The 144179-nt window shown below is 46.5% G+C and overlaps 4 protein-coding genes across 8 annotated transcripts; 1 reads left to right on the forward strand and 3 right to left on the reverse strand.

Moving 5' to 3' along the window:
- Positions 1-1899: 1899 nt before the first annotated feature.
- Positions 1900-36846, reverse strand: LOC142585103 (uncharacterized). Of its 2 annotated transcripts, XM_075695618.1 has the most exons (12): positions 36475-36846; positions 27756-27830; positions 26825-26914; positions 25647-25730; positions 25290-25366; positions 22893-23026; positions 21695-21791; positions 17268-17378; positions 11110-11220; positions 8640-8774; positions 6177-6371; positions 1900-3806 (listed from the first exon to the last, which is right to left on the reverse strand). In XM_075695618.1, exons 1-12 carry the CDS (start codon positions 36707-36709, stop codon positions 3453-3455), a joined length of 1698 nt encoding a protein of 565 aa, XP_075551733.1. In that variant the 5' UTR covers positions 36710-36846; the 3' UTR covers positions 1900-3452. The 2 variants fall into 2 exon arrangements, with proteins under 2 accessions (XP_075551733.1, XP_075551734.1); XM_075695619.1 differs by lacking the exon at positions 6177-6371.
- Positions 32264-64692, forward strand: LOC142585104 (uncharacterized). 4 transcript variants are annotated; one of them, XM_075695622.1, is made up of 7 exons: positions 32264-32353; positions 42751-42912; positions 47400-47517; positions 49549-49676; positions 51841-51948; positions 54790-54897; positions 64461-64692. In XM_075695622.1, the coding sequence occupies exons 3-7, from the start codon at positions 47444-47446 to the stop codon at positions 64589-64591; spliced, it is 549 nt and encodes a 182-aa protein (XP_075551737.1). In that variant the 5' UTR covers positions 32264-32353; positions 42751-42912; positions 47400-47443; the 3' UTR covers positions 64592-64692. The 4 variants fall into 4 exon arrangements, with proteins under 4 accessions (XP_075551737.1, XP_075551735.1, XP_075551738.1 ...); XM_075695620.1 differs by having other exon boundaries at positions 42751-42887; XM_075695621.1 differs by having other exon boundaries at positions 32267-32353; positions 42797-42887.
- A 16135-nt stretch (positions 64693-80827) lies between these two features.
- On the reverse strand, positions 80828-86763 carry LOC142584340 (uncharacterized). Its single transcript, XM_075694494.1, has 2 exons — positions 86556-86763; positions 80828-83163 (listed from the first exon to the last, which is right to left on the reverse strand). The coding sequence occupies exons 1-2, from the start codon at positions 86746-86748 to the stop codon at positions 81503-81505; spliced, it is 1854 nt and encodes a 617-aa protein (XP_075550609.1). The 5' UTR covers positions 86749-86763; the 3' UTR covers positions 80828-81502.
- Positions 86764-132567: 45804 nt separating this feature from the next.
- LOC142586267 (uncharacterized) lies at positions 132568-135862 on the reverse strand. The gene is made up of 2 exons (XM_075697515.1): positions 133432-135862; positions 132568-132584 (listed from the first exon to the last, which is right to left on the reverse strand). The coding sequence occupies exons 1-2, from the start codon at positions 135482-135484 to the stop codon at positions 132568-132570; spliced, it is 2070 nt and encodes a 689-aa protein (XP_075553630.1). The 5' UTR covers positions 135485-135862.
- Positions 135863-144179: the final 8317 nt, after the last annotated feature.

A 144179-nucleotide genomic window follows, 5' to 3' on the forward strand; every position in this document is an offset into this window, starting at 1 on the left:
GATATCGGTTACGAGTGGCAAATTCACGCCATCTGCGCCGCCGCGTTGCTACGGCTGCGAAACGAGATGAAGATGTGGCTTCGCGCGCCGCTTTGCGGGAACGGATGGGTAACGCACACTGTGGCACCAAAAAAGTCTTTACGAAGATTTAATATCGATGTTGTTCCCGTCACGGTTTTATTGATAAATACACGTCAGATTACCAGGACACGATGTACTTTGGGTACTGTTGCAAGAACAATTTCCCCCTCCTATAAAGCCCGTTTACTGATATGTCAATTATATGGCGTATTTCTGCAGTCGCCGTCGGCGTGAGGTTCCCTATAACCAAGGGCAATAAAATCGTCGCCGCGCGCCGTATGCTGTATGTGCGAGTGAAAACGTGCGAGGGTGAGCCCGCGATCGCGGCTCAATCTCACGCACGCAAGCAAGGAAAGCGGGGAGAAAGTGTGCCGTCTTCCGTCGCGAACGAGGCTCCCGAAGGAGGGAAAGGAAAGGGAGCGTTCTCGTCCGTGCGGCCCGGGCCGCGGTATTTTGAAAGCCATCTGCGACGGGGACAGAGTTCCGCCCGTGCTCCGTGTTTTCGCGGCGTAGTTCGCGTTGATGCGAGACACAGCACGAAGGTCAATTCGCTCGCTGCTGCTGCCGCGCTTCCTCACTCCAGCATTGCGACAAGTTTCTGTGGTTATCGAGTGGGATGTGTTCATGTTGACTTGTGCGCGCCTGCCCCCATGCATAATTTAGTTAGTATTTCTATGTTTACTCATGGCTGATTAAACTACTATCCGTACTACGTATAGCTGTCCATTAATTTGCTATCGCAATGGATGCGATTACTTTCGAGTGAAACTGCGACTCTTTTTTTCTTAGAAGTTACCACACGGAAACCTTGACAGAACATGGATTCGGAAGAAGAATATTTTCGTTTTGTCAATTCACTGTAGCCTTTCTAACGTACGTGAAGGTATTGAACACTAGTTTTATTGATTATAAAGACGTGTGCACGTCATAAAAAGTGCACGCTTTGCAGTGGACATGTCTAAAATAGGAAAACACCTTCAAATGACCGCCACTAGAAAGTAATGGGCCTCACATGAGCTCTAGGAGAGATACTGTGAACGTCTCTACTGCAAAATGAACGAAAAAAACGAACCCTTTTAGCCATACTATTTTTCTCCAGAGTAAGTGAAAAAAAAATTAATAAGAAACGGCTCAGCTTGCACACAAGAATCATGTAAAATAAGGTTAGAACAGTCGACGTTGAAAGAATAAGGGTCTAATCTGTAAAACATTCGCAAATACATGGATTTCCAATCAGTCGGTGTTACACTGCAGAAATCGAAAGCCAGGGGGAGAGATTTGCGTTTTACAACAATCGTTTTTACGTATTCAAGCATCCACGTGCACATTTCAGTTTTCACCTAGCCGGAGCGGGGCGACAGAAATAGGCAGGTTTGGATCAAACGTACACGATGCTACGACTTCCGTCATGACGTAACCATACTTTATCCAATAAGGCCCCACAGGCTGTAGTAAAGCTATCGGCAATCTCATACATTAGTTGCGCTGGTGAAACGGCTTCCTGCATATTTATACCAGATCTCTATATATGGGATAAAGGATGTATAATATACAAGAATGACATGACAAAAAAAATTATGGGGTTTTGTGTACCAAAACTACTTTCCGATTATAAGGCACGCCGTAGTGGGAGACTCCGGGAATTTAGAGAATCTGGGTTTCTTTAACATGCACCTAAATCAAAGTACACGAGTGTTTTCGCATTTCGCCCCCATTGAAATGCGGCCGCCATGGCCGGGACACAATCCCGCGACCTCGTGCTTAGCAGCCTAAGCAACCACTAAGTAACCACAGCAGGTAATGACATGACACTAGCAATCCTGTTGAATAAAAAGCTTTATTCATTCATTCGTTACAAATGAAAATTGTAGGTAAAAATATGACATCCCAATATAAAACTCATTTGATATCAATTAGTCAGACGAGACTACGCACCAGAAAGAACCACATAGGGCTCTTCTGAGTTGAAGAGAACATCTCTTTCCGACACAGCATTAATACACGATTCCACATATAATTATTCATGGAAAAATTTCTTTAGTTGTAACGGTATTACGCAACGAATTCGGTGCAGAAGATCGTAAGGCTGCTCGAAATACAGAGTTCACTAGCCTGATACATGCAAGGATGCTTTCTTAAACATGAGCGCACAGAATTTGAGGATTCAACCACAGGGACACTTACAACCCCTGCATCGCTGCGCATTTGCATAAAATGGTAAGATAACGTATTCCTAATGGTTACACACTGGAAAGGCCGATTCTCCGTTTGCTGCTTCAAATTTAAACCACGTGCCGTCATGGATTGCAGTTATGCATATGAACTCATCTAAATTGAAACGAATGTACTTAACGTACAATTCCCACCGCGCGACTTTACAAGAAATTTGGTTGTAATCCTAGTAAGTGCGACACCCAGAAAGAGTTGACAAATATATTGCACTCTGAGCGATACTGATGTCTTCTAGTAAACAGTAAGCGCAAAACTAAAGGCTACATTTGTAGAGCATGTTTTCCAGAGAATAAACAAAAGTTTGTCCGTACGAAGCCAAGGTTGCCATCACAAACGAATAGCGACAGTACAGCATTTGGGATCCTGCTGCAGTTGCTTGTGTTGTTAAACAATGCGGGGACAATGAGTTAAAATAATCGGCAACCATTTTTTTGTAGGTCTGTCAATTTAAAAGGAAGAGAGAGTCAACAATGCAGATTAAAATGTGCTTTTCAGGTTAAAGCCTTTGAATTTTCACTGCAACGGTGTTCGCCCCAAAAGAAATGGTCGAAGAGAAAAGTCGTTAATCGTTCATCGTCTCCTATTTAACATCGCGAAAACAGTTATTCGGCAACTAAGGACCTTTTGAGACCTTCAATATATGTTCGCAAGAATATTAGATTGCCCATATTGTCTCGAGGAGAGCAAATACAAAGTTCCATTGGACTACTTGCCCCTCCACAGGGGTAATCTCCCGCTTGTCACGAAAAAAAAAAATGGCGATGCGTGCGGTCTGCAAAAACAAATCGTGACCTGCTGAGAGCTCACGTTTTCCAATGCTTATTTTTGTTAAATTTGCAGATATGTATTCGGAAGGCTCTAATCATGCGCGTTTTTTTTTAGTAAGCACCTCAGCGCTGGACTTAAATACACTTATCACCTATCTCAAACAAGTAGACGGGACAGAGAGAGAGAGAGAAATGAACTAACTTGCAACGGGGTTCTACACGTGGAGCGCCTTATCGCGCTTTCACAAAAATATTCGGCTAGGGTGTCCTTGGTCAGCTGCCAATCCAAGACGATGATAAGTAAATGCATGCACGAATGCTTTAACTACAGATCTGCGACATAGCACCTCAATTCGAGCAAGGGTCTGAGTGTCACTGTGGCTCTCTCTTGCCTCTCAGTTGTTCTAGAAACTCTAAAAAGGATTGCATATTTTCGGTCACGGGTATATCGGGCGGGCTGTCGCTTGGAAGCAGAAGCCTCTGCAGCACGTACAGGACTCGTTGGTAGGCTCTCGGGTACGCAAGGTCCATCATATAGTAGAGCGCCAGGCAGTATACCAGCACTCGCTCTACACGGACGTCGGTGAGCGAGATAACCCCTGTCGGGCTGCTGATATTAATCTCAAACTCGGAGGGCCACGCGATGATATTTGGCGAGCCGTCTCCGCCGGTCGCCCCGCCTTCTTTCTCTTGCATTGATTCTTCTCTTGGTTTCTCTTGATTCCTCTGCAAATAAATTGCGCAGCACAGCAGTTATCGGGCTCGTGGACTCGCGAGGCGGAGCTAATGAATAAAACGTGTTCAATGTTGTCGACTTTGTAGACGCAGTAAGTGCACTGCATACAGATGGAGAAGCTGACGATAATACCTCTTGTAGTATGAAGGAGTAATTTCCGCAAGGCAAGAAATATTGCCAGAAGTTCGGCATGAAAAACTGATGTGTAATCTGGTAGGCGTAGTGAAGAAGACCAATAGAGGGATGGTGAGTAGATACCCACGCCTGTTTTCTCTTCACACGAACAAGCATCAGTCGCTATTTGGTTTTGTGCCTGTAGATATAGCACAACCCACTACGGGGGATTGGCCATGAATCGGGCGGCAGTGGGTCGAAAAAGAATAAATACCTACTGAAAATGAGATAGTAAATGAATTCTAATCGCTAATAATAATTTTCATGCTACAGCGTCTTAAAATTAGAAGTTAATATTTTTGGTTTCTGGTTGTGGAAAATAAAACAGTAAAGTTTGCATGGAAGTCTACTTGTTTTCATTACAAAATTATATGTGGCATCACATACGTTCCTATTACACTTAGATTACTGTGGCAATTTCTGTTCTTTCTTCTTTTCTACTTTGACTGAGAGGTTACTTATCAAAATGTTTCATTAGTGCAATTCTTTTTATCTCACATTCCTCAATACGCATTTTATAACTGTTTCATTTAGTATGTCTGCCAGATGACCGACTTGTACTTTTGGCGCTTCTTGCATTTTTCCCCTTTTAGTGTAGTGGTTTCTCTTACGTTTCCTTTCACCGGTTAATCCTTGGCTTACCACGCTTTGTGGGTGCGTGCCATAAAGAATAATCATCGATCAGTTTATCATCATCAAGCGCTTTTATTTTGAACTCTAGGCCTCAAGGCAGGCTTAATTTTATCGGGCATGAACTTCACACAACTGCAGAATTAGTAAATGCCAAAAAAATGAAGTGGAAAGGTGAAACATGCAATTACAAACCACTATCACCGCTTGCCATCAGGTTGAGACCTTACTACTTGTTTCGCAAGATTCGCTCTCCATGCGATGTGAGAATGGGCCTTACTCGGGCAGAATCATGAAAACACCGTTCAAAGTTTAGAAAACTCATTTGATTACGAGCCCATTATCTGCAACTACAGTAACAATTCATGTTTTCTGCAGTGCAACGTTCTTACGGGCACGATGTCTATACTCCGCTGATATATGCTTCATAGAGGTTTTAACTGTTCATCAGTACCAACCAAGCCCATTTTCTTGTTTTAGTAAGCGTGTGGTATTTCAGTTTAGCTAGAGGATGCGTTATAATAGTTTTTTAACGCACATCGCCTGTCATAATTTCGACAGCAGTGAGATGGGCACCTGGGAAGCATTTCTGCCGTCGTCGTCACTGTGATGTTCCGTATAAAGTACAAGGGTGATAACACTGTAGCCGCGCGCCGTATGCTGTATGTGCGAATGAAAACGTGCGAGGGTGAGACGATAGTGGCGGCTCAACATCGCGCACACAAGGGAGGATGGCGTGGCGGAAGCGCGCCGTCTTCTGCTGCGCGCAAGGTACGGGGGTAGGAGAGGGAGGGGAAGCGTTTTACTCTGGCTGCTGCTGCCTATGGCGCGGCCTCCCACGTACCCTATATAGAAACTGATCTGCGATGAGTACAGTCTAGGTGCGCCGAGGGCGCATAGCTTCGTATGCGCTATGTTTTCGCCGCTTAGTTCGCATGGAAGTGTGAGGCAGCACAAAGGCAGGTTCGCTCGCTGCAGCTGCCGCGCTTCCGCACCCCGGCGTTTTGACAGAGACTTTCCGCAGTCACCGAGTGAGATGTGATCATGTTTGCTCGCGCGCGCGTGGCACATTGCTTGTTTAGTTAGTAAGGGAACGTTTGCAAGTTTATAGGGCCGATAAAACTGCTATCCTTAATTCGTACATGTGCCTATGAATTTGCTATCGCAATGGATTATTCGCCATTCGGACGAAACTGCGGCTCTTTATGTTCGCACTGAGATTATAAAGTGCAGATTTGCACGTAGCCTTGCAACAATTCATCGTAACACCGCTAAGCTTACCTTGCAAGCGTCGTCTAGGTTTCAAACAGTAACACTATAATGGAATAATAAACTACATCACATCGTACAGCGAGATGGAAGGTAGTAATTGATGTTCTGTTTTATGAAAATACAAAGTGTCTGCGTATGTGAAACGCATTCTAGTTGTTTTGAGGTCCCCGTGCCTTACAAAGGCAAACTAATTAGATATCCATGGTTTGGCGGAATCGAACAGCAGCTAGCTGTTTTCACGAAGTTCAGAGTTGCTAAGAACAACGGAAAGCTTGTTGACAAACCTCAGTGATTAGTTGAGGGTAATCACCCTCTTCCAAGAACCGACAGAACTCCAGAACTGTGAGCTGTCGCTGCGGGAACGTTGAGCTGATCTTTGGGAATAGGTAATTCTCCGAGAACGCTCTCACTGCATCAGCTATCTTCTCCTCCAAGACGCTGATTTCGGAGCCAAATCGAAGTTCAGCTTCCTTGCAGAGCTACAGAAGAAATGATCAGCGAAATGAAGTTAATGGTGTGGTGAACGTTACACGATGAACAGAGCAGACTGCCGCAAAAAAGACAGTGAATGTCGAACAATGATTAGCGTTTCTTTTTTGTTTATACGACATGAATTTCTATACTGATTTCGAGCGCTCTGCCAAATACGAGGTACTAAACGACAGGAACTACTCATTCGCTACGCATTGGCTAATAGATGGAACTGTGGTCACGATTTGCCTGACCGTGTTTGATGAAACTAGGGCCCAGAAGTGCACCGTTAACCAGCCAGTTTTTCAGAGTTGATAACATTGCTTTGGTCGAGTTGTCAATAGCACCATTCGTGGCGTATGCTTCTGCGGCTATAAACAACTGCTGCCGAACAGTGTAAGTGCAGGCATGCCTTACGCGCGAAAGAAAATAACCCCGATATTGTTAAAACATATGCTGCAAGGTCGTGCGAGACACGTGAACGTCAGCGATGCATGCCGAGTGCATGCGCGGAGTAACCACATGCGCCGATAACGGCAGCAGGCCGTGCCATCTAGCCATCATTCATTCCACTCCACCCACCCACCCACTAGTGGCCTGGGTGGGCCTCTAATTTAAGCGTGCTATTTTGTGCCGAGCCAGATGGAGCGCGTAAAAACCAGGGCATGTCGGGTGCGGAACACCGGATGGTGGTTTCCTCCGTACTAGCAGCGACTCAAAAGCAAGTGGCTCACCACGTGCACGCCAACAGGCTCCTGACGCTCACAAAGGAGCTCCTGGAAGGCTACAGCTTCAAAGTGCGTCAACTCGGACATAGCGTTCCTCAAATGTTTACTTGAGCTGTTCGAGAATAGCGTACCGCTGGGCGCGGCGGTATGGTAACATGTTCGCGATGATCTAGCAGCTAGGCAAGCCAACGTTCTTTGTTTTAGGTACCACTATTCACAAACCACCACTACCATCATCAGTCTATTTTATGTCCATGCAGGACAAAGGCCTCTCCCTGCGATCTCCAATTACCCCTGTCCTGCACCAACCGATTCCAAGTAGCACCCTCGAATTTCAGGATTTCATCGCCCCATCTAGTCTTCTGCCGTCCTCGAATGCGCTTCCCTTCTCTTGGTACCCATTCTGTAACCCTATAATGGTGCATCGGTAAAATGCACCGATTATACACCTTCCTTTCCAACGGTAATGGTAAGCTTTCAGTCAGGAGCTGACAATGTATGCCGTATGCGACCCAACCAATTTTTATTCTTCTATGAATTTCCTTCTCATGATCAGGGTTCCCTGTTATTAATTGACCTAGGTAAACGTACTCCTTCACACACTAGAGGCTGACTAGCGATCTTGAACTCTTTTTCCTTTGCCCAGTTATTTATCATTATCTTTGTCTTCTGCATATTGATCTTCAGCCCCACTCTTACACTCTGCCTGTTAAGGTCCTTAATCATTTGTTGGAACTCGTCCGCAGTGTTGCTGAATAGAACAATGTCATCGGCAAACCGAAGGTTGCCGAGATATTCGCCGTCGATCCTTACTCCTAAGCCTTCCCAGTTTAATAGCTTGAATATTTCTTCTAAGCACATTGAATATCATTGGAGAAATTGTGTTTCCTTGTCTGACTCCTTTCTTTATAGGTACCTTCCTACTTTTCTTGTGTAGAATTAAGGTGACTGTGGAATCTCTATAGTTATTTTCCAAGGTATTTACGTAAGCGGTCTGTACTCCTCGATTACGTATTGCCTTTACGACTGTTAGTATTTACTGAATCAAATGCCTTTTCGTAATCTATAAAAGTCATATAGAGAGGCTGAGTGTACTCTGCCGATTTCTCGATTGCCAGGTTAATGACACGGATGTGATCCATTGTAGAGTACCCCTTCCTACCTCTTCCCTTGGTTGGCTAAAGTGCAGTGTTGCCCTTATTCTATTTCAAATTATCTTTGTGAATATTCTATACAATACTGGGAGTAAGCCAATGGGCCTATAATTTTTTAATTCAAATTTCGAACGAAACTGGCTTATTGCGTCTTGTTAGTTATTGACCAGTTTGGTGGTACACTTCTGAAATAAACGCCGACAGTAACTTTCGAAGCATGTTGCTGGCTATGATGGAGACGAAGATTCAATTATACGTCAAAACGTAATTGGCAAAGGACTACAATAAAACAATTCATTCACTGAATCGCAAATGAAAAGGAATCATCGTCGTAAACAGGCTCTTATCAACACAATCTTGTTTCACCAGCTGCGCACTAATAGTATACACTTACGAGAGCTTCGTGGAAGAAAAACTTTGGCAGGGAGCCACAATAATATTTGAGCCGTTCTTCATAGGTGTTTTCGAGATGCTCTTTCATTCTTTCGATGTCCGACCGCGAGCTTTCGTCTATTGTAGACCACAGTTTCTGGAACGTATAAAAATAAACAATATTACTTTTTTTTTTATGAACTATACTGCAAGTTGGGCAAATCAGTAGAAGAGGGAGAAATGAGATGAGAAAGACAGGGAAGCTAAAAAGAAAAGAAGCTTCTGGTTGGCTACCCTACACATGGGGGAAGGGTCAGATAGTAAAGAAAGGCGGAAAGAGTAGAGAGAAAACACGCAAGAAAAAAAGATTGAGCGGTTGGGGACACCCTCGGAATATCGAAGTTTCCTAGTAGGCTACTCGAACGTAAACACTTCGATAGCGCCTTGACTTGATTTTGGTGTAGCATTGGGCACGGGGACACTCCGGCGCAGGCTGCCGCCAGTGCCTGCATGACGTAAATGCGGTTCACGTGATGGGGTGTCTGCATCACCGTATGCTTCTTTTTTTTTTTTTTTTGTCGTACTGTCACGAAATTTCGGTTGCTTTTGAGTAGTTGTAGGTACGCACATCTGTTCTTTATTTTAAGGCATTACGTACACGCTGTTCGAGAACACAGCGTTTCTTTGAGCTGATGTGGGCAGATATTGCTCTACGTACTATCGCAGAAATAGAAAGCAGAATAAATTTACGACTGATCGATTGATCTCCATGGCAAATATTAAAGCGCACATATACCGAAATAAAAAGTTACATTAGCAAGAGAAGCTGCCGAATACATTACGCGAGGCAAGTACGACTAATGCAGCTAGCCATGTATGCACGTGGCACAGCGACATATCTCGTAAATTGACAGCATTTAATTGGTTTAAACACGTGAACTTTTTAACCCCATTCAGGCTGCCGAAGTAATGTGGCCACTTTAGTTTCGCATAGACTAAGTCTCGTCGCTGCATTCTAAATGAATAACCCGACCAAAAGAATGAACAAATTTCAGTCTTGGCAGGATGTATTCCGTGATGAGCGTAATCCAAAGGATTTAGGAGGGTTCGGAACGAAATCTTGAGAGCGAAACTTGAGAGCGACTGCGAAAGATGAAAGAGCGAACGCGGAGCGGCAGATGAAAGACGCGAGCCGCGAACGGCGGGGACCAATGAGAGCGGCCCCTCCAGTGACGTGCGCGCGCGATATTGGTTTCATGAAACGTGAAATAAATCGTATTCATATGCGGTTTACACGACCGCTCGACGCGTACTGGTATCTGGTCTCAGCCGGACCGCTCGCTTCGTACTATCGTCTACTCGCGTCAGCTCTCGCTTGTTTGGTTTGTTTGCTTTGGTACCATTCGCGCTTGTTTCGATTGTCATGGTTGGAGATTGTTTTTTTAATCTGATTGTACGCGCGACGCAAATTGTGTAATACTTTCTGGAAGCCAAGCGGCACCTGCGATGGCACTGGAACATTCCGCGAGGAGTGTACAAAAGCCGACGCGCTTGATCCGCATATGCTGTTTTCGACGATTTCCGACTGTGCTACATGTCTCAAATTTTTTGCCTCAATATATTGCGAAATCAAAACACGCATACAGCGTCGCTCAAATTCGCATTAAGGATTATCTTATTCGTGCGTGAATTTTTCGCCTGATCTAATATGGCAGTGAGTAATATTCAGCGATAATGGGTAATGTTTACTAACCATCGAAATTTAAAAAAAAAAACATCGTAAATTGTGGGACAAGATCATCGTGGCGAATCGATGTCACGTGATCCCACTTTTGACGCAAAAGCGATGGCAGCGCGACGGCGCTGCTAGCAGCATTCCAGGATTGCCTGCTCCGCAAGCAGCCAATCGTGGAGACAGGCGCCAAAGCATACTTCGGCCAAAGCGGTCGCGAGTCCCTGCGTGTGCTAAAATGTTCATTAGTTCCTTTGCGGCTGCAGTCGTCACAACCCAGCGGTGTTCATCTAAAAAGGAGCGTCGGAAAATCTAGTTCAAGTCTAGACTGTTTTATTTTTACCCAAGAGCAATAAGAAAGGAAAGAATCAAGCAAGGACATAGCACAAAAAATATTTTGTTGAAGTTCGTAACTGCGAGTTGAATATTGGTAAGGCTTGTTTTATCTCTACCACGTGATGTTCACTTGACGGCCCTACAAGATGCCTGTACGTGTCTTGAACAATCTTAGGTAAGATGCGCAATCGCGTTCTTCCCAATTTAAATGCATGCGCTAGCGGCGAAATAAGTGTCTTGTGTCGGGCGCAGCGCTCTCACTTTTTCTTTGCTTGATGCCATCGTCTCTTTCACAACGCTGAAGACAAATACTTGCGCCTTGAACGCAAAGGAAACTGCTTGACGGGAATCAACAACTGGAAATATTCACAAACGCCCATTCATATGTGCATCGCCTGGAACGGAGGCCATTTACTTAACCAACCTGAAGCATGCGATACTCTGGGCTTTCGTCAGCGGAGCGAAGATTAACAGCGATCTTCTTTTTTTGAGAGTTCTTCCGGGTTTTCTTCACCGAGCGATTTCTTTCGACATTCTGCAACAAAAAGAAGAATTACTTGCACTTATTCACATTAAATGCTGGGGGTTCCGGTACTCCGGGTCGCTTGAGGCCGTCACTCAAAAATTTAGGCGCCCACTGGGCCAGCGGTACAATGTCATCGTTCGATCCACCTGCTGAATGACTCGCAATATTCAGTTTGATTTGCTCCAACTCTAAGAATTTCTTAGGCAAGCGATAATTTGGGACATTGTAGGGATATTTTAAAACACTTACGGTCTTAGCTGTAAGCGGAAGTTTTTGTTCGCCACTTGGAGTGCACTAAACTCGGCGCGTGCAGACGCCTAGCCCAGCGATTCTTTTTTCTTTCAAATCTAGAACTTTTATTTAAACTAGAACATTCATCTAAACTCGGTCACTCCAGGACCGTTCTCATATGAAACAACTCATCAGGTGCCCGTTTTTCTTGACGCACTCTCATCATTTTTGGCAAAAAAGTATATCAAGTCACGATCCTGAAGTAGCGGTTGATCCTTCCGGAAAGGGCTAACATATCGGCGAGGGTGATTGACCGTACATATATAACCGGATACGAATCATGATTGCAGATGAGGTGTCTCCCCTCCCCTTAAAAGAAATAGAAGCGTGACTCATTCTACAAATAATCCTTTAGCTCTTAGAAACAGCCCATTCAGAAATATCACTACAGCAAAAATCTCGAAGTGTGTCGAGGAATAAGCCAGCTCAGCGCACAAGCGGGTAGTTTGGGAGAGAGATTACGATTTCACTGGCCTTGCGCACAGAGTACCGCCTCGCCATCAATCGCCCCTCCCCCACCAGTTTCTTTAGGCGTATACGCGTGAGCCGTTGGGATGTGCAAGCAAAACCTCACCGTACTGATTGATCCCTTCACGGACCCATCACTGGCACCCGGCACAAAAAAAAAAAGAAAGATAAGAGCGCCCACGGCAGCAGGTCCAGTGCTTTTAGTGGCAAGGAAGGGTCAGAGAAATCGAAAGCAGCAATCATGCACACAAAGCCTAAGACAGAAGAGGGGGACCACAAGACGAGGCGATTCGATAACTATGATTACAACGAAGGCACCAAATAATACAACATCCGTTGTTTTATTTGGCGCCTTCGTTATAATCCTACATAACCAACTCGCCCACCAGCACGTGCTCAGTAATTCGATAACGCACCGTATACATCTACCTTCTTGCTCGGACACTTGCGGCGACGTTCTTTACTCGTAGCGCGTGCTTTAGCCCGCAAGGAGGATGGTGTTTATCGACATCCTCTTTGTAACGGGTGGGCACAAATAATTCCTTAGCCTGCCTAATTTAATTAGGTTATACTACATCCATCGATATCTAGCCTTTCGCCTATCTTTCTCGATCTTGCGGATTTAAAACCTCTCACTGTACTGCAGCATCACCTACAATTGCAATTAATCCGGTTCTATCAAGCTCTTCCCTGCATTTCTTCCACTAATACTCTATTTGCCTCTTATTTCGATTGCTGACCAATTTTTCCTTTCGTATTCTTTGAAACCCAATTATACTGGAAGGCGGACATGTCCTATGGGTCTCGCTGGGTCAATATTTGGGCATTCCATTACGGTACGCCGAGTCGTTTCCGAACTTCTATTTATCATTTTTTTTTCAGCGTAGACATGCCTCACACTGTGGCGCATATTTCCTCCACTATGTTCTTTCTTATCCTCAGGCAGCCAATCCGAGCCTAAAATATTAAGACGCGCCCCTTTGCGTTATCACAGTTATCCTGATTTCTTGCCGTTTTTGTAAATCTACGTAGTCTATTTCCTTCCTTTGCATCCAATTTACCACCTCTGTTTCTCTCTTTACTGATCGTCTATTTACACTTTCAGTTACCCTGCATGAATTTGGTTGCCAGCTTTCATGCCTTATTACTTCATTGCGTGTCCACGCTTTTTAAGTACAGATACTTGTGTATTTTAGCCGGCCTTTTGTTTTCAGTTACATTCCATGGTTTTTCTTCAAAACTAATTTTGTTTTGTGCTTCTCACTCCAAAAGAAGCCCAAACCATGTCACCTTGGACATTTGCGACTTTACCGTGAGATCCCAAAGGCAGTCGGCCCACCGCCTTCGGGTTTATCTCCAACCTTGACAAGATTTTCGCAGTGTCTGCGTGTAGAAAAAGATCCCGAAGATAGTTCAATGCCGGGCCGGCTCGCGGCGCAGGTGCAGTTCGCCATTAAGGGGACCACATACACAGTTTCCCTGGTCATTCTTCACAGAGTGGAAGGGCACTGAGTTTTTTTTATTTATTGCAGATAATTCAATTATCGAACGTTAGCATTGGAATCGCTACACTTTTCCATATTACTGGAAGGCCTAGATTCATCTATTCATTGTAATTTATAGTCACAAATTTGTAAATCATTGTCATTTTCCGCTAGAAGCACTGTATCATCCGCATACATCAGCCCAGGCGTCTTCTCTTGCATCCTCGGTCCATTACAGGTGTAAGGTAGATCAAAACCTAATTTGCTGCTTTCCAGTCGTCTACCTATGCCCTTAACATAATGAACAATGGAGGCAGGACACCCTTGCGTCAGTCATCCGTGAGCTTCCACAAATTTATTGCCTTTCCGGCCTTCCCACACGACTTATATTCGGTTGTTTATATATCTCTCTAAACAGCTGCACAAACTCGTCGTCTGTGACCTCGTGCTCGAGAACATTCCATAGGAATTCCCTATCTACATTGTGTAAGCTCGCGTAATACCTATAGATGCTATCCCCAAAGGTCTATTTTGAGCTATTGAAGTCTATGCATTGCGTTAGTACAAATATACACTCTCAGCGTCTGCTTGGTCTGAACCCAATAAGTAGTTCCCGCAGTACATCGTTTTTCTCCACCCCCACTTCGAGAGCTTTGATTTTGTGGCTGGTATTGTCACTATGTATCGCTGATGTTACTGTACCTGGCCTGCACGAGATCGACTTAACCTTATCACCTTTGCCTTTGTAGACAAAGTTCGTGCTGCTTTCACGTCACTCAACAGGAATTTTCTTCATTTCAATCAATTGCTCCATGGCATTAGTAAACAGTGCTTTGCTTTTGTAGCCAGCTGCTTGATTAGCTATAGTGGGATTTTATCAGGTCTGCAGCCGTGTTATTAAAGCCATTTCTTTTATCTTTTTTTCCCAGTAAGAACTTTTGACGGTGAATTTTGATCTCAAGCTTCTGCGTTGCTGGATCTAATCGAGTGTAAACTATATACGCTCTTTTTTTTTTTTGCAAGTCATCCCTAATAACATCTGATGCACTGGAGCGCGTCGTCGCATTCGAAGACCTTACCGTCTAGATCCCTGACAGCCGTTTCCGAATATTAAGTTGGAACTACAAGTGCTCTTACATGGTTGCAGAACAGCCTTGGAGCACTTTTGTCTTTCTTGCGAATGTCATGCACCGAAAATTCACTTGATCTTTTTTTGTCGCACGAGGTCGCTCTTTACCGTTTCCTTTTCCCAGCACCTGTTCCATATAGGCAGTACCTATGCTACATGTAATTCCAACTTGATGGCTTTCCGATGATCCCTAGATGCCTGCTGACGTTCCTCTATATAGCCTGTTTTATTTCCTTGTTCCACCACTTACGCACTTCTCTTCCCACTCTAACAATTCCTGCTTCATGTCGTCTACGAGTTCCTTGTAATCCCAGACTTCTGTGGGAATTGCCACCATCTGTGCAATGTATTGTGCTATTGCTGCTACTAGCTTACGTTTAGTTTTCAGTGTTCTGCTGATATTTCTTGCTCTTTTGCATAGGTGCCTTCCCCAGAAGTCAAGGTCACGCATTTATGGTATGTGTTCCTGTTCACGTGTCGTGGTTCGGTCTAGACGTTCGTAAGCCGGTTCCGGGACGAAGGCGCAGTCGATACATGACTGGGTATTTCCGCATTGCCACGTTACCTGTCCATGGTATTTCTTCTCCCTGTCAACGACTACAAGGTTCTGTTTCACGCATAGATACAGCACTATAGAACCACTGCGATAGGTAAATATGAATAGATCTTCGATGTGTGCAGTGCGCCCTCATATCACTTAATATCACCTGGCCCGATTTTGCGAATTCAAAATTATCATTTCCGATAGTCATCCAACTCTATTTCGATCGCTGCTATCACTACCTGCCCATAGGCAAGCTACTCCCAGGCACGTCATTTGGAGCTCTGCACTTCGCGCCTGTTCCTACGGTGAGCGTCGGCGTAACGACGAACGAACGAGCACAGCGAAAGACAAGAGCGAACGCGGCAAGCAGCGTGGGGTGAAAAATACGGAGAGAGCAAAGATGCGCGAGGAGGAAAGCGGAGCAGGTTATGGCGAAAGCGCGAGAAGAAAAGCGTACTGCGGCGACGATGGCTATGACAAGGCGGCGCCAGAGCAGCACGCGTCGTCTGAGAGGTATGTCGGCGGCGGCTTCCGAGAATCGGGCCCACGCGTCAGTCACACGTTGCCTTTCGCGATCTCCCGATTAGCGAGGCAGTCGCGGCACACTTTGCTCGGTTTGCAACGTGCCACACTCGACCGATCTGATTGTCCACGCCACCCAATATATTGCGAGAAGAAAACACGTGTAGAGCTGCGCTCAAATTTCGCCTTAGGGAGTATCGTATAATCACCGGCGAATTTTTTCTCTTCCCATGCGGTGATAATTCATAAGTGCTCCTTGCATTTCTCTTTTGCCCGTTGAGCAAAACGAGAACAAGGTTCCTGCAGCATATTTTTTCTCGTGTATTATCTCGCTGTTTCTTCTATTGCGAGTAGCACTCATTCGCACCGACATAGGTTGTCAATTCACTCGGTCATTTTGGTGTTGAAGTTTCTTGATTAACTTGTGTAACGTAAACTAGGTATATAAGTTTGCGCCCAACTGTAAAATAACGCATATTTAAGACAGACACTGATGCCTTGAATTCTGCGTTCTACGAGCCAAAACCCCGATTTGATTATGGAGTACACTGTAGCGGTGAACTCCGTATTAAGTTTGACCGCCAAGGGATCTTTAACGTACCCCCAATGCACGGGACGGTGGCGTTTTTTTTTTTTGCATTTAGCCCCCAATGAAATGCGGCAGCCGCATTTGGTCCCCTCGTGCTTGGCAGCGCAACACCACAACCGCTACGCCACCGGGCCGGGCCAGATACTGATGCCAAAACGTCTGGCACTGACTGCTCCAGTGCGCCTGGTTTTATAACACGCTTCACGCGCGCAAATAGTTGCACGTTCTTGACGCAGACATCTTACTACAAATTTAGAAAGAGGGAACGCTGGTGGCTAATATCTTGGGGGAGGTGCCACAAACATGGCTTAAATAAATACGATAATCACGAGAGGTACACGGGTTTGCCAAAACTTAGTCATTTTGGCTTCAAACGACTTCGCAAGTTAATCACTTTGAACGAAACAAAAATGCGTTTGAAGAGCAAGAACTCGCAATGATAATGCATGCGCGCATAGACCCATTGGCTTATGTCTTGAAAACTTTTTGAAAGATAAAAAGTTGAAAAATGTGCCCATAAGGCAGTCTAAGGCCCAAGGCAGAAAGATTTATACTATACAAATCGCAACTAAACAATCGCAGCGCCAAACTTCCCGGTAATAATATTCTAAGAAACATTAAGGATAATTGCTGCTAACGTTTCCGATCATTCCGGTAATTCCAGGGGCTCTCCGCATAAATATTAGGGAATCAATATGTATTCCATACAAATTCCGACCGTTTCGCATAATCGTACGGAAAACATGGAGGTATTGGAGTGCTTACGCTAACCTTTCAGTACAGCGTTACAGCAATCAGTCAATTGCGCGCAAAAAGGACAGAACGTGGCTGAAGTGGAATTCAACAAGTGGTGCGTCGTTGGCCTTTCGTTGATTTGCGTCATCGTTCTCTTGCACATTGTTTATATCGAGCCCTTTTTTTCACCTACGACTGAAAGAACTGCTTCGCGGCAATGTCAAATAGAAACGCAGTCAAACGCCCATTCTTTACCCCTCACCACGAAATGAAAGGCGATACGTTTAAACCAACCTGAAACTTGTCGTCTTTGCTTGTGTTCCCGGAGCTACGTCTCGCAGGCGTAGTGTTCTTTTTTTCCGAGTCCTTCTGTGTTCTTTCTACAGGAGGAATTTCTCCAATATCCTGCAAGACGAATAAAAATCAGCGACGATTAGAGATTTTAAATGCTGGATGATCCAGGATCATGTATCTACCTTCTGACGAGCATTCAAAACGGCAAGTGCCCTGTTGCAAACTAAGACGGTGCGCCGAGCACGAGCGGCAGCCACTGTTTGCGCAGTTGCTCGCAAGGCGACGAACGAGTCGGACGTCCGGGTCGGGGCCGAATTCCCGTCGTTGTTTAGCTACATTTAAAGCGGTGTCGTTTCAAGTGGCGGCCCCTGCCGCGTCGCTCTCCCGCGTTGCCCTGCCAAAGCTGCACATCCCGAGCTTTTCTAGGGAGCGGCGCGACTGGCGGGTCTTTTGAGACCAGTATCCAGGCACGCATCCTGGGCAATGACTCGCTATCGAGAGAGAGAGAGAGAGAGAGAAAGAAACGTTTATTGTACGAAACAGTGTCCCGAGCGAGGACGGGGATCACCCTAAGGTGGGAAGGCTCCTTAGTCCAGGAACCCTCTGGCTTCGACTGCCCTCTTGGCCCTGGCGACGAGTTGTCGTTGGTCTTCCAGGTCCCCGAGGGTTAGCTTGGCCTCCCACGTTTCGAATAGGTCGTTTGATTCTATTGCTCGTTTTGCGTGCGTCTCTAGTTGCATTTCGCTGCCTTCCTGCCACGGGCATTCCAGGAACAAGTGTGCCAGAGCGTCGGGTACGTTGCAGAGTGCGAAGAGGTATCCGTAGAGCGTCGGGTAGAGGCGATGCATTATCATTCCGTGCGTGTACGTATTACTTTGCAGGCGTCTGAGGATCAGGCTTTCTTCTCTGTCGAGTTTAGGGTGCGGTGGAGGGTACACTCGACGCTCGAGCCTGTAATGTTGCAATATGGCCGAATAGTTGGTGGGTACGGCCTCCGTCTCTTCTGTCGCGGGTCCGAGAGCGTGTGGGGAGAGGGGAGCCCGGCTGACGTGCTCGCGGGCAGCGGCGTGGGCCGCTTCGTTCCCCTGTAGTCCCTCGTGTCCGGGTACCCACGTTACGGAGGTGTACGGGAGCCGAGTGCCTCGTCGTTTTAGTATCTTGAGTGCATCGGCCGAGATGCGGCCCCTCAAGAAGTTTCTGCAGGCGGCCTGAGAGTCAGTGAATATAACCACTGAGTCTGTGCATGTAGTGGTGGCGAGGGCGATGGCCGCTTCTTCAGCCGTTTCCGGGTTGCATGCCTTGATGGTTGCCGATGCTAGCTCGGAGCCTTGGTAGTCTACCACGCTGAGAGCGTACGCGTTTCGATGCGGATACTTGGCTGCGTCGGTGTAGCGGGCATTCGGGTCATGCTTGAAACTTCGTTGAATGGCGTTGGCTCTAGCCTGTCTTCTACTCTTGTGATATATGGGATGCATGTTGTGCGGGACACGTGCGATGCAAATGCACTCTCGAACGTCCGGTGGTATTCGCTCTTTCTTGTCCGTGTCTGCGACATACGTCTCGCTGTAGTTCAGGTGTCGCAGTACTGATCTCCCTGTGGGCGTGAGCTTGAGGCGTTCTAGCTGGCTGTTCTTGTGCGCTTTGGCGAGCTCTTGCCACGTGTTGTGGACGCCCATCTTAAGGAGATGTGATGTAGAGGCCATGGCGGGTAGTCCCAGGGCGACTTTGATTGCCTTCCTTATCATGATGTTGAGCTTTTCTATTTCACCGTTCTTTAAAGCCAGGTACGGCGTGCCGTATGTGATGTGACTGGTGAGCAGTGCTTGTATTATGCTTAGAGTGTCTTGCTCCTTGAGCCCGCTTTTTTGGTTTGAGATCCTCTTGACAAGGTGCGTGAGTTGCGAAAGGGTGCGTTCTAGTCTCGGTAGGCTTGCAGCTCCCGATCCGTCTTTGTGGATGTGGAGTCCAAGTATTCGTATGGTGTCGACTTTCGGGATTGTTGTCCCGTTGAGTGTGATGGTAGGGTCGGGCTCTTCGTAGTTGGGTGGTCGGCCTCTCGTTCTTGCTTTCAGGACGAGGTGCTCAGACTTCTCTGGGGCGCAGCGGAGACCGCAGTCGCGGAGATAGCTTTCGATGGTGTCGACGGCTTCTTGTAAGCTACTTTCTTGCCTTCCAACGTTCGTAGCTCTGGTCCAGAGCGTGACGTCATCAGCATACATCGCGTGACGCAGATCTGGTATGGTCTCGAGGAGTGGGGGTAGCTTGATCATAGCTACGTTAAAGAGTAGCGGTGAAATGACCGACCCCTGCGGGGTGCCTCTGTTTGGAAGTAGGAAGCTTTCACTGCGGATGTTGCAGATTCCGACTGTTGCCGTGCGGTCCATCAGAAAGTTTCTGACGTATGCGTAGGTCCTAGCGCCGCAGCCGGTGTCTTAGAGATTGGTGAGGATGGCGTCGTGGCTAACGTTATCAAAGGCTCCCTTGACGTCTACTGCCACTATGGAGTATTTGCTTCGATTGTTTAAGTGATCTAGAAGGCCTTCCTTTAGTTGTAAGAGAACGTCCTGCGTTGAGAGGTGCTGCCTGAAGCCGAACATGGTGTCTGGTAGGTGACCGTTGTCTTCCAGGTACTGGGTAATGCGATCGTGAGCCATATGTTCGAAAAGCTTTCCCGCGCACGAGGTGAGGGAAATTGGGCGTAGGTTCTCCAAGCTGAGAGGTTTGTTGGGCTTGGGGATCATGGTAATGTCCGAGTGTTTCCACACAGCAGGCAGTTCTCCTTTCTCCCAGCACTCATTGTAGTAACGGAGGAGAGCCTCGGTGGCCTGCGGCGGTAGGTTGCGTAGGTGTTTGTTAATGATCCGGTCTTTACCAGGGCTAGTATTTCTAGTCAGCTTGGATAGGGCTACGTGGATTTCGGCCTGCGTGAAGGGTCGGTCGAGTTCTGTATTCGGTTTTCCAGAGTATTCTTTGCTGCGAGTTGACGCGGTAGAGGGTGCGTCTCCGCATAGTTTCTTTTGTAGTTCTCGCAGGAGGTGTCGAAGATAGACGAATCTAAATGTCCACTGACGTACCTGTCCTGGTCAGCAAAGGCGGCGATTCAGGGCGTCCGCCTCGCTGAGGCAAACTACGAACGCGACTGGCCGCTGTAGGCACTTTGCGCGTACTCGCGGGCTTCTTTCACGCTCGAAAATGAAAACGCTTATGTAGCATGTATCCACCAACAGAAAGCTGTAGCGGGGGTCTCGCGTTGCTATACAATTTTCTCATTGACGCGTTTCATCCAATTGTAATATTTGAGAAGTTGCTTAACTATTTACCACTCATTATGTAATCAGGCGAAATGCAGCAAATAATATGCATATTACCCGAGCGACGGCAAACAACATTACCTTGGTTCTATCGAGCAACGTAGCATTCGCGTATTTTTAAATCTTAGTAGATAGTAGTTTGGACACCTTGCATATGCTTGCGCAATCTGTCAGTAAGACAGCGCCCCGTTACCCGATGTAATATTTGCCACAAGGTATGGACCCTGCACACCAATAACAATAACACACAAGCCGGTGATTTTCTTGCTTCTCGCTCGAAGAACTTTTCCTTCGCCCCCGAGTCGCATAGAGGGGCTGTTATCGGACAATAATAAGCCCGCACGTGAAATAACAGAAGCTGATAGCGTATTAAATAAGCTCGGAATATATAGCTTGATCATGTAAAGGATTTATGTTTCTTTGTCTGCCGGTACGAGTAATAAGAGCTATGTCTGTTTTTCGCTTGGAATAAAAGCTTTCACAGGTGTCACGAACTAAACGGTTGAAAGTTCGACGCCCAGATGACTTCTGTTTCTTTTTGTTTGTCTCGTTTCCTTTACGCGTTCCGAGTTGCGCTAACTGAACACAGATAAGCATCACAGGAACACCTACTTGCCCGAACCGCCACTTTCGTAGGCAACGCTGTTTACCAGACGCGTTGCAGCAATAAATCATCTGCATGCTAAACAGCGGGCATGACGAGGCTCGTATCGTAACGATACAACGCCAAAAAAGTACAGGTAACACACCGCATGAAGTTATTTCAACTTGAGTCGGACGATTTCAGTAATGCTGTTGTAACAACATCACGAATCACTATTTGCAACGGGCGCCCGAAAATGAATGTCGCGGCTATCGGCATGCTCCGAATACTTTTAAAACCATGTGTAATACTCTTCCTCCTATATCAAGCAATCTTTCTCTCGTGAATATCGTAATACATCGCCAGATCTAAATCGTAAATGTAAACCTTTTGAGAGAATAGACGAGAGTTCCTGCTTTCAATAAAGACCGGAGTGCTGCACTTGTGTCGGTATCAGAAACCGTTTGCCAAAGTACACTACACGACTTGCGTTGCCAACTTTTGCACACGACAGGTTGTTTCTTTTGTTTTACCTGAATCCACTCAAACAGAGGACAATTGTCGGCGAGAACTGTGCGTAGTGAGTCGCGCATCCATGTGCGCTTGCTCTCTTCGTCGGTTTCCCTCATACTGGAAGAGATAACAAAAGATGACTGCATTAATAAAGGTCATTTTAAATTAAACCAATACGAAGGCATATCGCAAAACTCTTGCATAACATGTAATGTACATGGTGCCCCGTTAGCATGCGCAAAGCTTGAAGTAAAACAAAAGAATGCCTTTTACGCGAAAGAACTCGATTTTATGTTTTCAGTAAGATTAAGAAGCCGATAGTTTCTTTTGTGTTTTCTTTTGATGGGTAGCGACAATATTTTCAATCTATACACATTTAAGGTAACTATGACTGCGTGAAGGAGTACGTTTACTTAGGTCAACTAATCACAGGGAACCCTGACCATGAGAAGGAAATTCACAGAATAAAAATGGGTTGGATCGCATACGGCAGAAATCGTAAGCTCATGAGGGGGAGCTTACGTTATCATTGAAAATGAAAGTATACAATCGGTGCATTTTACCGGTGCTGACACATGGGGCAGAGACTTGCAGACTGAGAAAGAAGCTTCAGAACGAGTTAAGGATCGCGCAAAGAGCGATGGAACGAACAATTCTACGCTTAACTTCAGAAAGAGTGCGGTTTAGATCAGAGAGCGAACGGGTATAGACGATATTCTAATAGACATCAAGAGAAAAAAATGGCGCTGGGCAGGTTATGTAATTCGCAGATTAGATAACCGTTGGACCATTAGGGTGACAATGGGTACCAAGAGAAGGGAAGCGCTGTAGAGGGCGGCAGAAAACGAGGTGGTGCGACGAAATTAGTAAATTTGCGGGTGCTAGTCGGAATCTGTTGGCGCAGGCCAAGGGTAATTGGAGATCGCAGGGAGAGGCCTTCACCCTGCAGTGGACATAAATAGGCTGATGATGTTGATGACTGTGCTATGTTTCAGAACAGGCATAAAGATATCACTACCGTTTAACAGCGGCGCGCTATCTTATGGACGACATTCTGTCGGTGCATAAACAAAAACGGAACTTTTTTCCCTTTCTTTGTTTTTAAAGAATCGTGGGAACTTCTGGCTTGCGGCTCCCAGCAATGATGCTCACATGCGTGCGCTTCCGTGTCCGCAAAAAAATACAGAAATCGAAACGAACGGCAGAAAATGAACTTACATGAACCTTTCCATTTCGATGCGCATTTGACGACACCTCTTTTGTAGGGTCCTGCTGGTTACATATCCGCTATTTATGTCGGAAACACATTTTGACAAGTCCCTTATCTCCTTAGCCGCGGATTCGTAGATTTGCTGAGAAGAAAAAAAGAAAGAACCATCTTAGTACAAGACAGGACGTACAAGAGAATCAAAAGCCTATCCTGGGCAAATATATATAGCTTAAATCAATTAAGGCAAACGTTTTCACTAAATACGTGACACTATGCTTACATAAAAAGCCCGTTTTAGCATAGGGAATTAGTGGCGAGAATGTAAGATTACAGGAAGTAGGGTCTCTAGGCTGCATCGTGGCATCAAAAGAAAAAAAAAACGGAGAGAAAAGTGCATTCGAGGGGGGCGGATTATTCTGGATACCATCTATTCACGTGTGAAGGAAATGAAGCTGTCCCCTGCTAAAGAAAAGTTTATCCACGTTTGTCAAACCGCTTCATATTTTCTGCAAGTGCTACCACGCCACACACCGAGGGCGACATTATAGATGCACAAGGCGCGGACTCAGCAGCACGGGCAAATGTTAGCACCCGAAGAACCCCGGTTCTGATCCTGCAAAATTGGAAAGGAGGTGAAGTGCGTGTCGCATTAGCGGAGAGAGAAGAGAGTGACATGGAAGATCGTCGCGCAAAAGAATTCAGCAAGGAGACAGACTACAGCTAGGAGAAGCGCTTATCCGGACCGTGACTGAAACGTCGAAAATAATGTTTGTTCTTGCTTTTCAACGTGTACCCGCGCTTCTGCAATATATTATATGTGTATATCTACGCACAGGTTCGAATCCTGTCGACTGCGCGATGGCCAGTGAAATTTAAGCGGAATTCCCGCATGGACATATAAGCAACATCGCAGTCGTACCACGTCGCTGTTCATGCAGAAAGCACCCGCCGATATCCTCGAAGCTCGTGAAGCCGTCTAATAATTAAAGTCCCGACGCCTGTCCGGGACAGACCGCGCGTAGATCGCCTACGGATTCTACATGTCAAAAACACGCTCACGCTTAACAGAAGGGATCAACATATGAGTCAACAGAAATCGGTGAAGCTCCGATTCTATGCCACTCCAGCTACCGGCGTGAAATAGCCACATCCAGTATGGTACGCTTCCCCGCACACCAGCTTCCCTAATCTGAAAAGCGATATTTACCGGTTTACTACGCATATAACAGTGAGCATGATACATTTCACGAAACACATCGAGAAAAGCAAGCACGTACGCCTGATCGCCGTGCTTCTCTTAGAAAACACGAAGACTACAGCTGCCCAATTAGAATGCTCGCGAAAAACTCGCATGACTACACACAGAGCACCGATGTAACAGAAGCGATAGCCGAGTGCACAGTATCTGCCGTCTGGAACGCGCAAAGCACGCAGAAGCACACCACGTGCTTCACAACGTGGTGTCAAACTCCGCGCGCATCTTTTTTTAAGACAGCCCTCGTCTGCTGGCTGCTTGCGCACGCAGAAGTCTGCCGACAGCTCCGAGAGTCAGCGGACATTCCGCGACTTCCGGTCCGTGAAAAACGAACGCGATTCTGGCAGCTCTCGGACTAATGAGCGGAGCTCCCGAAGCTGTCTGAGAAAATCGAATGCGGGACAGCAGTACAAAGCAGTGCGGAACTTTCAGGGGCTGATAATTGAAGAGGCCCAAAGTTTTTCTCAAACAAGAATGAAAGCCTCCCTTAAACCAATTCTCACAGTACGTGTGATCCGCAGACTCTTTCCTGCGTCTTTTCTGTGCGCACCATTAGCTATGAACATCTCCAAACTGGTCCATTTGTCTACCCTTTGTCAGGAAGCCCTAATCAGCAGTGCAGGCTATGTATTCGAGTGAGGTTACGAAATGCTGCTTAAAGAGAAACTGAAGAGAAGCACTGAGGCAGTTTACATCCATAAAGTGTTTTTGAAAAGCTCGACTCCAGCTAATTTCGCGGCAATAGGCTTATTACTAGATGAGAGAATGTCGGTAAAAAGTTTATCTTTGAATTTCGCGCCCACATCGTAGGGCGGGTACCTCAACGCTAGGTCAGGACACGGTTTGCGAATTAACTTATTGCATTTTAACCATTGTGTTGCAATAAAGTTCTGGTAACTTCGTAGCTACAAACATCGGCCCAGCAAATAAAATACAGGCCCCCATTACTGATCAGTCTAGCCACATGAAAACCAGGTTGTTTAGGGGCCGGTAGGTGCCTAACTGTCACTTGCGGACGCGCTAAAAACGCGCGCCGCAATAGTAGCGAGAATCTGTTCCTAGCGATTTTTTTGCCTTTGCGGTGCGCGCCTGTTTTCGTAGATGCATGCTGGAATGCTTTTCTGTTTACTGCAGATGAGCGATTGCTGACCTGAGGTTCCGGAAGAGGAGAGTCTCTTTCCTCAGATTCCATGGCGAAGACGTTGGCAGAATTTTCATATGACGAGCCTGTGGTGCAAAAAAAAAAAGAAAAGATTAAATTCTAGGCCATACATAATTTTGTTAATCTGTTTGGATAAACACGCCCAGAGCGACAGCGAGTTATAGATGCACACAATAAGACAGAAATTATCGGCCACAAAACAATATTACTAGAACGTAGCTTCCCTTACGGTAACTGTTGAGCAATCAGTATTTTGGCAAGTTCTTCGAATTTAACGGAGCACGACTCAAGTCATTTTTTCTTTGCAGTTATTGTCCCCCAAATGACGTGTCATCTATTCTGTACCTGAGTTGCTTTCAACGTCACACATTTCTTCATCTGCAGAGGTGTCATCAGGGAAGTCTTGAACCTCGGACCCCGGCATGTTCACTGCAATAGGCATTTCAGAACCTACCTTCATATGCAAGTTTTTAAACCTTACCTTCCGCATACTTTCTGAACCACGTAAGCTGAGAAGCGGCCTAGGGAAAGGCATATACTCCGTTGCGATCCATGATATCATTCAAGATAGGAACCAAGTTAAAGGTGGCGGTTAGCTTAGCCATTTTCAAAGTGGTTCATCGAGCTACAAAGCTCAACCTGAGCCCGCTTGCCACAGATGACGTTCAAAATGTGAATTACACCTCCTAGTCCTGGCAAAGTCCCTGGTTTACTCACTAGACTTGCTAGGATATCTACGAGGATATAACTGATAAGTAAATGTATGCAGACACTTGCATTTTAGACAAGCAGATCAAGTTTGATGAGAATTTAACTCCGCAAAACATGAAACCGTTGTGGCTCGCAGAAACAAAAGCCCCAGAATTTATCTGGACTACAAATTTGTCTAGTAGGGAGGGACAGATTTTCACCCGCGAAAAACAAGCCGCACGTATTATATGTATCACGTGTGAAAACGGCGTCGTCCGAAAATATATTAAAATCGGAGAAACTATCGCTGCAGAATGTTCCAAATATGCCTTCTTTTTCCGTCGAGTCATTCAGCAAATTGCAAAATTTATGTTTTTATTTCCTAAAAACCTATCGCCTAATGCATGGAGCGTAGGAAATAAAAATGGAGAAAACGAGGCAGAAATACATAGCCTCAACTTTGACTTTATTCAACTTTAACTTTGACTCAGAGAAGCATTGTTTCGATCAGATGAAGATACGTCTCACAAAGCCGCACAGACATATCACAAAACTGGCAAAATGGAAAAGCAGGTGTATCATTGTGTCTAGTGGAAAGGTGGCATTTTGACATAACCAAACACACACTTTTACGCGTTTTCAGTTCAGGTGTCCAAATTCCTTTTAGCTATGAACCAACTATCTCAGTGGAACACTATACCGACACTCCTTAATTGTCACATCTCTTGGACATGGTGAATTATAAATTGAAATTATGAATCTAGACCAAGCTATCTGCGACAAAGGTTAGGACAGAAATGTCAATACACTTTCATGGTCGAGCTTTAACATACGTTGCGAACAGGTGGGCTGCGACGCTTCATCGGTAATGGAAACCGCTGCGACCTTTGCCTCAGCCGAACCGTTGGCCCATGGCACGCTGTCTGCAAGAAGCATTGAGGCGCAAACATTCAAGGCATGGTTGTTTCGAGTCCCGCTTCCTGCATACCTTCTGAAGAACCAGACTGTGAAGCTTAATAGGGAAGGGAATAGGGCAACATTCCTTCCATTTCGGCATGGTCATCCGATTGAACGCTTTCTGCAAAGTTATTTCATCAAAATACTTAAGACATGCGACCTTTTGAAATGTAACCCCAGCGTACTGTTTGAATAGCCAGGCTCCGAAGCTTCCCGAGGAGTGCAATCCCCTGGAATTTCTTTCATGGCAGTATTTTCAATTCGTGATATGCCATGTGCACAGAGACTTTGGCATATATGTTCACATGAGAAAAATTCTCGACTCTAGTTCCACGCCCTCTGTGAGCCAGGCTGTGAAGCTTCCTGTAAGGTATAATCTACTGGAATTTCTTCCATGAGAATGTCGCCCATTTGTGATCAGACGTCAACGAGAAGTGGGCACAAATTGCAAGATTTGACAATTTATTTTACAGCCCCCATATATTTTACGAAGAGTCAGGCAGTGAAGCGCCTTATGCATAACAAGTCACTAGGTTTTAATCCTTTGATCCTATACTTAAGCAAGGCCATATCATCCGAAAGAGGAATTTGGGCCCAAGTGAAGCAATTCAGTTTAGAGACCCACAATTTCAGAAAATCCAGGCAGTATACTTTACTGGGCAAGGTAAGACACTTTTTTCATTCAAGACCTCTATCTGAATTTATGTTAGCTGAAAAGCATACTTGAGCATGAAGCTTAATACAATAATTTATCTGCAATCTTAATCTACCTAATTACGTACTACGCATGATAATTGATCTAAGTACTTTTTGAGGAGCCAGGCTGAGACGCTTCCTCGCCCGTGGGGGCCACTCGGTTCTCAAGCTTGTCACCAGGTTGCCCTGAAAAAGAAAAAAAAAACGACCAAAAGAACATTAGGCTTGCTCAGCTGACTTGTTCCACAACCACATCTTCACCAATCTGCTTGTAGAATCGGCATGGTTGCCATATTAGCAATTTTTCGCTAGATTTAGCCACTTTTGTGTGCCTAGCGACAAAATTTTCAATTTAACTGCAGGTGATTCTTTAGCAACATGAAAATACGGTTATCGACATTTTAGCGACTTCGAAGTTAAAACATTTGCTTTGAAAATAGCCGTCTAAATACCCTTTATTATTCAAAAGGCATGTGTAACCGGAAAAAATTGACTGTACCACGCGGAGGCTGTGTAACCATGATGAAGAAATTGTTTCCTTCACAGGATTTGCATAGGGCTCACAAAATGCACGTTTCACTTTTTTCACGAAACCAATTTGAAAGCGTCATAACGCTCCGGGTTCTGACCTTTCACAAAATACGTTGTCTAATAGATACAATGACTGTTTAAAGGGGCATACATAAGTAAACGTAGGCTCGTTCAGGCGAGCCTGACACTGCTGGCTTATTGCATGGGTTTTGCACAAATCAGTACTGCGGAGGTAGACCAAGGGGCGGAAGCGTAGTAGCGGACCTGCATGAAGGTCGCGTAATTGCCAGCGCCGTGTTAACATGCGACCTTGGGCGTCCCTTCTAGAATATTACAATACTTTCAGGAGCGCCGAGTACTAGAAAATTGAGGAATAACGTGAAGCAAGCGTCTGAGTGCTAAAAAATGCTATTGCTTGCATTCTATCGAATCATGCTGCGTTTGAAACCTCTGAATCTGTGGGTAATTGCCGAATTTCAGCTGTCATCATCCGTTATGCATGTATAATAGTCGCAAGTCGCAGCTGATCACACGGTTGCAATTGAAGAAGCAAAACAAAGTACTCATACGAAAAAAATCGTCAGAACCTATCTCACCACGAGAGTCGACGGTAATGCTTTAGCAATGAATCAATAAGTTGACAACTCATTTCCAACGTCGAAATGTTATGTACGAGGCGCGTAAGGCAGCGGGACTCCTCTCTCGCGCTTCCCTAAGAACACTCGGTGCCATCTAGCGGCGCCGTCGGGAAGCATGCCCATGGCCTCCGAAATGCATGGCGCGCCGGTGCGCGGTGAACGCCGAGAAACGCGTCAAGCGGCAGCCGGGCTCCTCTCTCGCGCTTCTCTCTAAACACGCTGCGCCATCTAGTAGCGCTGCCGAGAAGCCCGCGCGTGGCGTCCGAGACCAGAACCGCGGATCGGCAGTGCGTGCGAACGCTGAGAATTGTTACATAGATGACCCCTGTACCCACTGGCCCACACACGGTGAGCCAAGTTGGCGAGATGTGCATTGAAGAGGGGCAAATGCCCAGTGCATTCGTGGTGCAGCTCGCTAAAGCGTTGGCGTGAAAGACGTGCATCGAAAAGCGCCACCAAACTAGTCCGTTTGTGGCGCACCCTGTTAAGGCGCCACATTCCTGTTCTTGTCACGTGGGTTCGATTTAGATCAGCATCGGAGAAATGTAAGGCTACCTTTTGTGATTGTAGAGCGACACATTCCAAGCGGCACGTGCACAGTTACACAAGTTAGCGTCAAGGACGTTTGACGTCGAAGACACATCAGCAGACGTGTCAAAGACACCTGCTAGTTCATACCCAGTCCCGCAAGCTGGCATCAAAGATGTTAACTGAAAACCAGCACAGAGAGACTGGCACACATCCAGTGCTCCTAGTCCGTGTCGAATAGTCATTTCGCAAGGGGACCACAACACCGTGGGCAAAGTTTTGGGGCATCACCAACCCAAGATCAAGCTCGACCGGAAGTTCAGGAGGGATCTCGTCAGAAGAGCAACCGCATGGCTAACATACGACAGAATACGAGCACACCGCAACCAGTCGGTAATGAAACAGACGAACGCCTCTGCGTCTATATGTTGCTGAACTTGTCAAACCAATGTTGTTTTGTGCTTTAAAAGCAATAGTTGCCGCTATTCCACAGGCTAATAACCTCCCGGAGGTCAAGGCCGTATTGATTATGGAAAAAGTGATATTGTAAAACACTACATCAGCCACTGAGCAGGCAGGGAATAAATAATTGCTGTCAAAATGTCGCCATATTCCAGTGGAACGCGAATAGCCTTCGCTCTAGGTGTGCGGATTAAAAAAAAAAAAAAAAAACTGGTCGCCCATTTCTCCTTTCCAGTGTTATGTGTTACAGAGCCCGGTATATACAACGCTTTTAGACTAGCTAACTACGTTGTTTATACGTCCTTTCGATCTTCAGGACCAGGCAGGGCGATGATCTTTGCTTGAAGAGACCTGCCGTCAGTGTTATTAGGTGCCGCAACGTCAGACATCCCAGAATACGGAGCATGTGAAGTTCGGTTTGGCCGAGTAAATATCACCATAGTCAGTGTTTATCCACAACCTTCTACAAATATGTCGCTTTCCACATTGACTGGCCTCTTTCAGAAACACACAAAAGTAATATTTTGCGGAGATGTCAATGCGCACTATGTCATGCGGGAAGTTACCGCAAGGAACACACGATACGAAGAAATCCGCTTGAAGGAAACCGCTTCGTGCTGTTCCTTTCTTCAAGTCTCGCGTTTCTTGCGGCAACTACCTAAATCGTGAATCACCAACTGGTCTGCACCGACACTCTGCTGTGCTTTCTTTGCCTTTCGTCCCAACATACGTGCAGCGGGAGGCGATTGTGCGTTTGGCAAGGGCTGTGTCATAAGCACAGCACCTGCTGGGCTGTAATAGTGTAAACCTTTCATTCTTCCAAAGCATTAAGACAGCGCTTGGGGCTGGCGTCTCAAAAGCGTGCTGGCCACGTATGCAGAAGGAGCACGCACATACAAACACGCACCAGCAAATTGGCTCCAAAACGTGCATTTAGCGCGTAGGACAACCACGCCCGAAAGAAGCCTCGTGCGAAACTGGAGCGTCTTCGCTACTTAGAGAAACGTGGTGCAGACCGATAATGTACTATATCATCTACACATACAGTTATCGTAAATTACGTACAGCCCCATCACTGAACGAAAGCAGCACTTTTGCGGTGATGCTATGTGAGGCAATGATAACGCTCAACCTTCTCAGAGATTACGAACAATGACTCACAACAGCGGCTCAAGCAAAAACACGCCTCCCTGTGTGTTCTGTGGACCACGCTGACAAACAGCAGTGGTGCACGGAAGCTGACGTGTAACGTCAACTCACCACTCTCGTATTAGAGTGAACGCTGAAGAAATTACCCGTCCGCCAATAACATCAACGCTATTTATCGTCAATCAAAGTAAACAGTGTACGAAACTTCGCTCACATCGACTCCCACAGTGAGTGGAATCCGCCGTTTTTTTCCTTTTTGTCGCCGTAGCTCGCGTCCTTGCAGGCACAACGTGCTCATCAAACAAGAAACCAGTCCTCTTAATTTATCGCTCTCGCTCCGTGGCAGATCCCGTGACCTCGAACCACAGGTGCATCGGCACGCGGGTTGTCTATGCGCCCCCCAGATGTGCGCCCGTGAACGCGCCTCGATTGTGCACGTAACTCCTAATCCACATTAGCTAACCAGCGCAGAAATCCACACTCACGCGATAACAAAAACGTGCACAGCGCGCCGTCTCTCGACTGTCACGGAAGGAGCGCGTAATTGCTATCGCAATCAAATGCCCGATTTCATTACGAGGGTGTCCACTGGAAACGTCACTCATTCCTTTTATTCCTTTGATTACCAAATAAAATGCTCAAAACAGAGTTGGCACGATAAAATCTTATGATCCTAAGTTTGCGGTCGGACAGTTCACAGAGTACGCGGACCGCGTTGACGGAGTCGTGCAGAGTTTCACGCGAACAGCTTTGGCACACTCTGCTTCGGCGACTCACTGATCTGGGGCGACGATGATTGCGCGAAACGGCGCAGTGGGGCGCCCCGGATCAGTTCGAGGCCCTGCCGCAACGCCGTGTCGAGGGGCTCGCGACAGACCGCAAGCATCCTGACCGGAACGTCCGGGAGCGCCGCGTCCAGAGCTTCGTTCACTCGGCGTCGCAACAAGCCTGGCGCACTGACAGCCAGAAGCGGCTTGTCGCGCCACGTGACCAAGTAGACCTCTTGCAGCTCCAGAGACGGGTACCGTCGGTCCTTGGTCAGAAGGCACGCGTAAGCGTCGCCATCTTGCACGACGCACTCCAGCGCCACTTCGCAGTTACGAGTCTTCAACTCCGAAGCAGAGACCTCGAAAACGGCGTCGTAGTCGCGAAGGGCATCGGGCTTCTTGATGTGAAAAAGCCGCCAGGAACCGACGCGCCGTCGCACTGCCAGCAGCCAGCAGTAGAGCCACGCGACGCGTCGCTGAAGCTCGTCGTTCGAATCGACTTGGCGCATAGCCTCCACGACGACGGTGGCCGCGGCGGCGTTCCTCGCGATCTTCTGTGCTGGAGGAAGCCACGATTGCTTCTCGCTCGCGAGTGATCTCATCTCTGGCTCCGTCAACTGATTCAGACGTAGACGTAAGCTTGTCAATCGTTCCTGGTCCATCTTGACAGCAGTGAAGTAATGCAATAAGCGAACGTCGTGTCGCCTTCGGTGTCTGATCTACGGGAGCAATCGCATGCTGGGCCGAAAGCGAACGACGCGTCTTCCAGACGAAAGCGAACGCCTGCAGAAGGACGCCTCGATGCGTGCTAGAGATTAGCAAGCGCACTATAGAAACGCCCCCTTAACGCTTCGAGAGCGTTTCCATACAGCGTCCGCAATGGACGCACTGCGGCGCTGGCGCAGACATTAGAAAGGCATTAGAACGGACACCGGACGGACGCCGCGTGTACGCTGGTTACCGCGCAACAAAGTTCTATACATTATCTTCGGGTTGTATAGCGCAGACAACCAAAAGGACAAGACACACAAAGCGCAAACTGCCAACTAAGGTTTTTTTTTCAGAGCACAATTCTATACGCGCGCACAAAGCTACCGCGCACGCGCAAATCGTTACCTCATAAGATCCTTATCAGAAAGGTTAGCAGATAGGGTGCGTATGCACTCGAAACGTAATCGCAAAATATTTTCAGCCGCAATGATTTCTCGTGTCAGCTTTTCGTGCATTAAGCATGCAACGAGGCATGCGCTGCACAAAAAGAAATTTGTTAGTCATCTGAAGCTCCCGTTAGTGGAGAAAAAGTATGCTCGCCTCGCGTAGGAACTTTTATACAAAAACGCAACGTTCGCTGCTCTCATTACTTGATAAAAAACCAGTATGGTCTGAAAAGCGCCATATAACATAGCGGAACACATCGTATTGCACTGAAAGCAGGACGTTAATTCAGGATTTCCACGCAGATCAGACAGATCACGTCCAGAATCTAACAAAAACCAATATAAGAAAACAAAGCTGGCATTCAGGCTTTATGCCCATCTATTTAGCACACACACAGTTCTTCGAGTTTCGCCGAGAAGTCGTACACTCAAAAATAAAGCAATTTAGCAATATCGGTATACAGCACCGTAGCCTGCTGTGACCTTGAAGAGTTCGTGAAAAAGGGTACTGCGTAAGTCGGTTTTTTAATGAATGCACTTTTGTTAAGCTACAAATTTAGGTTGGAAAAACTGCAGATTACATCACTTTACAAAGCTCTATACATATATTCTTTTTGTGAGGTTGAAGTGAGGCAGTCTAGTAAACGGGACAACATTAAAGACAGAAAATGAAGGCCCAGTGTTAGCGTCATAAAAAATTCGAGCAACATTTTTTTGTAGGAAAGCCAATTTACAGATGTACATTGAGATTCCATTCTCCACACTAGGTTGCAGTAATTTTCGTGGGAATAGAATATACGGGGACCGAATCTGGGGCGTCCAGAGAGCCCACGATTTGGCGGCCAGGCCCGCGGTCTGCCCGTCCCAACGAGGGAGCGGCTCGTTGCGCGATAATGGCGTACCTCAGGAGTCTCAATAAAGTTTTCCCATCCATCCATTCACCGAATATTGCATTGTACAACAAGAACTTTATTTTTTTAGGGAACAGTGCCTCGTAATTTGCAAAGTATGCCTGGTGCAGCTGGAATGTTTTCTGCGACATGCTCTATGGGCTCATTCCATTTCAAATGACGATTAAAATTTACCCCCAGTGTTTTCACGTCATATACAACACATCTTCATCTCCACTTTACGCTCTAGCATCACAGAGGGGCAAACAAAGCAGCGTGTGTTTTATTTGGTCATTTATGTCTAATGTATTTGTTTCAGACCATAAGGATATATTGCATAGCGCGTGATAAATTTCTTGTATCATACGAGCGGAAGAAAAGGACTGATCAGCATATATTGTGAACTGGGCTGCGTCACTAATACTTAAGTCATTGATGTTTAAAAAGTACAGGGGCTAATACACTCCCTTGTGGAACGCCTTCTTCTAAACCCGACTGCTCACCTCCAGTACTAACGTATAATTTTCGTGTCATCAAGTAAGATAAGATGCTGGAGAGGCAGGACGCGATATCTGTAGTGCTCCATTTGCACGAGCACTGAGATATGATTACTTATATCGAAGGCTTTACAGTAGTCAATATAGATGCCAAGTGTGACTACTTTTTGCTCGAAACCAGTGAACACTATATCTTCGTGTTGAGAGACATTAATGTTGACATACCTTTACGAAACCGGAACTGCAGTTCCGGTTTCGTCAACGCAGCATGTTTCAGGCAGAATGACGCGACCCTTATGCTGCCAATTTTCTGTTGTCCCTTTGAAATGATTGAACGCGCTGATACTGGACGATAATCTGAGAGGTTGTTCCTATCACCACATTTGAACAAAATATTCGCTATTGCGCATTGCGTACTTGACAAAAATACCCCATTAGACAGCAAAACATTATATATGAAGGCAAGCATTGAGAGCAACATGTCAATAGCGAACTTGATTGGCTTTATCTGAAGGCTACCAGTGTCACGTGCCAGGACATTTTTTGAACGACATGAAAATAGCTTAAGCTTCATTTAGTGTTGTAGGCTGAAAAAGTTCACTGTTCGCGCTTGACGGTTCCAAACAGCTAGCAAGCCTTACTATCGAGCGAGCTGAAGACTTGCGATATTCTCATTGAAGCGGTTTGCCAAGTGTTTGCCTGTTTAATGCTTTTTTATTTTCGTCAATTGAATTTCGATATTTCGGCTCATTTATCATTTAAAGAGCCTCATAATAGCACGCCACGCAGTATCGCTCCTTAAATCGAAGAAGTTCCGGATAGCGATCTGACGCATTGGGGTACGGAGTGAATGCCAAAGCCTTTGTAGTGCAATATGACATTCGGCTCCCCAGCGATCACCGAGTGCACAGACCGTCTTGCGCTCATTGTATCGTGTTTTTGCCGCTAAGCACTGTACGCGGTACGGACAAAATTGATCGAAAAACAAGAGCTGTGGTCGAACCCCAGTGCCGCATAGCAGACTCGGGGTGGGCGGGTGGGGGAGCGGTGCCGGCGCTCACAGCCGGTTCACTCCCTTCGATTTGCTGCTTCTCCAATGGATCGAGCAGCCGTCGACCACGTTCGCAGCTTCTGCGGGAAAGCTAAACGCTCGCTCGCATGATGTCGCCCGATGGCGTACTTGCCCGTGTCACGGAGCCGTGTTTAGCGCTTGCTAAACACACAAACAGCGGCGCTATCGGTGCCATCACGCTTTATCGAGTGTTGAGTCGTGGAGGCTGCGAACCTTGCTTCGGTGCACGGATAGAGACAAACGCGTAGATGATAACCGGCTATGAACGCCAGGGTATAAGCACATGCGCTTCATCCACTTTCCAGCCGACACGGCTAGAGAAGACTGAGGTACAGCGCCCAGCGATTGAAACGCGATACTTGGGCAGCATGGCAGCCGGTGCCTTTTGCGCCACCAGCGATCGCTGGGTGTTCACTGAAGAGGCCGAATGCAGTTACGATCCGTTCCCGCTTTCATGGGACACAAAAATACATCATCTCAGTATCACCAACGCTCGCCGGTGCCGAGAAAGTACCGGCCGCCACGATGTCCCAGGTATCGCGTTTCAATCGCTGAGCACCGTGTACAGTTCGACCACACCTCCCGTGTTGCTAACAGCTTTTGTCCACACCTGTACTTGTGATTCGCTTGCCAGCGCAATCTGCTTTCGTAGCTGCACTATCGAGCGTACGTCTCGCTAGCTCCTCAAGTTATTCCCGTTTTTTTTTTCAATAAGAGGGAGTAAGAGGCCTTATCCCTGTTCCTTAGCTCTGCCAGTGTAATGTTACACCGCATTACACACTCCCGAGACCTGAATATAGCTCAGGGGCATAAAAGTCTTCTTAAGTCAGTTTTCATTACCGAATAATATATTACAAACGTTAGACTAGTTCAGGTTATAAGTCTCGTAATACACGGGGTGCAGCAGTCGGCCGAAACGAAGGCCACCGCCTCCAAGTCGGAAACAGATCTGCAGGCCCGCGAGCACGTTTCTTAAACGTTCAGTATTCGTCCGAGTTGCAGTCGGTGACTGTTCTCGCCCCTTCGTGATTGAGTTCGGCACGCTCTACAAACGCGGCTGTTCGCTCCTGCGCCAGAAGGGGCGCTGCCGTCGCGTCAGCAGATAAGACACGCTAATTAAAAAAAATTGCACTGCTCACCTTTCAGCAGACCTCGCACCAATGTGGTTAACGTCAGAATGATCAAATCCTGTCTTAGCGGTAATTTTCGAAGTGCTTCAATGACTGTGTCGGTCATGCTTGCACCACTCGATGTCGGAAGGTGCGGAAACCACGACATGTTGTTCGGATACGCATCCCGCAGCTTCTGGAAATCCTGTTCCGTAAGCTTGTCCAGTTCGGAGCGCAGTCGCGCCAAGCGATCTTCGTTCGCCATACTTGGCAGCGGGGAGTAAATGCGGCGCACACGAGGCGAGAAAAATTGGTGTGGCAGGATCAGTCGCCGCTCGGCCAACGCCGCGAATGACGCGCCACCCGGCTGGCCTCTGGTCCTTTTGAGCGTGATCGCGAGGGCCCGTGGCATTCGGTACTACAAGCGCAGTCTAACGGTGGCGCCGAAGAAAGACTTTTGCGCATTCTCAGTGGCTGCAGAGTAACGGAATTACTACTACGCGCGCATGACGTCATGCCATCGCGCTCGTCGTCTGCTACGTCCAGTTTTTACGGCCGAGAAACGTAGCATTAGCCTCTGGAAAACGTATACCTGGACGCATGAAAGGAACATTGGCGGAACGTCGATTTCTTCTACCGCTAGAGTTTATAGGTGATCATTTGCTTGCGATAAATTGGGAAATCGAAGAGCAGACATGACTCCGTGTCGATTGTGTACTATTTACTTCCGTGTAGAATCGCAGACATGGTTCCGGGTCAACAATAGACACTTTTAGTTCATTGTTAGCAGCCAAACGTAAACGCACTTCGTCTGTAAAGAAATAGCGCTGTCATCAATGCGCATGCTCTGAATGTTACTGGGATTCTGTGGCTTACGTGCGCTATGATAACGTACGTTATTTGGCGACTTTAACGTTTGCAATGTTTACGGGCGCAAGAAACGGACATGGTGGCACCCACGGCTCCCGCTTCGGCGTGAACATTCGCGATGGCTACGCTCTCGCTCGCGTTGATCGGCAGCATTAATTGAAATGAGCTTTCGCTTTCTCTAAACTAACCTTAAACGTTAGTTACGAGCGCAGACGGCGTCCATTTTCTAAGATCGTTCGGCGATTCCGGCCCCCGTAGGCCTAATCAGACGCGTCTGCATAGCAATAATGGGATGGTTGCTATGGATTGTGTTTGCTTGGATATGTTTGGCACGAGGCACTGGACGGCACCCTGTTTTACAACGCCTTCTTTACGTTTGCGTTCCCGTACGGCAAACTAAATCTCTTGAAAAGACGCAAACCGGAACGTCCCGCAAATGCGCTTGCGTTCAACGTACGTGAGGCGGCAAACACTCTTCTAAAGCTGTCTAATCTTTCGCCAAGTATTCTCCCGATGCAAGCAGTAGTTGATCCCAGCCAACAGCTATTGAGTTTGCAATTGCGCCTAAACTATTTACAAACTTGAGCCAAATGTAGAAAAGTGTGTTCGCCCACCCTGTTTCTCTCGCTTTGTAAGATTCTCGTACGAATAAATTTGCGGGCAGAAGTAACAGCAAAATAATACTCCATGGTATTTTGTTCAGACCACCAGGTTGGGGACCGTGCCGTTTGGTCTTGCAGCACCGTGGTCCTGCCTGCGAGTCAGCTGTGACCCGCACCGAAGGAACGAAAAGCGCCTAGCAGACGACACGCGAGCACTCCGATGACGTAATGCGCGCCAAACAATGCGACTCTCGTCACGCATGAGCACAACGATTCTGCGGCGCGCTGAGAGCCCCGCGCTCCCGTGATCACGCTCAAACAGATCAAGACAGCACTCGTCAAACTAAGTTTGCATGCGGGATGGCAATTTCAAAATGAATCTGAGCTCGATAGACACGCAAGAACCTGTCAACACTGGGGACTGCGGTCTTTTTCGAGCGACGGTGACGTTACGCGTGAACGTTCGTTGCAATATTTTATTTTATTTTCACAACGAATTCATATAAGACATGCACAGTGGTGCGTGAAACGTGATCACGCAGACGGAATACTGCGCATCGCAGACACGCGAAGCCGCTACAGAGTAACAAATATCAATGCTTGTGTACCGTCACGTGATACACGAGACCATTGCACGAAAAATAAAAAGAGGAGCTGCACACATTAGCGCAAACGTAGTTTTCGAAGGCGATGAATGTGATAGCGGAACGCATTGAAAACTGTCTTTTCGCGGGGCACAGGGAACCAGATACTCCCTGCACTGATCTAAAAAGAAAATCAAATTATGGAGTTTTACGTGCCAAAACCACTTTCTGATTATGAGGCACGCCGTAATGGAGGAGTTCAGAAACTTCGACCACCAGGGGTTCTTTAACGTGCACCTAAATCTAAGCACACGGGTGTTCTCGCATTTCGCCCCCATTGACATGCGGCCTCCGTGGCCGGGATTCGATCCCGCGATGCAATGATCTCGCCTTTTAACCTAAATGACCAGCCTGCTAGTAACAGCGCGAAATGTAGACAAGAGACGAGACAAGAAGACACCACAAGCGCTGACTTTCAACAACGTTTATTCCGAAAGAAACACGGCTTCTTATAACCATTGCCCACACGTGTCGCAGTCACGTGATCGCACATCATGTGAAACATACACTTTTTTCTTTTTTGCACTCAAGATAGTGGTTGCACGTGCAAAAGCTCAAGTTCTTTTTTTGTCAGTAACAAGGACGGCGTGCTAACGCATTGGTCACGAAGTCTGGTAATCTCGGCTGCCTCAATTATCTCCCGGACCAGCTGGTCATTGTGTTTCTTCAGCACTTTACAGCGTCTGAATTCTGCGGCGCAATCTTTTGAGGGGCAATCCCTGATATGGATGCCTAGATTCCTGTTAGCCTGCTCGACGCTAAGTTTGTGTTCCTTCAGTCTTTCATCTGTGCATCTCGAAGTTTGCCCTATATACCTTTTTCCAGATTTCAGAGGTATTGAATACGCCACGGCTTCTGTGCACTCCACAAAACGATTCTGGTGATTAATCGTGCACCCTTCCTGGTTTATCGGCTCTCCAGCATTGACGCGTCGGCAGAGGCTTTTTAGTTTTTTCGGGGCAGTAAGCACTACATTAACTCCAGCTTTGCGCCCAATCTTTTTCAAGCGGTGAGATAAGTTGTGCACGTATGGCAGGGCCACTGTCCGTCGCTTTTCTTTCATTTTTGGCTTCTCGCCACCTGGCTCGCCATGGGCACGCTCGAGTTTTAGGTTCTTGCTCATTTTTTCCGCAACGGTCACAAGAAGGTGCGACGGGTAACCAGCCCTAGTAAGCCGGTCAACCTGCGGACGAAAACTTTGTTCCATTAGAACTTGTTGCTGGGCGAGTTGGTTGGGATCTAAAGAATACATTGTTGCGCCAAAAAACGAAAAATAAAGACTTGGGAAGGAAGAGTACGAAAAGACAGATTGTGGCAGACAGACAGTGGCGACAAGGCGCCACTGCCATTCGAATCAGCGCATTCAAAACTGGTGAAGAGAGCAATTGCAAACCTTTGTCTAACAAATGCGCTAAAAAATCGTGCATCCACGCAATGGAACAAAGTTTTCGTCGGCAGGTTGACCGGCTTACTAGGGCTGGTTACCCGTCGCACCTTCTTGTGACCGTTGCGGAAAAAATGAGCAAGAACCTAAAGCTCGAGCGTGCCCATGGCGAGCCAGGTGGCGAGAAGCCAAAAATGAAAGAAAAGCGACGGACAGTGGCCCTGCCATACGTGCACAACTTATCTCACCGCTTGAAAAAGATTGGGCGCCAAGCTGGAAGGAAGGAAAAAGTAGAGAAGGAAAGGCAGGGAGGTTAACCAGTGTAGCGTAACCGGCTTGCTACCCTACACATGGGAGAGGGATGGGTGCGATGAAAGATGGGGAAGGGGGAGAGAGAGAGAGAGCACATAGCACAGCACACAAACATCGTCCGGTAGAGTCTATCAATCTGGCATTGTACGTGATAACACTGTCAGAGCCGCTTGTCCAATCCCGTCTCAGCTGGAGTTAATGTAGTGCTTACTGCCCCGAAAAAACTAAAACGCCTCTGCCGACGCGTCAATGCTGAAGAGCCGATAAACCAGGAAGGGTGCACGATTAATCACCAGAATCGTTTTGTGGAGTGCACAGAAGCCGTGGTGTATTCAATACCTCTGAAATCTGGAAAAAGGTATATAGGGCAAACTTCGAGATGCACAGATGAAAGACTAAAGGAACACAAACTTAGCGTCGAGCAGGCTAACAGGAATCTAGGCATCCATATCAGGGATTGCCCCTCAAAAGATTGCGCCGCAGAATTCAGACGCTGTAAAGTGCTGAAGAAACACAATGACCAGCTGGTCCGGGAGATAATTGAGGCAGCTGAGATTACCAGACTTCATGACCAATGCGTTAGCACGCCGTCCTTGTTACTGACAAAAAAAGAACTTGAGCTTTTGCACGTGCAACTACTATCTCGAGTGCAAAAAAGAAAAAACTGTATGTTTCACATGATGTGCGATCACGTGACTGCGACACGTGTGGGCAATGGTTATAAGGAGCCGTGTTTCTTTCGGAATAAACGTTGTTTAAAGTCAGCGCTTGTGGTGTCTTCTTGTCTCATCTCTTGTCTACATTTCGCGCTGTTACTAGCAGGATGGAAAACCAACAGGCCCCAAGCTGCTATTCTAGCTAAATGACCAGGTTTTACATGCCATAACTGGGATCTGATTATGAGGTATTCCGCAGAAGTAGGCTCCTTATTCATTTTAAACATCTTGGGTTCTTTACCAGGCACCCTGTTAAGGCTTGGTACACGTGCGCTTTTCACACTCAGCCCCCGTCGGAATGTGACCGGGATAAAACCCGCACCTCGAGAACAGTATATAGGGTAACGCCATAACCGCTGAGCTACCGCTGCATGTACTTCGATTCTTATATATATATATATATATATATATATATATATATATATATATATATATATATATATATTGCCGGTCTTCGACATTGTACAGGGTACACAAATGGGTACCCTGTACTTCAGGAAAACAAATACGAGACATTTTGAAAAATACCAAAGCCGTCGGTCCCATCTGCGGGTGTAATTGGCTTATTACGGCGGAAAAGCTGCGATATCACGTGAAAGACATAGCCGGACATGCAAGAGCGTCCCTCGAAACTATGTTTGTCTGGCGGAAACAGGTACACGTATACTCCTTCGACGAAGGTGCCCGCACACGCGCACGTATTTGCGCACCGAAATCAGGCCTTGCAACAATGTAAACAAAATTACCAAAATACGTGCCTATTCTAACAGGCATTCGAAGAACTGATTGTCACTGCTGAGCAGCGGTTAACACCCGCACTGTGTCCCCAAGTGGCACCTGTGTGTCACCTGTATGTGTATTCACTTTACGGCCCCACCTCTAACCAACTGGGAAGTTTCGGAACGTCAGAGCCTATATTTTATGGGAAATAATAGGAAAATATAGCATATTCAGCCTGATTTCACGACGCATTAAGAGTGTCGTAACAGTGCAGCGAGTTTTTGTGCCGCATGCGGTGGTAGCTCAGTGGCCGTGGCATAGCGCTGCTAAGCACCAGATCGCGAGGTCGATCCCGGCCATGGCGGCCGTATTATGCAAAATAATACGACAAACAACAACACCAACAACAACTGGTTTGCCGTGCATTGAGTACAGCTTAAAGAACGCCCATAAGTGGTCAAACTTAATCAGAAGTCCTCCAAACAGCCTCACGTAATCTGTTGCACAGTTTTTGGACGCTAAATCGCACTTTTTTTTTTTTAATGCGATTAGAATTCTTTGGCTGCTTCACCCACTTTAGGGTTTGTTTCTATGATCTAACCGTTGTCCCGTCAACTTGGGTCGCTTGGCAGTCTGAATATTGGGTAGAGCATTGGGCTGCCGTGCTAAGGAAACCGCGCTTGAAAACAACTGTTGAACCAACTTGGGTCACTGCGAATATGACGCTTGGAATGGGCCGCACTTCAATGGGAGACGCTATGGCCATTGCCCTGGCGAAGTTAAATGTGTGTGGATGAATCATACTGCCTGTGAAAAAAATTATTTAACAAGCTCTCGAAACCTTGATATGTGGGCAACGTTTCAAACGGGACAGTCACATACTGGCAACGTTTTCGAGTTTGTGATTAGCTACACGCAACCGAGACTCTTATTTCAACTGCTCGAAAGAAACAGCTTCGCTGACAATTCGGTTGTGATCACGCAATGTCGCACTAGTCTGCTGCCGTGTTTTTTTTATTTGATTGCAGAATTTCATTTTTGGCAATTCCCTCCTAAAGTGTATTCGACATGGTTCGAGGTCATCATGACCATCATCACCCGCAGCAGCACAAGCACTTGAAGCAAAGACGAAGAGGTCGACGCGTTCTATTCTGCTGCCTCGCTTCGCCCAGACAGCTTTTCGCCACGCCCAATCGTAAGTGTTCTCTAAGCGAAGTTAGGTGAGTCAGCGAAGTTCCGTGAGTCACACAGGCATCATTTACACTTACAAGTAGCATCTGGTTCATCCCGCTTGAGTGAAATTAGTAAAATTAAGGGGGCAGTGGAGGTAGTCATCAAGACGCTATTGTGTTAGAGGCACCAACGCGGCAGTCTGTGTTTATCCTATCGCTACCAGATATTTTTGCACTCAGGTTCCGTTGGAACAGCAAACCCGTCGAATCAATCAAGGTTATGCCATTTAGGATGCCAACCAAGGGTGTGGATTTTGTAGAATTTGCTTTATTTTTGTTTAATTCTTTTGTTACTAGTCAATGGTTTGCATGTAACCGTGCTGCCGTTATGAACGGCTTTGGTGAACTAGATCTAGGAGTGATATACAGGAAATATTGCTTTATGTAATTATGTCGAAGCGAGTTTTAAAATATTTACTTTGTACGGGACATCTTCGTTTCTGTCCCTCAGTTATTTGGCCAGGAGGTACGCCAGGAGATGACAAATATTACAACCACGTACTGGTCTGAATTGATTGTTTAACTAGGACTTTCCTAATTATCTGTTTACATTATGCTCTGAGGTTCATGTTCGTACAGAGAATTCCGCGACATCAACCACGTGAGCGTATAGTTCGTATGTGTAACATTCCAAATCGACCACGTGCGATCGCGTTCGTATGAGGCGCAACACTGGGCTCGGGGTCAAAGGGGCTCCAGATTGTACGATGGCGGTGGCGTGAAAAAATTGGTTTAATAAATACCCGTAATTGTAATGGTGTTCAGTTCTCCATTTTTCAGTTTATATGTTGGCACCGGCGGGGCAGTCTTGAAGCCCTTGCGACTCTGTGCATCCGTGTTGCAGCTCGTATTGAACGCACGTGTACGCATTTCAAATTCAAGTATTAGTTGCGAGTGCCTGTACTATCGGGCACAAATTTACGAGCAGCATCCACCGAGAAAACTCTGAATGCAGCCATGGGTTATATGCCCACGCAACTTCCATCTGAGAAGACCCAACAAAGTTTTCCCACCCGAGAATCGTAATGCTTCACTTGGGTTCCTGGTCGTGCATGCTGAACGCAACAAAATTCTGCTTGCTTTTTTCTTTCCTTTTCGTCTCGCGTCGTCCCGAAACATTGTATTTGTAGCCGATTGTATATCTATTACCGTTTATCCGAGTGCAATGCGTGATGTGAGCACCTTCCTTCAATGGGAGGTAGGTCACATGGCAGGCGCAAAACCGCAACGCACCGGGATTCCTGCCTTACGTACTCGTTGTATCACCGCAGTTAGATCCAGAAGAAAAAAAAACTTAATCCTAAAGAAAGAAGGTGGTGAAACAGGTTTCACCACGCACATGCGTTTTCTTGCGTGTACCTGTAAGTTCAATATGACTAACGAAAATCACAATAAACGTTCGTCTACCCCTTTCTTCTGAAAGGGCCGGGAAGATCGTTATCCTGCACTGATTAAACGTGCTGGCGAAGTAGCGTTCTGCTGGTCACGGATTGGGGAGTTCGCTTCAAAGTGGCAGTGGCCCCGTCTCTATGAAATACGAGATATCGGGCAAGAATGGGTAACTAAGCGCAAGTGGTAAAATGCAAGGGATTCTAAGGCCACGCGTTCTTTCCTCCTCCTCCCACTTTGCCCCGAGCACTGGCTGCTGCAGGATTTCACGATGAGCCAGTAACGGATTTAGGGCGGAGGCCCAGGCTGGCACCAGATGTACGTAAGCGCAGACGCGAGCTTCAGCGCAAATGCGTCGTCGTCGTCATGGCCGTCATTAGTTTATTTCCACGTCATCGTTCCGTTGTCGTCGCCATCGCGTCGTCCTCATGTAGTCGCCATCAATCGATTGTCGTCACTCCATGCAGTCGTCATAGTCTTGTCGCCTTCATTTCATCGTCGTCATCCGTGATCGTCATTCCTTCGTTGCCTTGTCCTCGTCATCGTCCCGTCGTCGATAACCTGCCGTCATAATTCCGTCGTAGTAATTTCGTCGTCGTCAATCCGTCGTCGCAATGCCGCCGTAATTACGCGCTAAAACTGAAATTCTGGCTTGTTGGTTATTTACGATCGTGAAATATCAGCGCGTGAAAAACGAGGGAGAAACGTAGAGACACGCACAACGCTCATACGATGAAGCTGTACAATGACGTAGTCGTCTAATACAATGGTGCAGTCGTCATTGTTCCATCATCGTTACTTATTGTCATTTCATCGTAGCCAATTTGTTCTCACTCCTCGTCTTCATGCCTTCGTGATCAGACCGCTGTCCTTATAGTTCGCCGTCGTCAAGCCGTGGTCGTCATTCCGTCGTTGTAACACCACTGTGTTCATTCCGTCGTCGTCGCACTGTCGTAATAATGTACTCTTTAATCTTTTCACGCCTGCCTTGTTATCGCTCCATCGCGCTCGGTCAACCGTTATCATTTCTGCTTCGTCACGCAGACGTCCTAGTTCCTTCATTAGACTGATTTAGAATAGGACCCCCCAAGTATAGGGGGCCCCTAACTATTAACGTCTTGCCATAGCACATGCGGCGAACACAGACGGTATCTCTTTGTTTGGGTTATCGCACGCCCCTAACGCTAAATTAAAATAGCGCGGGTGCCCCAAACCTGCTTTGCGTCGGGCCAACGTGGCCACGAACATATCAAAAACGTGTCAATGCCTCCTCATTAAAAATAACAAACCCTCAGGTTTACTTTTCATCCTGTAAAATCTTACGTATTGCTTTATTTTATTTTTTTCTGACATGGTTTTATTTCTCTTCCGCGTGCAGAAAGGGCACTGCAATCGCTTGACGATAACGCCAGCCGGGAACCTCATCGTAAAGCACTTTCCTGGCGGGGCATGCAGAACGCGAATGCATAGCGGTCGCTTGTTGGTGCACCCTAAGCTCTAGACAACTGTTCTCACCCTCCCTATTGTCACTCGGCTGTCACGGGCGCGATTCGCACGTTGGAGCGCCACAAGTTAGTCGTGGGCCATATACCATATACAGAAGCAATATCACGAACGCAATGATTTCAAAACTTGCAGGTGCGCCAGCCATCCATGCGCCAGCCATCACCTGTACATGTTATGCCTGTACATTCACTGCCTAGACTCAACTTTTTTTTTTTTTTGCTTCAGCGCAACCTTTACAATGCGCTGTTACGTGCACCTCCAGTTGTATTAGTTAAGCTCACGGTGGCAGTCATTCAGACATCACTTATTTGTTTCATGTATGTTGCAGCAACAACAAAATAAAAGAATAAAAAAACAAAAGAAAGAAAATTGAGTGCCAGTCCACGCTGTGCAAGTGGTTGGCCAGCGAAGCTGTGGTATCACCTGATATCACCATGTGACGTAGCAATGGACGATTGAGCAATGCACTGCATCAAATACTGCGCGGGGCTTGCTTTGGGCTGGAACCGCTGCGTCTTGTGCATATTGACGTTGCTGTTCTCGCCGCCGTTCATCCTGCTCACGCTGTTCTTCTGGAGTCCTAAATATGCGTGGCCTTCTCATAGCGCTATCACAACACAAGGGAAATCATTCAGTTGCTAAGGGGCTCTTTTACATATGAAAGTCGAGTGACGTAACTGCCTGCTTCGTCTGCTACGGCTACCGCTTCCCGGCAACTGCAGCTTATGTAAGCGTAATCATTACGGGGAAATGTATGTGGTGAACGCTGCATGCTTCGCATTGTTCGAACGCGCCTTATTATCTATTATGTGGTTTTGACACTTGTTCTGCGCTTTTGCTTATTGAAACGAATGCTGGTGTGTGTCTTGCACGCGTAATTCTAATGGAGATAGACGCATTTAGCTGCAATTCGTGGAATGGTTTTCTGTCGATTGTTCTGTCGACGGAGACGAAGAAAACCGGGGTCCGAGTCATTTACAACTTTGCTGTAAATGTGTATGCAACTTTCTTGTCGCATTCGGTAAAACGCGCATGTACATGGACATCAGTCATCTTGACAACAATACTGCTTGTCTCACCATTCTGTTTCCATGATTTTGTGTGTGCTGAAAACTTTAATAAATGTGTGCCATGTTTCCGGGACATTTTTAAGGCCCATGGTGGTCAGAATATTCCAGAACCCTCCACTCCGTCGCCTCGAATAGCTCCTGATTTGGAACGCCAAACCCCGTCTAAGAATCGGCCGAGTGCATCAGAGGTAAAAAAATTCATCGACGATCTCTGAGTCCACGAGTTCGAATTTTCTCGGGTTGCGGCGACATATTCTGTATAGTATTCTGGCAAGGCACCACAGGATTCCTGTGACAGACACCAGTGTACATGAAAGCTGCACTGGGGATGTGAGCTCATAACAGCTATCCTTATAAAATAATTGCTAAGCCTTTGTATTATGACGTATCTCAAAAGCAGGAGCTATGCTTTGGGGCGTTAGAACCTGCGAATAATTGAACTGAAACACGAACGCTTTTGTGTCCATGTTGATGAGACTTGCTTACGTAATGAACGCTTCTTATTTTCAGCCCCTGATTCCGGATAAGAGAGAAGAGGCAGCGATTTGACAACCATGCTGCGTTTCGCGGGCACCGTGACGCTCCTCCTGTTCTACACTGCGCTGTGCCACTGTGCACCTGGTGTAATGTAAGCGCAGCACAACTACAGTTTTGTGTTTCTTTACGTTTCTTCGGCAACAGGCTCGTGAAAGTCGTTCTCAGTGGCAGCAGTTGTAAGAATTTTGTGAAATTCGTAATTTTTTTATTTATTGCAATCGGTGATGCACTGAGGCAGTCAAACTGCCCACGAAGGTAGAACTTTACTGCGACATAGTTGAAATTCGCCGAAGTTCTCAATATAGCAAAATATTATTTTGATAAGCCAATGAAATCCTGACCCATAGCGACGTTTCTTACAGAGAACCGATCTTTTGAACTCCGATGCGTTATTCAGGTACCGACACGGCCTCCGAGATCATCCCCGCGCGCGTTTCTCTCTGGTCGTGCCAATCGGTGGTGATCCGGAGGCCATGGTACAGAGCGCCGAATGGACAATGGCACCGAGAGAGGGCGCCAGGCTTCACGCGCTCCTCGTGTACCACATTTATGATGATGCGGTCTTCAGAACTATGCAATTTTTTTTAAATCCCAGGGCAAGCAATTGCACCGGGGATAAGGAGATCATATCACAAGGAAATGATCATTATCAGGGTTTGCGCTTCAATCAGCTTACTTAGTTTTGCTAAAAGCCAGCTAAACAGACTATCTTCTTCGCCCTTCAACATTTATTGAGCTGGACATACGTGCTATTATTTCATAGCAGGCTGGCTAAGCCATGTGTCGCTCTCTCTCTCTCTCTCTCTGTCTCTCTCTTTACGTCTTTCGAATGTTTTTACTTTGGACGACAGTGTAATACCGCTTCTTGATCTCTAGCCCAGTGCTGCGCCGCTGGTGTACTGTAGGAAAGTAAGCGAGAAATGTGCTCTAGAAAGCAAGTGTAATCGGCACCTTTCATGTGCACGCACTCTTTCTTTTTGATGGCCATATTCTTGAGAGAGCTTTTTTTTATAATAGCGTGTAATAGGCATCAGCGTCGTCAGAAGTTTGTGTTAATTACTATGCTATTGCGTAATAATTTGCGATACTTCCGTATACGAGGACAGGTGGTGAAAATGACACTTGGAATACCTTCACTGAGTTTTTGGCAGTTTCTGCGAATGGCTTAGCCCGCTACAAACTGGCACTGGAGGTAGACTCATATAGGCCTCTACACAGCTTAGAAGAACTTAGAAGAACCACAAATCTAGACAGCGAGGGACAAGGAGGGGCGCAAGGACAAGGACTGCGCCCGTCCTTGTCCCTCGCTGTCTTTGTGGTTCGTTTGTTCGCGCAGTTAAACAATGTTCGCTAATCTCTACACAGCTGTTGGCATAGATGGTACAATGGTCGGAACTGAGTGTAATGGCTTCTTTTTAAATATACGGCCTCGCGGGACGTTTGATTATTCGTTTGGCTTGCAAACGCAAAGCGCAGTAATAAGATCACTCTTCTAGAAACAAATGTCTCGCTCGTTATCACCTATATCTGCCAACGAGCGTTCAATATCTGTGTGTCCTGGCGCCACAGCTGCGCTTAGCATTAACTTCAACTTTCCGGTACTTCTCGTAACTTCCGCCACTTGCCGTAGTGGCTCGGTGGTCATGGTGCTGAGTGCGAGGTCGAGGGCGCTGTTCCCGGCCACGGCGGCCGCCCTTTGATGGCGGCCAAATGCAGAAAAAACGCTCGTGAATGTTGACTTGCCATATGCACGTTGACACAGCCAAGGGGTCAAAATGAATCTGCAGGTTTCACCAACACCCATCCCCTCGGCCATATACTACGGCGCCTCTGGCCAACCCCAGTGTTAATTCGGGACGTTAAACCGCATGAGTTGTGAGATTTTTTTTGTCGTTCATATGTTCTCAGCATTGCCATTTGTTGGGCGTGTTGGTAAACTGAAAGCATATTTAGCGCCAGCAAACAAGGACGGAAGGGAGACGACACCACAATGCGCTAGTGGTGCATTGTGGTGTCGTCTCCCTTCCGTCCTTGTTTGCTGGCGCTAAATATGCTTTCACATGTTCTCACTGCTCTCGCGCTTTCAATATCTGTTCTTTTTTTTTTCTATTCATGCTTCTAGGCGCTCCGAGGCTTGCGACGCGCATTCGTGCAACGCAAGCTGTACGAAACACTTAGAAGGTTGGCCCGTCCCGGACGCTTACGGGAAGTGCGATGAGAAGGGCGTATGCCGCTGCTACCAACGGTCAAGTGCGTATACACCAGAAGGGATAGGCTGCGGCCGTCTCTGACGTCGCGCGTACTATTCCATCTAATGAATTTGCTAATGCCCACGTTCGAAAGTGGATCTATTAGGATTCAAACATTGATGTGAAGGAAACTAATACCTGTAGATTTCTTTTTTTTTAAATGCATAGGTAATGTTCAAAGCATGACATTCAGAACGTTATCCGGTGAAAATGTGTGCGCTCATAATAGTGTTGGTTTGTCTCGCATGGCTAACACCTCCCCCCCCCCCCCTTGTTTTTTTTTTTGTTAAGGGGTACAGTTGAATGATTTATAGCGATAAATAAATATTCCTTCTGTCCCGCCGCGGTGGCTTAGCGGTTATGGGGCTGCACTGCTAAGTACGAGGTCGCGGGATCAAATTTCGTCATTTCGATGTGGCGAAATGCGAAAAACGCCCGCGTCCCTCACATGGGGGGCACGTGAAAAGTCGAAAGTAGTCAAAATCCATCGGGGCTCCCCCAATTTGGCATGCCTCATAATCATATCGTGGTTTTGGCACGTAAAACCCCAGTATTAAATTCAAGATTCTCATTTTTTTTGCGAATTCCATACCGAAAGTAAACATAATAACAGCTCCGACAGAAGGTATCAAATATACCTTCCGCGGTTGCTTAGCGGCTATGGCGCTACGCTGCTTTCAAGGTCGCGGGTTCGATCTCGGCCGCATTCCGGTGGAAGAAGTATAGAAAAGCTCTCGTGTACCGTGCATTGGATGTATTTTAAACAATCTCCGGTGGTATAAATTATGCCGGAGTCCAACCCCTGTGGCGTGCCTCATAATCGGGTCGTGTTCTTGGCAGGTAATACCATGGAAGTTAGGTTTTCTACATGAAAAACTGCCTGAAGCAAACTTTACTAGCTATCGCTGTCCACCCTCTCGATCTTGTTGGATATATTTCGGCGCACACCAAGCATTCAGAATTACTATGCAGTTTCCTACTGAGGCTTCTCGAATGTACACCGAAAAAATGTACACAAGAAGATGTACACAAAAGGTCAAGGTGTTAGCCATTTGACAAGCTTCTACACTTAGAGGCGCCAACATGTTCACTGTGTTAGTGGTCGCATTGCGGACCCGTAGTGCAACAAAAGCATGGCAATTGAATTTGACTTCGTTACTGCATTGATAATGGGAGCGATGTTGACCTCACCTGTTAGATGCGTTGAAAAAAGGATCTGAAGACTTGGGCGAGTATAACGTAAGGATTCAATTCTCTAGGATTTTTTCCCCCGTTTTATCATCCATTGCTCTTGGCCAGCCGTTTCTACTGATAAACTATAGCTCTGAGCACCTGTCGAAGCAATGATGAATAATTTGTCGTGCGAGTGTTCGTAGGTCAGAAGGTAAGCGCTAAGCAACCAGGATTTCGTTTAAAGCACAGAGGAGGTTACCTAAGAGAAAATGTTACCTGGGCAGCTCCTATCTGTGAGGCTTGTTGCATTTAACGGAAACGTTATACCTAATAGCAAAAAAGAAAAGCCTAAATCATGAGGTACACAACTCCAACTCAGGGATAAGAAAATATTTCGTAATTCTGCACGTATGGACAGCCGTATGTATGCATGGGACAATGTCTTGGCAAGTTATCTCCACTTTTGTCATCTCGGGCTTGTGTCTCAAGCGTTTTTTTTGGGCGGATCCCGGAGGCAGTGCAATCGAAAAATGTGCGCCGACCTCGCAGACAGTGCCGCCTAAATGTGTGCGCGGATCTTGAAGACGGTCGAAAGCTTTAAGCAGCCCGACGCTCCTCCTCCTCTCCTAAGGCGAGGGGCGACGTGATAGAATGCCGTGCGCATTGACGCCGCCCCATTTTCACCTCCAACTCAATCACAAAGACGCTATCTTTGATCGAAGTCAGGTAATGGTTAAATTGCCTCCCAACATTAAAAAAAAAACACACACACACACACACACACTCCTTGAATTATTGGCAGCTTTCGCAATAACTATGAAGCACTCAAGCAAACTCAGACTTGGCCCCGTGCTTGACAGTTGCATTTACGTATGCATTTATTGCGTGCAAGGAAGGCAAAGCGACAAATTATTCATTACGTTGTTTAAAAAAAGAAAAAAGAAAAATTACACCACGCTGGGTTAATGGCGCTCATTTTTTTTTCCACATAGTGTGCGACGAGGCGAAATGCGCGAGTACGTGTCATGAGAAGCACGGAAACGAGGTCAATCTCCGTGCTGAATGCATCGATGGCGTCTGCACCTGCAAATGGAACAAAAGTAAGAGTCACGCATTACTCAATTGCTCTGAGCTCTTGGGCACGTGGAACACAGGCGACTTCAAAAGTGTCCGTGTTCAATTTTCCGAGTTCTGCGGTACACAGAGTCGGTTTTGTTTTCTGGCCAATAGCTGAAAGGCACGGATAATGGTGCGCCATAAATAACTGTTCTAAAAAAGCGTCTTTAAAGCATCGCAAATGTCGAGAATGTGAGGTATCGCAAATCATTGAGTGTAGAAGTCACATCTCTCTACTAAGGGATCGCGTAAACTCGTTTTGATTTCATGGGCGGGTGCTACTTACCTACACGACATAAGACGCGCGCCAGAAAGCCTAAGTATTTATGCTTGCTTCTATGGCAAATTGGAAGGGCCACAATCGTGTGGAATTTAGGCATAGCCTTAATCGAGGCGGCGGCGCAGCATCTATCAGCTGCCACCGCGAGCAGGTTGACGAGCCAGCTTCCCTAAATTTTAAGGTAAACAAACCTAATGTTTAACCTAGACACGAGTGAAACATCTTTTATAAAGAAATACTGTCGTTTAGCTTAAATTTGGCACACATCAAATCATAGTTGCCGACACTGACGCTAAAGCTTCTGCTACTATTTTTCTTTTCTTGAGCGGGTTTACAAACAGGACAATTGCTAGCGGGCACACTACAGAGTTGTTCGAATTGGTGCGCCAACGAAATTTTTTGCCTAACAACTTCCGAAAGCAACACGTTTGGCTGATAGATGCACGCCTTGGCAATTTATTCTACTTATATAGTATTTTTCAAGGCCCACCTAAGTCGTACACAAGTGCTTCTGCGTGGCGCCCTCGCCAGAATGCAGCTGCAGCGGCGAGTAAACGAGCACCCCCGACCTCAGTACCGCAACCATTCACCCGTCGCGGTGGCTTGACAGCTATGGCGCTGCGCTTCTATAACCACGAGGTCGCGGGTCCGACTCCTGTCCACGGCGGCCGCACTTCGATAGGGGTGAATGAAAAAGAAAATAAACACGTATCGCGTGCATTGGTTACACGTTAAAGAACTCCGGGTGGTCAAAATTAATGCGGAGTGCCCCACTACGACGTGCCTCGTAATCATATTATATATGGTTTTGCCACGCACTGTAAACCAACGTATACCCTTCAATTGGTGTGTAAACCGCACCTTTACACGTGCAATGGAGTGAGTTACAAACGGAAAGCACTCTTAACGGCGTAAATTGGTTCGCATGTGCTTAAAACGCCAGAATTAAATTAATATCTTCTGCGACGGGACGTACCGACCTACTTTTAGCTCATTTATTTATTTATTCATTTATCGAATTAGTTATTTACTTAGTTATGATACCCAGATTGGGTATCATTGGGTAATAGCGTTCGAAATTCAGAGAATGCATATGCATTAGAAAACACGGATCGAACAGTTCATTCAGACTTGCGAACAGAACAACCACCATCATGAAGTTTAGTTAATAATAATTATAGGTAAGAAATGGTCGCAAAAAGGTTAGATATGTATAAACAATGGATACAAAGAAGGAAAACAAAGAAGCACTCTTTACGGTGGCCAGTTTCACCGAAAAGAACTATCTAAAGAGAGGGAAGAAAATGCCGAAGGAGAATCTCCGGAAATTTCCTAAAGGAGCTTACTCCGTTCGCAAATTGTGCGGGAGGAAGAGCGAGTTGATCCTGAAAGTAGTTCCTTTACGGGTTTTCTTTTTGTTTTTGAATACCTGTATCACCGTGAAACTTTTTTATAGTACCGAGACAACATCACTAAGTTTTACTGAATTTTTGTTTGTTTTAGCGAAAATTCAATGAAGATGCGGCGTTTAAAGGACCTTATGCCTTTAGTTGCTTTACTATGTGCTGGGTAGTTTTTTTAGAAGACATCATTGTTTCAGAGAATGGATGTTGCGCTGCTGATGAGGACTTTTCTTGCTTTGCAAATTGATGAGGAAGTTTTGTCAGCAGCAGTGCTCTTTTTTTTTCCGCTGGCACATTTAGCAAACCGCTACGGTTTCCTGACCCTCCACTTTATAAATATGCGGAGAGCATCTTGATTATTTCATGTGTTACGGCTCTTTAGAAATTAAAAGGTCGCTCCTTTAGTGCACAGAATACTGAACTCAAGTTTCCCCTTTCCCACATCCCATTCAACTTGCCGTGCGCAAACACTATATAGGCAAGCAAGCATTGTTGACTCCACTCTTCTCAGTTGCAGCCATGTGTTCCATGCACAATTTTAACATAGGTCTTTCACGTCATAACTGGGAACGTTGTGCTTGCGGAAATGAAAGTAACTAGAAAATTTAACTTACATTGTGAATGCGTCCACCTGTCAAATCGAATTTCTTAACTCTTCCTCGATTAAATAATCCTTGTTCATTTAAACAATGTTCTAGCTTCTTATTCGTTTATCAAACATGTGCGGGGTTGACCAATATGCATTTCCAGTGTTGGACCCCACACTAACCTCACATGATATTGGTCCAACGATCTTTGACGTATTTCTTCACTTGTTTAACTTGGCAGTGTGCAACGCATCAAATACAGGTGTGTGCTATGCCGTTTTTATTTGTACACGGGAAAGTTAACGCATAGCTTATTATATAACATATGATATGTATATAGCATAACTGTATTAATTACGTTATAGCTAAATTGTTTTTCTTTTTTCATGCATGCAGGCTCTTCATGGCCAGAAACTAAACGCGAAGAAGTTCTAGTTTTCTTTGATGTGGAGCTGTCTTTGGACATTACAGGGTTAAGCAAGTTAATGTTTTGTTTTACTGTGATTGATTCATTCTGTTTTCTTTGCTTTGTTTTGTTTTCTTCCTTCTCTACAGAATGCGAGCTGCCTGAATGTGAAGCCTCTTGCAAAGAAGTTTACGCCGGAAAGCCCAACATTGAATGGCACTGCGAGGATGACATGTGCTTCTGCAAGTGGCACGGAGGTAACTTCGCATTATATATCTCTCTCCTTAAATAAGAACTCGGTAAATATGGTGAGCTTTGTAATTCTAGCCTTTCTCAAAAGATGCTAAACAGCGCGTTAACAATAAGGCGTTAGTCAAATAGCGTGATACAAACTCGCTGCGCGTACTGCTTTTACGCCGCTCTTTTCCACCACTTGTATGTATTTAGCCTAAAACGTCGTTTAACACATTCTAGTTGGAATATTGTTTTTTAAATTAATTTGTTTATATTGCGTCCAACTGAACGAGGAATAGAGAAAAATAAAATTCCCCAAGTACTTTTTGCATGATAGGCGAGAGAAGACTGTCACCAGATTGTGTATACCCAACCACCGTAGCTGCCTATAGAGGCTATGTTGCTGGGCTGCTAAGCACGAGGCCGCGGGATCGAATCCCGACCATGACGACCGCATTTCGATGTGGGCCAAATGCGAAAACACCCGTGTACTTAGGTTGGGATGCCCGTTACAGAAACCCTCGTGGTCCAAATTATTCCGGAGCCCCCCACTACGGCGTGCCTCATAATCAAATGGTGCTTTTGGCACGTTAAACCCCATAATTTAATGTTTAGTTGTTGGTAGCTAGCGATGCTTCAAACTTCCAAATCCGCCTCCTTCATGGCGCGACGGCGCATGCGCCCTGCCCTAGCGGATTAGTCGCGAAACGTTTTGGAAGGGTCGCGCGCGTGGCCGCGCGCCGGAAAGTCCCCTAAAAAAAAAAAAAAAAGGAAAAAGCGCTCGGACGCGCGCTGCTGCAAACACCCGTGCCGTGTACCACGTTGAAACTCTACTGGTAGCTCGACGTCGGTGCGGAGCCAAAACCGTGCGTAGCGTAAGTCCACAACTCCACTTTAAAAGAGAAAGCGCTAGTGAGCCAGGCAGTTGCCGCCTTCCATGAATGGCTTGCTAATTCAACGTGAAACCCGTGCGTTACACTTGGGCGACACTTAAGTACATCACGTTGCTGACGAAGTCTTTTTGCAGCGCCGGTCCTCACTTGCTGGTGGTGGCAGGCGCGTTCCTTACTGCACGTACTCGTAAGGCGCGGCAACACTCGGTCGATACGAGACCGACAAGACGCTCACTCCAATGATTGACCGACAGTTGTGCGTCACTGAAACCTTCTTATCATACCAGCTCGACAACGACGCAACCGAGGAGCGACAGGCTTTGTACTGTCGTACTTTGTACTTTGTACTGCGACAGGCTTTGTTGTCGAAAGCACCGGCAAAATCAGCGTGCCAACCATCGTTCGACCAAACCCCGCGCGATCGGCCCTCGAACCGACAACACAATAGCGACAGCGTCTTCGCTTGTATATATAATTAGTCGCGCTCAAAATGAGTCATACACGCCTACCAACTTGAAATGCATAAGCTTTAACCCTCTCAAGCCGTGCCCATGAAGTTTGAGTCAATGTCCATCCTGTTCAGCGAAGGTTAACCTGGCGCCGTCGAGTTCGTGCACTTGCTAACGGCGGACCTGAACTGAAATGTGAGCAGTTAGGTCGAACGAAACTGCTTTTATAGTTCAATTCTGGCCTTAGCGATTTGAAATCAGCTACACTTCACTTCGCACGGCGCGTACACAATAAGCGGTAAGCGGCGACACAGCGCTGTGCCAACATCTGTACGTCACCGTACCTATAGGCTGTCGGCCGCATTCGCTACGTATATGGGTGGGCCTGGTACGTGTTGCTTTGCGGACACATTTCTCAATTTCAGAGATGCACTGTTTGCATGTGCGTCAAGCGGCAAACAGTAAACGATGTGTTCGGTATACAACAGCATGAACAACCACCTCGCTCATTTATACCAACACCGTGCGAGCGATGGCATCGGCGCGTTTTCGTGAGAGAACAACATGGCCTACAAATGAGCACTTATGCGTGCACAGTTTTCTCTAATAATGCTCTATGGCACGCGAAAACTGTAAGTATGATGGAGTTAGAGTTAATTAGCAGCCCGTAATATACGTATCTGGATCACAGTTGCCGTTGTTTAACTGGTTCGGCCGCTCATATTGACTCATCGCAAGGTGTAACAACATGGCACATATGCGCAGATATGCATGTTTTGCTACATTTTGACACTATTTCATATCAGCGATGGATCTTTTCCGCAATATTTGACGATAAAAACGACCTGCAGCTGTAGATGTCGATGTAAACGTGTGCACCGCTTTAATAACTTTGACGCTGAAGGCTGCGCTCGAAGACTTTTTGAATATGCGAAACGTCTAAATAATGTGTAAAAAGAACACAAAAAGTGATGTCCAAGTGCAGCAATCAGTCACAAATTCCAAGGTAGCCGTGCCGCCAAACGGAACTCAGCGTGCCTTTATCGGCCGCACTGTTTGCAGAACAGCGCACTCAGGCCTGCTCAACTAGTAGTCATTGAGTGCTACATGGCTTCAGGAACGACATGCTGTCCTGAAGAAGCCGTTGATAATGATTCGCGATCCTCGAAACGCACAACCGACGCGCACTCAACGTGGGCGCAGGAACACACATCAACCGGCGAAAGCCCCGGGACCCTTCCAAAACGTTTTCAGCGGCGTGCGGCAGAGGGCAGCACAGGAAAATGAAAGAGGCGGATTCAACCTCGATTGTGCGAGGCATGGCCGAGCATAATTCAGAGAATGTTTTCATCTCGGAGCCTAAACATCTAGAAACCTTTAGGTGGCAGGCTCCAAAAACGAAGCTCAGTTGCCTAATCCTAGCGCACGGCAACGTGTAGCATTTCTTATAAATTTCACAGGGAACCTACGGTAGGCGGCTCTGATTGAAAGTGCTGATCTCGCCTCCCCACTTTCTGTAGCACTGGTTCACATTAGAAAAAAAAAAGTCTGCAGCTATAAAGTTTATACTTATTAGGCTTGCTGGTACTTTTGATTTCTCAGTGCAAACCCCTATTTAGTTACTTTCCATGTCTATTATTGCCTGGGAAGCACTGCGGTTACTACAGAAGCCATTGCACCAGAGAGAGTTAAATCATTACGCATAGCCTGGAGCTGGCCCTGGAATTATTTTGCCCAGTTTGGCCCTCTGATGTCTATCTTCCGACTGGAGAGATGCAAGTACGCAAATACTCCTAATGTGACGCCTGCGTCGTAACAGTACCTCGCATAAGGGGTCACGCAACCGTTCAGAACATGAATCGATATGATGCAAAGATCGTGTCACGTATTGACCGAAACCATCGCCATTTTCCTCATTAAACGAGGGCATATAATTGTATTTTTTTCTAAACAGGTCGCGAAATTTTTTTTTTCCGCTGCAAAAGCACAACAAACAGGATGGCCTATCACATGACCTATCAGTGCATGTCACTCCTGGGCCTTTGTTATTTCTTTAAATATTGAAGTGTAATAAATTTTTGTTCTATTATAAGTTTTTCTCTAACTTAGAACTCACCTCAATCTTCAATTATTATACAAGTGAAAAGTGGGAGCCATGGCCCCCAGTATAGCGCGACGCACGCTGTAGCCCGATCTCGGAGGCAAAGCGACGCTGTGAAAAGTTCCGCCATTGGCCAAAGGAAGGCGCCACATTGCCTAGCTATGTGGTGTCCTCTCTTGAAAAGTTAGGTAGGCAGACCCGTAGAGGATATCTTTGTAGTAGCGCAGAGCATGGAGATTTCAATAGCTCAGAACAGACCTTTATGGATAGCATTCCTACATATTAAGGAAGCTTACGACAACGTAGACGGGAATTGTTATGGGATATTCTCAAGCATAAGGGCGTACACGACGATTTCGTTCAGCTGTTGAGGGAGATATATGGAGACAACCTAGTACGAATCGCATGGGAAGGCTGGAAAGGCAATACAGTTGTGGAAGTTCACTGAGTACTGAAGCAAGGATTTCTTCAACCTCCATTGTTCATGATTGTATTGCGCTTAGTGTTACACTGACGAACATAAAGAACAACACGCGGATGTACGTGGCGCCAGTGTGTAACACTAAGTGCAATATACAATCGTGAACATCAACCAACTAGCCCCGTTCATTGCTTTACTAAACTCCATTGCTCACACTTTATGTTAAAGGCTTACGAAGACAACTGGAAAGCAGTGAGATAGGTTTGGATCTATCTTACATCCGTAATGGGCAAAAGGTGCAACATAAGGTCCGTGGGCTAATGTAGGTGGAGGACGTTGGGCTACTAGTGGACGAGATTTACAGACTTGTGAATTTAAGTGGCAATGCATCGACGAATCTAGGCCTTATGTTTAGCACAAAGAAATAGAAATTTTTAAGGAAGAGACGAGTGACGACGAGGTATCAATTCAACAGGAACTCATACCTATAGCCAAGCAGTAAGCATCAGTAAACAGTATGCATCAATATTCAAACATAGAGCACTTCGTGGCTATGATAAATACTAGCTGCTGCGAGGTGTTTAGAGAAGTGTAATGGTGTGCCAGCACTAACGTTTGCAAACGCAATTCTGTAATTAAAAAAAAAATGTTGCCGGGGGTTGAATATTAAGCAGAGGTACGGGGGGTGACTGGTTTTGGAGGACCACGGTAAAATTAAAATCAGACAGTGCAAGGTGATATGGGTTGTAAGTGAGAAAAGCACATAACAAAATTGTTTTTGAATACTAAGGAATATGGATGGAAAGAAGTGGCTGGCTAAAGTGCACAAATATCTGTACCTCAAAAGCGTGGACGTGGAATAGAGGAAGAGGTGAAGAAAGTTGGCAACCAAGGACTAGGATAATTGAAATTGTAAATAGACAATTAGGAGTCATAAAAAGAAAGTGGAAGAAAGGGAGACAGCAAATTGGATACAAAGTATGGGAAAAGAAAGACAACGGATATTTGCAAAAACAGCAAGAAAGAGATTAGGAGGAAAAACCTGTATGATAACGCAAAGGGCAGTTCCTTGCTATTTGAGGCCTAAGCTGGCTGCTTGAGGTCAATAACATACCGGAGCAAACATGCGCCACAGGTTCAGGCACGTGTGTGTTAAAAAAAAAGCCTGAAAACCACTCCGCACACCGTGATGGCATACCAAGATATTTACCCAGCGAGACACGTAGGGAGTGTCCACCAAGGAGCGTTGGGATTCAAAGAGAGAAGAGAAGGATCAACTGGTCAGCAGTCAAGATAAGTAAGAGACGATTAGAGTATTGGTGGAAAAAAAAGCAGGCATGAAATTGATAAAACCGGAGTCACTACAAGCGTAGATAATGGCACAATATAGTGATAGAGGTTTTTAATTACGAAAGCCGAGAGCGAGATGAGATAGGTGAAAGGTTGAATGGCGATAAAGGTAGTAAAACCTGAATAAATAAAGGAGCCCAGAGGACTGTTTGTCTCCGTCCTGTTTTAAAGGCGATGCCAATGATCATCATCATCATCATCACCACCGCCACCACTTGGATTTGCAGCAGCCATAGATAGAACAATTTATTTTAGCAGCTTTTTATTTCCAGAAGTGCATATTAAAGAAGTTTAAAATGCGGATGGTTAACCAACGTTGCCTCACTCTTCCGTCAGACGCCTATTGTGCAGCTTTGCCAGCTTGCGAGGCGGGTTATCGGTATTGCGCTCGCTTTTCAGGGTTTCTAGCGTCGGCACTCTTGTGTTTTAAAGATTGCTCTGATAAAAAAAATTCTGCTTACAAAATTGTTACGTGCTTTTGGAAGCAACCACTGCCAATTATAAACGCTTCCGATGGTGAACTTTTCATTGCGCCATAGAAGAGTGGTTCCTTAAAGATAGGTTGTATAGGTTGTCGTCTATAAGAACTGACGCGTAAAGGTACCTTTCTTTTTGTTAGTGCTAAGGGGCGCATGGGATAAAACCGGTGTGGTTCGAATCGGCGCCGCAACCCTTTTCTGTGCCTTTATAATAATACCTTGCAGAGGAGTTACGAAGTCCGTTGATGTTAATAGAAAGTCCCAGAAACACATCTTGAACATTGTAGAAAGACGTCACCGATCTATTAACAAGGCTCGTGCGAATATGCGACCTAAACATTATTGGTCTGCACGCAGTAGGGAACTTATAAGCTCGTGTCAAAAGCAGTGAACAGTTGCTTGCTCTCGCATCCGCAACGTCGTCATTGAAAGCAGTTGGCCCACCAACGCTTTTCGCTGATTTCGTGATCGCCAGAACAATCTTAGTAATACATAATTGCTAATTATGAGTTAAGTAAGCGAAAAATAAATATGTTGGCGATCGTAAAAGGTCAGAAAAATTATTTCAACTTCGCACTATGCGTAGCTGCCTCTGCTGTGCGTGGCCTCCGAGATTGGAGAGGCGTGCTGGTTAGCGTAGCCTACCGCGGCCGCCACGGGGTGCCGCGACGAGCCCTTTCGCCACCGCGACACTCAACTTTCGGCCGAGGCTTGGCCCTCTTGGTTTCGCTGTGTAGCTCCTAGCACGCTAACAGAAACGAAGAGATAGATAGATAGATAGAGAGAGAGAGAGAGCCGTGTATCGGTGCGATAACTCAGCGTGCAGTTGAAGGATCCGAAAACATGTTGCGGCATGAGATTCGTCATACGGCGTCCTTTAATAGTGGGGCCAGTCTATGATTAGTTAGAAAAGTGTTTCAGGGTCCCTTTGATTATCTTTCGAAATTTACCTGCCATGGTGGCTTTGCTAACTGGTATGTTCTTTAATTTGGACACGTTATTTCTTCGGTCGGGGCGTCGCTTTGAGGATGGTAGAAGTCTGTGAAACGCGCATATCCTCGCCCGAGGCTGCCGCCTTGAACAGCTTCTTTATGCCGTGTTCATCCTGGCTATAGGTGACAGTTGCCGCTTCTGGCAAAAATTCCGGTCTGGACGAAGTCGAGTTAGTCTTTCGGCCTCATCCTCTCTCTCTCTCTCTCTCTTTCTCTCTCTCTCCGCGTACAAAGTGGCTGGAACAAGGAAGTTTCGGACACCAGAAGAACGTTGAATTTTTTTCATCAGCGCCGCTATATCGCAAGAATAGCATTTCGCGCGATCAGTCCACCACAAGAGGCCACCGCATGCTCCTTGCAAAAGAAAAGACGGCCCAGTGAGTAAACCGCCAAGGTAGAACGTGATTCCGGCGCACTTCAGGCGTATTTCCGGTATACTCCGTCCGTATTTTCGTTGTGACCACGCCGTGCGTCTGCGCGCGTATTTTCTTCAGGCATAAACAGCACTCTTCTAGTGACCGAAATTGGGACCGTAGACTATCCGGACCGTATCTTACTATGCGAACTGTATTTGCTGCAACGTTAGTGCCAATTCATCCCGTGGAGCAATACACACGACGCGCCGACGTCGAGTGATGCAACGTTAGATGCAGGATGAAACATAGTTTCTCACAAAAATTAGTAACGAAAACTAGCGCTGCGATCGCATAGCTACCGCAGGAAGGATGCTTAGTATGCGATTTCTCTGATCTTCGTGCTTGGGGCTTCGGACTTTCTTTATTATACGTTGTATCTGCCTTCAATTGGCCCAAAATTTAAAGCAGTCCTATTTTACTCTGCATACAAGCATAAGAACGGTGAATGGTTGCGTTCGTAAAAGAATATTTTGTTGAAAATAATCAATTCCAAAAGTCAAAAAGCCGTTCGAAGCCAGAAGGGCAAAGTTTAGGCAAATCCATGCACTAATCATTATGGCCATGCTGGCTGAACCGCCTTGCAGGTCCCGAATCCCTCACTGTAAACGAAATGCCCCTAAGGGTGCAAATCAATTATGACTCACACCCTGGCACCCTTGAGGGTGTCAGGGTGTGAGGCTCACACAGAAAGCACTTTTTTGAGGTGTAAATCGGTTTACATTGCCGTAGGATACTTTATCTGTTGAACGTGCATCATACGTCATGGCTACTTAAGCTACTGAAGGCTGCACTTCAATGCTGCCCCGAATGTGTCATACATAATGTTAGCGGGCAGAAATAAAATCGCGCGGTTCACGTTCGGACAGTAAATAGTAGGCGAGACATAATTGCCGCTTAAGGAAGGCGCAGAAACCACAGACACGAAAGAAGTACTCTGACAACGACACGGGTGGCGTCATTGCATTTTTTCTTTAATTTTCTTGTGTCTCTGGTTCGTGTATATTTCCTTTAGTGGCATTTATGTCTCAGAGCAAGTACCGCCTAAGCGAACAAGTTTTAAAGTAAATAGTATGTAGCGTTTATTGCGTACGTCAGTGAAATGTGCGAGCCGATGATGTCCAACTCAACAATATATACCGTCGTAAATGCGGTTTCCCCTTAAGGCTGCTTCCCTAGGTATATAGGCACAAATAAATGATATAAAAAAACGAAAGAACAAGGAGCCCATTCCGATTTCCCTGTGCGAATACGAGTGAAGTGCGGAAAATGCTCTTAGTAAAAGAGCGGAACAATATGAAGTTTGTTTGTTTGTTTGTTTGACGAAATCCTCGTTGAAGAGCACAACAAGTTTATCTTCAACGTTTCGGCCGGAGACGGGCCTTTATCAAGGATGGTACTGCAGATGTAACCACAGCTGTTTTATACACTTCCAGTAGAGTAATTGCGGGGCATTGCGCAACCAGTATGTTGCGCTATGTAGCGCAATGACTCGGCCAGGAGTGTATAAAAAAGCTATAGTTACAACTGCAGAATCATCCTTGATAAAACTAGTCTCCGGCCGAAACGTTGCAAATAAATTTGTATATATATATATATATATATATATATATATATATATATATATATATATATATATATATATATATATATATATATATATATATAATTAGTGTTCCTGACAATACACAGGGTGTCCCACATGAGCCAAAAATTTAAAAATGAAAGGCGCGTCGGAATCGAATTGAACCGGACGCATACTATTCGCAATAGCCTATAGTAACTCAACCAATTATTTTTTGCTTTCCACATAACTCACTAAGTTTAATTAACCAACCTTTTAATTATTGGCTGAGGAACCCAAGTATAATAAGTAGATTTGTAGAGCACATTCAGAAACCACCGATCGAGTTGTTTCCTTTACGATATCTCTCACGTAGCCCTTTTTTCCGGGTTGCAAAAAAAAAGCCCGCGAAACATGAAAAGAGCCGCGTGACGGAGTGCTTGAGCAATGGTACCGGGTTGCTCTCAAGCGTGCATTCGGTGAACAATCGCCGAATCAGAATGCCGCAGAAACCTGTTTCAATTATGGCTAATATCGTCTATATAAGACCGTCTGTCCCGCGAAACGTGGCGTGCAGCCAGACAACTGGCCCAGCTTGTTACCTTTACTGCCATGGTATATATAGGGCGTACTTGCGTGACGCCACCTAACGTCACCTTACGTCACCTCTTCACAGATTTCAGTGTGCTTCGTCACCTCTTCACAGATTTCAATGTGCTTCTGGAGAGAATCGGTTCAGGATAAGGTGCAGCCTTTCACCGTAATAGATGTGCAACAATATGGTGGCGTGAATGACGTCAATGCGTACTCGCCCTACCGATACGAACCATCGACTTTTGCGTGTCTCATTATGCCAGCCGTATCGTGTCATCTCGAGGTAGCGCTTCCACCGAACGACTCATCGTTTCTCTCTATTTGTCGCAGTGGTGGAAGGTCCAGCTCATGGCTCGCCTGGTGGTCAGAAACGCGTGAAGAGGATCCAACTAGTGGAAAGTGACTCGTTCTACCCAGAGGAAGGGGTTCAGCCTTCGGATGCGAAAAAAGCCGTACAGTGACCTTCTAACGACTCAGCACCTTCGTGGTGCCAAACATTTGCAACAACAAAAAAAGAAAACATGCTTGCAGTGCTGAATAAAAAGGGTGTTTTTCACTTCTAGATGCTGTGTCTTCTTTAGCGGGCGAAATTGATGACGTCAGGACAGCATGAATTGAGGTCAACTGATGCAGCAGTACGTGTGGTGGAACAGCCCAGAAACTGGATAGAGCGCGATTGACAGACACGACAAAGGTTGGTTAGCGCGGAGTCCTGCGTCATATCGCAGGCATGCGCTGTTCACCTGCACATAGATTACGTCAACTTTAGCTGGAATCATAGGTGTAGCTGTGAACACTATCATCATCGATATGCATAAGAAATTCGAACTGAGAGGTTTTCCCCTCGAAAACTTGCCGTTCTACGCACAGCAAGCGTTAATACTGAGCAAAGGGGGCAGCACACAAAAAAAGGCAGTGACGACATACACTCTAAGAAAAGTTTACACCCTTTGGAGTGCCCCTTCTGCTACACAACGACAATCGTCATCTGCCTTGATGCGTTTCCTTTCTTTAACGCTGCGAGCCCGGTACTTTCCAATAAAGAACAGCATGCGCGTTATCAGCATGATAGCATTCCCGACAGGAAAGTAGCGGGCGCGGCGTTTTCAAGAAAGGAAACGCATCAAGGCAGATGACGATTATTGTTGCGTGGCAGAAGGGGCACTCCAAAGGGTGTAAACTTTTCTTAGAGTGCAAATGCAGCGTTTGTGTCGTCCGCGTCCTCTCTTCTTTGTTCTCTCTTCGTGCGCTGCCCGATACCCCCCCCTCCCCCCCCCCCCCCTGGTATTCGCTATGTCATACCAACTTGCTCAATTATGAACTTTGCTGAGCACAGCAAGTGTTTCATACCCTTATTACACGGGCACTTCAAAGGCCGCTAAAGAAATAGCAGTTGCCCTTAACGGCGGTTGGACGGACTTAGACGGCAGCGCCAGCGCCGTTGAGAACCCAGCGGCGATCGACGCCAACGGGGCTCGCCGGTCTCCGTTCCGCTGCTAATTCCGTCCGTTCCGTCGTCAGTTCGGCAAGATGGCAGCCCCCAGCAACAGCGTGTCCCCGCTGCAGGCGAGCGCTCTGCCGCAAGAACACTTCGTGTGGGCACCGTCGCTAACGCATTTGCTAGTTATTTTGTGGCAGGACCATCTGTTCCAACTGCAGGCTCAAAAACATAACGCACCCGTATACGTACGGATGACGGCACTCTTCAACGAGCTCGTAAGTGAGGAGTGTGGACAGACTGTGTGCATCACAGTGAAGCAAATCAAGCACAAAATGGAAAACTTGACCCAAGCTCACAATTAGTGTATATTTATTACCGGGATTTTTTAAGCCGAAAGGTGCTGAAAAAATTCCTGTTCATCTCTTACGACATAATGAAGTGACTCTCATCTGTACTATCGTATTTTATTTCAGAAGGGCAAACACTGCTGGCACTGGGTCAGAAGCAACGCAGCGGGAATTTTACAAACGCCTTGACACGTTCCTCGGAAGCCTGCCCATAAATGACCGAGGCTTGGTGCAAGAGAGCTTTCAGGTGCAAGATCTATTTATTTTGGCTGTACGCAAACATTCGAAATGGGCTGAAAACATTAAAATTGGTTTTTGAACAGCTAGGTTTTTCGCGGTAGACATGTGGCAGCAAAGTTTAGAGATTTTCACGTCACTAAAACTTTGTCGCGTGAACATGAGGTCTTGTTGTGTCTCAGATTACTAAGAATGCACAAATAAGTGCAATTATAAGTGTCATAGTCTGTGTAACTTCACAATCATTGGTTAACATTCCCGACATAACGAGTGACAAAAGAATACTTGTTACTTTCGTTGGAGTTGTGAAAATGGGGCGAGCTAGATAAAGCTGGTTACGTTACAAATTGGCACCAATCTAGGCCGTATGCTTTAGGGCCTACTAAATCTCTTTTTAGAGAAAACGCCAATCATTCTATATAACTTTGGTACGTTTGAAATGTTATTGCATGTTATGGTGTAACAATTGCACTCAGCATGCAACACAAAAATAATCATTAAATGCAACCTTAGGCAACCTTCCATTTTTTTGTTTTCTTAAGCTGGTACAACGGCTGCAGAAGGTGCAGAGGTTATAGCCTGAGAACCACCTTCAGAAGTGCCCATAAGCCCACACACCAGGAGTGTGGAGGTGTCCACCAGCCTGGCCTCGACCAGCCGGGCGTCAACCAGCGAGGCGTTGACCAGCCGGACTTCAACATCTGTTGCCACAGCCGAGCACAAATAGACACGAAAAGGCAGCAACAGACATCTTCCATAGACAAAGTCTTAAATTTGCCCGAGCGCCAGGACAAACGAGCCGAAAAAAATGAAAAAGGGTATACAAACTGTCAAAAAACGCAGTCCGCCTCCAGGAGGAGGCAAACGATATCCTTCGCGACATGGTGAACATAATCCGACTGTACTTCGGAGGCCAGCAGGCACAACAGTCCGAGCGCCAGGACAGCGTTGACCAATAAAAAATGGGCAGTGGCTTAGTTCGGGTATGCCAGGATATACGGAACGAAAGCTAAGGTATAACATGGTTGTTAGCCTTGGTTAATCTTGATTGCAAGTCCAGGTTAGTCTGGTTGTTTACCTATGTTGCGGCGTTTAGCCAGTCGTTCGGCGCGCTGATCGTCTGTTTCCTGGGCGATTCCTTTTCTCTTCATCTCATTCCGATGTCGATTCCAGGCCTCCTCCTGCATATCAAAATTGTCGCCGTCCATACTGCTTCCTCAACTGTGGTTGCGGCGCACGCGAGCCCGCCTTTTCAATCCTCCGACATGTTATGAGGCATGCGACGCAGCTGGCGAAGCGAGTGGAGGCGAGCGCAACAACGAGGAACGTGGTCTGACGTCATACCAAATGGCGGAGGCGGAAAGGCGCGGCGCTGCGCAGCGGCGGCCCGCCTGTGGCTCGTTGCTACTAGTGGCGCATGTGCAGTAGTGACTAGGGAGCGAGAGAGAGAGAGAGAGAAATATCCGCGGCGAGACGCGCGTTGTGACGTCATGTGCCTCCTCGGAGCACCGCCAGGACGAAATCGCATATTCGCGACCAGTAAAGCTTTCGCTTTGAAAACCGATGCCCAGACGTGCGCTCTGCAAAACTGCTACAGTCCTGCCCATACGTTCCCACAGGGAACGTACCCTGGGCGGCTTGCGTCCGCATCGTGTACAGGAACGCGCGTGCAGCGCACCATTTAGGGAAGAGAGGGAAAGAGTGTGTCAATGGCGCTGCAGCAATGGAGACGGCTAGAGAAGAGTGGGAAAGAGTGTGGCACGGCGTTCGTGCACGTCGCCTACGCTTCTGTGGTTATAACGTCACGCATGTCGGAGTTGCCGGCGCGGCTGCAGCAGCGGTTGCGGCAGATGCGTGGGAGGTGCGGTGAGCGCGGCAGCGCTTGTGTCGGCGTAGTATGGTTCCGTATGAAAAAAATACATGATTTCATAATGTATGCAGCCCATGTATGCAGTCTAAACAGCTTCGGTAATAATCCGTCTCCATATGACTCTTGCGGCCCGAAGATTTTTTTTTTTATCCATCCAAGTTGGTTTCGCTGTATGTAACCGCTATCTCAATGTAAATTATGTATGGGTAGGGCGGATATGCCACATATTCTATGGGCATGCTCGGAGGACGCTCCTTTCGAGGGTCGAAAAATTCAAAACCGGCAGCAGTTGGAGACCTTGCTGCTCAGCTTAGACCAGCGAGACCAGGTCTGGGCCGTCCAGCTAGCCAAAGCAGCCGCGGAGACCCAGGGGATCTCGGCCGTCTGCTACGTGGAGGGAGGCTGTGTCCGCGCTCGTGATTGCTAGCATCAATAAAATTGACTCTCTCTCTCAAGGACGAGACATCGTGTGTTTGATGTCGCCTATCAAACACGCTTCTGAAGGGACACGAAAGACAAACAACGCAGCAGAACAATTTCACAATGACTGCCGGTAGCAACGCGATTAGAAATAGAGCAATTAAGTGAGGCACCGTATTTCTGAAGTCGTTTATTTAACATCTGAGTTCTCATTCTGAGATTACCGTTGCTCAGGCTATATGTTGCATGGTAATCTGGTATCTTCCTTTGTTGCCACGGCACTCACTCACCCATGAGCATGGCGGTATGACGACGACTGTATGGCGCTGACGCATTGACAACTATGGAATGAGGAAGAAGGAATGACGCGTCAGTGGAACGACGAGCGTGGTATGACGACAACGGCATGACGGCAGTGAGATGACTGTTCTTCATTCATGACGATGGTATACCGACTATAAAAACTATAGCGACGCGTTCGTCGTCTTCTTCGTTTTCTTCCACAGCTGACTCCAATGCCGCTCGTCATGCTAGCGTTGCCATACTGCCCCTCCCGCTGCGAAGACACTGACTCACTGCCAGTCGGTGCGGTGATTTCGGTCTGAAATTATTTGCCTCAGTATATCATTCGCGCCTTCATTTTCATCGTCGTCCACAGCTGGCTCCAATGCCGCTCAACGCGACATCGTTCCAATACTGCCACTCCCTTTGCGAAGGCGCTGACAGCACTGGCCCACTGGCAGTCGGTGTAGTGATTTCAGTGTGAAATTCTTTGTCTCAATATATAGCGAAATGAAAACACGTATAAAGTTGCGCTCGAATTTAGCATTAGGAGTGTCGCAATCTTTGGACAATTTTTTTTCGTAACAGCTGTTATCTTACTGCTCAAGGCTAGTCTAGTCATTGAATTCATGCTAGCTGTTCATGGACGACATAAGAGTGACAGGAATTCAGTTATCGTGAGGTGCCATGCTTTCGCTATTCAATTGAGTGCTTTTGATTGTTTTAAATTTCTTTGCATTTTCATTTAACAAATTATTTTTGAGGAAGCGTGTATTTCGTGCCAAGCTGATTTGCAAAGAGCAGATTACAGAGCAAGTAGGAGTTGGGTACGACGTTTGTGTTCGGGTGGTCATGGTTGTAATGACTAGAAAAGAAACAAGTTGGGACTCAACATCTTATTTCTCCGTTCGTTATAAAACGGCCTTAAATGCAACTAAGCTTCTATGTGAAATATTTTATTCCTGCTCGACACGATACAAAGCAGCAGACTAATGCTTTCCTGGTAGGGCCCACAGCCTTCTATCTGGTAAACTTGCAAACATTTCCTAGTGAAACACTGAGTTCCAATAGACCTGTTGACTTTAAGGTGACCGTTGTGCTTCTTGTGGCATGGCGGAGGCAGCTTGCAGACCAGCAATATATCTTTTGTCCCTCTTCCTGAAAAGAAAAATGATGAAGCCCTGACAAACATGCAAGCGCAAAATTGTGACACAAAAGTTAGTCCAGTAAGTGAAGAAATATGATTCTAAGAGAAGTGTTCAGAAGCATATCTTGTGAGGATTCTGGCTCTTGATGTTACTTCCAGTGGTGACACATTCAATGTTGGCCTACCTCCAGAGACAAGACAGTGCAAACGGGTGAACAAATACTATCAGCGTCTTGGAGCCTGGGTCGAAAGAACAAAAAACATACTCGATTACTATGGTGGAAGCGGGGTGAGTTTGTAAATAATGTCCGACTAAGAACAGTGCACACAATGCTGCATGGCAGAAAATCACAAACACAACACCGGTTTTCGTGTGCATTGCTTTCAATGATGTTTTTTTCTGTGCTGTTCTTAGTCATGCCTCGATTAGATGACAACTGTTTCATTCTGCCAATAGTGAAAACACAGTTAAATTATTATGTCTCAAATGCAATAAATCTGAATGTATCACCGGAAGTATATTTGCCACTAATATGGATTGTTACGTTTCGCCTACGACGCGCGGTTTAGCCGGCGCGGCTGCAACAAAGCGGCAGACATTTTGGCCCGTTCGGCGTCGCCGCTACGCCTCCCCGCCAAGCGCGTCCAGGCATGTTCCGATGCCACGTGTCTTCATGTGCGTGTGTGAGTGTATGTGCATATTGGTGCCCACGCTTGTCGAAGCGCGGCAGCCGGGGAGAGGAGCTCCCAACAGCTGTGAAGCGAGGGGGTCTGACCGGCGGCGACACGACAGTATGAGTCACCTTCTCCTCCCCATTGTGCCCGACCGGCGGCGACACGACAGTATGAGCCACCTTCTCCTCCCCATTGTGCCCGACCGGCGGCGACACGACAGTATGAGTCACCTTCTCCTCCCCATTGTGCCCGACCGGCGGCGACACGACAGTATGAGCCACCTTCTCCTCCCCATTGTGCCCGACCGGCGGCGACACGACAGTATGAGTCACCTTCTCCTCCCCATTGTGCCCGACCGGCGGCGACACGACAGTATGAGCCACCTTCTCCTCCCCATTGTGCCCGACCGGCGGCGACACGACAGTATGAGCCACCTTCTCCTCCCCATTGTGCCCGAACGGCGCCGGCACGACGGCTGCGTCACCTTATCCCATTGTTCCCGAGCGGCACAGTCACGTGCTCGTCTATAGAGGGGTTCCTTCTTGCCCTCAACTGCGAGAGTATAAAAGCAGCTGCCCCCGGACGCCAAAGGAGGGCTCCGATTTCTTCTGTTGAGTAAAGTGCACTCCCGTCTCTCTACTTCGGTCAACCTGACCGCCAACTCTTTGCGATGTTAGAATAAACAAGTTGTTTTGTTGTTACCAGTCGACTCATGCTTTGCCGGGACCTTCGGATGCTTCCAGTTGTACCCCAGGCCGCCAGGCCAACGCTACCCTTGGGGCTTGCGACCCAGGTGCAACAACGGGCGTCAGCGCCGAGTTCCCAACAACTCGCGCCAGCGGTGCGATTACAACAGGATTGAATTAATCGCGGCGGATCATTTACACAGAAGCAGCCGAAGATATCCATTATTTATGCTATGTCGCGAATTTTAGCAATGTGACAAAATGACAAGAGCCTGGTTTGAATTGCCTTTCAAAAGCAATAAACATATAATAATTATTACTTTCCACAAGTGTGAGAGAATTTAAGTGCTCTAGGAAATGTCTTTGCAATTCATGACTTGCGCTTCTGAATAGTTGCAAATCTTGAATGTTTAAGAAATGACCGCAGGAATCTGCTTTATCCGCGTCGCATGCGAATAAATTCAAAGCTTAAAATGCCAGGCAGTGTCATTGTATCCACCGTTACGCAAGCCCACGCGACAGATCGTTAACGATGGAAGCCGTGCTGCCGTTATGCCAGGGAAACACCGCAGTGGAAAAAATTCACAGTGTTAAAAACGTTCGCTTGGTGGCGGCTATTAAAAGTCAGACGCATATACTGGCTCAGATATTATTTCTTGCAAACGAAAACGGCATTAAAACGAATCTGCGTGATGCTGCTCAAAGGAAACGGCCACCGGGTTTGCAAATATTACCCCCGTACAATTTGTATCAATAAACGACCCGGACTGCAATCAGTACAAATGCGCTGTGGGTCTGAAAACCTTGATTGAAGTAATAAAGCACATACTTTAATAACAGCTAGAACTTAAATAAAAACAATTGCCTACTTGTTTTGCAAGAAAATGACGTGTTAACTATGTTTATCGCATAATACAGCTACATTTATAGATCAAATATAGATGGTGGTCCACACCCTACGTCTATGACGTGTTTCCAGCTCCCGCAAGCCGCTTTCGCTGCATTCAATGAGCAAAAGCATAGCACTCGAGATCTGAATTTTAAATCTAGAGGGCTCCACTCTACGGGGCGTAGGTTTAGAATTCATTTATTTAGCTGCGTTGATGAGCGCCCCTTGCTGCAAAAATATCAATAAATCTATGCGAACAAATTGCAGCAGCTGCGCTTACGCGTTTCATGCTGTAACGCGCCGCGACTTACTTTTCGCCCTTTGTGGCGATCGCTGGAACTTGAGTGTGTTCGTGGCCTGGTTCTACCTCTGCTCGCCACTTCAAGCCTCCATCTTCCTGTCAACTGCTGTCTTGTTTGGAGGACGAATATAAGGCAACTTGTCGAAAAAAAAAACTACTATATTTCGCAAACAATAAATAACCGTGAATAGATGGATCTAATTCTGCTGGAATTGGCAAAAGGCGCAACAAATGGTAAAATTTCCGACGCAATGCTCTCGTTAAAGATTAACACTACCTTTAAGATATCCAATAAAACTAGTTGGCGCGCCTTATTTCGCGGACTCTCGAACAATATATTGACATAAGTGACTCTGAACCTAGCCTCTCAAGAGTGAACACGCGGGTGCCAACGGGGCAGTGTAATGGAGCCTCTCATATTCGTCATATTTATTAATGCTACACCAAACAGCATTACCGTTCCTTCACTTAGGCAGCGTGGAATCGCATTGGAATTACTGTTACACGGCGATTATTTAATGTTGTATACGTTGTATATAACTGACCCGCATCTGGTTCTTCTTCACCTCCACTACAGTGTAGCAATAGCAATCTAGAAACTCTGGAACATCGGTTCGACTTCCAGGGTAATTTGCAGAATATCGTGAAACGGTGTGACCGATGGCAAATGGCTGTCTCGCTCATCGAAATAAGCTCCTGTGGCCATGTACGTTTGGCATAATTCCGACGGCCTTTTGCGCGCTTTGGGTTCCCGCTGTCATCGTGAAGGACAGACGTGCGGGAGAGCGCAATACACGCGTAGAAAGAGCATTTGTGGGCCGCGCACGCACCCGTGCACTTAGATTTAGGTGCACGTTAAGGAACCCCATGTGGTAGAAATTTCCGAAGTCCCCCAGTAATGAGAAAGTGGTTTTGGCACGTGAAACCCCATAATTTAATAATAATAGCGGCGCACTCTCTCATGCCGGCCGAGTTCAGTTTGTTGTGGCGTCCCTAAACGCGTACAGGGTTCGTCACATAATATGGCCTTGCGAACACGAGCTCCACCACTTGCTCCACGAACTCGTCGTCCACTACTACAAATAACGATGGCGGAGAGAGACCTCGACTGCAGAAGCTACGAACTTTGTCGACTTTTACGTCATACCGATTCCATCAGAGCGGAATAGACGAAAAGAGAGAAGCTATAGCCAAGAAGTTCTGTACGCTTCGGTATCTTGTGTACTAATGTAGCAATCCCGCGTGGTCGAAATGTCGTCTCACAAGCGCTGTAATTATCGGCCACATGATCGAGACCGCTTATCGTAGCCACTGTTCGCCGGCGTTTCATCGTTAACTCACGAAACAAAGCTTTAAGCGAGTGACGCAAGTACATCAGGTAGCAGCATGGCGTATAAAGGGCGCCTTCCGTTTTTTTTTCTCAGTTATATTTTTTTAATCGCCTTTGGCATATAACACAAATCTACTTATTGCTGTGAATTATTCGAAGATGTGCACATTACTTGCACTGGAAGGGAAAATGCATAATCTAATAATTAGAAAATTTCACTAATAATCAAATAATGCACATAGTGCAATACATGAATTGAAGGCAATAATTCCACAAGACACAACCACTTAGAAGAAATTTCCAAACTGTCACTAGTCTTGAGCAGGGTAACGAAACTGAACCCAATTGAAACCCGAGAACCGGAAAAAAAGGAAACGTCATTTTTGCTCAAACCGCAACTGAACCAGAAAGTAACGATTTTTTCTTTTCAATTTGGAGCGCAATTGAAAGGAAAAACAAACTGTTTTCGTAACAGGTTGGCCACCTTTTCTGGAGCTTTCCATGAGTGCTTCGCCAGCACTTGCGGCTTAACTATGCTACCTCGTTTGTAAATAGACGCACGCTTCCAGTGGTTTTAAAAGTTTCAGCACTATTGGAACGACTTTCAGCATAATGCGTTAGGGGCATACTGTGTGTTGTGTTAACGTAACCATATTGCACCACATCCGACGCACGGACTTTCCAGACTGCGATGGGTGCAAAGTGTTGGAGACAGTGCAGCACATATACTTGTTTCTTGTGCCCCGTGTGACTGTGAACGTGAGGCACTGATCTCTTCGTTAGCGCCAGTTAAAGAAGGGGCGTTCAGTGAAAAAGCTTTAATGAGTCATTGACCGGACATATTATAGTAGCGAGCCATCAAGGCTCTCTTGGATATTTAGTCAACACAGCTTAACATTACTGACTGTGAACATGCACTTCTATAATACGCGCGTGTCCTTATTTTAAATGTACAATCGAATCATCTCGCCTGTCCTTAGAATTACACATTAGTTCCACATTTTTATATAGTTCAACTCTAACACTTTCAAACATCATTGTTTTTATCTGCAGTTGTATAGCTCCAGTTCCTGTGAAAAACACACATCTGGTGGAAGAGTGACTTGCACCTGCAGATGGGCCCAATGAATAGCTAAATTTCTGCCCGTTTTCATGTTATTAGCATATTAGTAAAGGCAGTCGTTTTTATAGTAGCCTGTTTGCCCAGTGTAAAAGGCCCTCCCGGGTGTCAGGATCTTGTACACATCTTCAGCTTTGCAGGGGACACAGCATCTGGCACATAGTTTGTCACAGGCCATGTCTTCGGGGCAAGTTGAGTTTACTCACGTACAAAGGGAGAACCAAGCTTGTTGGATATGAAGTAAACCACCTGCACACTCAGTGTCCTTCTTCATATTGTGTGACATATGTGGTTATAGCGACCCTTGCTTTATGCACTTCTTGTCCGGCTGCAGTCTTTTGCTTTTGAAACACTCAGGATAGCTTTCAGGAAGCTGGACAAGAATAACACTGAAAAACCAGCAGATGTTAATTGTCGCATTTACCATGCGGAGCTTCATACAGTATGATGAGGGCGTAAATAAATGAGGGTGTTCCTCAAGGCCTTGTAGCACATGTCATGAGTTTGGAGCAACATGGTGTATAGCACTTTTTTGATCGCATGCTATAGGTTCAGCAGGTGGGGCCATGGTTGAACTGCAGCCTAAAGGCAAGAAAACAGATATCTATGAATATCTATGAGCAGCACCCTGGCGAAGGAGACACTGGGAAAACTAGGGGGAAGCCTGTTGAACATCCGGTTGACCCAGTTACTGGCTTCATCAGGCAAAGTGTGATAAATAGAAGGAAGTCATCAATACATCAGAAGGTTTTTACATATAGACACTGTGCTAAGGTTCTCAGGCAGGTCCGTGTCCTAACATGCCAACAAGTCTTAGTGCACAGGCTATGCACGACGAACTACATATGCCTTCCGTTCGCAGAAAGAACTACTCATTGCAACTAACGAGGATGGGTGGAGAAAAAACAGCAGCTCTATTAATTCGGTTTCACTGGTATCAACAGTCTTTTGTAAGTGTGCATCGCCATACTCCCCAATGCCGTCTTGGCTGACATCAGCAAGGACTAGTTTGAGGCAAGGGGCAATAGACGTCTTTACAAGCTAAAAATGCATGCATGCATGGAAAGCACATTGCGTCCAAAAAGTAGGCACTTCATAGGGGCACTGGAGAAGGAACAGATTATTGACAGTGAGCAAAGACAAGCTTCTCTGCTACTAAACACCCAGCACTGTTGCCATGTAAAGACCTCTGAAACAATCCCTCTCAAAGCGGAAATCATCTTTGTATATCCATAAAGAGGGCACACAGGCAAAGCCCCTTCAGCAATGCTGCCAGCTTCAAAAGGCACCCTTTGCACATCCTAAATGCTTCCTTCCTAGACATAAATCACCATTGAAAATAATGAGCACATTGTAAACCTATGTGCCCTTTCCACTCTTAGAACGCTTTACTGCACGATGCTCATCTCCGCCCCTGTATTGCGGTGTAGCAAGCTAAAAAAGAAACGTTGCACAATTGGGCTTTTTAAGATTACTTTTCTCGCAATACACTATTGTTTTACGGTGAAGCCTAAGCAATGTACTACGATGAAGCATACTAAAAAATGTAAAGGGGCCACCGTCACTGAACATAATAAGAGTTCTTTAGTTATGGACTCCCGCACCCGCCCCCTCTCAGGTCGCCTAAATGGACATATTATGCTGGGTGATAGCGGCCCCCTCCCACTTTTAGTATGCATCACCGCGTATCTACTATGTACCGCGGCGAAGCAGCAGTAATTTTGTATTGAGTGAATAAGCAAATGGTTTTTACAACAGTACATAAATAAACGCGCACCATGCATAAGTCTACCACACGGAAGAGCGTCGCAACAAAAGGTAGCTCATTCACACAGGCCGTGTATACCACTTATCTGTCGTAAATGGTATTATGGGTAAGTCAAAATTTCAGACACACATAAATATGTTTACGTTCGCACTCCTCGCGTAATAAGACTGCAAGAACTTACAAAACAAAAAGCAATTTACAACACAAACGCAAAGAACACAGACATAAGCCTCGTTTTGAACTCGGTCGTCATGAAAATGACACATAGCACGGGAAAACGTGGATATGCTGTGTGTTAGCGTCGTAAACTTCATACTAGGCAAGGAGTACACCACAATCCCGCGACAGCGGCTAATGAGACCAATACGGGAGCACATGTATATCGGCGCAGATGACTCACAGTGGGCATCCACCTGATTTGGTGGTTGCACTTTGGCCTAAATTGCGAGTTGCGCTTTGTACAAACAAATTGCTCGAGAATCGAGTTGTCACCTTGGAGGGGATAAGCATAAACGTTGCGTGAAATTCCATGTTGCATTAGAATGAAAGCAAACGTGATTGTACGCATCAGCATTAGCTGTAAAGCGCTTAACTAGCACTTCGCTCAACCTACTTTCTTGCTTGTGCGTGGAAGTTGCATAATTTTCTTTTCTCTAGCGAGACTTGACGACCCCGTTTCCCCACTAGCTTCCTGATTCCCGTTATACCCGCGCAGCAGAGACGGGGCACGAAGACGACACCCAGACGTCACAAACGCAGGTGTTCGGCGTCAGCGTCTTCTCTTTGCGTCACGTGACAGTTCCGCGTTTTCCCTTCCCTTCCTCCGTCACGCGTCTAACATGAATCGAGATTTTCGCTGCCAGCTAAACCGTTTAAAAGCCCTCCCTCTTTGCAGTTGAAGGCAAGAAAAAAAAAAGAAAAGAAGATGTTCGTGCAACCGTTCCTTCTGTGCTGTTTTATCGTGTATTCGGATGCATAATTTCAAATGATTTTGATGAAAAAAACATGCACGCATGCGAACGCAACTAGCAGAAGAGCGGAAGGCCGCGTTTACTGGTGCTGCAAGTCAAAACAAAGTTACGAAAACGATGGGGGCATTGATGCGTGATGGAGAAACGTCAAAGCCTACATTTAGCTTGATTGTGGTGATTTTATCGTGGTTAACAAATTTCAAGATCTACTTATATATATATATATATATATATATATATATATATATATATATATATATATATATATATATATATATATATATATGTATATAACCGAATTAAAGTGATTTGCATTTCTGCACCAGCGTTTTCGTGTGCAAATGCAAGGTAGTTTCTTTCTACAAGTTTAAGATTTGCGCGCAAAAGAAACCAGTTGCTAGCAGCGCCTTCCTTGTGGTGTCATGAGAGGCGTGTCCGCCGCGGTTCTCCAAATTGCTTTTCCTTCGTTTTTCGGGGCGGTCAACATGCTGCCTAAAGTGCTTTCTAATGCTGTCCCATCATAGCGCATTCATTGTGCTTGCTGTGCTAGAGTTATTGTATATGCAACCGAAGGTAGCATATTTCCTAACTCTACCATCATCATCATCGTCATCATCAGCCTATTTTTATGTCAAATGCGGGACGATCCTCTATGTTGTGCTGTAAAGCATGGTCATCTACCGCAGTCTTTTTCAAGCTGTTGGTTGGCGGTTATGCGACTTGACAACAAGTGGCGCTTATACCATGTGTAGATTGAACATGGAGGAAGGAAACTGAGGAGAGGCCCTACCCCCTCCGCACGCTAGGAGAAAGGAAGGAAGGAAATCAACTTTATTCAGGTCCAGCAGGCCACGAGAGTTTTGGGCTCTCATGGAGAGGGCGTCTCCTACGACGGAACCGCGAGGTTGAGCTTCCTGGCGGCGTCGTGGACCTGCTGGACGGCCCAGAGTTGGGGAGCGAGTTCTTCGCTCCGGATTGCTTTTTCAAACTTGCGCTTGTCCGGTTCAGAGTTTATGTGAGCTTGCGAGCACGGCCAGATTAAATGATATACGTTAAGGGATGTATTGCAAAGTGTGGAGGAAATGACGTAGTAGGTTCTCCTCTTTTTCTTGCTACTTTTTTATTTCTTTGTTGTTGCGGCCACGCCTTTCGGGCCACAATGGCGGCGTTGTTATGGTTCTGTGCGCTCACACATGTTGCTCCGTAGGTTTCGTACCGTGCCAAAGGCGCCGTGCGGGCAGGTTTGCGTTGGTCTCCGGGTTTTGTTGCGCTGCGTTATCTGGACCGTGCTCTACCGGATGTTGATGTGGCCAGGTGGGACAGGAGGAACTAAAGTTCGTGAAATGAACGCGCATGTAACGCTGTACGCAATGTACCGCGCCACACCAATGGCAACGGACGAAGGAATATCCGAGGGAAATTTTTCCCTCATTGGCGGAATCATGCTAACGTGCCATCGCAGGCTAAAACCGATGCGTTTCAGAATCTGTACAATGAACGCCTTGCAGGTCAGTGATTCCTGCTTTTGGCAGCGCATATGGTGCATTTGCGGCACGTAGAACGTACGTTATGAATGCATAGTTCGTGTTCAGTAACAAATTGCTTTTGTGCAGATTAAAGCACATGTTGCTAAACTGTTGCTTGTTTCTCGCAGTACTCGCGACAGCACGAAGTTTTTTAAGCAGAGCGCGTGCGAGGTTCATGCACACCTGCACAGGTGTACCTCAATACATGTACTGATAGAGCGTTAGGCAGAATATGTACATTTTGCTGCCCTCGGCACCGTGCGCCTGTCAGCCGACGCTTCATCCTGGAAGAAGGGAATGAAGCGCCTGCTTTGACTTAGGGAACGAATCCTCCCTACCGCGGGCGTATCTTATCTGTGCGCGAGAAGCGCAGGGGAGTGAAGGTTAGCGGATGCGCTGCAAGAAATCGGCAAGGCTCCACAGAACGTACGCCTGCGAACACATCAAACGGCTGTTCCATGGTCGCACGTATAGGCCGGTTCTACGCGCGTATTGTTCTGCACTGTGCGCAGGCTATCGCAAAACTTTGGTTCTGTGATGCTTCACTCACCGTGGTAAGAAGACACCTCAGGCCGCAATCAATCAATCAATCTAAACGCGGAGTGAGAAATGACATTCTGCCTCCTCGCCGGCGCGTTGTCGTAGTGATGCGCGGCCACCCGAATTTCGTTCAATAAAGCACGACGATTTCTCAAGCGAGAATGCGTTTGTGCTCATAAACGCCAAATGGATCGCAAATGGGTCGGTGTGTCGTACTCCAGTGTGTTCTTGCAGTGCCGTGAGACTGCGTACATTTTTTTTTGTATCTCCAGACGTCTAGCTCGCAAGTCCGTCTGAAAGCCCCAGGAAGCCCAAGCAGAGAAAACCAAATAGAAGGCAGTGATAGGTGACCTTTCTTTAAGAAAGCACGCAAGAACTGGGCAGCGGCCGGTACCTGCAGTTGATGAGAACAGTTCAGTTGGCTGGCCTTATAAGGCATGTTTATTCTCATAAAAAGCCGGTAAAAGCAGCCGATTCGGCCTCACGGCCCAATTTGCGAAGTTCATTACGAACTTCTTTTAACATGACTTCGGTAACGGTAATGCATTGAGACATCGCGATTGCTTAGTATGGCTGCGGAGCGCGCGCGTCCGAGCAGCCCCGTTGCGCACAGCGCGGCATGGTTTCGCGAGAAATGTCAACAAGAGAGGAGAGCTGGCCCGATAGGCGGAGCAACGCCATGAGCAACGCCAACTTCCGGCTTCACTTTAGCTTCACAAGGAGTGACGTCAGGGCCTCTCCTGAGTTTCCTTCCTCCATGAGATTGAAGAAACTATAGAGCAACTGGGCGGGAACATTCTGCGGTTAACAGGGTTTCTATGCGTGAAGCTTTTCTACACATGCAACACTCATGGTTGTATGGATAGTAGGGAGGAGGTGGGGCTAGCGGGGGTGACGAGAGCTGTAGGCCCCTTGTGGCCTTCCAATACAAAACATCCCGCTCGCTTATTCCGCACAAGCTGCTTGGATTTATTGATGGCCCGTCTTGCTGTAAGTTGCGTACGTGTCCTTTTGATATGCACTGTAATCCCATTCAGAAATTTCCTTGCAAGTGAAAAGGGCGCACTCAAAAACTGACACCTGTGGCAAAGTTGAAACAACCTGTTACATTAATGCGAACGTTGTTATAAAGAACGGAAACATCAGAGCCATTTAGGACTTTATCGTTTTTTAATAGCGACATACCCGGACCGAATCCAATGAGTTGTAAATAGCGCACAGTCCCTCTTGGGACAAAATTTTTGAACGGAATCCACATCGACGAAGTAACATAAGCCACTGTAACGTCGATCAACCAAGAAAAGAAGCCATCCCAGTTTCAGACTTCCTATCGGCATCACTACATTCCTTCTAAGCTAAGTGAAGGCTACAGTTCGCAATGCTTGGTTGCATGCCAAGAACCCGAAATGCCTTTTTCGCTTTCTTTTCTTTTTCACGGCACATGTAGTGTGTGTATGTTTGCACACGGCTGTACATTTTTATCGCTATTCTGCTTGGTTACTTAGGTCAGACAATATCGTTACAGTAAACTGATAAATACGAGTTTCGATGTATGTAGGTCGTTTTCTTAATAGCTACAATATGCTAAAAAGCATTTTTCTTTGCAGAGCATTGAAAAAAATAAAACACGTTTGCACGCAGTTCAAAACAGACGATGGGAGCCAGGGCGTACACACTGGGATGCCAAAAGGATTCCACCTAGCACTTGAAAATTGACGGCAGCTTGCTTTCTTGTTGCCTCATAAACCAAAAGAGGTCGCGCGGCTTATATATATATATATTACAGTCAATCGTCCTCCCAGGTTATCAGCACTGTCGTATCTTAAGAGCTTCTCGGAGTTCTCATCCACAGTCGCACCGACGACTCAAAAATGCCTCGACGACTTTCCGCTGTCTGACGCGAGGTCGGGTGGGAATGGCGGCTGGACAACGATGGCGCACTCGACAATCTATCGCTTCTTTTTAATGTAGGCGGCCCTTTCCAAATACGGTGTCTATCGCCGGGACCACGTACCGTCGCATCACGCTGCGCTATGGCTTTGACTGTTGCCACCTTTAGCTTGCGTACGTGACTTCTGTGTGTTACACCGTAATGGTTATCAGATACGATGGTAGGTTTCCTCGACGGCCACGGCATGACGTGGTCGTGCTTGAGAAGGTTTGTGTCAAACATGCTCGTTTCTGTTTCCGCGTCTTCAGTGAAGGGCTCTTTTTCATCCACTGTCGTCGGCGAATGCTGAATTGAGGTCGGCGTGCTATCGGAAAACCGTGGTGATGTGGTTGCCGTAAAGCTATACGTTCTAGAAGTCGGTTGAACCTTGTCGCTTTTCGCTGGCGTTGTCGGGGTGTCGGGTGAGCGTGGCAAACTCGCTCCATCTGCGGACGAGCTTCGTTCCGGAAGACCAGGAACATGGCCTTTATGGTCTTGGCCGTTGGCCGAAGCACCAGTCCGGATGTCGTCCCCGTCGATATGATTACGCTGATGACCACTATCATTCCCTGCATACGTGTACGCCGTCACGGGCAAGGAGTCCGTAACATTCGTGGTGACATGTGTATGAGGCCTTAGAAAAGGCATCGTGGGACGTGGCGGACGTATTCGAACGACCGTCCCATCGTAACCTTTCAGCAATGTGGGCTGATGATTCGCCTCCGTCGGCAGAGTTTCACTCGACCTCGCCGGCGATGACGGCCTCGTCGGCGTATTAAAGTACAACGGTCCTTTAGTTATCGGCGTTGGGATCGCGAGTCGCGCTGGAGACGTCTTCGGTCGCCCGGTGGTGGACGTGCTGTCGGCGAAGACCTTGTGCTCGTGTGCCGGGCCTTCTGGCAGGAAGATCGGACGCTGGCCGTGCTGGCTGTGATTGTGGTGCCGCGGCCTGCTGCCGTTCGCGCCAAGAAAGAAGCTGTTACGGCTTATATCGTAATCTTCGGGAAGTGCGGTGAGCTCTCTGACAGGCCACTCCGAGCCATCGCTGAATCGAGGAGCGCCACGAGCGCTCTTGCGAGACTTCGCTGAGGACTCGTAATCGGTGTGTGACACTACTGAAACATAGCCTGGTCCGGCGTGAGAAGGCTTGCCTTTAGCAGTTTCTTTGACGCGGAACGCATGCGCGTTTTCTTCCGTGACGAACACCTCTGGCAGCCCTTGAAACGCATAGTCTTTTCTTTCGGGTGCAATAAGTGACGTGATCGCCGTCTTCTGGCTTAAAAGGCCGTATGCAATCGGCGTCGACAGAAGCGGATGCTGGGTTTGTCGAGAGGGACTGACCAAACGAGTCAGAAAGGTGGAGGTGTCTTTCACTGTGCGCTCACTCGTCGACGCGCTCTTATTGTGAGCCACAGTGAAGGCCGATGACACTTTGTCTTTCAGCTTGAGTGTTCTTTTTCCGACAATAGAAGAGGGAGAGCTGTGTGGCCGCGTGTGAGAAAATGAGGCAGTAAGCTTCCTTCTACTTCTTCTGGTTGTGTTGGTGTTGGGCACTGTAGAAAAAAAATATACATATTGATCAGAAATTCCAGACTAGAATAGTTACTGGTTGTTTTTTTTTTTTGTATATTAGGCATCCCGAGGTCTTCGCAAAAGGTGCAGGTTTGCCTTTGCATTAGAATTACATGCTCTCGTATGGAACAACCGAGAAGTGAGCTCCGATACCCAGCAGTGCACACGGAATGGGTGATCATCGATAAAAGCAATACTTACGCGTACTTATATTCTAAGCCTTCTTCTGAATGTTTGACTTATACATATCCTGAAAGCTTGCGCCACCCTTTGTGCACACGTCCTTGCATATCGATGTATGGTTAAACTAGATCGATAAAACGATAATTTTTGCTCTAACTTGAGGTTTTAAGTGCAAGCAGCGGCATTTAGGAATAATTTAGTCATATCAGTTGCCGCCTGTTCTCTAGAAATTAGATATTACTGTGTATGAGACCATTGTACCGTCAGCAACGATCAACAACGACGTTGAAGTACGTTTCAAATGCAATGAGGCGCCAGGGCGAAGTTATTTGTTTGTCTTCTTTGTAGAAAGAAGAGAGATTCTCAAGTGAACATAGCGGCTGGATGGTGGCTTTCTCCACATGCTGCGGCACGCATGTGCCCGTGTCATTTGATCAAACAGCGACTTTTTCAGATGAGCAAGAGAGTGGGTGGGAAAAGGAGCAAATTACAATATGCATTGCGCCCTAAGGGTTCTTGTGGGACAGAGAAGAATACGCATCAACAAAATCAGTGCAAAGTCTATAAAGGATTTGCCCCATTTTTTTTTCACGCAGTATGTGCCCCACTCGACGTTGGCACCACTACCGCCGCGGCTGACGCGGTACGGACCTCTCCAAATGTACCGGAACTCTCCTGACCTGATCGTCACGTGATTGTTGGCGCGCGGCAATGGAGGTAGTGGTGGGGTCACGCGGGACGTGGTAGAGTTTGCCGAACCATCGAGGAGAACGGTGCATCATGAGCCGGAAGTCTTGCTGAACTTGCGGCCAGCAGGCTAAGCTTCCCATGTCGGGGTTCACCAACGCGCGGCCTTTACAGTCAACGTATTTGGCACCGGCTCGCCGCGACGAACCAGCAGTTCGACGCATCTTCCAAATGGACTTTGGAATCGCACTGTGTTCCAATTGTTCTCCGGCTTTCCGTCGGGCTCTTTCTATCGTGTTTCATCGCTCGTGCGTGTCAGCTATCGCGTATTCTTTATTATATTTATTATATCGCGTATTATATTATATTCTTAGACTAACTTTATCAATGCTGTGGTAACATTACTGCTACACTCTATAGCAGCTTAGACTCACCTTCTGCTATTAATCGAGAAGTCCTGTGAACTATGTTTCACATCGTACACGAAAATGCAAGACTGTATATAGTAATAATTCCATCCTACTTAGTACCGCCTGCGTCCCCCGCTGCAACCCATTAGCTAAATTTCATTTTTTCCGGAAAGTAGCAGTAGGGGTGACGTTATGTCCTGCGGATTCACTTTGCTCCTGCATTACAGCGTACTTCCCAGGTCCCATTGGTCTGCATATTTAGATGAGGGGCCGGATGCAGATGTCCCATGAATGGCGCCGAACGAGAACATGAGAGGTGCTCACTTAAAAAAAATGCGAGGACACGTAAGCACTTATGAGCGATGAATGCGAAAGCATTAACGTCAAATTCAACGCCGCAGGCGGTGCTTTGAGTCATGAACTCGGGTAGGCGAGCGCGCTTAGACGCTTCGCGCGTTTTGATTTGGCCTTACCGAAGCGCAATTAGAACACAGTCGAAACCATACGCGGACAAGGAGTGCGCAGGGCTCCGAGAGCGACACTACGCTTTCCCTTCACGCAATACTGCGGCAGCAGGTGTTCCCTTTCGCCCGTTCTGCTCCGTCGAGGCCCCAGCGAACGCGACTTAGCGCCACATACGCCGAGGCCTTCGCCCATGCAGATCGCCGAGTGCCAAGGCACCTTCTACGTCCGAGGCGTTTTGGTGCTGCTGATGCCATGACTCCTCCCTTTCATTCCCCCTCCCTCTTGTGCAGCGCGGTTGAGGTGTCCTCTACTGAGAGACCAGTTACTGCGCTGCACTTTAACCAAATTTTTCCTCCACAAGAATCTCCTTTCGAGCGCGAACCAGGCACACGAGCGCTGGTGACGCGCTCGTGACGTGACGTTGCAGCCAATGGGAACGCGCTCGTAACCTAGGGACGCAGCTAATGGGAAGTTTTGCTGCAATAGACACCGCAGGTTCTTTCGCTCAATGGGCCATTTGAAGAAGTTACAGTGACGTTTGACTCCGTGATCGCAGGCTACGCGCAAGCGTATTGACACCGCAAAAAAGCCCGGCTGTACGCCAAGGGCCGCGCCAAGTCAGCTGCCTGCAAGAAGTGCGGGGACCCCGAGACTCTGGAGCACCTTCTCTGCGGCTGCCCATCCTTGGCGCAGGAACGCTCCATAGTGATCAACACTTACAGACGCCACGGCCTTCCCACGGCCACAGAGATTGACCTGCTGTTCAAGGTGTGTCCCCAGCTCCCTGAGCTGCGAAGCCTGCTGGAGTTTATAAATTCCACTGGAATAGACACCCTGTAAGCGCCCGCTACAACGCTGGCAACTTTACTGAGGACTGCCACCTGTAGCGCATAGCGGAGTCTCTTAGGCCACATCCTCCCTCTTTCTATATCATCTTTCCCTTCCCACTCCCTCTCCCCTGACGACGCTTCGCCGTGCTCCCTCTCGTGTTGCAGCATCAAGCGTCTTTCCTTTCTTTAGATCACTATCACTATCATCAAAGAAGCACAGCGAGCGCCACGGCGTCGAAGCACGAACGGAAAGGGCGCGAACGCGGCCATTATATTCTCCACCTCCAGGCGCCTTCCTCCTACGGCGCTCGTTTCCCTCGCGGCTTCAAACAATCTAGCCGATTTTACAGACGGACCATCTACGCTTACGCGTAAAAACGGCCGCAGTAGGCGTGTAGGTCCTGATCCACATAGCAGTCATCCGCCGCGCCCCATCTCCGTTATGACACCAGATCCTGACAGGGCAGATCGTTTCATCGCCCGTTTCTTCTGCAAAACAGGACCCCGGCGAGGTTGTCACATCGCCGTAAAACGGAATGCCGGTGGCCTTGGAAGCGTCTGCCAACATCACCGACTACTTGTTTTCCGCGAGAAGGCGTCGAGAAAAAGCTCACTCCTGATGAAACAGTCACTATGACGGGACGGGGAGGATGATGGCTATCTGAATCAGGCCTAAATGTGGGCAGAAGAGCCGACAAGAATTGCTCTCAAATTAGTATCCCGAAGAAGCACAGCGGGTTTCCTCGTGTTCGACTCGTGAAGGCTACAAAGCAGCTGGTGCTGGCATTTTCCGCTCACCCTTTGCGACGAGCGGTTCGAGCATGCGGAGCTGCCTGCGAACTGCCAGGTTGTTCCAGCCAGTGAAGGCTGTAAAGAGGACGAATGCTGCGACGGCCAGAGTGCCCAAGGCTAGGGTCAGGGCGAATAAAGAAGCCACAGCGTTCGTCTTGCCCGGACGACCTTCGCTGAAGATGAGCGAGGTGGTGTCCATCGCCGAGGCAAGCTACACGCGGGCAACGGTGAAGATTATGATGATGATAGCGTCCTCGAACGGTGTGGCACATACCCACAGGAGGGAATTGGGATGTATGAAGTAGGGGTCCAACATCTTCAGAGGTTACTTCGAGTCGTGCGAAGAGACGTGGGATTGTATCGCACATCCTGTATCATATATCAGGTTGTCTAAACTGGCTTCCCATATGTATGAAAGCTCTAGTTGGCAGTTATGGACAGCCTTCTGTTGCGGGATGAGCGCCTGGTCATACCAGTTGCATTGATGGCTCGGTGCGTCTGGCCACCTGACCCTGGTTACCTGCACCTTACGATACAACATATTGGCGACGAGCTAGGCCTTACAATGACTTTCGCGGGACTTGCGCCTCCGCCTGCATTTCTGGAAACCCCCGGTCAGCCACCCATACCATGGAAGCAGTGGAAGGAACTATTTGCTACCTACTTGGAAGCGTCGGGTGCCACCGGGTTTGCCGCGTCTCGGCGGAGAGCCATACTTCTGCATTCGATTGGCGTCGAGGGGCAACGTAAATTCCGCAACGCGCCGACGAACGCTGCTACTACTCTGTCTGCTACTACTCCCACGGTGCCAGTCCCAGATCAGCATACTACTTCTACAAGTCAAGTTACAGCGTCGGAAGATGCATTTCAAGACGCGCTGTGCATTTGTGATTGCCTCTTCACAACCACGACGAATGTGCTTGTCGAACACCACCGCTTCAAAGAGAGGATACAGAATGCGGGTGAGCCTACGGATGCCTACATTGCTGATTTATGCGAACTAGCAAAGAACTGTGAGTTCGAGGGATCCTCTGACATAGCTGTCCGTGACCAACTCATTTCTGGTATCGCATCGGACAGGCTTCGTGAGCGTTCCCTTTTCGAAGGCGCAACACTCACCTTGGACAGAGCAGTTACGATAGCAGAGCATTACGAAGCAACTTGGAAGAGCCTTCGAGAGTTCGGCGCAGCGGAGGAAGCGAAATACGTACGACATTCAGGCGCTTCGGCATCGACGTCACGTGATGGTCGCCGTAATGAGTTCATGCCCTCGCCGCAGAAATGTCAACAGACGCAGCCGGCGTCTGCAAGGGATACTAATCAGCGTCGCTGCTACCGCTGCGGATCGGCTCGACATTTAGCAAATTCTCCGAACTGCAAGGCTAAAGTTAAGAAATGCTCTGGATGCGGAAAAGTAGGCCACTTTCAGGTTATGTGCCGCGGTTCGGAATTTAAAGAGAGTGTGAGGGAAGTGCAAGAGGACGCCGAGCAACGCGTAACGCAAGTGCAAGAGGACGGCGAGCATCGTGTGACGCTGCAACATGTCTCGACCGGCGTTTCGCTCCTCAGCATTTCCATCGAACTGCAAGTTGAAGGCGTTCTTGTGAACTTTTTAGCACATACAGGGTCGTCAGTATTCATAATAACGGAGGACATTTACATGAAACATTTCCAAAGTATGAAGGCGTTGCTACCACCTGCTGTTGCTTTATTAGATTACTCTAACAGGAAGATCACAGTGAAGGGCTGTTTTCTCGCTACCGTTCCTTACAAGCAACGCACTGTCCCTGTTCTCTTGTATGTTGTGTAGCAGGGAACCGCAGTACTTGGATTGGACGCCATCAGCAGCCTGTACTTGCATATACATGGGGCCGAGTTGAAATGCCTGCACATGAAAAGTGCTGCTTCCGACCTACTACCTCTGGAATTTCGCGAGAAATTCAGCCACTTGTTCTCAGATGAGACAGGACTAGTAAAAGGCTTTGCTCATCACATCAACCACAAGCTGGATGTGACTCCAGTGGCCGCTAAGCTACGTCGACTTCCTCTGGTCCTTCGGGAACAATTTTCTGCGGAAGTACAGCGGCTTCAGCAAGCAGGTATAATCGAGAAAGTGGACGCTTCTGAATGGATTTCTCCGGTGGTAGTGGTCCGAAAGAAGAACGGAAGCATTCAGCTTTCTGTGGACCTTCGTGAAGCCAACAAAGCTATCATCGTTGACGGATTTTCTCTTCCACATAGTGATGACCTACTACATCAGCTAGCAAGGGCGACACACTTTTCAAAAATTGACTTGGCATCAGCCTACCATCAACTGGAATTAACGCCTGAAAGCCGCGATCTGACGACATTCATTACGCACGACGGTCTTTTTCGGATCCGTCGAGTGTGTTTCGGCCTCGCCTCTGCACCAGCCGCTTTTCAGAAGATGATGACTTCAATCCTGAGAGGCTGCAGGGGCGTACTTTGCTACATAGATGATATCGTCTACGGTTAATCTGCGGCTGAGCACTCTGCGAGCCTTTGCGATGTTCTTCAGTGCATCTCAGCGGCTGGCCTGCGGCTTAACGAAAACTGCTTGTTCAATGTGCCAGAGCTGACATTCTTGGAACGTGTCGTCAGCCACAACGGCTTGTCAACCTTGAAATCGAAGGTTAAAGCTATTGTTCGTTCCACAACACCCACGAGCACCACAGAGCTACGTATGTTCCTATCCAAGTCTATAGCGAAAATTTGCTATGGGGCCTGGCGAGAGGCCCTTTAAGAAGAAGCTTTAGCTCGAGTGCTCTTACCTAAATACATGTAAAAGGAAAATTCGTTTTTCTCGGCAACCACTGCACCAAACTTGACGAGGTTTGTTGCATTTAAAAGAAAAAATTAGTATCTAGTGACATTTGCTTCGAATTCTTGATTTAGGTTGCTAATTTATTATTAAAAATTGGCGAAAATTGCAAACTTTAAGAAAACGAAACTATCATGTTTACTACTTCGTAATTCAATAATGAAAAACGATATCACAATGGAATAGTACATCTAAAGCGGACAAAATTTATAGTTACACATGAATCTCAAGAAATTTAGTAATTCGTAAATACAGTTTTTGCAGAATCCTTGTACACAACGTAACAAATTCAAGTAATATATATATATTGACATACCGAATTCGACCACTTTGAATGATCTAACGGATGCCGTGGACAGAACCGCGATAGCTGTTCTTGACGGAGAGCTATTAATTTGTAAACTTCGTGCTTCTACTTTTGCAAATGTTCGAATTTTTGAATATTCTTTCAACATAATTCAGGCGCTAAATCGAAATTCTGCTTTCAACAGTCACTCTAATTTAAGTTTCTCTCACAAGTTCAACAAACATCATTAAGATTGGTCCAGGGGTTATCTCAGAAAAGCATTTTTGCGTTTTACATCGCCCTATCTTGATTGCTTATCTCAACACTACCGAAAAGTAAAAAAACAGTAATATTACCACAATAAAGTTAAGCATGGACCTATGTGTAATGCAACCATGAACTTATTCCTGTCCATATTTGCTAGCCATTACAAATTATCCTTTCCTCACGTAAGTGCTAAATCTTGTAGAGAAACAGGAAAACCTTGAGTAACACGGGAGCATACAAAAATAACCAAGAAGAAAAGAGTCACCTCTTAAAGAACTATCTGCGTACAAAAAAATGCTAAGAACTTCAAAGTCTTTAAAAGTTTTAGAAACAAACTAACTTGCGAATTAAGGAAGGCAAAGGCGTCCAACTGTGACAACTTATTTTCTGACATGTATGGTCGGAAAGCCATCAATCGGGCACTAAATTGCAGAACTGCTCACAAATATTTAACAGAAATAAATCTAAACGGTACTAACTTTTCCGGTGTTTCTTACCTTTATCCATCGTGTTTATTGTTATTTGCGTTTTGTGATTTGTATTCACGTTAAACGTTACACGTTCGCTTAATGTACTAACATTTCCTGAATGTACGTATTTAATGAGTAACTGCATTCGTTGTATTGGTAATAGCATAGCTATTCATATTTTATTACGTTATTCTTTTTATTGACTTATTTATCGCTGCATTTTGTGTACATTTGTACACATCTGGTCTGTAACACGAGGTGCAACGGTGGCGTAGAGGTAGAGCATCCGCCTCGCGTGCAAGAGGACCGTGGTTTGAATACTGGTGCCGCGCAGTTTTCCACCGGATAAAAAAAAATGCGTGTGTTAATAAAATTGCACACAAAAAACCTGGAGTGCGGCCTGATCCCGGTGCCCAGAACCGGTAACGTACTCCCTCACCAGAGCTGGATTGGCCACCCTGGTGCATTACTTGGCCACAACCACCTATACGAATACAACAATCAAACCCCGGCCCTCAGTCCCCAGCAGCTGCGAAGCAACTGCTGAGGACTGAGCAGAATAATATGCGGATAATGAATACCTTCTTCCGCAAGCGGGATAGCCGAAACTGGAAGTGGAGGAGCCCGAATGGCGAGACTAAAAATGAAATAGAAAATTAAAGAGTGTGTAATAGAAGTATACTAGAACAAAAGTGTGTAATAGAAGTAGTAAAAGAAGTTAGACAGGATGCCAGTAAGCTATCGCAGGATACTAAAGGTCTGATCAATAAGCGCCAATGTATGAAAGCCTCTAACCCTACAGCTAGAATAGAACTGGCAGAACTTTCGAAGTTAATCAACAAGCGTAAGACAGCTGACATAAGGAAGTATAATATGCATAGAATTGAACATGCTCTCAGGAACGGAGGAAGCCTAAACACAGTGAAGAGTAAACTAGGAATAGGCAAGAATCAGATGAATTCGTTAAGAGACAAAGCCGGCAATATCATTACTAATATGGATAAGATAGTTCAAGTGGCTGAGGAGTTCTATGGAGATTTATACAGTACCAGTGGCACTCACGACGATAATGGAAGAGAGAATAGTCTAGAGGAATTTGAAATCCCACAAGGAACGCCGGAAGAAGTAAAGAAAGCCTTGGGAGCTATGCAAACGGGGAAGGCAGCTGGTGAGGATCAGGTAAGAGCAGATTTGTTGAAGGATGGTGCGCAGATTGTTCTAGGAAAACTGGCTACCCTGTATACGCAATGCCTCTTGACTCCGAGCGTACCGGAATCTTGGAAGGACACTAACATAATCCTAATCCATGAGAAAGGGGACGCCAAAGTCTTGAAACATTATAGACCGATCAGCTTACTCTCCGTTGCTTACAAAGTATTTACTAAGGTAATCGCAAATAGAATCCGGAACACCTTAGAATTCTGTCAACCAAAGGACCAGGCAGGATTTCGTAAAGGCTACTCAACCATAGACCATATTCACACTATCAATCAAGTGATAGAGAAATGTGCAGAATATAACCAACCCTTGTATATAGCTTTCATTGATTACGAGAAAGCGTTTGATTCAGTCGAAACCTCAGCAGTCATGCAGGCATTACGGAATCAGGGTGTAGACGAGCCGTATGTAAAAATACTGAAAGATATCTATAGCGGCTCCACAGCCACCGTAGTCCTCCATAAAGAAAGCAACAAAATCCCAATAAAGAAAGCAGTCAGGCAGGGACGAACGATCTCTCCTATACTATTCACAGCATGTTTACAGGAGGTGTTCAGAGATATGGATTGGGAAGAATTGGGGATAAGAGCTAATGGAGAATACCTGAGTAACTTGTATTCGCTGATGATATTGCCTTGCTGAGTAACTCAAGGGACCAATTGCAATGCATGCTCACTGACCTGGAGAGGCAAAGCAGAAGGGTGGTTCTAAAAATTATTCTGCAGAAAACTAAAGTCATGTTTAAGAGTCTCGGAAGAGAACAGCAGTTTGCGATAGGCAGCAAGGCACTGGAAGTGGTAAGGGAATACATGTACTTAGAGCAGGTAGTGACCACGGATCCGGATCATGAGACTAAAATAATCAGAAGAATAAGAATGGGCTGGGGTGCGTATGGCAAGCATTTTCAGATCACGAACAGTAGGTTGCCATTATCCCTCAAGAGAAAAGTGTATAGCTGTGTCTTACCAGTACTCACCTACGGAGCAGAAACCCGAAGGCTTACGAAAAGGGTTCTACTCAAATTGAGGACGACGCAATGAGCTATGGAAAGAAGAATGATGGGTGTAGCGTTAAGGGATAAGGAAAGAGCAGATTGGGTAAGGGAACAGACGCGAATTAATGACATCTTAGTTGAAATCAAGGAAAAGGAATGGGCATGGGCAGGACATTTAATGGGGAGGGAAGATAACCGATGGTCATTAAGGGTTACGGACAGGATTCCAAGAAAAGGGAAGCGTAGCAGGGCGTGGCAGAAAGTTAGGTGGGCGGATGAGATTAAGAAGTTTGCAGGGACGACATGGCCACAATTAGTACATGACCGGGGTAGTTGGAGAAGCATGGGAGAGGCCTTTGCCCTGCAGTGGGCGTAATCAGGATGATGATGATGATGATGATGATGATGATGATGATGATGATGATGATGATGATCTACAACACATCATGCTGTCATGCTGTCATGTGCGTAGGCCCCAGGCTCTTTCAAGTGGTGCGCAAGGGGGGGGGGGGGGAGTGGTTCCGAAAATGATCCGAAAGGACATAGATGACTGGAAATAGATTTCGGTCGTGGCAGGCACGTATCTACGCCGTGCACATGCTAACGCGCGTTTCAAGGATGACAGCCAGTGACCGTAATTCCCGGACTGCACAGAGACGAGAACGACTGGCTTACTTTCAAAAGTTATTTTGAAAGCAGAAGACAGATCCTCCGTTTCGGCGAATGCTTGAAATAACAAATAGCGCCAGGGAAATTGAACTGTATGGTGGACGCCGAAGTATTCAAACGTATTCAAACGCGAAACAAAACAAGACTTAACAAACAATGCCACAACGAAGAAAGAAACACCATACGGCTTGCTTATTTTTTTCTGGCCTAAACTAATCGACGCACATAAATTTACTTTCCCTGTCATTGGCTGGAGCAAGAGCCTATACGCGTAGTGCGCGCCGACAGACGCGCCACTGGTGGCGGCCTTGCGCAGAACACACGGGAGAGGAGACAACCGCGCGCCGTAGTTTGTTGTGTCGTTGATAGTGCTTCTCTGTCTTATTCACGTTTTCAAAGAAAAATAGGCAACACCCTTCGCATGTGTGCGGTGGCCAAAGCTTCAAGGAATGTTGAAGAAGAATTGTTGCAGGGTGGGGGGCTCAAATACCGGCGGAAATGTGCCGGCGATACGGTTCTAATCATTCCCCGCAAAACCTCATCAGCGGGAGCAACGGTAGCAAAAACTGATCGTCGCTTCGGCGGGAAATTTCTTGTTCTCATCCTCTCCTTTGCCTCGTCGTTGTTTTTTTCCACTCTATGATAGTTAGACGCGTAAGCGATGAAGTTCGTCTGCAGTGTGGCGTGCGCTTTAAAGGCATTTCGCTAAAGTTCGGAAGGCCGTTTGCCGCTCGTATTGGTTTCCGCTTCTTTACCGCGTCGCGCTAGCTAGGCAGCATGATTGCACGAGCGCATTGTGTTGCATGTTAAAGCTACTGAAGTTTGCAAAAACTGAAATTGTTGGTCTTATGTGGCCCGGTAAATCCTCGCACCAGCTGTCGCGCACTTAATGTTTTTACATCTATTTTATGCGTGACTTCGCACATGTTTAACTGTTGCTATTTTGCTTCATGCATAACTCTTGTTGATCCTTTCGAGCAGAGAGAATTTCACCCTGCCTCGTTTGCAAAGGGTATAACTTACGCTGTATCTTATTGGAATGATACCAAGGAACTATACTTCTTTAACAGCTTTATTTTTTTCGCCCGAGAGCATCTTAGATATTGTCTCTTTTGGGAAATGTGTTTAGAAAATAGGTAGTTCAGGGCGAGAAGTGCTAATAGTTGCTGCATATGCTATTTCTGCTCCTTTTTTCGTTGAAAAGTTCGCGTCACGTTTGGGAAGCCATGACACCTCGATGCTGTCTGAGCAGACTTAACACGCCGAGCGATTTGTTTGTTTCGCAACGTAGTCCCTTCTTGCATGTGAATTTTGTACTCAACTGAATTTTTCTTATTATGCTTACGCCGCAGAGGACTAAACCCGGCCTTGCCGCCAGCGCTCATCTACTTTCACTGGCGCTGCTCTACCTTTAAATATATCATGTGGTACCTCTCTCTAGTAACAAAAAAGTACTGAAAAATTAGTCAGACTTTAGCTTTGTACGTTTCCAAGCAGCTGCCTTGGGGAATTTAAAATTGTATAAACTGCAGCGGGAACGGTATTTCATAGGCGTATGCAGCAGAATTGCATCGGCGGTACAGCGCTAACACGCGCTTTTATTAACCCGTGCGTTTGGTGACTTCGTTGACTAGTGTACGCGTTTCCATCAATAAATTCGCAATTACTCTTCTTGAGGCGACTTCGACTGCACTTATTCGGCGATGTCACATGCATTCATCGGCAGAAAAATCACAACGGCATATGCAGACATCGCACCGTGTGGATTTGTTTCACATAAGCCAGCACTAACGACGGGTGCTGATTATTGAGGTACAGAAGCAGCATTACGGCAAGGGTAGAATTAAAAAAAAAGAACGATCGACAGATCGCATTACTCAACAAAATTTATCGGCTAGTTAACATGAGCTGCACTTCATGTAAATTGGGTTCATGGCTTTTGGCTGTGGGACGCACCTGGCACGTGTGTGGACCATGTTGTCCCAAATACCGGTAACATCGTGTTCATACCCACTCCCACAGAGGTCAGCGTCCGCCCTACAGCTGTCACCGCAGAAGCAGCAGCCTGGCACCCGAACAAAGGAGATATCGCAGCAGCGAACTTAAGCCATCCTTGCTGCAAAGGGTTGTCGTCTGCTACTGTTCCCGGGCGTACTGTTTGAAGCGCCCGCTAGGTGGCTATCAGTGACGCCTCTATAGGCGCTGCACGAGACGTATAAGCAACCAACTTCGGCGGGTACAAAACCGGGCGCTTTCTGTAATCTTGCCTGTGCTTTAGATTTTGAACACTGCGGGAAAGAAGGCTTTATAAAATGTCGACAACAAAGTCATGTAATGGTCATATCCGTTGGCAACGTTTTTTGTTCATTCGTTTCTTTCTTCGGCGAGGTTGTGCTTGAATTAACGAGGACGCAAAGTTTAAGCAATGATGTAACAGGCAGGCACAGCGAAACACGTCGCAGATACGTTATTCGACATCGCTTCCTGCTTACACGTAGTCGTTAAGTATACCAGCGCATATAACAACAGCATGGCTAACGAAACGCATCACCTGCAAACGCGCTGCCTATTAGTGCCTGCTCATTAGAACTCGTTAGGTTACCAAGCGCGCGAAGATATTATTAGCGGCGTGGGCTAACTTCACCGCCTCCCACTACTGCACCTTCGATCGGCGTTGATGCCAGAAAGCCAGGATCGAGGCAGCTGATGCTTTGGCGTTTTTGTTTTCCATCTGCCTTAAGTGACACTAAAAGTGCCTCTGCTCTTATGTTGTGTACGGTGAGAGAAAGTTTGGCAGTGCGAAGCCGTAACTTGGGCCTCAAACAAATGCAGCTTTCTCACTAGCGTAGGCTATAGTCGTGTCCGGCGTCTACTCCGCTCAGGCGTCTATAGGGACAACTCCGATGCCTCCAACGGGTTAGAAGAAATGAGAGGAGGAACTAAGTGGCGGAGATCGCAACGAGGGACGTTATTCTGCAAACTGCTGAATACCGTCATATGTTGTCTTCTTCTCTTCTCTCTTTCGTTTCAGACAATCAGGAAAGACACTTCATAGCATTTTTAGCCAATCAGAGTAGGCAAGTTGGCAAATTCATATGCGACGAAATAGCCACTACCGCGCTGCGGCGTTATTTCTCGACACAGTGTATCTCATTCTAGTACACTCTATCGGTCTCGGCGCTGGCGCCAGAACTGTCGTGGACGGAGCTGTGGACAACCGTAGTCTTTCCGCATGGGAGGCGACTTGCGGCATTGTTGGCAGTAGATGTTTTTTCTGAGTGAGTAGAGTTAATTGCCACTAACTGCAGTGCAATGTAGCATGATTATTTGCTGTGGTAACCGAGGGCTAATCGCCACGTTGAAAGCTCTTATTTGTACAGGGTGTCCCAGCTACCGTTAGCCAGGTTGTTGAAAGAAAAAAAAAATCCCGACACCTAAGCACTTATGAGTTGTGGCTCAATAAACGTACACTCGCGAACTGAAAAAAAATTAAAAATACAGATTGACGCTTCGGCGCCCAATACGGGTGCCTTGTTCACAAGTCTGTTCCGCCAGACGAGTTTTCGTCAAACCCCTAGACTTCTTATGAGTTGTGAACGCGAAAGCGTATTAGTGTTCAACTGATGGCCGCTCAGCGGCCCGGCCCCTTGAGCTTTGCTCGGCGAGTGTAATGCTTTCGAGTTTTGCTGCGGGGTATATTATCAAGCTTCACGAATAAATTGGCGCTCGTTATTTTTTTTTACTGTTTCTGCGTTCGTACCGTTCACGTTACGTGGTCGAGTGCTTTAAGCGCGTCGAACTCCAACACAGGAGCAGTGCGCGTGCACACGTTCGGATGTGTCTTAATGCGGCGCCGGATGAAGAACTCGGCCCGCACGTGCAGGCCGCGACGTAGCAGAGCGGGCGAAACGGAACCCCTGCTGCCGCGATAGCGCGCCAGGTGTTGCATGAGGGGAGAGGGCATAGCCGCGACGGTGCCTCTTCCTCTCCGCTCGTTTTGCTGTCTTCTTCCGCTCCCTTACTTCGTTTGCGGTGTACTGGCGTGGAGGTCCACGTTTCGTAACTGCCAAGTTTGCGACCACCGACGACCTATGCGTTTCAGACTCCATAGCGGTAACTGCTACCCCAGCCAGCAAGCAGCAGCAGCCTATGGTGCCAACGCCGCATACCACCGACGCACTGCGGCACGAGAGAGCGAGGAAACGGGAGCGGCCACCAAAGGCGGCAGGCGCGCGCAGCGGCTAAATCCAGTGTGGTTGAGAGAGAGGCACGTCCAGTCGACGCCCTCTCCCCTTACGCCACATCTGGAGTGCTACTGCCGCAGCAGGTGTTCCGTTTCACCCGCTCTACTCAGTCGAGGCGCCCACGTGACGTGGCATCGCAGCCAATGGGAACTTTGGGCGCCGTTTCGCTGTTACAGACGCCGGCTTTTTCTCTCAATCGGTCATGCGGTGCTCTCGCATCAAAAGTTTGAAAATCACGGTGCAATATGTGATTATGAGACCTAGGATGCTCGGTCATCAGAGGTCCGATGACCGAACAGCGCATGTATAGGCCTTAAAATCGTGTCTCGCAATGTGCTTTCTAGATATTTTTGTTTCAACACCATGGCTAGCGTTAGCTGGGGCACATGGCATAGCTTGGGCGTGGTGCAAGAAACCCGCCGTGGTGGCGGCGTAGTGGCTTTAGCATTGTGTTGCTAAACTCGAGGGTGCGGAATCAAATGCGACAATATATCGCAGTGATTGGAGTGAAACTGCTTGCTCTCACGCTTTATTTCTGTCATCTTTTGTTGAACTCCATCTCGTTTACACAAGTCGACGAAGCATGCGAGTTAAAGGCATTTCGCTCGGGATTTGAATGCCAATTGTCGTGTTGCCGTGTTGCTTTAGCTAGGGTGCACGACTGCACAAGTACAGCGTGTTGCGTGCTGAAGCCACTGTCGCTCACAAGCACTCAATTTTTTGGTTTTATGCGGCCCGTTATATCCTCACACCAGCTATCACGCAGCTCATGTTTTTAAATTTATTTTATGCGTGGTTTCGCGCTTGTTCAACTGCTGCTTGTTGTGACATGCTGAACTGCTTATTTAAAAAATTTTTTTCGATAACGAGGATTTCGGCTCACATCGTTTGTAACGAGATTCAATAACGTTGTGTTTTATCGGAATGTTCACAGGCAAGTGCTTCTTCAACGGCTTGATTCTTATCGCCGGAGGACATCTTCGATAATGTAGTTGCTTGGAAAATGTGTTAGTAAAGAGGTAGCTCTGTTAGAGGATTCCAGTTAGCTGCTGCATACGGTATTGCTGGTAAATATTGGCTGAGAATTCGCGTCATGTTTGGGAAGTCATACAGCTTACTGCTGTTTTCCTGGACTTAATACGCAGAGTTCTTTCTTTGTTTGGCAGCTGAGTGTTGTCTGCGTGTGTATTTTGAACTCATTTTAATTTGTTTGTTAATATCTTCTTGCGGCATAGGAGTGCAATGCCTACATCGCAAAGGACTAAACCAGGGCTTTACCAGCAGTGCCTATGTATACCTTGGCCGGCACTTACGCCTTTAAATATATTGTGTGGCTTCTCCGCTCCATAACATTCTAAAACAAAATACGTAAAAGCTGGAAAGGCTTTGTACATTTCCAAATAAGTCACTAAGGCAATTGCAAATTGCAAAAAAACTGCGGCGGGCGGGGCAATTCGTCGACGTACGAAGTGGAATCGCAACAGCGGTGCAGCGCTAACTCGCGTTTTTATGAGCCGTGCTTTTGACGACTTGCTTGACGAGGGTATGCATTTTGATTAAAAATTTCAACAATTGCTTGTCTTGAAGCGACTTCGACGGCATCTGATTCGGCGATGCCACGCGTGTGTTGAGCGGTAGCAAGGTCATTACAATGTGTGTCGGCATCCGGCCGTGCGGAGTCGTTTGAGATGTAGGTCTGCACCAACAACGTGTTCCTATTACTGGGGTACGTAAACAGTATTGCGGCAACGGAGGAAATGAAACAAACAAAGAAACAAAAAGAAAACGACAAGACGATCGAGACACAGCATTAGTCAACAAAACGTAGCGGCTACTTAACACGGTCTACACTTGACGTTTGTCTGCGGGATGCAGCTGGCACGTATGTGTAACATAGGTAACAACGCGTAAATGTCCGCTTTCGTAAAGGGTCCCGCCCTTCCTGCAGCTGTCACCGCAGAAGTAGCTGCCTGGCTCCTGAATGAAAGGGAAATCGCAGCCGTGAACTTCAGCCGTCCTTGCTGCAAAGTGATTTCCTCTGTGCTACTGCAATCCGAGCGTGCTGTCGAAAGCACCTGATAGGTGGCCATCAATGGCACCAATGGTATCAATGGCAGTGACCACCAATGGCACCAATGGCCATCTATGGTATAGCTGTCTCGCTAATCCACTCATATTGCCACATCCTATATGGTCGCCGCGGGTATGTGCCAGGCGATGAGAACGACGCTGAAGTAGCGCGCGAGTAGAAAAACAGAGACGATAATGTCCCCAGACTGTGAAATCTTAGCACTGGATATAATACTCCCTGGTTGCCCACCTTTTTCTATAATTAACACGTACTTCCCCGCTGGAGTGCAAGATGTAGTCAGAAAAACATCCTACTGGTGGGAGATTTCAATTATCATCATGTATCGTGGGGTTTCTGAACGGACACTTGTGGCAAACGCTTGTGGGATTGGGTCTTAACGAATCAATTCTCTTGTTTAAATTCGAGAGCACATACTTTCGTACGGGGTCAGTCGCGATCTGCCCTAGATCTTACGTTTGCTACCTCGAGCATATCTGTCACCTCCTGGAAGACTGTAGACTCCGAAACTAACAGTGATCACCTCCCTATAATTTTCGAACTGCTTACCCCGTTAACTAGTTTAGATAGTAATGTGCGCACTTTTGTTAATTACGAAAAATTTATAAATGCATTAAAATCAGCTTTACACGCTCAGAAGGGCATGGAGAGGGATATTAAAGCAATGATCCTATGTTCCATTCTAAAACAGTCATCAAAAAAAGCTCAGTTTGTTGTGCAATCTACTAAGGGTGGATCATATTGTCCCTGGTGGAATTCTGACTGCGAGCGAGATTTTAGACGTAGAAAAGCAGCGTGGAAGAAACTTTTATTCAACCAAAGTCCTGCTGATTGGGCTGATTATACATATATAGCTACTACATTTAAACGAACAGTCTCAAAAGCTAAGGAGGATTATGATTCCAAGCACTACACATACCTTTCGAAGTCTTGCAATAAAAAGGCCCTGTTTAAATTTCTTAGATCTCGTAAAGTTATAGCGGCGCCCATGAATGTCGATTCTGTCGTTTTAACAACAAAATAAGTATCGGAATCACTTGAAAAAATTGCTCAAGGACTTGTGCTACGTTTCAAACATAAATTGCCCTTAAACCTAAAGAAACCTCCCTTGGCAGACGACTTTGAGATAATAACAGCGACAGAGATTGAACGCATTCGCTGCCAGCGTCATCCGCCGGTCCAGATGGAATTACAACAGGAATGCTAAAAGGCTTACTTGATTATGAGCCTCAGGACCTCCTAAACATAATAAATTTCTCTCTCAAGAATGCATGGGTTCCAAGAGAGTGGAGAGTAGCTAAAATTATTCCACTATTAAAGAAAAAATCAGCTGGACTTGACTTAGACAACATAAGACCAATTTCTCTTACTTCCAATGTCGTCAAATTAATAGAAAGAGTTCTTCACAGCCGTATAACAAATTTTATGGAGGATGACACCCTTCTCAGTCCTTGCCAAATTGGATTTCGTCCCGGCCACTCCATATGGTGCGTCCATATAGACTTAGAGAGCCGCGTTAAACTTGCTCGCCGCAAACGAGAGTACGCATCTTTGTTGACGCTAGATGTACCAAAGGCATACGACTCTGTAGAACATTGTATTCTATTCGATAAACTTCAGTCTAAGAATATCTCAAAATATATAACCGCTTGGATCTATGAATTTATAAGAGATAGAGAGTTTTATTGTTACCAACACGGTATTTCGACGTCCAAACACAAGCAGACGAGAGGTGTACCACAGGGTTCCGTTCTTTCCCCTATATTATTTAATATTTTGCTAAGCCCTTTGTGTCCGGAAGTACATGTTTATGTTTACGCGGACGATATCACATTTTTTACGTCCGCAAATAATATACATTCACTACAACAGTCGTTGCAGAATTCATTAGGAATGCTGGAGACATGGCTAGAGGGTTATGCATGTCGTTAAATATTAGCAAAAGTGCGGAAATTGGTATTCCCATTAACTGCACAGGTGCAAATTACTTTACAATACCGAAAGGAAATCATTCCTCAAGTTGACGAAGTCAAGTACCTTGGTGTCATTTACGATGGCAAACTCACCTGGCGCAGTCACATTGAACATATTAAAACAAAGGCAGAACGAGCCGTAGCTATGCTCCGCCAGCTCAGCCACCGTCGCTCTGGACTACGCAGGGATACCTTACTGATGATCTATAAAATGTATGTTCGGCCCATATTAGAATTCGGCTGCGTGATACTTTCCGGTGGCCCCACCTACAAAATTAAACCTCTCATACTTTTAGAAAGAGAAGCTCTACGGTAATGCCTCGGGCTTCCTAGATTTGTTGCCAACGCTGTTTTATATCAGGAAGCTCATATACCCACCATAGATTGCAGATTCCGCATGCTTACGGTTCAGACATTTTTTAAAAATTATGAGTTTTCGAAAGGACGTACGCAATATGCCTTTATCACTGAACCTGCTGAGTTTTTCCAAGTATCGTGGTCGAGATTGCACAGCCCTCAGATAGTATTCGTACAAGCACAGTTACAAAAACTGGATGTATCCATACGCCAAGTTTACCATTCAAATGATGCCTTTACGGACCTCAAAATTGAGTTCGAGGACATATTTCCTAATCATGCTAAACTATTACCAAGGCGATATTTAATTAATATCTTACACGGCCACCTGCACCAGCTAACCACTGACAACGTAGTAGCTACTGACGCTTCTGTTTGCAATGAGAAGCCAGGAGTGGGGATCTTCTCTGAATCTTTTCAATGGTCCTACTCCCTTCGCCTTCCCGACTTCACACCTATATTTCAGGCAGAATTATTAGCGATTATATTAGCATTACGAAAACTCCCCCAAAAAGACCCATTAGCTGTTATCGTGACCGACTCGCTATCTGTATGCACAGCACTAACTGCATCATTAAATTCAGCAATTCAAAGAACATTTCGTTCGATGATACCTCCATACTTACGCAAAGTATGTTTGCTTTGGGTACCGGGACATCGTGGGTTGCACTTGAATGAAATGGCAGATTCACTCGCACGAGCATCCCTTAACGGCCCTATCATATCTGTTTTGCCGACATCAGCTTATGTCACCGCGGCAAGGTACAGAAATTTCGCTGTAGCTCAACATTCTGCAATATCCATGCTAACACCGTGTTCTGAATTCCACCATCTTGGCTTCCCATGGAATATTAATTGGTGTCCTTCAACGTAATTGGAAGTATCTTTTACAAAATTGAGATGCCGTATACCTCCTCTAAATTTTTACTTACACAGGTCTGGTCTCGCGATGTCCCCTCTATGTTCTTATTGCAGTGCACCTGAAGCTATCGAACATTATTTTCTCTCATGCCGCCGCTTTCTAAGACAAAGAGGAATATTAGAATACTCATTTACCAAACTTGGCCTATCAATAACCTCGACAAACATTCTTTCTTTTGGGGCAACTTCACTGGGAACCAGCCACTGGGCTGCTTTTCTTGTTGTTTACAATTTTATTAGAGAGACAAAAAGAGTACCTTGCTGATTTTCTACAATTATCCATAGTTTCTATTACTTCATTTCTTTACGTTAAATTATTTTATCAAAATTCTTACCAATACTTTCATTGCAAGTCTAAATTACAGTTCTATCGTCCCACGCTCCATTATTCAAATCTAGTTTCTCTATACTTCTAACCTTACGGAAAACCGCCTGCTTCTTGGCCAATCCCCCATAGTGGGTACGCGCCACTGTCTGGGACACAAGACAAGACAAGACAACGACGTCACGTTGACTGTTCTCATAAAGTGCTTTTACGCGTCCTCGACACCGGCTTTCCCGTCTCCTACTAGGCTGTGACACTGGTGGAGGTGCGGGGTAGGATTGCCTCATGATCGGCACCCCTTCGCGGAGCCATACATCGAACGCGGAATCACCTGCGTTCGTCCAAACTCCTGTTCACCGATACAGTCGCCGCCTGCTAGGCCTGACGCCCGAGAGTTCAACCCTTTGCAAGACTCTGCAAGAACGCGTCTACCGATTTCCGCCATGGCGGCTGCAACTCCATCGCAGGTGACGCTGCAGAATCCCAAGGTCCCAGAAAGTTTCCATGGTGACGATCTTGAAGATGTCCAAGAATGGCTGGACCAATTTGAGCGTGTCGCCAGTTATAGTGACTGGGGCTCCCAGCAAAAGTTGTCTAATGTCTATTTTGCGCTTCAAGACAGTGCGCGTACGTGGTTTATGAACCGGGAGAGAAATTTGACCACGTGGGATGCCTTCCGCACCCAGCTGCTAGACACATTCACTAGTAGCGACCGAAGAGACAACGCGCAGCGCCTTCTCGAATCCCGTATTCAAAAACCAAACGAGAGCGTTGCCATGTTTGCAGAAGATATGGCGCGCCTTTTCCGCAGGGCAGACCCTGAGATGGCCGAAGAAAAGAAGTTGCGCTATCTCTTGCGCGGAGTGAAGGAGGAACTGTTTGCCGGGCTCGTGAGGAACCCACCGACGACAGTGGCCGAATTTACCAAGGATGCTACCGCTATAGAACGGGCACTACAGCAACGGTACCGCCAATATGATCGCAAGAGCTCGCCGGTGAATGCTTCCATTCTACCTGAGAGCTGCAGCACGTCTCTACGTGAAGTAATCCGAGAGATTGTGCGAGAGGAGATCCGGCAGCTCGGGATCTCTCCCATGGCACCAGCAGTGGCTTCTGTCGCTGATATCGTTCGGGAGGAAGTTCGAGAGGCCTTTTCGTCGCCCGACTGGCAGGCGGTGCCGCGACGATTGACCTACGCGGAAGCTGTCTGTCGTCCACCTCCCGCCACTTCGATGCTGCTGACACCGTCGACCACTGCGACGCGGCCATCATAACTATCTCCGACGCCCTATTTTCGACAGACACAGCCGCCATCAACTATGCCGTATCGCCACCAGTCGATCGCTGCGCCTCGTTTCTATGGCGAATCCCCTGCCGGCTACCCGCTTCGAAAGACCGATTTGTGGCGCACCGCTGACCGCCGGCCGCTATATGCTTTCATTGCGGTAAAGCAGGACATGTTTACCGCGCGTGCCACTACTGCGCGGCTGGGTATGCAAGATTTCCCAACTGCAATTACCCTGTGTCTGATGCTGCACGTAGCTGCGACGGAAATTCTACAAACTTTCGGCCAGAAGGTTCAACGACGCCTCGATCGCATTCCCCTTCTCCGGCTCGTTACACCCCACCAACCCGTCGCGATTTTTCTGACGCCTCTAGGGGCAGCTCCCCTAGCCCGCGCCGGGGAAAGTAGACGCAGCGACCTCCGGGGGTGAGGTTGCAAACCGGCTAGATATCCAAGAGCCCCCATCTCCGACGATTGACGACTCTACAACTCCGACGACTACAACCACACCCCCTGTAACCGACGCCGTCAGCGCCGATATTGTCGTTTGCATTGACGGCCACCAAGTGGCCGCTCTCGTCGACACTGGTTCGCATTTTTCGATAATAAGTCAAAAGCTGGCCGATAGGCTGAGAAAAGTGAAGACGCCGTGGACCGGGCCCAACATCAGAAGTGCCGGCGGCCAGTTGATGACGCCGATTGGAAAATGTACAGCGAGAATAGTAATCGCCGGTGCAACCTTTGTCGCCACCCTCGTCATTCTCTTTGAATGTTGTAAGGAACTTATATTGGGGATGGATTTCTTGAGAGAGTACGGTGCAGTAATTAACGTCCGTGACCTCGTCGTCATATTTTCTAGGAGCTCAGACGACGTCGACCCTGCGGAACACCAGCGACCCCGCTTACGTATCGCCGACGACGACGTCACGCTTCCGCCGCGAAGCTGTTCCCTCGTACCTGTAATCTGCGACAACTTGAACACCGGGACTGGCGCCGCTGAACGCATCGACGCACTGGTACTGAGTCAAGGGGTTTCCATCGCCAGGGCTGTAATTAACGTACACGACGGACATACTGAACTCCTGCTGACGAATTTTACCAGGGAACGTCGACACATTGTTAAAGGCACGGCTGTTGCTTACTTCGACGAATGTAACTCAATACAGGACTGCCTCTCAGTGGAGCACGCGACGTCCACCGTGGTTATGCCTGCCCCTCTGGTTGACATCAGTCCCACCTTATCGCCCGTGGAACGCAACAACCTTCTTGAGCTCATCGATGAGTTTAAGAGCTGCTTCTCATCCACGTCACGAGTTAGCCAGACGCCGCTCACTAAGCACCGTATTGTCACCGAAGCCGACGCCAGACCAATTCGGCAGAATCCTTATCGTGTAGCACCGAAAGAGCGCGAGGCAATACAAATGCAAATGAAGACTATGCTTGAGGACGGAGTTATTCGGCTCTCTAAGAGTCCTTGGGCATCGCCTGTCGTATTGGTGAAAAAGAAAGACGGCAGCCTGCGCTTCTGCGTCGACTATCGAAAACTCAACCAGATCACAAAGAAAGACGTTTATCCGCTACCGCGTATCGACAATTCACTGGACAGGCTACGAAACGCACATTACTTTTCGTCGATGGACTTGAAAAGCGGCTGCTGGCAAATAGAAGTTGATGAGAGAGACCACAAGAAGACCGCTCTTGTGACGCCCGATGGTCTTTATGAATTTCAGTTGCTCCCCTTCGGTTTGTGTTCGGCGCCGGCAACGTTTCAACGACTAATGGACACGGTACTCTCAGGCCTCAAATGGCAAACCAGCCTGGTGTACCTCGACGACGTGATTGTTTTCTCCGTCACGTTCGAGGAACACTTACAGAGACTAAAGACGGTCTGTGAAGCAATACGCTCAGCTGGTATAACTTTGAAACCCGAAAAGTGCCATTTTGGTTTTGAAGAACTTCAATTTATCGGTCACGTTTTCAGTCCTGAAGGTGTCCGACCTGACCCTGATAAAATCTCTGCCGTCACTAATTTCCCAACGCCATCAGATAAAAAGGCAGTGCGACGTTTTCTGGGCCTTTGCGCCTACTACCGACGGTTTATCGTGGAATTTTCCCGTATCGCATGGCCATTAACACATTTTACCAGAGAAGATGTCCCCTTCGTGTTGGGTGAAGACCAGCAACGGGCTTTTGATGACCTACGGCAACGGCTGCAGACGCCTCCCGTGCTCGCACACTTTGATGAAGACGCCCCTACGATTCTCTATACCGACGCTAGTAATGTCGGCTTTGGCGCAGTGCTTGTAGAGCGGCAGGACCGCACCGAAAGAGTGATTGCTTACGCCAGCAGGACGCTATCAAAAACGGAGGCTAACTACTCTACTACAGAAAAAGAATGTCTCGCACTGGTGTGGGCCGTCCTGAAATTTCGGCCATATTTGTATGGTCGGTGTTTCACCGTTGCCAGTGATCGTCATGCACTTTTCTGGCTGACTAATTTAAAAGATCCAGCTGGTCGGCTTCCGCGCTGGAGTCTTCGGCTCCAAGAGTTCGACTTCACGGTCGTCTACAAATCGGGGAAACGACACACCGACGCCGACTGCCTTTCTCGGTCTCCTGTTGAGACTGCAGTGCACGATGATGATGACGCGGCTTTTCTAGGCGTGCTAGACTGTGGCTGTTCCACGCCAGCAACGCGAGGTCGCAGAACATGTTCCTCTTTTCGATTACTTAGGGGGAAGAACAAGCAGCGTGCCGAGGTTATTCGCCAGAGGGCTGCCTTCATTCTGCTTACGCCACGACGTTCTCTATAAAAAGAACTTTTCTCCTAGTGGCAGCAGCTACCTACTCGTCATTTCCGCATCTCTTCGCGACGAAGTACTACATGCCTGTCACAACGAGCCGACCATTGGTCACTTAGGCTACACTCGCACATTGGCAAAAATTAAGCTAAAGTGCTATTGGTCGAGACTTGCGTCGATCGTAAAACGTTACATACAGACATGCCTGGATTGCCAGCGCCGCAAAGCCCTATCCGGCTAGCCAGCTGGACAGCTGCATCCTGTTCCGATACCGCAAGTACCGTTCGAGCAAATTGGCATGGACCTTTTAGGTCCGTTTCCACTGTCTACCACCGGAAATAGATGGATAATCGTCGTCACAGATTACCTTACTCGATACGCCGAAACAGGTGCTATCCAACGTGGAACAGCAGCCGAAGCAGCGCGATTTTTCGTCAAAGCCGTCGTCCTAAGGCATGGCGCTCCCGCAGTAGTCATAACAGAGAGAGGAGATGCGTTCACGGCTGCGCATCTGGATACCGTGTTGCGACTAAGTGGTACCACTCACCGAAAGACGACGGCTTATCATCCCCAAACCAATGGGCTGACACAACGTATGAATAAGACTCTGGCAGACATGATGAGTATGTACATCGACGTCGACCACAAGAACTGGGACGAGATTTTACCATATGTTACATTTGCGTATAACACGGCTCGCCAAGAGACAACACGCGTGACGCCTTTCAACCTCGTTTACGGACGCGAAGTGACAACAATGTTGGACCCAGTGCTGCCACACGAGTGCGGTGACGAGGAGACTGGTGCCGAGGAGTTTACGCAACGCGCAGAGGAAGCCAGGCAGCTTGCGCGCTTGCGAATCCAAGAACAACAGGAATACGATGCCCGACACTACAATCTTCGGCACAGACCCGTCACATACAACGTCGGTGACCAGGTGTGGGTCTGGACTCCGAATCGTTGGCGGGGACTGTCTCAGAAGCTCCTGCGGAGATACTTCGGCCCGTACTCAGTTCTGCGCCGCATCAGCGATGTGAATTATGAAGTTGTCCCCGACAGCCATAAGTGCTCCAAACGCCGGCGGCATCTGCCCGAGGTTGTGCACGTGCTTCGTATGAAGCCATGCATTTCCTCATGACCTCAACTTTGCACGTCTGTGCATAGCCTTCGGCGGTTGGTGCATCGGGACGATACCTTTTTTTTTTCAAAGGAGGGGGGGGGGGGGCAAATGCCACATCCTATATGGTCGCCGCGGGTATGTGCCAGGCGATGAGAACGACGCTGAAGTAGCGCGCGAGTAGAAAAACGGAGATGACAACGACGTCGTGTTGACTGCACTCATAAAGTGCTTTTACGCGTCCTCGACACCGGCTTTCCCGTCTCCTACTAGGCTGCGACAATATATATAAAACAGGAAGCAACTTGCAGATATAGAAGGCTTTCACTCGGATCCATTAGCAGTTTCTTGTGGCGTGCCACAAGGCAGTATTTTGGGGCCCTTTCTTTTTAATCTCTACATCAATGATATCATCAGTATAGCTCCAGCAATAAAATTTATCATTTACGCGGATGATGCCAGTACAGTTTTTGTCAGCGAAAGAAACCGACCAAGTTATTCATCATGCGAACCGAATTCTATAGCTAAGCTAGAAGAATGGACAGAGAAAAACTACCCAAAAATAAATATACAAAAAAAAACAAAGGCAGTGTTATTTCATGCTAGAAATAAAACCATAACAACAAATGAAAATGTCCTGCTGATATCAGCCCCAGTTGAAATCGTCCAGTGTATTAAAACATTAGGTGTTGTCTTTCACGAGACCATGTCTTGGGACGCACGTATAAACTACTTAACAAAAACACTATTGGAAGTGATTAGACTCATATATCGAAATGCAAGTTTACTGCGACGCAATGTAATGATGTTACTCTATAACACCTTATTTTGTTTGAGACTTAGCTATTGCTATTTAGTTTGGGCCTCTACGACAAAGCAATCTGCATAAATTTCATGTTCTACAAGAAAGGTTTCTCCGTGCTGTGGCAAAAGTCCCGATGGACTATCCTTCTGATCCTTTATTTCACACGTATAATGTATTACCTTAGCTATTACAAAGACTTAGGATTATCGTCTGTGCAAAGGATATAAACAAGAGATAAAGAATAATACTTGTTTCTTGCGCCAGTTAGCAAAGTTAGAAAAAGGACACTCTACGACATAAACACGAACTTTTGAGAGATGGTAAGTTGACACATGTAGGACACCATATGGTTTACAAATGTTAAAAACCGGCTGCCGATATTGTTAAATGCATTACATTGCGAACATTACTTTCAAGAAACTTCATGACTGCTTCAGTAACTAGAAAAAAAAACACGAAATCACTTTGCTATTCTTCCATTTACTTTACTTTCATTACAGTGCTTTTTGTACATATTTCCGGCGGTAATCTAGGTGGGAGTTACGCTCCCTGTTTTGAGTCAAGCCTTTCTATGGAGTTATTTTCGTGAATGCAGTTTGAACTTTTGTTTAATTGATTGTGAATTCAAACTTTGTTAGATGTATGGGGTTCTGAAATTTGAATGTATGCGATTCGTATTTCCGGACATAGAAATGCGATGTCATAGAAGGTGAATGTATTCTTTTCTTTTGTATGCACAAATTTGAACGCTTGTGGATTTCTCTTAAATTTTTCATGATTTGCTGACCGCTACGGGAAGCGGCCAGTTCGCGGCTTGCGGCCTTGTCAGGCTGCCATTATGACAGCTTTTTCTGCAGGCCTCCAGCATCATGTAGACGCGTGATGAGAATAAACTTTATTATTATTATTATTATTATTATTATTATTATTATTATTATTATTATTATTATTATTATTATTATTATTATTATTATTATTATTATTATTATTATTATTATTATCACCATCATAATTATCATCATCATTAATGGCGCCCCTAATAGGCGCCGCACTACGCGTATAGTGGTTTGATATTTTCTTCTTGCTTTTCCTTTTTCTTCTGTTGCTTGAGAAACGAATTTGGTGATTTGGGGGTAGCCGGGTCTCACAGAACCTGCTTTCCCATTTTCTACATCTCACAACAACAACAACAAAAAGAAACAAGAAAGAAACACAAACACACACACACACAAGATAGAAAAATACACCAAAGTTGCGACTGATTATGTCACCCAGCGTTACTTTTTTGACAGTTTTACATTTTTTTCTCTATTCGTTTTTGCTGTGTGGTAGTTCGCAGCTTCTGTGTGATTAAGCCTGTCGTGGGTATCAGCCATGTTTTGAGACCGACCGCAACAACAACAAAAACAACGACAAGAAGTACTACTAGAACTATTGCTACTACAGCTACTGCTATTTATTTCTACTGCGAACTACTACTACTACTATATAAAGCAACAGAGAACAACAGTCCCAACAACAAGAACAACAAATGCGTTTAATAAAAATCCGGCGCAGCAGCGTGTGGAGACACAGTCATTTAAAATATAACGATCCGCCCACCTTGCTATTAAAATTTACTGCAACTGCACGCACTAGTAGGAGTACTCAAATTCCCTAATTAATACACAATTCCTACTAAAATTCAAACATAGCTTATTACACATTATTTTAGCAGATAAAAAGGATTCGTCAGAAATGCGACTTTCGTCAACAGACACCGTTTCATCAGGATATCGCATCAGGTGCATTTCTGTTGTCCCCATATTCCGGTTTGCTCAGGTGGCTATATGGTACCAAAGTGCCACGTTTCTATCTAAACTAGCATAGAAGCTTCGTGGCAAGTGCTTTCGTAGGAAGAAAATAATAGAGTGGGATCTGGTTGCTTAAATCGCTCATCCGTCATTACTATTAATCATCGCCCGCACATGGATCGTCGCAGCCGAGTGACGAAGGTTCGCCAGCACGTGGCGATTTGAGCATCCTTGATAGACGTGCCATCATCATCATCATCATCATCATATCATCATCATCATCATCATCATCATCCTGGTTAGGCCCACTGCAGGGCAAAGGCCTCTCCCATACTTCTCCAACTACCCCGGTCATGTACTAATTGTGGCCATGTTGTCCCTGCAAACTTCTTAATCTCATCCGCCCACCTAACTTTCTGCCGCCCACTGCTACGCTTCCCTTCCCTTGGAATCCAGTCCGTAACTCTTAATGACCATCGGTTATCTTCCCTCGTGCCCTCACAGTGAGCAAAGTGCTCGGACTCTGGTCATGCGCCCTGATGAGCGCAGCCGTAGCGTGAGCGCCGTGAGCAATATATTAGTTTACACTGTCCTTACGGACTGTGGGTAAATGGCATTGCGTGTTTTGTGAGATACAAAACATTTGGCTTCTTTTTTTTCACCGTGTTGAGGTCACGGCAGGGGTGTCCTTTTTTGCCGGACTGGTTGATGCGATATGGATGATGCATATACGTATGCACGAACGGACTTGAGTGCACTGCTGTGCGACGGGTGACCATCCTATGTACTGGACTGTGCCTATGGTGCTGGTGCCCATAGAAACGCTCTTTGTGCGTTTGTGGCGTGTTAGCGATATTATCTTCTTGCCTTCTCTTTATTTTCTTATGTCTTGCCTGAGCAATGAAGTTATGATTTTGGGAGACCGCCTCTTACGAACATTTCCGTTTCATTTTCTTAGATACAGACTTTAAAAAGAGCTGTCACCGTTCATAAGGGCAACAAACTCGTATACATGGTCTGACTCCCAGGTAGTCCATGTTCAATATCAGCCCACGTACCATCCATATTAGTATACCTTTCGTTTAGTTCCTAACTATGGGCAGCGCAAACGGCTATATAGAGTACAAGAAAGAAAGAATCCGTACTGGGCAAGCGCAGTGTAGGAAAGCGGACTCTCTGTTCTTGTTCACCTGTCTTTTTTCTTCTTTTTTGATCGCTCTCTCTCTCTCTCTCTCTCTCTCTCTCTCTCTCTCGATTGCGTATCTCTGATGCTCTTGTGCAAAGACCCTTTCAACGACCATTAACACCAAACCTCGTTGAAATTCGCGAGCAGTAGTGCCATGTCCTTGAGTACCGTTGGCTCCACAACGCCAGCGGGTGTAACGAACGGTCATCGGTTAAGGCGCAAGAGACCGAGACCATTCTCGCGCAAGATTAAAAAAATTGGCGCAAAAGAAAAATTATAAAAGGAAAGCAGAGCTTATACAAAATGGCAGAAAAGGATTGGTGTGCTCGGAGAGATGAGTGAGATTAGGAAGCTTAGTTTGCAAATTAACTCAGGCCCCGCGCCATATTAGGTGCCTGAACCAAGAATTTTGCTTGAATAAGTGCGCTTTCGTAAGTTTTCGGTCCACGAGCAAGTAGCTTGGCATCAAAGATTAACTGACGAGGGAAGGCTGCTTTGAGGAAATAACAAATACAAGAATCTACAAAACCGGACAAAAATATTTTCGTTCGTGCTATGAGGTCATTTGAATAATTAAATTTGAGGGATGAAACGGTGGGTTTTGCTATCACTGCGTTACTTTCAACCCCGCCATAGGAAAGGTTTAATCACGAGTGCACTTCTAATATAACGCTGACGAGAGGGGCATCACTAGTAAGTAAAGACAACAAAAAACAATGGGGGGGGGGAGCAGGGAAATAGTGAGAGGAGCACAGCAAAAGGTTAAATCACTAGTGGTGGTTCATCGCGTATGATTATGCTGACTTTAACGCTTTTGCGCAGGGCACCATATTAAAGCATTGTTGTGCAGCTATCGCGAAGGAAGATACTGCTAATATCCTACTCCGGTATTCACAAAACTCTCCTTTGCCTCAACAGTGTTTCCTCAGTAGCCGGCGTTGGAGATCCCACCGCTGCTCAAAGTGACCTCCGTGATAACAGATGCCTTTCCGTACCCTCCTCAGTTCCGAAGAAAGCCCAGGGCCGCAAGTGCATTTCAAGTAAATTATTATGTTCAGCTGCTACGCAATCAATCAATCAACCAGTCAACCAATTAATTAATTAATTAATCATAATTACTTAATTAGTTGGTCAGTCACTTAATTAATTAATTATATTTTTCGGTCAGTGAAGTGAAACAATAAATAAATAAATAAACTATATTTTGACATCAACAGTTATACATGTCTAGGGTACAGTCTCAATTTGACGTAAAGTGTGACGTCGTATATTCCAAAGTACTTGTTTCTCGTATTTATGCCTCTGCGGTGCAGTAAACGGTCTCGCAACCTGTTAAACCCAGTCTTTGGCTTCTTTATACAATGTAGGCAAGTTTTACCGAAAGCGTGTTAACTAGACCCGAGCTGGCGTTGTCGAAATTCATAGATGGTTTGGAACCTTCAAGATGGTGTCGTTATACTGCCTTTCGTTATTGCGTCTTTTCTGGTTTACAAAGCCTCCTCTTGCGGCAAGAGCGACTACTAGGTATTCTGGAAAGAAAATTTACTTATGCAGCACAAGCTATTTTAACGCGACAGCGTTAGGAGTCCCGCGTCGCAGAAAATCCGGCGTCGGCGCCCTGCATCCCGCGTCCAGCGTCGACCGGCTTGTGAACGACAAGTCATTCCGAACCGCGCGTACCCAGCCACGCAGGCTCTCCGTGTAGGGCATAAACGTTATTTTACCAATTGAATTTCCCGAAATAAAATGCGTCAGAAAAGTTGTAAAGTACGACTTACACACAACATACTGCAGACGTGATAGCGTCGGATTGTTATTTGAATATGCGAGACAACATAATTCTGTTACGCAGAAACTCAAACCCCTTTTCCAGCGTTTCTACCATTCATAGAGCGGCGTGCCCGGTTACTTGAAACACCATGCAGATGGCGCTCGCCTCCGCGCATCCGTGGCCCGCGCAAGTGGCCGCGTTTTTGCCAGGAAAGTCGCCTTCGTGCATAGCGTTCGCCGCCAGCATTTACAAATAAACATTGCGCTTACATAACCTGCAGTTGCTGTGAAGCGTGAGAAGCAGACAGGAATCTTTGGATGCTATCGGGGGAGGGGGTTCCACTCTTAAATGCGAAGCTTAGGCGTCCTCCATTTTTTTTTTTAAATTTTACCGTTGCTTTGGGCTTCCCGTATAAGTAGATCTTCAAGGCACGTCTGCAATCGCCATGCAGCATCAAGACTATTGAAAGGGTCGTGAGTCACCCCTCGGGCTTGGTGAAAAAACAGTTTGTGGATATCACACACTGCTGTGAAAATCTCAGCCAAATTTTGCAGTCGTACGCAACCTTTCTTCCATGCGATCTTTTTTTCAACAGAAACCTCCTGCTTGCTCTTTCCTGGAAGCTTTATTTCGTAATATGGCAGACTCCGGTACGCGGCTTCTAGTGGCCAATAGTTGGCACCATTCAAGGCTGTTGTTTGGACCAGTGCATGCACTTCTTCCTACTAATTGATGCGCGCATTTATTGATGCAGTTTAATAAACTGGTCGACGCAAGTGAAAATCTGCTTTCCAATTTCGATAATCATTACCCACTCCCGGAAGAAGCCGCCAATCGTCTGCTCACGCTCGGCCGCGGCCGCGCATGCAGGAATTAAACATTGGCCACCTCCTAGTCGTCGGATCTCGCTAATCTCGACAAGTTTGCGACATTTTCCGTGCGCGCTCACTCCTGGTTAGACTCCTTGGAAGGATTCGCTTCGTATTCGTGCAAGTGGGCAAGTTGGATGTGGCCACTATCCGTCGGCCAAGCCGGCACAGAAAAACGCCACTCCGCACCAAGTAGTCCGGCCTGACTGGAGCATATGAGTGCGAGCGGGCACTTATGCCCTGTGGCGCACAAGGCAAACGCTGCTAACGCGATGTTTGATTGCCAGTAATTGCGAATTTGGAGAACGCATTGAAGTACTTTTTGCGGCAGAGTATTTCTGAAATTGTCTCATTTAACTTCAAACTCATTTCCTGACTTCGATAAAACGTGCTTCAGGGCCCCTTTCAATTTTATGCGGAGGGTCTTTTCATTTTTCAGAGGAGCTTATGTATAATTTGCATGGCGAAATTGGAATTGAACGCATCTATTTGAGGCAGTAATACTTTTAATTAACGCAAGTTGGGCCAAAGCTATAATATATCTTGTTTCCCATTTTTCTCTGTCTTCGCTACGAACCGCAAAGCTTGTCCCGATCGAGCGCCAAATCGTGTGGCGATTCTTTTCTCGCCGATTCCCATTCCGTTCTTATCTTCCACCACTAACATCCGACTGACTTTGGTAACGAAAGGTGAAGCTCCACTCGTGCACTTCTGAGAAGGAGTGAAAAGGAAAACAATTGGAAAGAAATTGTTACAATATGCCAGCCTAGTTTTCGTCCGTCACTTTCTAGCCCGACTACACTATCACTTGAAATGCTGTAATCATAAGGAACTAGTGGTTTCAGAGGCGCGACGGTGAGCACACGATAATTGCTCCAGATTGATGCAGTTTTACTTAAAATACCGTGCGTCTTAAAGTGTATTTTGAAGGTGATGCTCTGATACAATGGGGGGCTTGCTCATTCCAGTTCCAATAGCGTCGCAGTAAGTATTCTAAGTACAATAGAAATGACGCTGAGACCTCACCCTACTAACATGACAAGATGACAGTAAGACCTTAGATGTTTCCAGCTTGAAGCAAAACGGGCGGTGCTACGGAGTTAAAAATTGATGCGAATATTCCCAGACCAAACTTATTGCAAGGCGGAAGGTTCCTTCAAGAGAAAAAAAATCCAGAAAACGAGAACTGTTTCAACCAAGGACTGTTTCAACCAACCATTGAGCCCTCTCGCCTGTCGCGTACTGCAGACTCCCCATTCTTCTGCGGCATGTGAAAGAAGTCCGACCTTGGAATTGTGCACACCAAGCTATACAAGAGGCTCGCGGGAGATCGCGTGCAAAAGCTTGCGTGCGTGCACTCGAAGCTCAATGTCCGGAAGGCGTCTTCGTCCGCTGCAAAGCGAAGCGTTGACGCGTCAAGCGGAAATGAATTGGACACAGATTGGTACAAATGTCGGCTTTGACGCTTTGATGTGAAATAAATGCCTTGACATGAAATCATGCCTAGATGTTGAGCCCGGAAGCTCTGCAGGAACTTTTGAGATGCAATATTGTAAGAATTATATTATTTTCATTGTTAGAGAAAAAAAAGTGTGTTTGCATTTTCATACATCGGTGCACAATCGACTTTTTAGTTTATTTTTCAATTTTTCGCATTATTCTGAAAAGAAAAACATGAAAGAAATCAGCTTTTTTTGTAAGCGACTGAAAAGATCATGACATTTTACATCCCTACTTTCAAACAAATTTGAGGTGTAAAACTTTCACCCCTGGTACACCAGAAGAGATTCAGTGATGAGAGCTTACCGTACGTTCCCAAAATGCAGCCGATGCTACGAGGCACCGCGTACAGAAAGGTTCCGAAGCAATTTCGAACTGCGATAGTTCTCCTTTTCAAGACCTCAGAAAATGTTTGTTCACTGACATATTGATATTCTACATTTTTTGTACCTTCACAATCATTCAAAGGACACGGCACCAGAAAAAATTAAAAGATTCGCATCGTTCCAAGAGTTTTGTCGATTCCGTTTCCGCTGGAACGTCAGACACGAAGAATTCACTGATTTCATGTCCGGCATATTGGGAGAACACCCATCCAGCCAGTTGTAAAAACATGCCTGGTAGCATGTAATAAACAAAGAATTAAATGAATGAGCTACATAGCAAAGTAGTGGCAGCCCGAGTAAACACATATCTTTCTGCATACGTTCGAACTCCTTACACTAAAGCACAATGCACATATTACACACATTTGTAGCAACGGCCTGACCGCAACTGCCTCATGCATGGGACACGCTTTCAACATACTTATTTACATCAGTGACCTTGCTTTTTATGAGCTGCTGCAAAACGTGCACTGCAGCGCACGCAGCAGCCGGAAGTGTTCAATAAATAACTCAGCACAGTAGTAAACAGAGTCTACTACCAAGCTAATTAAGCTGTCGAAATATTGTTACGTGCTAAGTACTACTGCCGGGCATGTAACGATGGACCGCGTGTGAGCACAGTTGCATGAGTTCAAACATTTTGCATCAGTTCGAATCGTTAAATATCGAAATGGTTCCATAAAGAGTTTCAATGTGTTCACTGGCTCGACGTGAAAATTATGCGATGGGAACAGAGAAAGGGCCAACCAGTCGCATCGACGGAGAGAAGTAAACCTAGAGAGAGAGAGAGAAAGAAAGAAAGACTCCTAGGGGGAGAAATTATGATGGTTCTACTTTATATTTAAAATGGAACACCCTCGCCAGATATATTTATGGACATATATAGAGAACTTCGGTCAATGGGTATGTGGTTGCTGCTGCCCTGCCGAGTAGACAACTTCGTCCATTGAGATGTGCCTGAATCACTGACAATTGGTTGCCGTCTGATGTCTGGCATAGCAGACACCTCGACTCACTGAGAATATGCCACCGGGTATGTTCCCGAACAGACAACTTCGGCACTGGGTATTTGCAATTGAGTGTGAGACGCGCGGTATATGTGCTCATTCTTGGCCAGTCTCCCGGCATGGATGTGCCACTCTGACACAAGGAGTACGAAGCCTTCAATGTTTTTGCTAGATTTTGTGTCGTACCTCTCTGTGTATCTACGCTTCTCGTCACCTTTCTTTCCTCGACGATAAGCATCCTTACAGCACGTTCGTGTTAATGGCACAGACAGTTAACAGCTACTAGTTACGAGGCTGTGCGCGTGTCGTCCGCTATGTTACAGCTACCACACTATTCAAACAAGCTTTGCGTCATTTAGATTACAACAATGTGCCGGATCTGCGTGCTCTTATTATTCTTTTTTCAGTATTATCTTGATGCAAATTCCAGAGTCTCACACATAGAAAGCCAAGGCTTAGCTTATCAATCAAGCCAAACGAGATGTGAATCTGGCAAAATGATATCAAAAGCGTTATCAGTATTCTGATTGTATGAATCTGAATGCTGATACTGCACTAACGTCCGTTCTGTAAGTCCCCGAACTCCCTGCTGGGGATTATCATAACTGCTGCTGTAAATCCTTCGCTGCTGTCAATGGTCGTCCTACTCTCATGCATTAAAAACGAAAAGAAAGAGGAGGAGGAGGAGAAGTATCATCTTGAAATGCAAGGTTACAGCTTCCCCTTGCGCCATGTTGTTGTTTTCTGATAGAGGAAGATGATCAGTACATTGACATCTTTCATATTTCTAAACTAGACACTTAAGGACCACGCACAGACACTTTTTCTAAACGACTTTAGGGCTTTCAGTTGACCTGGGACGCGGCTTCTCGGTAGGATATTGCGTGATACGAAGCAATTTTATCGAGGCAACCCCTCTGAAATCGATGAAAAAGAAACTTAACATAGGGGACACAGTTTCTGAGGCCCGCATGCAACGAAGTACCTCTAAAGGAACAGCATAGCTGCCAAGGAGCGTCAAAAGAGCGGCGAGAAGGCCAGTATAGCATTCAACCTCAACGTAGTCACAGAAAAAAAAAGATGCCTGCCAAGTAGCGCGCTTAAAGCGTCCTCAATATGCCGTTTGCGCGCGTTCTGAAGGCAACCACGCAGGAAATGAACGAAATCTGCGTAATTCCAGCACGGAGCGCTCGTGTTGACGGGTTTCCCTGCACGGCTTTGCAGCGGATCCGTCGTTACGGAGGTTGCCTCGGCGACCGGCTGCTCTCACGCCTGGCTGCCTATTCGAAACCGCAGTCTTAATGAACACGTGACGGCCGCAGTACGAGCTGGCCACGAAGACCCGCCTTAATTAATAAGCGGCGTGGCTAATTGCGGTCTTCGTGCGTGTCGGAAACTCCGAGCAAACTTGTAGCGACGCGGACGGTCGTGTGCGACCGGTGGTGGCATGTTCCTCGTTGCGGGACACAAAAGGAACCCCGAAATTTTATCCTGCGCGAGAAAATGATTCATCGAGCAGTCAATTCCTTTAATAATGCGAAAGTACTATATGTCCCGTGAGGCAGAAAATCCGGCGTGATCGAGCGATGGTGCCAAAAATCATCATCGTCATCAGTGACGTCATCAGCGTCTTGTATGGCGCGAGTTGTAACACAGAAGATGGTAAATGGCATAAAAAGGGTAATTAATAGTAATTATGGGTAATTACTGTGGATTAAGGTGAATTACGGTAACATATAGTTAAGTAAAGTTAAATTAAGGTGGAGTAAGGCGCAATAAAGTGCATTAAGGTGGATTCCGGTTGGTACAAATTCGAGCAAAGTGGATCAAAGTGGATTGAAGATTAAGGTAGAGTTGGGAAAGGTACGTGAAAATGTACGGTGTCACGTATCATAGACGTAACCAATTAAATGAAGAAGTCATAATGCTTTGGCATTCAAATCACATAAGGATAAGTAGGTGACTGTTATTTATTTATTTATTTATTTATTTATTATTTATTTATTTATTTATTGTTTGCCAAACATTTATTACCTCATTCTTAGCACATTGCTATAGGTAGGTTCTTGTCTCACCTCGTTTTATAGAAAAGGGAATATTGTGCGACCGATGGTGGAATCTAACACCAGCCGTCGAGCACAGCGGCCCAGTGTTCTAACTAGTAGGAAACAATCGCACGCATGCTTGTAACGAGCCAGTTACAGCTCGTTGAAACACTGGGTGCGTGCGCTACGTGACACTTTCTCGTCGTCTTTGCTCGTGCGACAGCTCACGCTTTGAGGCGCCGTGCTAGAGGATTCTATCTCCGGGACCGACCCAATTTTCCCCCAGCGCTTTCCTCGTAGAAACTTACGTAGAAACTGTGCGACGTTACACAAACTTGACGATCGTTCAAGTTAAGGAAGTTCTAGCATTTCTTCGCTGGAACAAAAACGCCATCGTCGTTTCTTAACATACACCGCAAGACATAGCCATTGGTACGTACGATTGTATAACGAGTAGTGGCCGACGATGTCCCAAATTGTGTTTCTTTCGCTTACGCTGCCATCCATCACCCACCATCCATAGCCCAACAATCATCACGCCGTAAGCTTGCGTCGAACGGCCGGCGTAGAAATTATGCATTTGCTGTCATGCGACCGTCTTCGACGAGATCGTATGACGCACGCACGCACGCACGCACGCACGCACGCACGCACGCACACACACACACACACACACACACACACACACACACACACACACACACACACACACACACAAACACACACTCACACACACATCACTTGGGTATGTAGGAGAAACTTGTGTAATTGCCTTTCCGTCTTGGTGCGCACATTCACAAAGTATGGATCATACAAGATCTGTACCTCGAAATAATTAAGGTGTGGGCATGTTGGTATTCCATTTCAGCCTGTAGCGCGAAAAGAGACATGGACAGCGTTGTCTGTCTACACTGTCCCTTTGTATTTTGTGCGCAAACTGCTAAACAATTTTCCTATACTAACGACAAGCTGTGTGAATATGGTCCCGGATTAATCACAACAGTTACTGTAATCTTGTTAACGGTATCGCGACAAGAAGAGCAATAAACAAGCTTAAAGAAACGTTGTAACAACCATTTCCATGAAATGGAGAATTAGAAATATTCCATTACATCGTTCTGCTCTAAATCATTGACTGAATTAACATAGGACTGGGTTTGTAGCCATAATCTGTAATTTGTCGGCCACCTCCACTGACTATATGTTTGTTATATCGCGATTATTTTGCGCCAGTCCTTATTCATCACTTGAGAGCACGAAAGTTTTATGATATAAGGTAAATAGCGGATAAGCTGGGTTCCGGGAAAAATAATTTCGACAGCTGTGTTGTTCCCCTCAGCTACCGATTACTGTCTCGAACCACACAAATAACTATTGCGATTCCTTCGTTCCAACCTTCTGATCGCAGTCGCCCCTGAATACCTCGAACTGAACGCCCCTCGCGCTTTTATTCACCGCTTTCACATTGCGCGCCTTTATCCACGCCCACACCACACCGTCATTACCATACGCAGTTTCATATCTCTTATGTCATCGACTTTCCCTTTACTCCCCTCTTTTCATCACCCGACTAAAGCTACCCGCAAAATCAAATTATCGTGTGCCGAAGTAAATGAGAAGGCGCATGCACTTTTTAAGCTCGAAATGAGGGGCCTGTTAGACCCTTTGTTAGACCACGGCGTCAGGTCATTACCGGCGCTCTTGCTATATAACTACACGCGCGACCCCAGCAGGTATGGAGCATCAATGCAATTGAAACCTCCTGGTCGACTTGAGGAGACGGATCGTATCCTTTTTGCGTTATTTTTTTCATTTCCCTTCCCAAGTTTTCCCTCTGTTTCTTTCTTTACCTCACTCCCGTCTTTCACAAGTGCGGCGTGTTTCAAAAGACTCCCGGCGACATTCGCCCTGATGAGACTGCGCGTACGTAACCCATGCTCCCTGCTTTTGATCGTGGCCGGCGGTGCGATTAAAGCGGCACTCCCTCACTTATGTCCTCCTCTCTCGCCCTCATCTCACGTTCGCTTTCACTCTTTCACCCCTTATTAAAAAGCTCGCGCGGTACGTCTAGCAGAATCCGTGCAGTCCTGTCAAAGCTATGCTCATCTCGTCAAGAAAACAAGAAACGAGAGTTTTTAGAAAAGGAAAAAAAAAAATTATACCCGGGTTCAGCGCACACGTTGCAATATATACGTGAGGCGAAGCTTTCGCGAAGCGGTGAAATACATGTTTTAAAACTGCTCAATCTTCTGCACTCCGTCTTGATGCGCAACGATTGCCCGCCTGCCCGCCACGGCGGCAAGATGTGCAGACCCCCGCCATGTGACCACGATACCTCGCTTGACTCGCGACATCGGATTATACTCACTGTCCCCGAGATCAAGCCCCTTTAGTTTACTCTTGCACTGTCTCCAGGTAGTATGAAAGCGTGTTCACGCTCCCGTTGTGTTAACTGATGCATCGCTTATCCGTTCGTGGTCCGTATAGAGGCAAATGGTTTCACGCACGATAGGATTAGCGGACGCGCACTAGTCGCATAAGTCTATCGCGGTTCTTGCTCCAGATTGACTGTCGTGATTACAACCTTTGACTCTGCTGCACGGATTTATTGAGATGGTGTATATACATACTGCGGGCGGGGGTCTCACCATTGCCGCCCATACAACGTCCCGGTGCTTCCACTTGAGCCCGGCAACCAAATACTGTTTTCACTTTTCAAACGATCTTTCTTTTTTTAAATTTCTGGCTGACTTGCCGTACACGGGGCACATGTTTTTCTCGGTACACCATTATTCGCACTTCTGCTTTCCTTCCGTTACAATTACCGCATTGCGTACCAGTTGTCTCGTTTGTTACACCTTAAGAAGCGTACCCTGCCGTTATTTTGAGCGGCTGACAAACATCGCTCGCTGAATAATTAAGGAGTGAGAAGCGGCACCGCTCTGCGCCACATTCTATACTAAGCGGTACTTTCTTAAGTGAATGCCTCGTAGTTCTCATTAATATTTGCCAGCTTGTTTTCCAGCAGCATCATTTATTTATCTGGTTCTCTTGTGCCTGCTATACCGACGAAAGAGTTTGTACGTTCGATGGACGCATAAGCTTCGTCGTCGGCCCTTCCAATAAAAAAAACGAACGCAGTCAGTTTCCATCCTATCCCCTGCGGCCTTTGTTTGGCGACGTTGCTCTCAGGCTCGAAAATAAAAGCCTCGACTGGCGCTGGGGCCCGCAATGTGTGGCCCGAAAAACCCTTTAAACTATAAGTAATTAATCTGCTGCGTTCATTTGTTCCTGTTTGCCAAACCATGTTGACTAGCGAGAAGCGTCGTTTACTAGTTTGTTTATGTAGCTTCAAGGAGAATGTCCGTTTTCACCCTGCTACGTGATATGATGAAAGATGACAGCGAGAAGTAATGAAGATTGATGCTGGTGACTGGAGGAAACGAGGTCGACACAAACAAAAAGCGGCAAGACATGTTCGGCGACCATCCTACACTAAGAGTGCTCGGAGAAAATTGGTAAATGATAGGCCGCAAGAGAGAACTATTACCAGAAACAGCAACACTTTTGGGAAATAGTGAATCGAAGATAGGAAAAAGATAATAGAGGCGGCCTTGCACAGAGTGATATTGAGGCAGTGGCGAAGACAAACGCATTTGCGAAAGGAGATATGGTTAACAGTGCGCGAACTGATCATTGTATTATCTTCTTTATTTATTGAAATGAAAATAAAAGAAATGAATGTAGTCATCCTGTAATGGCGATGGCTAATCATGTTCGCATAGCAAAAACAACAGTATAAAAATAAATACATGTAGTAAGGAAATGAAAAGAAACCAAATCATAGGGCCGGAAATCTACAGTACACTGCCCGATACACTCACGAACATTTAAACATAAAAGACAAAGTTGCACTACAGTGAGTTTGTAAACAAAGTCACCAACACTCACAAGCAACCGTGAAGTAGACCGTGATGAGCATATAAACAGATGAGAAGAATACTGATTAGCATTGGGAGTCCGTTAAATAAATACAAATGAATTGATACAAAAAGACATGGGATGAGCATCTTTCAAGGTCATGGGGAAGCCCAAAGTAGTATATCTTATGAGAAGATACTTGGAGGTACGGACAACAGCAGGAGGGTAGCAAGGATGCTTGAGTGTTTGTATATAGACAAAAGGTGGATTCCCATTGGCGGAAAAGAACCAGAAATCCGGCCGGTAGCTATAACGTACACAGACCACTATGCAGACAGTGAGACAAAAAAGAAGCATAAAATTGAAAGCTGGGCCAGTGGAGTGCGAGCGTTGAATCGAGAAAATGAAAGATGAGGCAACCAATAAAAACTGTGAGGCAGGAAAGAAAAAAATATCATGATCTTCTAAGTAGGGGTAGCGCACTTCCTTTTTGGGGCTAAAATAACGCAAGATATCTAAGAACGCGAAATCATAAACGAAGAATTGCGCAATAAGATTACCGGTGCATAGAACGCAATGATAATGCGGAGACAAGTGCACATGTTTTCACAGAATGTCAAAATATGCATGCAGGTGTATGTAAAAAGGCGGTCAGTCTTCACGCAGCTTTAGAAATTCAAGGCAGTAATTGGAGGAGGAGCATTGGCGCAGTGAACATGGTGGAGAGGCGTTCGGAAGATTGTGGTGGCGCCTAAGTAGAGGAGAACCAGAGTGGTCTCAAACAAAGGTTCGTACATGGCCACAAGTTGGCGTAATCATGCTCTTATTATAGGAAGCAAGGAGCGTTGATAAAGGTTGAAACGTATGCAATGGCATTAAAGTTGCATATGAACTTCAATAGTATATTGCAGAGTGCGATGGCACATGCCACCGCATCGTTTCAATGGGGAATTCACTTTCATGATCATGATAATATTCATCATCATCATCATCATCATCATCATGATTGAGTCGAGGTAGCTGCCGAGTGAAGGAACGCTCAAGAATTGGCAATGTTTTTTATTGTGCTCTGCCGTTTTTGAGCGTTGCTTCCTGCATGAGTCAATGTCATTCATTAGTGGTTCGCCCTCGCAATAATCACAAATATACTGACGAAAAAATGCAACGTTGGGCCGGTACTAACGTCATTTTAGCATGTAAATGAAAAAAAAAAAACAATTGCTTTGACTGATTCAGTCGTACTTGAGTGCGATCGATATCAGCCATCTTGTCGAATATTATTCAGTGCTATCTCTTCACCTTTTGTGATATTTTGATAGCGTTACAGCCAAAGGCCCAGGCTGTCGAGAACACAAAGTAGCACCTGTGACAACATCCAAACTCTCACATCAGGCTTTGTTACCAAGCGCGAAGCAGCCCCGATTCTACATTTGTTTCGTACGCAAAAGTCCGCTAAAAAACTCGGACATCTGCGGTCACTATAATGAGGAGCAATTTCGCGCATCCCTGGAACCAACTAACAAACTGCAATACGTCATCCTATAGAGCCTTAAAGACAGGTGGAGCGCACTGTCTTTGGCGTCGTTGTTGCAGCTGCGCCTGTCTGTGTCGTCACATACGAACCGGCTAGCTAAACACCGTCTAACATTCTGCAACAAGCTCCACGGCTACAACGTTCTGTGCAATCATTGCGCAAGATTGAAACGGTGAGATCGGGGAGAAAGTTTCGAAATCGGTATGATTAAATAGTCACGGGCCGCAGCCGTGCTATTATTCCTGGGCTTTTCTTTTTTCTTTTCCCTATCCGGCAGCGCGAATTTTTTTCCCCGCAAACGGTGTCTGAGCAAATGCAAATCTCGTGTTCCCTGCAAAGGATGACCTCGTTTCGCTATGCAAATGAGCCAATCAACTCGGCCATTACGAGCAGCGGCTCCAGGGAAGCCGCGGCCTAGGAGGATTAACCGCGAGAGCGCGTTTGCGCAGCAGGAATGAAAGTTTTACACAAGCGTTACTGGCCTTCAAGCGTGACGGGGGAAAGGTGGGTGGAGGCAAATGGCGGAGTACGTAGCGGAGGTGATCATAAGAGCAACTACATATTGGTGCCGCGAAGCATAATGAAGCAGCCGGGTGCATCGCACACACAGTGAAAGTCTGTGGCTGCCGTTGGCTTTTGCCTGTGATCGCCGGCCACGTCAATTTAGTGAAGACCTAAGACGGTTGACCCGAACATGGCCTGGCACATCGCAGGGCAATTAAGTTCAATTCAACTTAATTTATCGCGACCTCTATTCAAAAACAAATGCTTCAGATACCGTGAAACGTAATTTCATGGTAAGTAAGCTAATTTCTTCTTTTGCGGACCGCAGAAATCGAACGGACAAACTATAGCAATACCTCGGAAGTGTACTGCTGACATCGATAACTGTGTTTAATGATGGCGGGACAAATTCTCGGCAAAAAAGTTTTGGTAGACGGTGGGACAGCGTGACGCGATGGTGTGACGACGATGAAATGACGACGATGACCGCGATGACTGGGCGATGACGACGCAGGACGACCAAGACGGCATAACGACAAGAGCACCACCCCAGCGTGACGACACTGGCGTGACGACGGCTGTGCCGGACCATGCTAATCAAGCCAGGCCGTGTCCTCCAGAGTGCAGTGCGTCCACGTTGGATAACGTCATTGTAATACTCTCTGTCGATAGCCTCACTACTGGGGAGGAAATCAACATAAATGATGCCGCATTCATCTCAAGAAATCGTCGCCGTAACTTTTCCAGCCAACAGAGTCGCTTGAAACTTCCTTGGTGTTTGAGTCCACAGGTTTTCAGTGTTGACGACAAGTTTTTTCTTTTATTTTTCGAGTTAAATGATACATCTCGTCGCAGGTGATGATCCGGCGAAGAAAACTTGCCTTTTCTGTCGTAATTGTATTTCAATTCGACGCATGTTCGGAGCCTCCTGTCCCAGTCGAAGGCTGACAGTTATCTTGGCGCCGAACGTGCGCTGACTTTGCGGAAAATCAGGCGTTTATGCTGATAGCGCGGAGTATCCTCAGGGAGAGATGCGTCTGTTCCCCAAGCTGGCGAAACGTGCCAAACGCAGAAGCGTGCCGGCCACGGCGGTACTGCCCTGCGCATTCATCACCAATTTAATACCGGGTCCTTAGCGCAAACGCAAAAGCGAGCGTATCTAACAAAGTCAATGCATAACTCAACCTTTGCGATTTCCCATGAGGATCGCAATAGAAGATGGGCGCGGCTACGGAGTGGCGCGAAGTATTTTCTTTTGCTTGTTGCTTTATGGTACTTCTTGTAGAGATATTGGCGCCGAGGAAGGCACGCTATAAAGCAAAGAGTAAACAACCTAATGGGCTACTAATGTATAGAAATGTCATCAAGTATATACCTCGTCCAAGCCACTGGTCCCTTAGCTGAGGAAGTCTTCACAAGGCACTAACAAAGCATGTATGACATGTGCAATAGACGTATAGGTATGTTGCGGCGTTCCAAGAAAATTTGAAAAAAAATGCGTAAGAACAACGCACCAAGGCCAAATTTCATGGTGCCCGAATGTGTAGTCTGTCAGCTAGACATGCCCCTAAAGATAATGTGAACATGACGCGGAGATTGTTGAGGCTCTGTGGATGCCGACGCGTAAGCATATGTCAAAGTGCAAATAAGTAAGGAGATACACATCAAGCTATGGAGGTGCTCAGGTGATGTAAGCAGCAGCTTTCTCGTGTATGTGAGGCAAGAACGACACCGCATCAATGACGCAGTAGTGCGGTGCTGACGTCAGCGGACTTTTACACATCCGAGGATGCGAGCCAATCCTTCGACTGATTCGCTTTCCGGCAATCGCAGCAGCGTGCTGGCGTATGGTGAGCACACGGACCCTACTTGTCAACGCACGCTGCACAAGGCGCCGGCATAATAACGCGAGCAAGCAAAAAGAAAGTGCATGCACGAAGGCAGTCTCAGATTGAGCGCTCAGAATCATGACTTATGCATCTAAGCTCCCAGCCGACACGGTCCCTTTACAGCTCCAACTGTTTTTCTTTTGATGAGCGAAGACCCCCGAGCTTCTTGCAAGGAGCATACGCATCGGGAACGCTGGGCGACCGGCTGTTATATCCAATTACGTCTTGGATGCCGAAAGTGGACCCCATTATGGGGAGCTTCGTGTTACGCGTACCCGTACGAGGCCAGACGCTCATGAAGTTGGGTAAATCTTCACATTAGAGGGAAACGGGGCTGCATGGAGAGCATAGAAGCGTACAGAACAATGAGAGGCCTACGCTGTGTATAGAAATAAGTCTAACACTTAACCTCCAGTACAACGTAACAGCTCTTGAGTTTAGTAATGGCGCTCATTTTTTTCTTTCCAGTAAAAAGAATCGTCTGTCAGTAACCACAACGTCGAGACATGGTAGAAGGCGCGCTGTGTTCACGATGACAGTGGCCTCAAGCCTTTGCTCTTTACAAACGACCGATTGACTGACATTGACTGGCTGACTCGCTCGCTGGCTAGGCTGGGCTAGCTCGGCTGCCTGGACTGGCTTGGTAGTTGTCAAACTCTCCATTTTTAACCAATCATAGGGGCCCAAAAAGCTGCCACGACATCTCTGATTCGCTCAAAATGCCGTCATTACCAAATTTGACAATATGGCGAAATTTGACTATCTCCAGAAAAACACCCGTGTAGCTACTGGATGTATGTATAGCTGGCCAGCTGGCTGGAGACAGACAGACAGACAGACAGACAGACAGACAGACAGACAGACAGACAGACAGACAGACAGACAGACAGACAGACAGACAGACAGACAGACAGACAGACAGACGGACGGACGGACGGACGGACGGACGGACGGATTGATTGATTGATTGATTGATTGATTGATTAAAGGGAGGAATAAATGTGAATTAATGAATGACATACAGAACACTGGTGAGCATTCGAAACTGTTACTGTGTTCCAATGATTTGCAAAGGAAGTTTGAAAGTTGTGTCATCAGCAGCAGCATTATCAGGTGTTTCTTTTTACATTAAGTACAGTACTTGTCACTATAGCATAAACAATAACAAACGAAATGAACAAAAAAGGCAACTGTAAGGCGGCACGAAACAAAAGCTATACCCGCCGTGGTGGCTTAGCGCCTATGGTGTTGCGCTGCTAGATACGAGGCGTTCCGGGATCGAATACCGGCCGCCGTGGCTGCATTCCGATATGGGCGAAATGCAAAAACGCCCCTGTCCCGTGAATTGTGGCCACGTTAAAGGTCCCCTGGTGGTGAACATTAATCTGGAGTCCGCCCTCACCTCCCCCCCTACAGCACGCCTCATAATCAAATCGTGGTTACGGCACCTAAAAACCCCACAATTATTTATTACAGAAGCTGTATACCGAATATAGAAACACCGAAGCTAACAGCGAGGAAACATAATCAGGATCACATAATATAACCAAACTGCACGGTTATGGTCTCTCTAAACATTGGGTGATTGCGTTCAGCGACGATTGATCCTGGTAGTTTATTTCATCCTGCTATGGTATCTAGCAAAAATGAGTTGTTAAATCTATTTATAGTACTGTGGAGGTGTTTAAAATGTAAAGCTATGATAAAGAAATAATTAAGGTATTGAAGCGTAAGGATATGGCAGTATTTGCCTGAGCGCAGTGATAGACGAGAAGCCGTTTCACATGACTAGCCCTGCTAGAGCTGCACGAAATATGAGAAGACCACAGAAAAGTTGCAAAGCAGTATGAACAGAGAAAGCATGCGCAAGTGCGAAAACAGAAAACGGCAAAAAAAAAAGAGAATTTTTCTTTCTTTTCTAGAGAGTCGAGCTGTGTCAAGCTGGCGGATGTAAACAATGCTGTTTGCCTTTCATCTCCGAACTGAAAATATGTCCCCACTCAGCCAGATGTCTACCAGGGATGGCTTCGTGCGGAAAAAAGCCCATCACCTTTTTTTGTGTCTGTGTGTCTTATGGAGCTGTATCTTCTTCTGCACGTCTGCTATCGCACTTCTGCGTCCTACAGCCGTGCGCCCTTCGCTCAACAAGAATACAATATTGGCCGACGCACTAGGGATTCCTTGAATATAAGTTCCTGAAAAGAAAAATAAACGCAGGCGAGAGATTTATTTATTTATTTATTTATTTATTTATTTATTTATTTATTTATTTATTTATTTATTTACACATGCTGCAGCCTCAATGAAACTATTGCAGGAGTAGGATGAACAACAAACATACAACATTTATAAACAAGCTTGCGTGAATTGTTTCAGTGATAGTGAACGGATGCTGCCCGGTAATGAATTCCAGACTTCAATTGTTGATGGAAAAAAAATTGTGTTCAAAGGAATCAGCGCGGGCAAAAAAGGTTGAGATATTTAGAGCATGGTGATGAGGGTTTGGAAAAAGTAGTTATCTAGAGAGGAGGGGCGAGGAGAATTGATTAACGTGTGAAGCAATTTTAGGGATTCAAGTTTGCGACGCTCTGCAAGAGGAGTAAGACCAAGAAGGAGAAGAGAGTTAGACGGCGAAAATTCCTTGTCATATCTCCTACAAACAAAACGTACTGCTTTTTTTTTTGCCGTGATTCTATTTTTTTTTGACACCACAGTGTTTGTATGGGTTCCATACAGCGCAGCCATATTCGAGGATGTGGCGAATGAGGGTTTTGTATGTTAGAAATTTAGTTTCTTGAGGAGCAAGACGCAGCGTATGATGTAAGTAACTGAGTCTTTTAAGGACCTTGTTACAATTGACATGAATGTGTCTCGACCATGACAAATCGTTTGTAAGTAGGACACCTAAATATTTGAATTCGAAGGCCCTAATTAAAGTAATATTGTTAAAGGCATAGGCAAGGAAGGAAGGGGATGAGTCTGGTGTAAAGACATGAAGACAGTTTCGGAAAAGTTTATATTCATTTGCCATGCTTTGGACCAGTTACAGAAGTAGGCAAAATAATTGTTAAGGGCAACATAATCAGTAAGATATTTAATTGTGTGATATAAAACGCAATCATCTGCATAAAGGCGTATTCTAACTGAGGTGTGCAGGGGGATATCATTAATATAAAGCAGGAATAAAAGAGGACCCAGTACTGAGCGTTGGGGAACCCCTGATGAAACAGGAATCAAGGGTGAGTTAGGAGAGTTGAAACATACATATTGCGAACGCTGGGAAAGAAGCACTATGGAATTGCATGAGTTTTGTTGAGTCATCAGAGCGTTTCGATCGACGTAATCTGGGCACACGACGTGATAGATGCAAAAGGTCCCTAGTCATCCAAGGAATATCGATGTTTGTTTTCTTTGTTGTTAAAGGAATAGAAAAGTTGATACACTTATTGACAAGATTTTCCAAGAAAATTTTCAAGGTATTAGTATCACTAGTGGAACTTATTAGTTTAAACTCGTGAAAAGAATCGCATTGGGTGTCTGTTATTGCCAAATCATCAGCGCGGTTAAAGTCAGGAAATGTGCGGTAGATATAGCGGGATTTAGGGACGATGCCACAAACTGAAATTAACACAGCATTGTGGTCAAATATTCCATCAATAAAATCGCATTCGCAACCGGCGTTAAAAAGAGATGTAGTAAGAAAGGCAAGATCACGGACGGAAGTTTGCCGAGTGAAATCCTTAACGATCTGGTGCAGGCCACAGGACAATGAAATGGGGACCAACTCCCGCCCGATAGTCATTTCCTGTCCGCTCACTTTCGTAGAAGAGCAATCAATATCAGGAGCAGTAAAATCGCCCGCTCAGGTAACGTTGGATGAAGAAGTATTATGACTGTGCAAAAATTCACATAGATTGTGCAAATGCTCAATATTAGAACCAGGCGGACGGTAAACGACCCCTATAATCAAATACATATTTTCGAGTTGAATTTTGCACCACAAAGACTCAGTATCAGCTGGGGCAAGGAATACAGAAAAGTGAAGGTGAGATTGAAGAAATAGAACAACACCGCCTCCTCTCCCGAATTTTTTGTCACGCCGAACCACTTTGAAACCACAGGGGCTTACCTCAAAATCATGCACACCATCATGTAACCAAGTCTCACTAACACCGATAATATGTGGCGAGTAAGACGACACCAAGAAAAGAAATTTAGAGAAATTGCTGACGAGGCTTCTTGCATTAATGTTTAAAATGGAGGTTTTAACATGTGGCGAGTAAGGCGGCGCCAAGAAAAGAAATTTAGAGAAATTGCTGACGAGGCTTCTTCGATTTAATCATGGATTTATAGACAGGGTACGATACTATTGGGATAGCACATTCAATACTCTCGTTAGATCATATGCTGGCTCAACTAAACCCGCCGAAACACTTGCTAGGGCCAAATCCATTTGACTTGATGGTACTGGACAATAAACTTCAATTTTAAACATTAATCCAATGTTGCACAGATGAGCCACTTTCCCTGTGAGAGCAGGATGCTTCCCAGAGCTTCTTGCGTATATTGCGAACCTGTTGCGAGAAGTCTTCTGAAGCACGAAAGCTAGTGTATTTAAGTTTATAGCAATTCCTCAGCACCAGCACCTTATCCTGAAAATCAAGGAGTTTCACAATAACGGGACGTGACCGGCCTCTGAAGTTATGGCCGAGTCTATGACACCTTTCGATATGCGAACACGCGATCTTAAGAGTGTCCTGGAACCACTTAGCAATGTTGGAAGAAATTTCCTTATAATTCTCGTTAGGGCCCTTGCTCAGACCATGTATAATAATGTTGTTTCTACGCGACCCGTTCTTTAAATTGTCGTTTCTGCAAGACAGAGTTGATAAAGCATTTTCTAATTGGTGGATTCGAGTGTCTAGGTTGTTGTTAGAATCCTGCGCACCACTACACGTTGAGGGTGACTGCAGAGAAGATACACGAGCTTTCAAAATCTCAAATCTCGTGTTGACAGACGATTGAAACATTTTGATTTCCGCAATATACAGAGCCAGTTTCTTTTGGCCATTTACGAGTTGTTTTTTGCGGTGCCGAGTTTGCAGCAGACAGCGTGGCACAAGGGAGCCCAATTAGCCAATGGAACCTAGTAGAGAGAGTACTGCAAGGGCGATGCATGTACTGAACGCAAGCACTGACATAGTTGCGGCACCTCGCAGATATAGAAAAAAAAAATTGACCGCCCTTCCACCACTGCGAAGAGGGGTGCTCAGGATCTAATTGGAGCTCGGGATGCGCGGCGCTTTGTTGTCGTAACGCCTCGGCTTCGCGCTCCCTCATGATGATAGTGTTCAAAGGAAAGGAAGGACGCTTGATTCTGCAACCCGTGAGGGAGCACGGCGAAGCGTCATCCCTCATGGCGAGGTCGGCACGTCGACGGCAAGCCCTTTCTCGAGCGAGTTCCCGGCGGCGTTCATCAAGCGCCGCCTGTTCGCCGAACGCACGACGCGCGGCCCGCTCCCGCTGCCGTTCCTTCAACGCCAGTCGGCTCTTCGGCAGAATGAACCACACGCAGCCTCCCCATCTGACGGCCGGGCCTGAACTGGCGGCAAACGGCGGGCGCGAGGCGAGCGCGCACGCGATTACACCCTTTCCCTTCGTACGGTAACACCAACACCGACGTCGCCACGAGTGAGGCAATACAAGCTTCGCTTGAAGTAGTAGTATAAGACTTTTATTCAGCCAAAAATTACAGGCCGAGCATATCGACCGCCTGGGTGGCCAGTCGACGCTGTTCTTCTTCACCTTCAGCGCCAAGCCAGTCCAGCCAGGTGGTGATGGAAAGTGAAGGGGGAGGATAGGAACTTGATTGCTGAGCAGTCGGACAGTAGAATAGGCAATGGGATAGGTCTGCATAAGTAGAGGGGCAGTTGGGACAGGAGGGGTCGGAGCGATAGCGATAGAGAAAGAGGCGGGAAGGGGTTACCAGTGCATTCATTTGGATGTGCCGCAGAAGGCGAGCCTCCGGCACAGTGAGTGATGGATGAGGGGGAGGGTAGAGGCGCTTGTCGAGACGGAGTTGGAGGTAAACTTCCTTGATAGTGCGGCGCAGGGAGAGTCCCCCAGAATCCTGCGAGGGCCCCGACCAGGGGATCAACGGTGCCCGGTTAAAAACGTCACGGGCGAGCTGATGGGCCAGCTCATTGCCGTCAATCCCCGAATGCCCAGGGACCCAGCGGAGGAAAACGGTGGAAGGTTGCAATGCGGAGACCGCTCGTTCGACCTCTTGTTGGAGTGAATGGGGTAGGGTGCGGTTTTGTATGTGGCGAATGGCGGCTTGGGAATCGGTGTATATCGTGTACTCTGGGAGCGAGGGCAGGGAGGGAAATGATTGTAGGGCATGTACAATGGCAAGGACCTCGAGAGATAGTGCATCCGGAGGGTGTAGGTACGGCCCACTCGTGTGAGTTTCAGGTGCTGGGAGGTGGGGATGGTAGATAGCGTAGCCGCAGGAACCTCGAGGGGCTATGAAAGAGGCATCCGTGTAGGCTACTCCCTGAGTAGTAAAGAGGGGGGAATGATGCTGCGCGGCCGCGTGACGACGGCCGGCATGCAGGACAGGGGACATATTGGACGGCAGGGGGAGAATGCGAAGATTGGGCGCCGGGGTGGATTTTGGAGAGGTAAAGGAGGAAACGGGAATGGGAGAGATACCCGCCTGGGCCAGTAACCACTGACCCTGACGGGTAAGGGAAAGCCGGGCAAGCTGGGAGTCACGGTGGAGAGAGAGAAGAGAACGAAGAGGATGGAAGAGGCCTGTGGCAAAGAGCTTAGCAGTGGAGGTGGTGATAGGGAGGTTGAGAGCTGCCTTGTAGAGGCCCACAAGGGCGGTCTCGAGGGTGTTAAGCTGAGTGGGGGTGAAGGAAACGTAAGGCACAAAGTACAGGAACTTGTTGAGGGCGAGCGCATGGGCAACTCGGCACGCATGAGCCTCGTGGAGGCCCGAGCGCCGAGTGACCACGCGCCGCAGGAGGTGAGTTACCGAGTGACAAGTCCTGACAGCATGGTGTAGGGCTTGCACATTCTTGGCTGCATGCAACGGGAAGCCAAGAACTTTGCATTGGGGGACAATAGGAATGGGAGAGCCGGAAAGATGGAGGGAGATTAGGGCGTTGTGGGAGCGCTGGTATGAGGAGTAGTTAAGAAGGAGAAGCTCGGATTTCTCCGGAGCAGGTGACAAGCCAGCAGTGGAGAGAAAGGAGTTGATGAGATCGAGGCCACGTTGCAGGGTGTCCTGTACGTGACCGGGAGAACCAGACGAACACCAGAGGGTGATGTCGTCGGCATAAAAGATGTGCTGGAGGTCAGGAATCTGGGCTAGTTGGGAGGCGAGAGGGGTCATAGCAAGATTAAAAAGGATAGGAGAGAGAACAGCACCTTGAGGAGTGCCACGGGTGAGCGGGTGGGGATCGGACAGATGGGTGTCCACCCGGAAACGAGCCACTCGGTTAGAGAGAAAGGAGCGGAGATAAGAGTACATCCGGTGTCCGCAGGCCAGGGAGGAGAGTTGAGACAGGATATGGTCGTGGCACACACCGTCGAAGGCCTTGCGGACATCAACAGTCACAAGAGCGTGGATCTGGCTGGGATTGGGTGAGAGAAAGGTGTGCTGGAGGATCAGGAACATGTCCTGTGCACAGACGCGCCGTCGAAAGCCGATAAGAGAATGGGGGAAGAACTCTTTCGCTTCAATAAAATCAGAGAGGCGAGTCAAAGCCATTCGCTCAAGGGTCTTGCCAACACACGACGTCAAGGAGATAGGGCGAAGGTTAGAAAGGGAGGGAGGTTTGCCTGGCTTCGGAATCATAGAAATAAGGGAGGATGTCCAAGCGCTCGGCAAGCAGCCGGTGTCCCAGGCATTGTTGAAAGTCTGAAGGAGGAATTCCTTGGAGTGGTCGGGGAGGTTGCGGAGTGTAGTGTATGTGATGGTATCCTCACCGGGAGCCGAGCGAGAAGCATTAGCAGCCAGGGCAGCTTCGAGCTCCCGGAGAGTGAAAGGCCGGTCGAGGTCTGGGTTAGGATCACCAGAGTAGGTTGGGTAGGAAGGTGTGAGAGGGGGTGGGAGATACAAAGAAGTGAGCTTGTCAAAGACATCGGAGGGAGTCCCCTGAGTGAGGGCTTTTGCTAGAGTGGGAGCAAGGGCAGGCTTCGTACCTAAGAAAGATTTAAAAAGGGACCACGTGGATCGCGAGTGTAATGCAGAATCGTAATGTGACGGCCTCGATTCTTCGCTTGAAAATGTGTGTTACCTAACAAGGTTCGGCAGCGCATATTTCTAAGTTTATACGGTGCATGGTTTGACCCGAATGCAGAGACAGTTCTTGCACAACTGTTGCAGTGCATCGTCTCTCATAAATAAACAAACAAAAGCAATTTCGCCACATTGAGTGCTCGCTGTGGGATCAACGCTAAGCGAAACGCGCAACGTTGATTGATACGTTAAATAAAGAAAGAAGGTTATGAAAAGACGCTCATCACGTGCGCACATTTATTTTGTTTCCAATTATGCGCAAAGAACTGCTCAAGTTCTGGTTCCATCGCAGAAGTTTTGGCTCATTTGACTTCGCAGTGAAACTCACATAACTGTTCGTGTTGCGCACCGAGTTTTGCGGCAGAGCGAGTATGCACTTCCCTGCAATATGGCGGAGAAATGCGGATACCCCACCACACGACCCAAGTTTACCTCCAGACCACGGATCACGCAGCCTCCGGGATCGACCCCCTTCACATGGAGAGGAAACGAACGAGCAGGCGTGCCAAAACCCCAGAAGGAGGAGAAAAAGAGACTTGCTTTAATAAAAGGAATTCCGCAATTTCAAGGCGCAGATTTATTTCAATGTGGATATTGAGGTACCACTTGCTATTTAACAGCGTAAATTCACAGAGGACAAAACTGGTCACTGGAACAACTGTAGATGTGCGCCACCCCCCTCTTCCTCCTATATAGATGACTATATAAACGAATTCTTAATGAGTATAATATACTGTGTTGAGCTGTTCGACAGGATAACCACGATCAGCAAAGTTTGGGAAGGTTCGCAAGGAATGCTTCTCTTTATACGACAAATTATGTGCAAGGTGCACATGGGCACACATGTATCAGCTTCCTAATATTATTGGGCTTTCAATGGCCGGTGCCGTATTCGCGCGCCATCGTCTCTCTCTTATCATATCAATATTTTTTTCTATACATTCCTTGTGTAAATACTTCTTCAGCACGTTTACGAATTAAGGAGAGAGGCGTAGCCGGCCCTGTATAACAGCTAGATACCCACATCTTTTTTTAAATACATTTAAAAGAAGAAAAATCATAAAGAAAAGATGCTGGCTATATTGAAGTCCTAAAGTTAGGGAAAATGCTCCCCTTGGCCGGACGAATTTTCCTCCAACTGAGGACCTTGCTTTCCGAGAAACGCCGCTGTTTCACGTGGAACATCTTCCACTAAAAATGTGCGCAGTAAATGCAACCTTCGTGAGGCTTGAATATAATTTTTCTTTAGAATTTCAGAGTGAATAAAAAATATGTTCCGGAAAAAGAATTCCCTCCTAGTAAGCTTTATACTCTGATAAGCGCTTTAAATAAATGATTTGAACTAAAGAAAATTGCCTGTCCCTTTGAAAACATTGTGTTAGAGTGCCGAGAAGCTCTTGTAGAGCAATTACCACCTCGGAAAGCAGGTTGTGCAGGGTTAGTTTCTCTGGCTAGAGCACATTTTTCTTCAATGGTGGAAGTGCCATTCCGAGAAATCCGTATTGTTTTCATTTGTAGATTCGCAGTGCATTTAGGTAGATGCCGGCTTTCCGGCTTCACTGCGATTTTCACTAAGGCTACGTTACCCGCCGTGGTTGCTCAGTGGCTATGGTGTTGGGCTGCTGAGCACGAGGTCGCGGGATCGAATCCCGGCCACGGCGGCCGCATTTCGATGGGGGCGAAATGCGAAAACACCCGTGTGCTTAGATTTAGGTGCACGTTAAAGAACCCCAGGTGGTCGAAATTTCCGGAGTCCTCCACTACGGCGTGCCTCATAATCAGAAAGTGGTTTTGGCACGTAAAACCCCAAATATTATTATTATTAAGGCTACGTTCACACTGGGGAAACGGCAAGCGGGCGGAAAAGCCAAAGCGGCCGGAAGATCTTTTCCGCGCATGTACAAGACGTTAACATTTGTTTCGCCACTGCAGCGCAAACCACTGCCGCTTTCGCCTACATCCATCCAGTTTGCGTGCGTTTGTCCGCGTGGTGGCGCGGACAAACGCACGTAGATTTAAGTTATGCATTCTTACGTTACCCACTGTTTCAAATCGGTAGTTTAATATATTACTTCCCAATAGACATATGGATCCTAGCTATTTGGCCTGTGTTGCCCTTCTTCCAATCGGCCCACTAATGGTCAGAAAAAGTCGTACCAACAAAATACTGCCACATTAATGATGTGTCCTTCTGGTTGACGCTGAAGTAGTCACCAACTACGGGCCAGCCTAGCAGCGATCGTTGTCGTGGAGGTTGAAGAGTATGTGAATTAGCATGCTCTACAGACTGTAGAGATGTTACAAATATGCATGTCAGTTATTCACTCACCCATCAAAGGAGCCACATTCGAGGTTGCTCCGCAAGCTAGAAAAGCAAAATATGAAATAAGGCACCGAAGAACGGCGAAACCAGATATCCTTGCAGTTCTTGCTCGCAGAAGCAGTAAGTAAAAAATGCAGCAGAGGTGAATATTATGAACAACATCATGTTTGCCAAGTAGACCAGAAAGATAACAGCAAGCCACTAACAGCCCTTCAAACAAATAAAATCAAAGGATGCTGCATGGTAACTTACCTTGCTCTCAACAAACCAGTTGACCATGCAAACACAACTTTCAAGGCAAGTTTGTGACTACACATGCAGGACTTACATTGGCTCCTGATAAACAGCTTCCATTATGCACGTCATTGCTTCGAAGTACTTCCATTTCACGAGGGGCACGTCATGGGCCCCTGCGCCACTTTTCATCGACTCCTTGATTTGAGTTTTTGTTTTTGTAAACGCGTCTTTGAGGTTCTTAAACTTCTTCTGGTATAACGCACCTGCGCAACGGTTTCAAGTTTAAATGACAGGCCACCAGTAAATGTGAACCAGCTACACATGCTGTGATCAAAGCAAGACACTTCTGCCGTGCAAAGGGTAGTGGCAAAAGAGATAACTGTTTGCATGAATGCACACGCCGTATTCTGTAGCACCACATGCTGTCATCTGAACAGCTGTTATAAAACACAACGGCTGAATGTGCAGGTACAATGTTGAATTTGGCTGGAGCGCCATTTGTTTAAGAAAAAAAAAAACGGCATATGGTGTCACCTTTGTTCGGTCGCGCTCGCGGGACAGACTGAGCGTGCGTGCAACATGCACCTCATTTGTTCATTCGAAGTTCTTGCATGCAGCAACTGCACAAGTTCAACATGCCTGCATTCGATGCTTTGGATTTACTTGCCAGGATTCTTGGCTTGCGGCGCGGCGACAGAAACAGTGATATAACCATTCAACCCTATGCGTTACAGTCCATACGGTGCTAGGTGCTGTAAACACGGTTTCTGCATGCGTTGCTTCAGTTTTTGGCGCAAAGGAAACGAATAAGTATTACAATGGCAAGCAAATGAAATGAGACGAAAGCATGGCGCGCACTTGCTCCTCAACGGTGCTTACCAAGCATTCTCGGTATACGTTACTTCCGAAACTATACCCACAAAGCACCATCAGCGTAGCGAGAAAAAATGTGCGAGTATACTTACTGTTCACTCCCAGCTCTTCGGCTTTCTTAGCCCAAATCTCATTCTTTTGGCGCGTGTCTTTGTACAGATGGTGAGTCTTGTCATGGAGCACGCGGTGGCTTTTGATGGCGTCGATTAGCATAGCAGTCAAAAATTAGCATAGCAAAAAATCGGTCCGAGACCGATTTTTTCGCCGCCTGGGTTTTTGCCCGTTTCTCCGCCTAGGCGGGCGGATTTTGTCAAGTGTTTTTCCGCGTCCGCCTGCTCCGAGACCAAGAGTGAACGCGGCCTAACCAAGAGAAACGCCAGTTCTCTGAAGGGACCGATGTCTCGATCTGGGCGAGGAACATTACCTTGGAAAAAAGTACCACGTTGGTGTACTCAAACAACCACGGCTGACAGAATGTCAAGAACTAGACTGTCAGGCCATCATATCTGGTAGGCATTAAAGAATATATCTTACTTGCACAGCTTGTCGTCGATTTCGATGCCACCACTTCTAAACTAGTTCCACTTAGTTTCCCCATATAAGAGAAACCTTTCTTCCAAATATTTTTTTCTAGTTCCACTTAGTTCCCCATATAAGAGAAACCTTTCTTCCAAATATTTTTTTCGCTTACCTAAATGGGACAGCGTTCCAGAAACTAACAAAGTATATGGAGCCACGTTCCATATATTTCATTTTCTATATTCTATAAATTTGGATAACATGTGGAGTTATGTTCTAGTAAATTTGCTACTGTTATTCGAAACATTCCTGCACATACGTGTGACTTAATTTATCCAGAACATTGATTGCGGTGGCTCACAGCCGCTTCAAGGACACATTGCCAACCACCTGTATATTCTAGGTAGAGCGCTTTGAACTGTTTGACATCTCGTATTGGTCTCTCGGCGAGCGCACATATGCTTCTCACTGGTAGGGTGCAGCAAAACGAAGCTCCATGTTCCTTTCGTTTTACACACCTCCAGCTGGAGTCAGTGTATATATATATATATATATATATATATATATATTAGTCATATCACAACTAGCAAACACACAATGAAACCAAGGGTAGCATAGGGGAAATTATACGTGGTTCCAAATTGAATTCAACGAATGATAAATAAATGGAAATCAAAGTGGATGAACTAACTACTGACCATAGATGTGGTACGAACCGACGTCTTCGCAATAGAGCGACTGTGGCGGCGTTTTAGCATTCAGGTTCTAAGGTACTTATGTTTATGTACTAGCACTAACGTTTGGGAGTGTTAGCCAACGCCACCACTCACAAACCAATAGGCGGCGGATGTGGAACATATCCTTTCTGCTGCAGGCATCCCGTCTACGTGAACTTTTTGGGTGAAGGCGACTGGTCAATAAACCCACGCATGCTACCCGATGGGCATCAAAGCGGCCGGATTCGTGACCCTCGCTATGTAAGGAACGCGAAGAAAGGAAATCGAGGGACCGATTTGTCGTGTCTCCGGGTTAATTTTCACCAAATGGAGTTCCGTAGTCTGTCCATAAACCTTAGCCCACGAGTATGTTTTGCACTTCTCTGGCCCAATTGTTAAGGGGCCACGATGACCCGCCATCCGAAACAGAAAGACGCGCCACTGGTCTACAGCGGTGTGTCCACTACAGGGGGAGAGAGAAATAGGTCTTAAGAGAGAGCCAGAGCGGTCAACCGCACTGAAGTAAAAGATGAAAGAGAGATAAAAGAAATATGAGAGGGGTGCATACGTCGGTCTTTAAGTAGCAAGTGGTCGCATAGGTCGGAGCATTCCAAGAGACGCAGCAACGCTTTTTCGGATTTCATCGCAGACTCATGAAGCCGCGGTTGTGGATCTTCGCCTCTTTTTGTCATCCAATTGCGCTGTAGTGATGGGAAAGGCTAGCCTTTAGTCTTTGACTGCAGCGCACGGCGAAACGAAACGGCCATCCTCGAGCAAGCTTTTGATCGTCGAATAAATGGCAGTCGCAGCGATGCATACAATACGAAAAGTAACGAAATTATTCCGAAGAGTAGAATAAAGAGCAATAAATTTTTGTGAGAGGAGAGCCGTAAGTTACACTTTGAATATACGCATGATGTGCTAAATTTGAAACCCGCGTACTTTTCACACTTGGAGTGCTGTTTCGTCGATTGCCGAGCGCGGTCTGAATGGTTGCAGCGATACGCTTCGACAAGGAGCGGAAAAATCGAAACTTCGCAATGGAAACGTCAGCTACGGCTGGAAAACCTCGTTGAAAGAAAATGAACAAAGGTTGGAAAGGGGGAAGGGGAGAGCGGGACTGTTGGATGAAAATCGGGGTTTGGACTTGGAACAATGCGGCTCGCGACCCGACGAAGCCCCGTATCCATTTGCTCGGTCATTAGCGCCGGATGCTCAAAGCTTCGACTGCTCGCTCCGCGAACCACACACAAAAAAAAAAAGAAGAAAGAAAACGAGAAACCGAGGGGGGGTGGGGTGGGGAGAGCGAGCTCTTAGACAATTGGTCACGCCTCGTCCGACAATCAATGCGATATTGATTCCGAACTTGCTACTGTATCAGGGCCTTGATTCGCAATGTCTGAACGGATTCTAAGAGCGACGGCCAGTCCTGAATAGTTGTGGTGGTGCGAACAAAGTAAACCACAGGAGATTTCGGCGCAAAGTATCTGTTGATAATTTCTAATTTATATTAAATTAAATTATTGGGTTTTACATGCCAAACCATGATCGGATTATGAGACATGCTGTAGTGGGGGACTCCGGATTTATTTTGACCACCTTCTGTTCTTTAACTTGCACCTAAATCTAAGTACACGGGGGTTTTTTGCATTTCGCCCCCATTGATATGCGTCCGCCGTGGCCGGGACTTGATCCTACGACCTCGCGCTTAGCAGTGTGACACCAAAGCTACTAAGCAACCATGGCGCCCCGACGATAATTTTTCATTATATTTAATGCGTAAGTGTTGTTTGGCGAGTATCCAAGCAAAATGTGTCTGTCATGCGAAAAGTATAACGGCTTGTACCTGCACAAAACGCGTAATTGGTGAAGTTAGGACGTATATTATTGTAATCGCGTAAATGAAGATGATTTGTAACTTTATGAGCCATAAGAAACAATTGAAACAAAAAATATTGATCAGACAGAATAACCATATAATCAGATATATGCATACCAATAGGGATACATAGGGCTCCATAGAAAATGCATGGGGAAGACCATAGTAGGAGTGCGCCAACTTAAATTTGGGTGTGGGCGAACTTCAAATTTGGATGTGGGCCAATTGAAATTTGATATTGGGCCAACTGGAAATTTGAGGGTGAGGCAATTCAATTTCGGGGATGGACCGACATGAAATTGGAGGTAGGCTAACTTCAAATTTGGGGGAGGCCACCTTGAAGTTTAACGACGTTCCAACTGAAATTTCAGGTTGGTATAACTTGAAATTTGGTGGTGGGCCCACTTGAAATTTGGGTGTGGGCCAACTGAAATTTGGGGGTACGCTTACGCGCACTTAGACAACTGTAGTGGAGTTTCTGCATACTTGTTTTAGCAAGTGTAATCACAATAGAGCTATTTAGAAAAGCGTAATTATTTTGGAATTCTAAAAAACAGTATTTTATAATAATTCACTTGTGGCGAACGTTAAACTCTCAATGGCATCCGAGTTTTAAGCGCACGTGCGCTACATGATGCCCGACATAGGTTTTACAAATTCATTAAATAACACCTGCCGTAAAAGCGCCGTTCCGTCTTTGGATCTAGGCCTATGTTCACAAAAAATGTTCATACGCTAAAACTGCTCGTAACAGCTGATGCCGACGACTAATTAACGCTGTAGGGCATATTATTAGCGAAAGCGGACGGTCACTGGCAAACAGCACTTACGAATGAAAAAAAAAAGAAAGAAACATGACAGAAGCTTTGTGAATTCGGCTCCTAGACTACTGAATGACGCCGATTACTTGCATGCGAAATCACAATATCCCGAAATGCAACAAGCAAGTCTTGTAATAAACAAATTGTACTACTTATTAACGCTTTATTCGCCGGCAGTATAAAGTAAATATGTTGGTAATGCCCAACTAAATACTGCTGGCTTTCGAGGTACGCCCGTTTGGTACGAATTCCGAGAGCGATGGCTTTTTACCACAAACGGCCTCAATAGGGCCACGAACGCACAGAATCTCACAATGCCGACTTGGTACCCATTCGTTGGATCTACTTAATGTCTCAAGAGGAGCGTTTCTCACTCCGCTCGTTTCCTCTCTGCCTCATGCCCTCGCTGCCTTCTACACCAGTTCTCGGAGGCCATCGACAAGCCCACGAGAAATAACTGTTCCTGTCAGGCGACGTTGTACGAAACAGCACAACGGGTTTCATCGAAGCGTGTTCTTCGCTCGATATCTGCAGCTATAGAGAAGAGACGACCGATAGAACCCATTGCTGGGCTCGAAGCATGTCGATGGCTTTCAGAGAAGGCATACAGCGGGCACACTGCGCACCTGTTGTTAAGATCTGTGATGTTGATGATAATGATGATGATCATAATCATCATAATCATTGCCTAATCCCGTACCCTCTGACCCGGGCTAGTGACATGTACTCACCCAGACTGCGTGGCCTATACTTATGCGTTATGCTCTCCACTGTAACATACAGGCTGTCCCAGCTAACTTTGGCCAAGGTTTAAAAATATGCATATGCCACGCAGCTCGACAGAACAAAAGTAATGCTGTTTGCCGTCGCTAAGGGACGCTCA

This window comes from Dermacentor variabilis, chromosome 6 (genome assembly GCF_050947875.1).
Source record: "Dermacentor variabilis isolate Ectoservices chromosome 6, ASM5094787v1, whole genome shotgun sequence".
Taxonomy (NCBI): domain Eukaryota; kingdom Metazoa; phylum Arthropoda; class Arachnida; order Ixodida; family Ixodidae; genus Dermacentor; species Dermacentor variabilis.

Coding starts and splice junctions, on each gene's coding strand:
- LOC142585104 (XM_075695622.1), top strand. CDS start 47,444: ATGCTGCGTTTCGCGGGCACCGTGACGCTCCTCCTGTTCTACACTGCG. Junction 49,677..51,840: donor CCGCTGCTACCAACGGTCAA/GTGCGTATACAC, acceptor TTTTCCACATAG/TGTGCGACGAGGCGAAATGC. Junction 51,949..54,789: donor CACCTGCAAATGGAACAAAA/GTAAGAGTCACG, acceptor CCTTCTCTACAG/AATGCGAGCTGCCTGAATGT.
- LOC142586267 (XM_075697515.1), bottom strand. CDS start 135,484: ATGATTCCGAAGCCAGGCAAACCTCCCTCCCTTTCTAACCTTCGCCCT.
- LOC142584340 (XM_075694494.1), bottom strand. CDS start 86,748: ATGGACACCACCTCGCTCATCTTCAGCGAAGGTCGTCCGGGCAAGACG. Junction 83,164..86,555: donor CGAACCGCTCGTCGCAAAGG/GTGAGCGGAAAA, acceptor TTTTTTCTACAG/TGCCCAACACCAACACAACC.
- LOC142585103 (XM_075695618.1), bottom strand. CDS start 36,709: ATGGCGAACGAAGATCGCTTGGCGCGACTGCGCTCCGAACTGGACAAG. Junction 26,915..27,755: donor TCAGCCTGGCTCCTCAAAAA/GTACTTAGATCA, acceptor TGCTTCTTGCAG/ACAGCGTGCCATGGGCCAAC. Junction 11,221..17,267: donor GCAAAGACGACAAGTTTCAG/GTTGGTTTAAAC, acceptor TTTTTGTTGCAG/AATGTCGAAAGAAATCGCTC.